The following is a 144,179-nucleotide window of genomic DNA, read 5'->3' as shown; positions in this document are numbered from 1 at the left end:
AGAAAAAAAAAAAATTTCACATGTTCAAGCTGGTGTTAATGCACCCAAGCAACTTCTATTTTTTTGTTGAAACTAGATCAGACTGAGACAGTTGAAGTACTTAAGGCTGAACACAGACTTGCCTTCTCCGCTGACCTTTTACGCTCTAAACTGAAGAAGCGGGGACTTGGAAATGTTTCGTCAGGAGGGCACAGCAGCAAATCTGCAGTGAGGAAAGCCTGGGCTATGTGAGGACTATATTTAATTATCAGTGGAGCGGGGTTTTGTCCAGTTGCATTTTTTTCCTCCCATTAAAGGGAGATTTGAGGCCACTTTAGCAAGCTTTTAGCCTGAGCTCTCTGGCACCTTGCAACCACGCTTGGAGACCAATGAGGAAAGAGGCAGGCGGGCGCTGTGCCCAGGCTGAGCGTGGCTGCGTGCTGGAGCCACCAACCCCTCCCTGCCTGCGCGGGGATGTCGCAGACCTTTGCTGCAGCCCAGAGGCACGGCGGGGTTGTGTGACTTGCCCCCGCAGTCGCTTACCTTGAGGGCTGGGGGTCGGAGAGCTGCAGAGCCATCTGCCCCTTGCAAAGGTGGAGGAGTTCCCCAACCCAAATCCCAAGACAGCTCTTGGCTTGTTTTCCACCAGTCACTGGAGTGGTGTGGAGCAGGGGCTGGGATCCAGTCCCATGTTGTTGGCAACGAGCCTGTTGTTGTTCATCTGTGAAATATTTAGGGTCTGGGTTTTCCAGTTGACACTTGCGAGCTGAGCGCGGACAAAGTTAATGGGAACCATCTGGTGCTGGGAGGGCACAGTGAGACGGTTACCTCGGCCATGTGAAAAGAAGGGGCCATTGCAGTAGGGTGTAGGGGTGCCCACATGTCTGCAGCGTGGGGTGAAAGGGTTGGGACCAGTGGCTGAAGAGGGCTCCTGTGGAAGTGGGATGTTGGTGCTGAAACCCCCCTGGGCATGGGGCAGTGCTGCCGAGCCCCAGGCACAGCCTGGGAGCCTCCTGGTGTTGGGCTGTACTTTCACTTGGCTAAGGAAGGCAGCCAGCAGTTGTGTAGAGGTGCTTAAGTATGTACATGCACATAGGCTTTCTTGACAACTCGTAACTTTTTTTTTTTTCTTTTGTAGTGCTGTTGGCAGCCTCTAATCTTCCAGTCCCATATAGGTGTAAACTTGGTCTTTTAACCCCACAGAGATAGTAGTGTTGAGGTGGACCTGCTGGGCCACCTGGACTTTTTTTGCTGTTAAGTACTGTCTTCTGTAGGCAAAAAAAACCATTTCTTTACCTGTTGAATTTTTTAAAAAAATTAAAATAACACATTGTTAAATCCAGTTTACTTTTCCATGTTACTTAATTTTCCATTTCTCCTAGAGTGGACAATGAAAGCAAATGTAGGTTTGTGTCACTTGAGGTTTCTGGGTCTTACAGTGATCCAGCAAACCACTAGATATCTTGTGTTGGGTTTTGTGGTGGTTTTTTTTTTTTTGGTTACCTATTTAGAAGCAGTAGTTATGCTGCAATTTCTAAACAAAACTTGGAAATATTTCTGTTTCACTTAGATCCTTTAAAAAGCCTTTCTTCTCTTTAAACAAAATTAAATTTGGCCCAAATCTAAACTGCTGCTGTGCCTTTAAAACCTATCTGTATAATTATAGCTCGAAAAGGCAGGGCAGTATATTTCTTTTTGGAGTGCCTGATAATACGGCGTCATCAACTCAAACACGGTACCCCACACAAACCGGTTTGCGTAGTAACCAACACCGTACTTCTGGCTGAGGCTAAAATTGACCTCAGAGGCCTCAGAGGTGGCTTTTGTTGTCACCCCCCAGGTAACGGGATGGGACGCTTCACTCACGTTCTGGCTTTGTATCTGAGAGGTGGGCTTCAAACGCATGCTTGCTGTGTCCAGCACCGCTGGTGATCGTGGTGGTGGTGTCTCACGGCCGGCCAAGGGAGAGGGTTTGGTTTGGCACCAGCAGGGGAGGGTCCCTAAAGAGTTCTCCCTGTCCCCCAGCGTGGCCCTGTGGCGGAGCTGCACCAGCACCTCCTTGTCGGGCGCGAGGTCACTTGTGGCAAAGCTCGATGGAGGAGGGAGAAACCTCAGGAAGGCTCGACTTAGTCATGGTGCTGGACTGGAGGTGCGGGGGCAGCAGCACCAGGGCAGCTATTAAAACAGCAGGTGCTGCTGTGTCCACCGAGTCCCTTTGCTGAGCTTAGAAGAGCCTAAGCTGACAACGCAAATGCCAAATAGTCCTCCTGCACTGCAAAATGGCAAAGTTGAGGATAATCTAGAGATGCTTTGCTGTACTTGGGAGAGCTGTTGCAGAGTTTATGGCAGCAATTAAAAAGGAAAGCAAAGTCTTGAGAACATGAGGTTGGAAAGGTGGTTCTGACATGTGAAAATCGGGTCTGGAGCTTTTTGATCGCTTCTGTCACCCTGTGAGGGGAGGAAAGTGCTAAAATAGAGACAAGGAGTGGAAAAGAGCAGAAATGATTCATAGTTTCAAGTAGCGCAGGTCATGAAGATGTAATTAGTCCTGGCCTATTTAACCTGAAAGAAAAAGAAAGCTATAAATAAAGGGGGGGGGGGGGAAGGGGGAAGGGGGAAGAGGTAGGTAGACTATTAAGAAGACTTGACTATTTTGGACTCATTATCTCCAAGTAAAATTAAGGTATAAAATCATTTTAGCCATCTGTGTGTTTTCTATGGTAGAGGTAGCAGATACACAATGCACTGTGGAAGCAAATAATAAGGGTAGGCAGTTGGCATCAGTTGATTGAAGGGCTAGGCAGTGTATTTTGAGAGAAAGAGAATATGCTAATACATCAACTAACTAGATTAAGGGTGTTAAACTGACAAGATCCTTAATTTAGAACTGTATTTCTTGCCTGAGGAGGGCAGACCGTAGTATGGTGTGCTCCTGGCTGTTAATGTTCCTCTGTGTAGTGGACACAGCACCTGTGTCACAGTGGATGTATGTTTACCTCTCTCTCACTTTCTTCTCTTTTCCCCACACAAACATGAGCCAGCTGGTTTGGGAGCTAGACCTATTGGTTTTGGTTACCTGACTTGAAGTCCTTTTTCTTGCTGCCAGAGACTGATGTCTTTGGTAGTTAGGCATCTTTGAGCATAGTCGCACGACCTGTTGGGTCTGTGCCGTGGTAGCGTGTGACATCAGAAGTTTATGAACTGGAAACTTGCTGCTAAAAGGATATCCATTTAAACTAGAGGAAGCAAAATCAGGAAGGCAACGTTACTGTCCTGAGATTGGGAGGGTTGCTTTCATGGCCTGAACTACTGCTTTTATCATTAAATTATCTTTTTAGTCAGGGAGGAGATGAATCTTCTAACATCCTTCCTTCATAATGTGCCCATAAGAAATAATAACATGGCCGTATTTTAGCTCTTCTCGCAAGTTCAGCGTTGTGAAGTGATTTGCTTTTGGTTTCTTCTATGCTTATAGAGACATTAATGATTTCTGAAGGAAGGCTTGCTCTAATTTGTAGACATTAAATTAGTAAGAATTTGGCTGCTGTTGCTGACATAATTTCTTCTTTGTCTGACCTTATTCACCTGGCATTAAAATCCTATTACTGAATCTCAATTTAAAAATTGCGACAGCTAATAGGGAGAACCTTTGCTTTAAGTGTTTTGCTGGCTTGATCTAATCTGTGTCCTTAATGTCCACTGTGGGACTGGATCCAGCTCTTCAGTGCTGACTTTTAGCTTCATTTATTTATTTTGGGGAAAACAATTTAAAAGCTTAGTTATTAAAGCCACTTTTAAAAAGAGAAATGAATGAAAATGCCCAGTCTAAAGACGCAAGTTATACAACTTAATATCTAATCTTAAATAGCATTATTAAAGCCAAATATCCACCACTAAAATCACTCGAGGTTCATTCTTGTTACAAAACCCAAGAAGAATGCCTTCTGACATAATACTTTAATGCAATGGCCAAAAAATACCGCTCTACCTATGGTGCACTTTGCAGGTTACATGTAATCCAGGTTTTATTAGCTTGCTTTGCCAGACTGGCTGCCCTTGCAGTTAAGTGTCCCCCATGCCTGGAGCCTGAGCATGTTTGCAACTATTCTCCTTCCAAGAGTAGGTATAAGGTTAGTCTGAGTTATTTGTGATCTGATTGCTGTGTAAATAGCAATATAAAACTAGATTGGACTGGAGTATGCAATAGCATTTGTACTGTTCTGCTCTTAAATTTCTGCTTTGCTCTGAAGTTACAAAGGGGCAACACTTACCAGAAAGTTTTTGATTCTAGAAAAACTGGGATATGATCTTAATTTGTCAATTAAAGCATACATGTTCTTACATAGCAAAAAAAGTTTTATAATTTTTTTTAAATGCACAATACAATGTTGAATTCCTGAAGATGTGTTTTTCTTGATAATTGTGGTTAAAGGGAAGAATTGGCAGCTGGTCAATGGTGGGGAAAAGAAAGTGATGAATTAATGTTGTAAGAGGGGAAGAAGGATTTCATTAATTCCAAAGATGATTTTACTTTCTGTTTGATTTGATTGCTTTCATGCTTTGATTTGCATTAGCATGCAAATATTTCTTCCTTGCTGTGCTCAGTGTTGAAAGAGATAAAATAAAGCAAATTACAAACAGAAGCGATGAAGACAAATCTTCTTCTTCCAAAGGAAAATGTAAATGTTACCAGTACTAGGAAAAAAAAAAAGTATGCTTCTCAGAAAAGTGCAATGATCACAGAGTTTTGAATATTTAAAGATTAATTTTGTCATTACATCAAACTAGCTCAATCAGAGCAGGAAAAACGCAGTAGTGATAAATGGTGATGCCTCTGAGTGAGATATTTGAGATGGTATTGCAACCAAAGTGTATTTATAGAGCTCCTAGGAGCTGTTCAATACTAGCATTGTGCAGGAGTGGTATCTTTTTGCCTCCTGGTCTGGCTTATTTTACCTGCCTTATTTCAATGTGTTGTTTATTTTTGAATAGGAAATAAACCATCACTTCTGGGATTTTTGGAAATGAGGACTTTGACATCCATTCTGAAATACACTGGTATTTCATTTTCTGGAAGGTGGGGGGAAGCATAGAGAAACTAAAACATCTGACAGTGATCTAAAAGAAAGAGTTCTTGTGTGGGGGAATTGCTTTGTTTTTTCCTGACCTGTATTAAGTCCCAATATCTGCCATTTTATTGTTGAGAGAAGATAAATCTTTTTATTATTTTACAAAGGAAATGTTCCTTGTAAAATCTCTGAATGCACTACATCTCAGATCAGCCTGATCCATAACTTTTTACATATGTAGTAGTAGGAATTTGATGGCTTTACGTTTAAAATTTAGTGTTGCTGATGTTATAGTGGTACTACTCCATATATTGTTTTAAAGTGGCTTTCTGCAACGTTTCCAGTTTAACAACAACAACAAAAAGGCGGGGGGGGGGGACGGGGGACGACAGACGACACCTTTTGCTTGAAGCCTGCTGGGAAGAAGGTGGATGAGAGAAGGGTGTGTGCATAAAGAGAGGTCACAGTCTGGAGGTCAAGCAGAAGGTGCAGAGGCCATCATGCAATTAAAAGTTAAATCAGGCAATGTTCATGCACACAGTCCACATTTGCTAAACACAGGGTATGTGAGTAGTCTCGTTAATGTGAAAAGGCCCCCTTAATGTGCTTGAAATAAAGAGGATTTATAATTGTTTGTTGGATTATGTCCCAAGCCCATCTTGCAAAAATATTGCTTCTTATAAATTCCTACTCCTTGATGCAAAAAAAGAGGAAAGAAAATCTTTGGGCTGCCTATTGTACCCCCAGAAAAGGAAATAAGGAGACAGAAATTGGGACCCCTTCTGTTGACAAATGCAGTCTCTCCCCTGAAGCACACCTGCGGCTTTTCAGCCGGGTATTCTCCCCTTGAAGTCCTGCCGTGGTTTTGCCTCCCCTCGACATGTTACAGATGCCCTTTTCCCACCCTGCCATGTACAGATGTCTCCTTTGGATCCCTCCCGCCTCTTCCTTCTCTAAATGATGAGCTGCTCTTGACCTCCGCTTGCCGTTCTGCTTGGCACCTCACGGCTGCGTCCAGCACTTGCTGTCTCCCCTCTGGTCGTGCTGCGGGGAGCCTGGGTGCCTCTCACCGCGCTCTCCTTGCCCTAGCAGGGCTCTCTCTGCCTGTCACCTCATCCCTGTGCTGCTTGGCTCCCGTTTCGCCACCGGCTTCGCCCCTCCGTGTTAGCTACTCACCCCGGGCAGCCACGCAGGGTGCAGGACTGACGAGGCTGGCGGCTCTCTTTGCAAAGACACGCACGCGGCTGGATGGTTTCCCATTCTTTCCTTGAATCCCTCTTTTTTGAATTTAATGCTACATTTGCATTTATCAGCTCTTTTTGTTTTCCTCCTACTCTGATTTTGTGGCTCTCCTGAAGCTGAAGCAGAGGACTGCAGACCCACTTAAACTTTCTGACTGAGATCAAAATGGAAACACAGGGCCAAGGACCCCAGGAGCAGCACTAGAAAGCTTGTTTCTGTTTGGATGCCTTACTAGGATGGCTCTTTTGAACTGATTTGAAATTTAAAACAAGGGTCTGAGAAAATTCCCTTTGAAAGCCTTGCAACTTCTTATGGTTACAGGCTGAGAATTGACTTTAAAGTATCCTAGAAGTGGAGCCATCTGGCTTGTTATTGCTATCTAGAGTGGTCACCAAAGCCAGCTTTTGCTGTTTAACCTCTAGAAAATGTTCGCTGCCCTTAATGAATGTCAGATGCCAACCTTAGATATGTAGATGACGTCTCATGGGGGGAAGGAAATCATTGCAATAAGGTTAACATTTTAGCTACTAATTTGTACTTTCCAAATCTTCATATTTACTGGAAGAGATTTACATTATTTTATTTTAACACAGTTAGATTTGTTCTTACGTCTAGGCACGAAAGAATCCTTAGGTTTCTGGCTCATCACATTTATTCTGTAAATATCTTTTTCATTATATCAAATTTCTCTGAACTTTTGAATATGAATACACTAAAGTACAGTGGCTTAACTTTTTTCTTTTTTTTGCCTATGTAACATGTTAGCTAAATGCATCTCTCATCCATGATGGGGATACTATGATTTGCAGTAAGAGTTGTACTTTGGCCAGCAACATAAAGATCTTGTCATGTATTGAATAAATGTATCATGACTACTGATGAAAACCTCCTCCCCTTCCACCTCCCCATGAAGTGCTGTTGCTTTATCCTGTGCCAGTTGGCTTCTGGAAATGTTCTTTCTAAGCATGGTCAAACAGTAGCCCAGCGATAGCCTGGGTTTTATTTTCATCACTGAGAGTAATGATGCTAGCTTGCTGCAGAATGTGTCTGGCAGAAAGTGCAGTGACTTTTCAGGATAAATTAATCCTCTCCTTCACCTATGGTATCATGTTTTTAGCTTAGAGCTCTGCTGGTCCAGCATAAGCGCATCCTTCCCTCCACTCTTCTTCTTGCCGTTGCTGTCTCGGATTCATGGCCCAGCTCCTTCCCTCCCTCTTGTTGCTCTGCCTCCACTTTCACTTGGAGGTTTCTTCCAGAAGGACAGCACATAAAATACTGGGTAGCCCTCTTCCCTTCTATGTTTTGTTATTTTTTTTCTCTGTTAAAAAAACCAAGAAAATTCTTGCCTGCTGCCCTTCACTAGGTTCTCCTTTCCTTTGGCTCCTGTACAAAATATAGCCAGGAAGGGACTTTTAATAGCTGTCAGGTTTTCAGACCAGTACCTCAGATTCAGGGAATGGCTGTTGTAAGCTTTTTATTGTCCTTAAAGATCTCTTTTGGGGTGACATCCAGAGAAAAGCAGTGGCTGCTGGTTACAGGCTTGCTGGGTATCCATGGGCTTCTCTTGCCTTCCCTGCTGCGTCCCGGGAGCTACCTCTGCCTCTGGTCCTACGCCTCACTTGCAAGCCCTGTCTTGAAGCAGTGCTTGGGAGGGATGCAACTGCTGCTTCTTCATGCAGTGACATAGCCTCCTCCTGATAAAGAAAGTAATAAAACATTAACAGGCTCTTGCATAGGAGAGAATAGCATTTTGCAATTATTAATCAAATCCAAACATCCTTACTTCCAACAGCAGGAGGTTGGGCTCTCGGACCTAGGGCAGAGAGATCTTTGCACAGCTTTTCTGCACAGTCTTTGCAGCTTCTTCCATATGCTTTCCCTGTCTGGCATGGTGTGCTTTGAGTCCAGTGATATTATTATTATTACTATTGTCATCATCATCATCTAGAGATTTGAGAGAAGGACATTCCTCTCCCTTTAGGGGTAGCTTGTACTTGGCACTGAGCTGAGGAACATCCTGTCTCTCTTTGTGGGTCTCCTAGAAGGTAAGAGCTCACCAGAGCCTGGTGGTCTGAGCGGCAGCAGTTGATGGGAGAACACTGTAGGAGCACAAGACATTTAAGAAAACAATCCCAGTTTGCTGTTGATTTTCCCAGGATCCTGTCCCCAGAGAGCCACAGGATCCTGGGTGATGTCTGGCCTCCTGCCCAGCAATGCAAGCTCATCTCTCTTAATAACAACCATCTGGGAGGACCACTGGGAGGGATTCCTGCTAGCTAATTATCAGCCTACCGCATCTTCTCAGCCTTTTTCTGAGCTGACTATAGGAGTCAAAAGCAGCTGTAGAAGCAATTTTTGAAAATATTATATGTGAGAAGTTACTTCTGCCAAGTAAGCTGCATTTTGTCTATTGAAGCCATTTTGTGTAATTTTTTTTGCTTTAACTTCATGCTGTGTGCTAGAATTAAGTAACTTGTACTGAGCTGGTTTGGAAGTTTCTGTGATAAGACTACATCTGTGTATATTAAATAATAAATCAAATTTAGTAGGAATAGTTCTTTATTAATTAACAAAAGATGCCTTTAGGTTCATATGCTTGAAAGTGATTAATACACAATCAAAAAATAAGTCATTTTCTGGTTTGTCCATTTGTTCACTTACAAGCAGTTTCTGTAATTCCATGTTGAAATGAGTTTTCATGCTTAGCCTATATTGTAGCAAAACATGTTGTAACATATCAAGAGGAAATGTAAACAATTCATCAGTTCATAGAGTAAGATCCACTGTTGTTTAGTTTTTAAAGTGTTCCTCCCCCTCCCCTTTTTTTAAAAAAAGTTTATATAAGGCAATGCAAGGCAGAGAGATTAGAGTCCCTTATTCCCTTCTAAATCCTACCCCCTGCCCCAAATTTATAAAAAACATGCGGAGTCCACCAGATGCTTTGGCAATTACATTAGTAGTAGAGGTATCACTCGGGTTTCTGCATTGCATTTGGTGGACGTCACCTGTGGTGGCTGCCAAGGAGAGGGTGAATGGGGTGGTTGGTGGTCAGTGGCCCTGGCTATCATTGCTAAGGGATGGAGGGAGGGAGGAATGCTTTAGAAATGCGAAGTGAGTCCCAGGCCTGGTGGCTTTGCAGGGGAAGGAAGCTGCCTTTATTAAACTCTGCAAACACTGCAGCAAGTCGTCAAAGTCTCTGAAGCTCAGTAAGTTGTTCTAAAATCTGTTTAACTCTTTACTGTGAATATTTGGTATAAATAGAGCTGTTTGGATGAAAACAAGGCAGCAATCTGTATGCATTTTGGTTTTGCTTTAGGCTTCCCAGGATTAGGGTTTTTACTTTAGGCTCCCCAGGATTAGGGTTTTTGCTCTCTTTCCTCTCTTAGAAATAGTCACCCACCCTCTTTGCAAGTGTAAATTGCTCTCCTGTAATGAGATCAATGGACCTTCACTGATTTACAGTAGTAGAGAATAATTTGGCTCATTACACATTTGATGAGATATGATCTGAGAGGCTATCTTTGCGTGGACGGATAGTAAAATAAGTATTAAGGACTAATAAAAAAAAATTCATATCCTCCACCACTGTGCTCTGGCTGTGTATATAGGGATATGTCATTACATACGAGTGGAGCAAAAGTATCTGTGGGTCAGCTCCACAGGTCGCCCAGACAAAGGCTTTTCTCCCTATTTCTGTTGTGCTAAAGTCTGTTTTGTCAGTCAAGGTGGCAAGAGGCTCAGGTTTAATCTTGGGTTTAGCACATGCCCTAGCGAAGTGCAGCTGCTCTTTACACAGGCATAACTGGTTGGGGTTTTTTGTCTAATGGAAACACAAATCCTAATGAAGTCTTTTACAGCGGTACCAGGCTGGTGTTAAGGGTGGGGGTTTAGAACCATAATTGGCATTTAAAATAAAACCAATCACCTCAAAATTAGTTGTTCCTGCAGTTTGGTTAAGTAATCAATCACCCTTTGACAGCCAGCTGGCTACAGGCAAGGCTTTCGCATTCCTGCAGTTTCAGTGCAGATCCTCAAAACCTCTACCACTGTGACAGCTCTGGTGACTGGCTTGTGCTGTCTGGCACTGTTGATCCTTTGAGAAAAAGTTAAATGTACTTTCTTAATATTTTTTTTTTTCCCCAAAGAAAATATGTTGCAATGGTACTTTCTGCGATATTGATAAACTATACACATCCCATCCCTGGTGGTGTGAATTCTGGAAAGGGAAGTGGGAGACTAAGGTAAAAAGTTGTTTGCAAGATGTAAGGAGTGTACTTTAAAAGTAGTAACAAAAATTATGTGGAGGTCATCTGTTTTAAGAGTCAAATTATTTTTGTTTCTCAAGACTATACATATCTCAAATTAGTAATGAATTAATATAGGAAAGTGAATTGTGCCAAAAGGCTGCTATTAAGACTTCTGTAGAAAAGTAAATATGAAGGAGCTCTGCTGCTGGCTGTCCTTACTGCATGTTCTTTTCCAACTGCTTTTTAAAAATACTTTGTTTTCTTTTACACAAATATTTCCCCCCTTTTATGTAACACTATAATGAGTTAGATGATGTGAATGAACCAGATATATAACATCTTGCATGTAGACTTTTCTGGACTGACATATTGCTCTGTATAATACATGTGATGTTTTTTACTAGACATATTAAGAGGAATGGGCAGAAAATAGCTAAAGGATTACCTTGCGGTTATAAATTTCATCCTTATAGTGTGAAAATATGGAGTGCTTTGAGTTTGTCACTCTGTAGGTGCCTCTAGTGAGTAGGGTTGGGTTATCTCTGTTCTTAGTAATGGTAGAGCTCTTTTTTTTTTTTTTTTTTTAAATAGAGAAGAACTAAATCATGCTTATAATGCTAGAAGGCAATGTATTTTACACACTTTGTGGGTTAGGAAGCACTCAGGAAAACAAAGATGGCTCTGGTGAAGTGGAATAATCCTCTAGCTTCCTACTCAAGGGGCTTGGGTTTAATTTCTAGACTACAGTACTTCAAAATAACCCTTTTCCTACCCTCAATTAGTGCTGATGACCAGACTGGAGTGTTTCAGTGAGGCCTCCCTGCCATGAATCGGAGACATATTCTCTGGTGGCAGTAACCGCCAATGAAATATCTGCGATGGCACGGCAGCCCTTCAGCGCCTGGGGCTGCACGCTACGGATGCTTCATTTTATTTATCCACCAGCTGCTTTGAAATGGGTCGTAACAGTGCTGGAGTCTGTGCCACAGAGTGGGAGGCTGGGCTGCAGGAGAGATAATGTATGAACCTGCATTGCTTCAAATCCAACAGCGATGTCTCCGTAAATGAGAAACATTAAGTTGTTCAAAATGTACTGTATTTTGCATGATTACATGGCTTCATCTGATATGCGTTGCAGAAGATGCCTCTTGTCCACTGACACCAAAACCCTCCTCTGGTGTGTGGCCATGATGCTTGTGAGAAACATACGTTCGCAAAAATGGAAGAGGTCCTTCTTGTGCGACTACCAATGTGGGTCAACTCCAGCCATGGGTTTCCCCAGGACTTCCTGAAGTAGATGGCAGCCTCATGGGCTGTCTGGCACTTGCAGAGGTTTTTCATTTACACCTTAAATTTCAGTCATTGGGCAGGACCTTATTTTGCTGCACATTGTACCAGTTTCAAACTAGAGTGGGAAATTAAGGTTTGGTGGTTTCTTTTGTTTGTGTCCCGTCCCCCCCCCCGCCAAGGGAGAGGCCATATTCCACTGGGAAGTGACAGCAAAGGTTTTCAGAACTTTTTTTTGGTTTTCATGGCAGTTACAACTGGACTACAATGCACAATCTTTTTTCCTCTTGTTATTATTTTTTATTCTACCTAAATGCCGCCTCCTACTGCTGATAGTGATGGGGGGAGTAAATGCAGATCAGCCAGGACAAGTAAGCCCTTGGGTGGTTTTTTCGGGTTTTTTTTATTGGTTTGGGGTTTTTTTTTAGTATGCTTTACCTCAACTCAAATCTCATTCATTTGCTTTGCAAGTACACAAACAGAAAAGCTTGTTCCAAGTTATACAGGAGGTTCGTAACTAGTGTGAGTCAGCATCCCAGTACAGCCCCTGTTTCCTTGGCAGTGTGGTCAGGTAGCACCCAAGCACAGCAGTGATAGCAGTCTGAAGGAGGAAGGATTTGGGACACTGAAGGGATTTTGTGTGGTACATTCTCTGAGCAGCTCTCACGGGGCTAGAGCTTCAGTACTTTCTCTGCTGTCATGTATGACTGGGGAGGAAAGAGCTTTTGGATAAGGTGCTCCCTAAGCATGGTGCTTTTGGAGGTTAAACCTATTACCTTGAATTATTCTCAGAAGTTACCCAACAGCTAATGCAAATCTCTTTTATCTTTGGTGTTAAGTGGTGTGATCTGAAATTTCACATGATAATTGTGTGGCTGCGTTTCTTCTTGTTCCCGAAAGCTTCCCAAGCCAAGGCTTACACTCAGAGCACACTGTAATCCTCCAGTCTTGAAGTTCATCAGCCTATCTGGGCACCTACAGCTTAAAACTATCATGGGCCTGCTCTTTTCAAGTACAGCTGAAAACATAAAATTATCGTATATGAGAACACACAGAATAATTTTGTGAAGTGAATAAGCAGGGTGTTAAACATTTTTAATAAGTTTCCTAGGTCCACGGTCTTTATGTTGCCTAAAGATGTTATTTTCAAAATCTTTTATGAGAATGTGGTTTTTTTTATTTTACATGTCTTTAATTTCATGCTGTTTAAGATTTCACAAGTGAATATGCTCTGCTTCTGTGGAAGAAGGTAATATCAGCTCCAGATGTGATTTCATTCTCTACAGAGGTAAATTTAAACCTAGTGATTCCTTACAGGCTTTGAATCAGCCATTCTTCATTTCTTTTTTCCCCCCCTTAATACCTAGCGGATGAATTATGAAAGTAATTCAAACTCTGCTTTCCAGTTCCTCTTCTACTGACAGCTGGCAGTTCTTTGGCTGTGATGCATATCAAATTGCAACACACTGAGGCTCTTCAAAAACAGGCGTGCAAAGCTCTTGTGTTGTGATGTTCCTCAGGTTTTACACCTTTGGGTTGAGAATATGCTGGTTGAATATGAAGTCATTGAGGACTGTTGATCTGAGATGCCTTAGAAAACTTTGATTTCATTATTTTAAAAAAAATAAATTACCCCCCCACCCCTTACTGATTGCTCAGAAAGTCATTACTCTCTTGCTGCTTTTTATGCCCTTTGCACAACCTTTCAGAATCATTTGCTTTAGAAAATTGAACGATGAAACAGTCTGGACAAAATCACATTCAAGGCTCAAATAACAAAGGGTGTGATTGTAATGTTCCTGCTGCTAATGAAATGTAATTTAACAAGTCAGTTCAATAATTTGCTTCTAAACCCCAGAGTAAAGTTTCATTCAGTGGCTGTCAAATTTAAGATACCCCAAGCCTTGCAGATGAAGCAAAGACCATGTTTATAGCCCATTTACACTGGGAGCCAGATTGTCAATGTGGAGCCCTGCCAGCTTGGGCCAGATGAGAATCTGGCTCCATACAGAGAGCATGAGATCTGTGGTTTTTTGCAACTAATTTTTGACCCTGACATCCAATCCAGTAACCACAACTGTAGCTGAAGTGCTAACAAATAGTGATTTTGATTTTTTTGCGCAGTAGAAACATGTGTCAAGCATGGGTAATGAGGTTCATGTGCTGTTACTTGTGTGTTAAGGGAGGCTGGGCAGCCTTCCTCACATTGCTCTGGCAGACAGCTAGATATCACATGCAATCACACCAAAAACCCCCTAGGACAGTAGCACATGGAGCTTTAGTGCTTTGGGAAGGGCCAGAGGATGAGGAGGACGCAAAGCTGGCCAAAGCAGGTACACAGGGACACGGGTCAAGTATTTTGTCTGACGACCAACAAAACTGCAATGCCCTTGTTGTGGGCAGGTGATTACATCCAGGCAGAGATCACCGGCAACTATTTTTGTGTGGGGCCACACACTAACCTTTCTGAGGGAGAAGCCAACCATGTCACTTACTGGTTCGATTAAATATTGTAGGAACTTGGATGGCAATTAGCATCCTAGCATCAATACTTTGCTTTTAGTGGTGATGGATGGAGTGATTTACCTTCCATGAATTTTTTACTTGAGAAACAATTCTCTCTGTTGTGGGCAGTGTCATTAAACAGGAATCTCCCAGGGATGAGTCAGCTAAATCTGTTCCTTTCTCCAGCTTCCTGCTTTTTCTTCATCCTTCATGTCCAATAGTAATTTGATTCTTTCGGACACAGCCTTTTTAATTGATGAAGTAGACCCAAAAGGTTGGTGATGTGTTTCCAACATTTTTAACAATATGCTTTTTCAAAAAATCATCCATCAGCTTCATCCTCTTTTCAGAGGAGGGGGGAAAAAAAGAAACCTATCAATTCTACATCCTTCACCTCATTCCCCAAAGATCAGTCATTCCTCCTTGTTGCATGTCTGGTTTAGTACTCCCTAGCTTGCATTCATTTTTGTGTGCCTTCACATGAGGGTAGTTAATGCTCCCAGGAGCAACACTGGAAGAAATGTATCCTATTCCTTCTGCCCGAAGGTGGTTTGGGAAGCTTCTCTAATGAAGGCTTTGGGAGCAGAGTTTGCACTGCGTTACTTGGGCTGCCTTTGAAAGCAGTGAATGCTTATCAGCTCCTTGACTGAGCAGCAGACGGCTCAATCCGAGGTTTGGACATGAGCTGTTAAGACCTGTGCCAGGATTCAGGTCTGAATGGGTGGACCTGCCAGGTGACTTTATGCTCCAAAGACTTTTTCCCTCTGTTAAGTGTAAGTGATTCCTATGCACTGTTACAGTGCCATGTGAAGGATTGAATTTTTGAGGAGTTAGGAAGGGAGAACCACAAAAAAGCTGCATTAGTGGACTAGGAGGGAACCCTGTGAAGCTTAGCAAAGAAAAATGTGGAGTACTGCACCTAGGAGGGAATAAGCCTAAGCAACAGCACAGGCTGGGGGATGGCTACCTTAGTAACAGCTCTGCAGGAAAGGACCTACAAGTCCTTTTGGTGGGCAAGCTGAACGTAAGTCAGCAGTGCGCCTTTGCAGCAGTGAAGGTGAACCACAGGCAGAGATCACAGAATCATTTAGGTTAGAAAAGACCCTTAAGATTGAGTCCAGCCGTAAACTTAACACTGCCAAGTCTACCACTAAACCATGTCTGTGATGATTAAAAAGAGCATGGATGGCATGTCAAGAGAAGTCCCCTCTACTCAGCAATGGACAGGTTGCAGCTGGAGTCCTGTGCCCAGTATTGGGTCCCACTTCCATGGAAGAAAGACTTGGAAGACTTTTAATTTTGGAGTGAGGATTATCAAGATAGCAAGGGAAGCTGAAGGACAGAATGATGGACCAAGAGAGGAAGGAAGTGTGGCTTTATTTATCCTGGAGAAGAAAAAAATTAAAGGGGGATCTTACAAATGACTTATAGGTGGATCAGACTCATCTTGAAAGTACGTGGCAGCAAGGGGAATTCCTGCTAGGTGTAAATAAACTTCACAAGTAAGACTGATCAAATATCAACACAGGTTGCCCAGAGAGCATGCAGACTTTTCATCCTTGAAGGTACTTAAAAGTTGACAGAAAAAACGCTCAAGCAGCCTGATCTAACTTTGAAGTTAATCCTGCTTTTAGCAAGGAGATAGGACTTGGTGGCTTTCAGAGGCCACTTCCAGCCTGAATTATTCAACAATACAAATAAAATCCTATGCTTTGTAAACTTTTTTTGATTTTTAGTAGGAATGACTGCTAGTCTGGTTTTTCTTATGGGAAGTGTTTTTCCACCCATAATTATTCCCAATTTGAAACACTTAGGCTAACCATTTCATCCAAAAGGAGTGTGTGCCTCACCTGGAGTGGAAGAGAAGGGATTTGTTTTTTCCCCAAGTCAAAATTATCTTAACCTTGTTTTCAGGAACGAAAGGATAATATATTGTTTTATCTGTATGCAAATATTTTGACAGTCTTTTCTCAAAAACTTTATTATTCTCATGCTTTCAGGCAAAGCCTGTTAGCCTGCAGAGTGGGTGGCTTCTTGGCAAGGCCATGCTGAGTGAAATACTGCATGAAAGCTTCATGTTCAATGAGGATTTGAACAAGTTGAAAAGATTAGGGCTGGATGGAAGGAAAGCCTCAGAGTGGAGAATATGACAAGGATCAGAACACGGGGGAGAAGAAGGGAGCAGAACAGTCAGAGGAAGGGACCAGAGAGTGGTATCTTTGCTTTGTCTTGGGTAGGACTCATTCAGTGGTGTGCTTGGAAGACAGCCAGCCTCCCATTTACTTGTTGCAGATGGGCTGTGATAAATGGGGCAAGGCAATGCAGGTGATGAAGTAGCAGACTGGATTTCACTGATCATTCAGTCCTATCTATTGCCACAGAGCTTTCTAGTGATGCTATGTCACTTTATCTGAATTTTCCCTCTTCTGAGGTTTGAGCTGAGATTTGAGAATCACAGTGCAAAAATGATGAGCTGTAGCTGAAAAGTATTGGGATCGTGTTAGAAGATACCAAGTGCTGTAAGCATGCTTTCCTGGGTGGCACATGTTGGGCGTCCCAAATTGATGGATGCTTTTGACTTTAACGTATGTGGCTTGGTCTCCTGTGTAAAATGGTGGCAAGGGAGATGGTGATTATCAGTATTAATGGCTAGTCTTGCAGTGCTCATTTATCAGTGTTAAGCACTACAGGAAAGCATGTGAGGAAATTGATAATTCTGTCTTCATAGCTCAATTCCTTAAATACTATTCACCCTTTACACTGGATAAGGCAGCAGTTCCTTCCCTGCAAAAAAAAAAAAAAGAAAAAAAAAAGGGGGGGGGGGGCAGGGGAGGCAGTGTGTGTTGGAAATAGTGCATCAGTAGAAGGCAACTTCTGGTATTTCTTAAGTACCGACTTCTGTAATACTAATGTTAGTTTAATATATTCTGGTGGGTAATTTTACCTATAAAATTGTAGTCCTATTTCAGTTTTGTCAGTTTTCTGTTGTAAAAGTTGGCCCTGGTGACATGTTCCTCTGAAGTTTATCAACCTGTTTACATCCTCAATATTATCTGTGTAAAAGGAGAGGGCCACAGATGTCTTTGCCCTGTCCAGTTCGCTCAAAGAAAAGGAAAAATGATCTTTCGGAGGCCTAGCGGGCCTTTCTGCTGCATGGGCTTCCACCATCCCTTTCACCCCACTGATGGCAAATATGTATTTCTTCTCCATTTTGGCTCCTGCTTATGATACTGTTAGAGCCTTTATTTTTAGAGTTGCTATCTTTTCTCCTGCTGCCATATCTGTCTGCAGAGTATTGCACTCCTGCCAAGTTATACTTGCTCTAGACACAACATAAACAAATTACATGTAAGAAATGTGAAGTTGCTTGGATTTACTGTGAAAAGTGGCTTTAGTCTCAAAATAATTTCACTTTAGCCCTATTGCTAATCTTAAACCTGGCTCTCTAAAGCAGGGGTTATCTGTTGTTGATATGTGCAGGTTATAGCATGCGTTAGCTCTTACCACTGCCTGGAGTTCTGAGACCCTACAGGAGAAGAATTAATAAAGTTACTTACATATATCAATAGACAAAGCTTTCTTGTTTTCCTACTGACAACTGAAAATGATCACTTAACTGTTAAATAAATTGGGGGTGGGGAAAAAAAAAGGAAGATAGAAGAAAAATATTTATCTTTCTTTAAAAAAGATGGCCCCAATAGTCGATGGTACTAAGGACAGGAAAGATTTTATTCAGTGTCCTCTGAGGTCTGTCTTCATCCCAAGTCCATTAGTTCTCTGATTAAGACTGTTGTGCAAACCACAAGGAAAATTTAGGAGTGTTTTGAGAAAGTAAAATACTTATGCTTAAGGACACATTACTTTGATGCTAAGAAGAGAAAAAAGAAAGAAAAAAATGGCTAGTGTTAGTTCAGAAAATGCCTGATTTCAGTTAGCTCTGACAAGTAAATACTTTAAGGCTGAACTTCAGTAACATGTGTTACTTGAACATTGCTTTGATGACTTTTTTAACTTGCAGACGAGTCACAGAAACAGAACTGAATCGAGTCACAGAAACAGAACTGAATCGGTAATTTGGATGGGTCCTGGTATCTGATCCAGAAGGTTGTAGCTGTACTTCACAGCTATTATGGTAACAGAGACCCATTGAAAGCCAATTTTTAAGGCTGTTTTCGGAAGAGACATGTAGATGTTATGAAAACACAGATACAGTTGAGTTTGAAAAAACGTTTCATCGAGAGACACAGAAGTAGTTGAATATAATGCAAATGCTAATTTTATTCCTGCTTCTTCTCTGTGTCATGTTGGACTGCCCAGTATCTGGTGGGACTAAAATGGGTTTGACTCTCACCTAGATAGTGTTCTGCAGCTGGGAGATAAATGTGGTGCCACAGTCAATGATGAAGGGAAGGAATTTCATTAATTAATTGCAAAGCAAGGCACAGATGAGCCCTAGTCTAGAGGACCCTGGCTCTTGAAGAGGCATGGAGCTGCACAGTTCATGGGTGACATTCTTCTCTAGGACTCATTAGATAAAACAAGCTCTAGAGAAGAGGTCCCAAACTGCTCTGACGCTGAGTGAGTGAGCCCAAGAAAATGTTATGTTACCCTTGACAACATGTGAAGCAGTCTCTTGCAGTGATTTAAAACGAAACAAAACAAAGGATTATGTGGCCTTTTGTGTGACTCTGAATAATGGCAGTGTTTTTGCTGGCCTGAATAATCTGCAGACTCATTTCTGAAGCTCCTGGCAGAGCAGCCCTGGGGCTGTAGGGGCTGTGCCCCACCTTCCCATTCCCTTTGCTTAGGGGCTGGTGGCAGCTCTTACCCTGCCTGCACCCAGCCCACATCCCTGTGGGCAAGCCCAATGCCACCACCCTGCAGAAAGGATGCTCTGTGGGCCTTCCCTCTATGGCAGGGGACAAAAATTAAGCTTGGGAAAGAGGAATACTCCAGACTGTGCATTTTGCAAGTTCTCCTTTGCAAGAAAGGATTGGTGTGGTAGGATTGGTGAAAACTCAGGCTATTCTGCATCTTCTTGCTGTATGCCTAGTTAGGATATAGTTGTGGAGCAGCCTATTTAAAAATATTCTTCATAGTTAGAGAAAAACATGGGTATAAAAGAGGGAAAGACAGGGTTGTGTTATGGCCTGGTTGTGCTCTTGTAGCATCCATTTAAATTCCCATTTATATTTTCCTAATACACTCGTCTCCTTTTTGCCTCAGAGCTATTTTAATTGAATTTGCTTGTTCTGCCTGCCATTTAGCTGCGAGCTGCCCTGACTAAAACCTGTTTCAATGCAATAACAAACCAAGCTGTTTCACTAAATTTCTGGCATTAAAAGCAGCTGACCTTCATGTGCTGCTGGGGAAAGGAGAGATCTAGTGGGTCTAATGCAGAGCGCCACACGCAAAATCAACTTGCGCATGTAACTTGGATGAGAAATTATTGTAATTGCTCTAACTACACATATTAAACACAGTTGCTGTCTCTCCCATGTAAGTGTGTGTGTGTAATTTTCAAATATTGACTGCATTTGGAATTGAATTATCAAATGGGCTGTAATCATATGCTAGAATATGTTTGGGATGAGTATGTATTTTATAATAGTTAGTTCATTACTAGGCATAACAGCCGTTTCTCTTGAATGTGCTTCTTTTATTATTTTTTTAAAAAAAAACCCAAAAAACAAGAAAACCAGGTATTTTTTTCTTAAAATTCTTCAATGAATACAGCATTACTGCTATGGGGTAAAACACAAATAAAAGGATGGAGTCAGAATTTAGTTTCCCATAATACACACATATACAACTGTACAGCTATTAAAATTATCTTTTTCTAGTTTGTAAAATGGAGCAGTCAGTCAATGCAGTATTTCTCTTTGACACTGTTGGATTTCTATTTCTGTTGGATTTGTTGGGCCAACTGCTTGACTACCAGGAATATCAGACTGCACAGGGACACCCTTGCATCATTAAACTGATGAGTTTTCCTATCCTTTTCAATGGTCCAGGACTTCACCCACTGAGCTGTTGAGATTAGACCTGTCTGTTGCTTATGCAAAAGTACTGTGGCAGATATTATAGATATGACTGATTATTTTTTTTTTCTCTGCTGTACTCTCTGTGGCTCCCAATAGTCTGTTTCAGGCTCTTGCTGAGTGAGCAATAAGATTTTCAAACAGAGGTTTAGAAAGTCTTCATTGCTTCTTAGTGGTTTGGTTGGAAAAGAACGTGTCAAGATAAGGCCTTTCAATAGCACCGATGAATAACCTATGTGCAAAAAGGCAGAGAGGCTGCTTATTTTTGTGTTTTATAATGCTGCTTTAATTCTTAGTTTCATAAACAGCACAACTGTTCAGGCAGAGAAATGTTCTTGTGAAATCTGATATAATTGTTGGATGCTGCCTGAGAACAGAATATGCATTAGGAAATGGGAATGGAGGAGGGAGGGCTGCTTCTGCGTGCCCCCTCCTTTCCTCTCGCCAATGCGCTCAGGTTCAGTGCAGCTTTCAAGTCGGATTTTAAACCTGTTCAAGTTTAACCAAACTGCTTGGTCTGGCTCTGGTCATGAAAAACATTCTATTGCTTGTAATAACTTGAGGATAGCACCTCCTAAAATCATTTAGTAGAAAACATAATAGATGTTAAAACAGGTTGGCGCATTCTTAGTGTAATGATGAACTCTTGGACAAAATGTCTCGATTATTTTTTTTCTCATTCTCATGCACTTGATTAGTTAGAGTTTCTTTTACACTAGAAAGTAAACGTTATTGCAGTACAATGAAGACTACAAAAAGTGAAGAAAATTACAGTTTATAGAGATACAAGAAGCCTGGACAAGAGCAGGTCCAAATAGTTCATACTGATTGTCCACTGGGGAGTCCAAGTTCTGCAATGCTGGGTTGCTCTTATTAACTAAAAATTTTTTAAAAGTTTCTTTGTGAGTTGAGAAATGTTACACAACTTAGCATGATTCATACCACCTTTCCTTTCCATGTTTAATTTTCTTATTCTAGTAGCAGGCTGTTACAACACTGTGCTTCCTTTCCACAAGCTACATTACTGCTCTTTGGAGCCATGAGGCTTAAGCAAAACCAGGAGATGTAAAGATGTGGGTGGGAGGAAAAAGGGGGAATTGAAAGTCTCAGAAAGACCTGGTAGTTTTTATTTCCCAAAATATATGTATATAAAGAGAACCTGGCACAGAAACAGGTATAAGAACATCGGAAATTTGGGAAAGAGAATAAACAATACAGTTCAAAATTGTTTTACTCCCTGTTTTGCAATGCTTTCAAAATGCTTTCTCTGATAAGAATTTCAGGCTGGTTTTAGTCTGCTCTGCTAGTAGGTATTTGCAGCTCATCTATTCCACAGAACCTAGGTTTCTCAGGTCATATTCATTATTGGTCCTTCATAATGAGCCAGGTTGACCACATCCCAATGTTTAAAATACAGGCTTCCTGCAATGTCATCCTGGTATCATCAGGAGTCATGTTCAGGCATGTGTTTGCTCGGGTACCCAAGACGCGGGCTGTGTTCTTCATCTCTCCAGCCCTCTTGCTGTTGAGCATGGCAGTTGCAGAGATGAGTTCCCATCGCAGGTCTCCAGCTTGGTGGCCCAGAACATGGAGATGCTCTGTGGGCTTGTCCAAGCTCGACGTTGGCTGCACAGTTGCGAGCAGCTCTTGTTACTCTCTCACCTTCCACTTCAAATGTGTCTCTCTGTGCATACACTGTACTGTTGTTCCCCATATGTAAAACTCTCAAATATTTGGGATTGCCTAAGTATAGCTGTAACTACTTTCTGAGGGCTAAGGAAATTGTACCTGAAACATTCCTTATCCTTAACTTAGTAAGTTTCACACTTGGTAAACAACTGCTCTAGATGTTTCAGATATTTCCTTATTTTTCGTCACTTTCTTTTTCTTTTGTAAATAAGGAAAAACAACTTCTTTTTTCTTTTTTTCTTCGTATTTTCTTTCTGGAAATCTTAATTTTGTTTTCAGATAGTTTATGCAACTAAACTTTTCATGATCTGGAGTATGGAGTCTCAAGACAAATTTTGAACAGAGTATCTTTCTTTGGTAGTGGTTTTCTTCCTTCAGCTAATGCCGTGCAGGCCAATGTATTTTGAAGTTTTCCTTTAACCAAGCAAAGTGATATAAAGACATATTTCTTTTAGAGAGTTACTTCATCCGTATTTTATATCAGAAATGTTTACACTGCAAATTAGTGAAGTTTGAACAGGGTACCATGAATTCTTGCCCTATCACTTTGCATCCTAGCTTCTCCAAGTAGCCATCACTCTGCTATTGATTTCAAGTCAGCTGACAGCTTAACCTGACTTTTTCTACACCACCCTTACACAATGAAAGTGTTTTATAGGTTTCAGACACTAAAAAAGGTAACAAGAAGTGATTAAGAGCAGTTGCCGTACTCCCGGTACAGAAGCTGAGGGTATTAAGGATCTAAAAGATAAGAAAATAAGATGTAACATGCTACATAATCTTACCATAATAGCTCAGTTTGCATGTATATAATGCATGATAACTGCTGTTTTATGGCAAGTTTTCCAGACATTGTAATTGCCTGGTGAACGTTGCTCTGCTCTGCTAAGTTCATTGACTGATGAATTCTGTACAAACTTTAGACATGCCACATAATGTGATGTCTGGGAAGTTGCAAAGTGAAAATTTTTATTTGATTAGTCTAAATAAAATTGATAAATAATGGGGAACATAATTTTAGCTTTAAAGACTCTTTGAAGAAGGTAAGTGAATAAAATAGTCTCATTGTTGATGCAGCCTTTGCAAGAGGCCTTAAGATTCACGTGCATTTCAAGATCCCAGTCAATTGCAGAAAACCAAAATTTTGCTTTGCTCTAAGTTAATCATTGGGGAGTTTAATTTCATAAGTCCTTACTTTAATCATAATAGCGGACACATGTCAGAGTATTTGATTTCATGGGAGTTGTGGAGTATAGAAAATTTATGTCTCTCAAAGGGTAGACTTTTTGTCATGTTATTCTAAGAAATGTTCATTATAAAGTGGGTTTTTAAAAATTATTATTAATTGCTGCTTATTGAAAACGGTGGAAAAAACACTCTGAAACCAAAGCCTGCCAGTGAGGAATTTACTGATGACATGAAAACACTTTTTCTTTGAAGCTCATTTCAGAGTGCTATACAGAAGTGATCTTGCTGTCTGAAGGGTTTTAGCACTCTTGCACCCTAAGAAATATGTTGCCACAGTTGCGGTAGAAATTTGAGGCTGAGTTCTCCAAGAATAATCTACTATATCTCCTGCCTTTTTGCTTGGGTGGAGCATGAGAACAAGAGCTCAGGTTTCATCGTTCATCTGTATAATCACTTTCAGGTTCCTTCAAAGAGTGGCAGAATCACCCCAAAAGTTAAATAAAGCAGGACTTTGTATGCTTAATGCAAAGCAGAGGGTGGGTGGTGCAGGGAAAGACATGGAGGCTCTAAACCACAAGACACTGTTACAGCAGTTTTGCTACGCATTCAAATCCACCCTGTGTAGCGGTAAGAGAAATAAAGAGTAGCGGTGGTGGTGTAGCCATGGTGGTCTAGAAGAGTCTAGAGGCAAGCCTTGCCTAAGGGAAATGTTTTGCTTTGGTGTAAGCTCAGCCATTAAAAGTCCTGCTTGGCCGTAGCAGGCAGGTACCCTGTTTGACTAATCCAAGCATATGTTGTGATAGACAATCAGCATGTGCAGTGCTGCCTGTCAGCATGCATATAGCTACTGCATATGCTCTCTCTTGCCTGACAAAAATATCTAAAGGGTTATTCGGAGTGCTGGGCTTGGTGGTTGTAAGGATGGAGTGTAGAGGAAAAGGAGCAGTAATAAAACCTTAGGAACACAACCTTTCCCATACTTAATTTTCCTCTTTCCAACTTTTCTCCCCCAAATGTGAAAGGAACATAGGAAAGCAACTCATTGAAGTCATCCGAACCCTCTGAAGGCTGTTTTATGAGTTCATTTATCTGGCTTGCTTATGTTTCTCTTTGATTTCTTTCTTCCACTTAAAATAACTCTTAGACTATAGATTAGCTGCTATACGAAAAGCAGTGAAATGGACCAAACCTCTAGAAAAGGATTCAATACTGAAGTCAGAATTGGAGGGTTTGGGGACATTTTATTCCAAACTAGTTAAAAGAATTTTCTTGCAATTGCAAAAGAAACAACTGTGTGCTGCATATTGTGTAAATCCAATGCATCATATCAATGCCATCATGTTTTTCCTTTGAGGAGATGTCCGTGGCTTACATTATTTCTGCAGTTATGTGTCTTGTCAGGAGAAAACAATGTCTTGAAGTGAAAATACTCCCTTTACAGCCTTATTGCACTTGTCTGGTGCCTCAAGCATCAGTGAAATTCCAAATAGCATGAACTCTGGTTACCTTTGTTAAGAACACTGATAGTTCATGGTATGTGTTAGGTGCAATGGCAATTGCAAATTTTTCCTAAGCAGCTTCATGGGTCAAGACACCAAAGCACAAACCAATGTGGTCAGTCACCATGGTCTTGTCAGAATCCTGCAGGCAAGTTGGGAAACTCAGGACCAGCTCTGTTTGTAAGCCCTCATGATATTGCCGTGACTTTTACCTTGCAACAGAGATTCCAGTCCTGCTTTTTCTGTCTATTACTTTGTTTGGGGAAAAGAGCTAGCATTAAAATGTTAAAAAGTGTGAGTGTTTGGCTGGTCTGATTGATACATTAAAGAGGACCTTGGAAATAATTTGACTGACGCTTAAGCAAAATGAGTTTGAATGTGGGGGAGAACGCAGCCTGGATCTATTTGGTTCACAGGCTTTTTGTAAATACATTATTTTTATGTTTCATTTGTAACCACTGAGATGTGCTTACCTTTAACTGTCACCAGTGGCACTGTGTTGGCCCCCAGATACACTGAATCAGCGTTTGCTTGTTCCTTGATTGGGGTAAGGGATGGAAGAGAGTATGGATTTTTCAACCTGAATCTTTGTTTAGATTTCAGTTTCAGCCTTAGCAACTCCAGCATGGAAATTGTTTCCCCCCCCCCCCTTTTTTTTTTTGGAGGTGATGACAGGAATCGCTGCATTTATTTTACTACGAAGAACAAATTGTGCACCCAGAAATTTTCTGGGAAAGAGCCAGAGCACCTCTTCTAAATGCAGGGTCCTTATGTAAGCTTGTGCTTTCCTATCAGCTTTTTTCCTGAGTAACAACTTTAAAGCAGGCGAGCTGGCCCGATGCTTAAGGCATTGAGGATGTTGCTTGGCAACTTTGGGCTGTGCGTGTGTCTCTCCAGGAACAGCCGGACAGATGTTTGCACACAGGCTTACTGGGAGCAACCCGGTGGCAACCGAGCAAACCTGGTCCTAAAATTACTGGTTCGGGGCATGTGTGCTAAATTAAACATTTGCACTGTGAGAGGCTGTTCATGATACTTGTTATTTGCAAAGTGTAAAAAGCCTTTCAAAAGCGTGAGAGGCTGAGATGCCTTTCTTGGATATTTTTCAGCGCCTAGGGGACAAATTATATCATTTGTCATTTGGTTGAGTGAAATTTGTTTAGTTTAAAGCGGTGAGTTGAAGATGAGGTTGGTTTGTTTGGGTCTTTTTCCTCTCGCTCTTTTAATGTAACAGTAACATTTTCATGCTATTAAGAGAATTGCTCTTCAGAGATACAAACACAAATGCCCTCCTTGTTTTGCAGGTCTGTATCCAGTTAGCAGTTAGCTGCATTTCGGTTAGAAAGAAACTGGTGGAGTGTCACTCTCTGCTACTTTCCTATCCCAGGATACAATATGGTGCACACAGGGCACCTGCCTTTAAGGTGCGCTAGTATATTTGCCAAGGGAAAGAAGTGAAGAGCCTGGATCGGTACCCCCTGATTTTTCTCTGTGAGTACTGACAGTGAGAGCGAGTTGCAGGGGGAGTAAGCTGTTGAAGCAAAGGGAAGGGATGGGTTTCTCCTCACTACCTTCAACTCAGTTTTACTGGCAGTGTCCCATTAACTGAATGTGAGACTTAAACTGTAAACTGAATTAGAGCATCTTTTTGAAAGGTAATGCATTCTGAAAGTGTCTGAGCAGCTACAAACATAAGGTGGAAGAGCTCCTGGTTGTGTGCAGAGGCCGTCTGCTAGCCAGAGGTGGACCGGTCCCTGGGAGCCCATTCAAGCAGGGTCTGAAGGTTAGGGATGTAATTTTGAGCAGTTGCTCACATAAATAAAGGCTGATGGCCAACAGCACAGTCTGATGCCAGCACAGGCTGGCGCGGCTGCCAGAAGAGGCGGCGGTGTGACTCTGCCGTCATCCCCACTTCTCATGTCACACCACCCCCCTCGCTTTTGAGTCTCATATTGATGAGATCTCATAGGGAATCGTGGTGAGGAATTGATCAGATTTATTGTCTCTCCTCCCTTTTTAGTTTTAACTCAGGTGGGTTTGCCTACTTCTTCCCATGACTTTAACAAATGCTTGTAGCGTCTTGATGAAGGGGGCAGGACAGAACTGTGAAGGAGCAGCCAGGAAAAGGGGAAAAAGATGGAGACTTTTCTCCTGTTGGGAATGCAGATATTTAACTGGCTGGGAGAGCGTGGCAGCCTGCGGGACAGGGACCGGCTGCAGGAGCAAGGGCTGTGTCTGGCTGGCTGGGCTTGGAGCAGCCAGGCACAGTGTGGACACAGACCTGTCTGTGTCCTTGGTTTGTGAAGAGCAGCCGCTTCTGGTGGGTGTTAAAACGTTGTGGAAAGAAGGAATTAAGAGCAAGAGGAGGCAGCGTACTGGGAACAAATGTGCACTTTTCTAACTAGAGGCAAGAGTATATTTTGGGGTTTTGCTTACCTACTGTTTTCTTCAGTAAGCATATTTGGCAGATCAAAACCACCAGCCTTTTCCCTTCCGTGGGTAAAGTTTACTTGTTATCAAACATCGGAGCGGGATTTTCTACTCTTCTAGCACTCTGAGAGAATAAAAATGGAGAGGGATATTTTGACAGGAAAGGTAGCCAAGGAACCTAAAATTCTTCTTTAGACGTACCAGGTCAGAAATGTTTTCATTCTAAGGAGGCCTTCGAACTAAAGTAATCTTTCAACCATTAAAGAAAACAACCTGTGACATCTTAGCACGTGTAACTGTAAGACAGTACGGATATAAGATAGATATGTTCACTCTTGAGCAGGAGTTCTTACCTTTTCTGAATAACACTTTAGTATTATGACAAGCATAAGCAGAGTTATTCATTAAGAACCTACTAGCGCTTCCCTTAATTGCTATTAACCTTCATTAAGATGAGAGGTGAACTGTGTTGGGTGCTATGCAAACACTCATTAAAGTTCCTTCCCTCCCTGGTAAATCTTGCAGCTTACCAAGGCAAATGGTAAGCAGTTGGGGGCTGTGCCTATTAACCTGGCCACTGAGAGTTGTTTTATTATAGGTGCTGTAAGGAAGAGTTATCTTAAAAAGAAATTTGTGGAAGGCAGTTGTGATTCAGGATGACATTTCTATTTCTGATATACTCACTAAACATGAGTGTTGATTCTCCTTTGAGTCAGTGAGACTTTAGCTTATGCTCTAGTTAAACTGCTTAAATCCTTCTCTGAGTTCGATGCTTCATGAAAAGAAGACATAGAAGAGCTAAAGATAGTTTTTTAACTAAAATGCAAGACTGGGTTTAATGGCACGCAAAAAAGGGGAAGGAAAGTATCTGCTTTCCTGGTTAACAACCCACAAGTAGGGCAAAACAGTGTGAATGAGGACAAAAAGCCAGAATTTCATGGATTGAAATAAATGGACTCAGCAGAAAGAAGCCCAGTAAAGGAGAGTGGTCTATGTTGACCTCAGTAGAGGTGGTCGCCATCTAGAAAGCTCTCAGTCCTAGAATTGCCAATAGAAGATGAGAGTTGTCCTCGCCTCCCTCATTGTTAGGCTGTTTAGGAACCCTACTTAAAATAAATTTGTATTAACTGCATATTGTGTATCTTCTGTATTTCCCATTTCTTTTAGTCAGTGTATATTAAATCAGAATACAGTTAAACCATATTAATGATTATGCATACACAAAATAAATTAAAAATGAAAACCTTAGCTGAGATAAAAAGCTTCAGTTTATTACTCTATCTGAAAACTAATTCTCATCTGTTTTGGGCACAGCCTCAGGTACCTCCCAAAGCATCTTAGATCCATAAAATTTGGTTACCTTTGATTTATAATGGGGGCTGGAGAACTGCAGCAGGAGGTAATCACTTGATAATCCAGTTAATGCTCTCAGTCAGAAAGTAGCCACAGATATGTAAGTGGCAAAGAGCAGTGCTGAATTAATAGCAGTAAATCTTCTATAGGCAGGATTTCAGTTGCAGAAGCACTGGGGCCAAATTTACTTATTGTTCCTTCAGTAATCTTAAAATGAGGTGGATTTGGCACTGACTGGCAGAATGAGACTTACTTCAAATGACAGACCAAATAAATCCCTGCACTGAGGTCAATAAACCAGTGTCAAGAATAAATCTGACTTGCTGTGTCACTGAGTTGCACTAAGGGATACCTCACCTGAAGGTTTACTACTTAGGTATATTTGCAAGGCAATGGTAATATTGGCCAATTAGAGGTCTGTGGGCATTATGTTTGCAGTGAGGGAAGACAGAAATAGAAGATTTGGTCTGATTTCTAAATCTTACCTTCATCTGCTGTCTCACAGTGATCACTCTTAATTATGAGAATTTTGTTTCATTGCTATGCAGAAAGCTAAGCTGCATGAGTCATGGGCAGAACAGTTTGCTTTTAATAAATGGAAGTGGATACGGTAATAATAATAAAAAAAAAAAAAAAATCAGTTCGACTCCAAACCCATCTACCCGTCTAGACAGATAGTGCCAAGCTCCTGTCTGCTAAGAAATATCTTCTTAATAATGCTGTAATAATGCTACTGCTTTATAGTACTTGCCATTTTTCAAAGTGCTGTACCCAGCTAATTCATCGTTGGCTGAGCTTGAGACGGTCTTTTGCTGAGTTTGATAGCATTTTTGTGTCTTGCTTTTCTGTAATGCGCTATTTTGAATGCCATGTCCAATCAATTAGGGAATCACAAGAATGTTTTAGGCAGCAGTTCCCAGGACTGGGCAATAATCCTTGTCCCTGCTCTTCCAGGGTTGCCTATTCATCCTTTCCTGGCAGAGACCACGTGCCTCCCCATTCCCCTCTCCTATAAAAAAAACCCACCACCTTGTAGTGGCCAAATATTCTGTGTGGGCCCATTTTCCTTATGGCTCCCCTCCTCTGACTGGTACCCCATGGGGAAGGGGGGTGCATGTGTTGGCACCCTTCCCTTCCCCACCTCTAATTTACCTGCTTCATGTCAGAGGTTGTCGTTCCCTTTATTACTCCCTGGCTTTTTGTGCCAGGAGCAACTCCTTTCCTTCCTCCTTCCCTTTGCAGGACTTTCCCAAGCAAGTTACATGTGGGAGAAACTGGAAAACCCGAAGTGATGGATGGCTAGAAAAGGGAACGGAGGGCAGAGCTTGCTGCCTATTTTATCCATTTCCCCAGCTTAGTGTTGATCTCCTGGGTGACTATTGCTCATAGAGTGGGTCCTGACACCTCGATAGCCTTCCTCCCAAAGGATGGGGTGCTGGCAGCAGCCTGGCTTCCTGATGCACATCTAGCTCCTTGCATGGGTAGGAAATGGAGGATCCTGGCTTGGAGAAAATGCAGGGAAGGTATATGGCACAAGGGGAAGGAAGCTGCTTTGGAGGAGAGGAAGATGAAGAGATACCTCTTGCAAGGGCAAAGGAGGAATAGAGGGTTGGGGGGCCCCTGGCTGAGAGGTATGGTGGTAATGGAGGGAGGGGGGAGAAAGGGCTGAGTGGGGATGGAGAATGGGGCATGCTGGATATGGGAAGAGGAGAGGGGATGACCTGGCAGGAGTGGGCTGGGGGAGGTTTTCTGCAGCCATCGAAATGGAGAGGAGGTGGTGGGTGGGTAGCAGCATGCAGGGAGCTTGTCTAGAGCAGCAGGATCTGAAGGGTTCAGGGCAACCATGAGTGTGTGGCATCCTGCTTCCCACGCAAGCTGGAGTTGTTTTGAAATGAGCAGAATGTAGGAGTTAAAAACTTGTCTGTGGCAGGCAGCAGGGGCTGCATGTCTGGCTGCCGGTGGGGTGTTTTCAGATGCATTGGGAGTTGAGATGAACAGAAACTCAAATGGGACCATTAAACTAATTTGCTCCTGACATCCAGGTCTGAATCATCACCTCCAGAAAGGTGAGAAAATAGTAAAAATAAAACTATTGTCCCATAGCAAGGCAGGAGATCAGTCTTTTCTAGTGCTGCCTGGACTTGTCATCCGAGCTTCCTTTTGTGTAATGGACGCTGGGATGACTCCAGTGAAGTGCAGGGGGGTTATTTATGTTTCCCACCTGTGTGAGGAGAGTATGGATTTGGGCTTGCTAGAAATTACTGGAAGAACAGTTGTTTTTTAAATAATTAAAAACTGCTGATTCACGGAAATCTAAACTTCCATGGAGCTCCCATCTGACAGAAGTCAGGGCAAGCTGGCCGACTAACCCACTTTGAAATTAGAAAGGAACATTTGAAAATGGAAAAAAAAATACTCTGAGTGTTAAGAACTCTGAAACTTAGGCCCATATTGGTAGCCCAGGGGTACCAGCTACCTCATGTCTGTTGCAAAGATTTCCTGCTTGTAGGAACAGCCTGTTAATACCACTTGATGTTTTGAGGTTAAATCAGTGTGCGGAAAGCCGCCTAGATCCTCAGATGAAAGATGCTATTATATATGCAGTACATCCACAAAAGGGATCATGGAGTATATTGTAACTTTGGGGCAAATCTGCCTGCAGTACTGCTCAAGGACAACATGTGTTGCTGTGAATGTGTTTCTCTGCTTAAAAGCAGCAGCAACACCTTGCTCTTTAACGGGCAGTACAAGAGCTGCAAAAGGTTGAGCTGGTAAATCTTGCATTGTTTTTCAAATAATGCTTCTTAAGTCTCCTAGCTTGCTTTTGAGACTCGATTTGGTTCAAACCAACTCAGTCCTCTTCTTTCTTTGCTTTTTCTTTTTTTTTCTTTCTTTTTTTTTTAAATCAAACCTTGTTAACTCTAATGTGTGCCTTAGCTGTCAAATCCATTCTCTTGTGATTCATGATGGCTTCCAGAGCTCCTGGTGGAGAAGAGTATACAAGCCTTTTTATTTCAACTGCGTGACTAGAGGTATTCCCTCTCTTAGTTGATGGCATGCGTTTTCCTTTTCAAGTCCCTCTCCTTCTTATGCATGTTATGGTGTGACAGATCTCCTAAATGGCACTCCTGCATAGCAGGTAAAGGGGATGTGTGTGTGTGTCTTGCTACAATTCTGTGTTAAATACAGAGCAGCACAGTTTTGGAGATTTGAGAAATGGTACATCCACTGCCTACTGTCAAAACCTCTTTCCCTTCTTTTAAATCTCACAGCGATGCTGCTAATTAGAGGAGATTTTTATTTTCTCCCTTCTGATTCATATCAGAGGCCTGAATATAATTTGGATCACTTTGGGGAGCTCAAAATACACCATCTAAAGAGAGAATAAGCCTCATTTATCCACTGTGCTGCAACAGGATGGAAGGTGCAGCATGAGAGTGTGTCGGTCTGTGGCTCTCCCACAGCCAGCCAGCCATTGCTACCCTTCCCATGGCCAATTCCTCCCCTGGAAAAGAGCAAGTTCAGCCGCTTCTGGTCCCCCAGAGAAGTGAAGGAGCAGTGTCTCTGAGAGCCGTGGTGCGGCAGAGTCTCAAATCCAGTAGCTGCTCGTATGCATGTAGTTAGTGTAAAGCTCAGTTGTGTGCTCTGAGAGGAGCTATGTATTTACCAAAATGGAATGGTGCAAGTAGGATTATCCCGTTCCAAATGGCTGCTGTATGTGCTGGGATCATTCATGTTTGAAAGCATCAAACTTTTGATGCTTTCTGACATGTGGCGTGCTGTGGTCTGTATTGTAGTGAAAAGTCAAAAGTCATTTTCAGTTCTATTTTACCCTTTCTGAACCAGGAGCTGATGTGTGGCAGGACCTATATTTTTTTTCTGTTTTGGTGATGCTGTTGAGTGAAACAAGAGTCCAGATTTTAAGACCATGTGGTTTCTCACTGGAAATTAAAATTGAAAAGGCTGGTATCCCCCCAGCAAAAAACCCAAGTATAAATCAAAGCCAGACTTTGCCAGCACCCAGCTTGCTGCTTTTAAGTTCACAGGGAGTCTCTCCATCGCTAGGGTTTGGTTGCAACTGCAGCAGCTAAACTCATCTGTCTAAATAGAAGAATTCATTTATCTGAGCCAAAACCCGGCCGGATCCCTCCGGACGCAGGTGGGGATCCCGGTGCCGGCGGGAGGGGGGAGCCTCCCTGCTGTGTGCCCGGGGAGCAGGCGGCGGGGGGGGGAGGGGGGGGGAGGGAACTGGCTCCAGAAACCTGCCAGCATCCAGCTTTTGCCATTCTCCGCGGCGTGGGCTTTTTTTTTTTTTTTCCCCTCCCTTCTTTTTTCCCCTCTTTTTTTTTTTTCCCCTTCCCTTTTTCCCTCCCTCTCTCCGGAGGAGCCTCCGCAGCCCTGATTTGCTGGGAAGCGGCGGAGGCTCGCTCTGGGCAGAGCCGGGCTGCGCTGCCGCTGCTGACGCGTGGCCGTGGCCGCCGCCGGGAGCAGTCCAGCGTCGCGGTACCGCCGCCGCCGCCGCCGCCGCTCCCCGCCGCAGGGCGCCCCCGCCGCCGCCAAGGTACCTTCCCGCCGCCGCCGGTGCGTGCAGCCTCTTCCCCGCCGGGGGAAGCGGAGGATATGCCTGGGGGGGGCGCGGGCAGATTGCACACCCCCCTCCCCCCACGTTTTTGTGGTGTTTGGGGTTCTTTTTAATATCTACGTATTTATATATATATATATATATATATATAAAAACCTCATTCCTAGGAGCCATATTTAAGTTAGGAGCCGCGGAGGGGGCCGGCGTGTGCGTGAGGCCGGGATGCCTGGGGGGCGCCGGGGGAGGCAGCGAGCGGTGCCCCCCGCAGAGCGGGGCGGGCCGGGGGGGGCTCCGCGGGGGCACTCGCTGCGGCCCGGCGGCGGGGGGGGGGGGGGGGGACGGGGACGACGCGGCTGCTCCCGCCGCAGCTGTACCCGGGGGAGGCGGAGGGGGGGGGTGGAATTTAATTTTTTTTTTTTTTTTTAGGGCGATACGCATTTTATGTGGGAAACTTATGTAGGCGGCAGAGGCACGGCGGGGGGGGTGGGTGGTGGTGGTGCCTGGCTTGGTAGGGCGCACCCCGAGCCCCCCCCCCCCCCTCCAGGGGGGCTGGCCCCACCGAGCGCACGCTGCCCAGCTCACCTGGGGGGCACAGCGCCTGGGCGGTGTAGGGGGAGCCGGACAGCCTCCCCCCCTCCCCTCTCCCTCACCGCCCGGCCGGGGCTGCGCGCCTTGCGGTGGCGGGGGGGCTGTTCCCCCCCCCGGCCGTGGCTTCTGCAATGCGGTGGGTGTGGTTATGTACGGAGCAGATCGCAGCCCCGGCCCGCTGCAGTGGCAGCGCCGCGCCGGCCCCCGCCCCACGGCCCCGGCCAGCAGCGAGGGGCCCCGCGCCTGTCGCAGCCGTCGGGCCGGGGCTGCTCCGCCCCGCGCTGCCGGGGCCGCCCGGGGGAGGAATCACGCGTGGGGCGCGCCTGCCCGCCCGCCTTGGCGCGGGCTCCCAGGTGCGCTGGAGCGGCGGCCCGGGCACTGAGACACACACCTCCCCCCCCCCCCCCCCCCCGCCCCGTTCCCCTCATCCCCTCCTGCCTGGCCCCTCGGAGCGCGGCGTGGAAGTTGCGGTACTTGCCCAGGTCTGTGGGGAGATCGGGAAGGCGGGGGCGCGGCCGACAGGAAGGCTGTGCGGCTCCCGTTCTCCTGCATCCCGGCTGCGGGCCCTCACCCTTGGGTGACCAGAGAGGGGCTGGGGGGGGTGGGGGGTGAGGGGAAATAGAGTTTTGTCTTTTTTAGGTTTTCTTGGTTTTTGTTGAGAGTTGAAACTTTTATCGTATATACGGTGAAGCTCAGAAACTCCCACTCCTCTGATCGTGGCAAGTAGCAAAGTATGGCCAATCTGGTCTTGTGGTTTCTTGATTTTGTTGTTGTTTCTTAATGGGGCTGCGCTTGAGGAGGAAGGCGTTCAGTAGAGGTGGTTATCACTCTGAATGCTGTTCTCTAGTGTGTGCTTGTGCTCGAGGCAGAGATGGAAAGTTATTTCCTCAACTCAACGTGCATGTTGCTTGTAAGTCAAAAGGAAAATACGATGTTTGAAGTTTTCTGTCAAAATGATTGCAAGTCAGAGGCCTCGGTTAGGTGTGTCCCACGTGCATCTGTCTTTTTACAGCGTGGTGAGCTGAATGATGCCTTTTCATTTTACTTTTCATATCATCGGCATTTGTCTGTGCCTATAGAAAGCTGAAAGATTTGTGTAAGGAAAACAAGTATAACTAAATCTCGTACAAAATGAGGATATAAACAAAATACGTAAGTTTCTGGCCAGTAAATTTTGGTGAGATGCAATCAAGCGTGTACTTTTTCCTCTAAAACTATGGAGAACAGTCCTTTCATAGAGTATTAAAAGGTCAAGATCATTGTGCTGCATCAGTGATGTTAAATTCGCAGGTCTTGCTGCACCTGTGTGTGTACGTGCATAATATAGTATAGGCGAGTACTGCTGCGCTGGTCTCCTTGGGTTGGAAAGTTTCAGCTCTAATGTGAGGATGAGACCTGCATGGCAATAAGGGGAGGAGAGCCCAAGAGCACCGCATTAGAGTAAGAGCTGCTGGAAGTTTATTCCTTACGGCACCACTTGAGCTGGAAGGCTCCTTGAGCTGTTGGTGTGCTGCAGACCTGCTTGCTGCAGCAGAGAACATGAAACACATTGGGAAGTGTTAAAAATACATTGATTTTATTTAATCAGACTGGTACAGCCCTGGCCTCTCCCAGAACTAATTGCACACAGTTGCATCCTTCCATTAATGATGCAGCTGGTGGCCTTTTCTCACCAGTGGCTGCCCTGTATGATGGAGGAGCTGGTCAGATGCGTGTCAGGAGCTCATCCGATGAGAGCCTGCTTCTGCGGTGGGCAGGTTTTGCCTTTGGGAGGGCGAGGAGGAGGGTGGGAGGGCAGCAGGGTGTGGCACCATCCCCAGCTTCCCCCCCCCACGCCTCCGCCTTGGCGGCTCCTCACAGGGTAGGGCTGTGTCTGCTGGGGAGCTGCATGCAGCAAAACTGGAGAGGTCTAATTTTAGTTGGGGTTTTATTCTCTTCTGAGAAGGAGCAAGTGAAGGTGAAGCTACAACTTACGTAATTTTTGCATTAAAGAGGGTGAGGTTGGTTTTGGTTTTTTTTTTTTTTAATTGTCTGTAGTGGAAACCTGCTGAATATTTACTCTTTAATGGAAAAGAATTACTGTTCACGGTTGTTTATTTTGAAGGCTGGGGTTTTTTTATAGATAATATGGGCACTGGTGGCAGGTTTGACCTATGGTAGCGTGCTCACACCTATATTTGTTAGATTTGTTGTTTGGTGCAGTGGTTGTAAATTCCTTGGGGGCTATGCATGGTTATTTTTTAAAATATGTAAAATGTCACTTCTTTGTATTTCAGGCATGTTCTTGAGTTAACAGAAAGTTCTTGAAATGTGTTATTCACGGTGGGTGACATTCAGACTTGTTTCATGGAAATCTCATGTACCAGTAAATGACTGCTTGTTGTCTCAGAGAAAACATCAAACCATTTATAAGCGGTTATAAAAGAATACTTGTTTCTCATGAGATGAAGCATCAGCTTTGTATCTCCAGCTACAGTATTTTCAACATGAAAGTATTAATAACTGTGTGACTTTATCACATCGAAATACATCCTGGGGTGAGAATCTGTGTAGATTCAGTACGCATTCAGTGTGTGTTGGGCTTTGAAAACAAAGGGTTGATCTGTGCAGGGAGGGCTATTTCATGAGTCTGCAGGACTGCTTTTTCAGTGTCTATAGCATGACCCTGCGATATTGTGTTTTAGCATCTTCTTCATCACATTTTTAACTGGAAATATATTATCACTGCAGAGATTGAATTTTCAAAGTGTTTTGTTTAGACATAATTTTTCCCTAATCAAGTGAAAATAAATGCAAGCATATAACTGAAAAATATGGTTGCTGTCAACTAAGCTGAAAATGAAGCTGAAAATGTGTTTATTCTGCAGGATCATGATGGATTGTTTTTATTTGGTACAGAAGTTACAGAATATGTAAAAGAGTGTTACCCAGAACTAGACTTAAATAAGCATTGCTAAGCAGTTTGAATCAGTACCATAAAGGAAGCCTTTAAAAGAGGTGAACTACTGAAAAGATGATGGATTAGCTAGGTTTTATCACGTTTCTCTTAATTTTTAATCTCCAGTATTAGTAATTTCTAATGGTTGGGGAATGGTCCAAGTCTAAATGTGTATATGGATGCATAGCACTTCCTCTCACATTAGCTGACTAGAAAAACCCGAAGAGAAATGCTTGTTTTCTTTGGAAGGATCTCAGTTTCTTAAAATGAATGGCACAAGTAGTGGAGAAGAGGAGCATAACCACTTACCTTGGCTTTGGTAAGAGAAATCCTGTGGGCCCTTTGCTCCTGCCCCTGCCATTCTCAATCATTGTCACCATAAGCATCAGTGCAGAGGAAACTCGGGAGGATTGCCGAGGACTAAATATCTGTGGAAAAGCAGAAATGGGTCAGTATTTGGGACAACTGAGTTAATCTGAGACAATGTGCTGTATAGACAGCAAACTCAGTATCTCCTGCACCCTTCCTGAGTAATTGATATAATGCAATTTGAGTAATTGTCAGCTTTTTGTCTCTGGAGGAAAATGAAATCTTTGCTTTTTACTTTGACTATATCATCAGAGCAGGTTGTTCTTGAATAAGGTGGATAAAAGCAAAAAGGAAATTATAATAATCTTCTAAATCATTAATCTATTTGCATCCTACGGGATGTGGTATATGAAAGGGTAATACATAAATAAAAGTTTAGAAAGCACATAGAAGTAAAAAAAGGGGGAAAACCCCTCTTTTTACATAGACCCCTTCAATTTTTACCCTTTCCTTTATAGATCTTGGAAATACTTTGTATGCCACAGACAGAGAATCCCTTTCAGTGGCTTCACTACCTATCAAAACTGATCTGTTGGCAAGCTGAGAAACAAAAGCAGTACTGAAATCTGCATGAGGATCACCCACCAGATGTTTGATCCCACTGAGAAAAGTCTTTAGAGGGTTAAAGAAGAATGTGGAAACCGGGGGCTTGGAGCACGTGTGGGGGGTAAAGGGCTAGAATAAATGGAAAGCATATGTGAATATAAAGAAATATTTTGGGAAGGGGGGGAGTGTAAGGAGAAGAAAGCAGGATACAGTTTTGGATACATGCTCACATGCATTTATTTGTATGAAATGTATGTTTACTGACAAACGTGACAGAAGAGAAAAGTCATGGCACTGCTTTAATGAGTTTGAAGTGGGAGAAGAAAGCTCCCACGTGGAATGGAGAATGGTTGATGTTTTTGGTTTTGGGCTATGTTAAAATCTGAACTACCAGGGTGTACTGTGCATCTATTGCTTGGCTTTTGCTGCGGTCTTTTTCCTAAAACAGGGGCTGGGTTTTGATCCCAGATGGGCTGCAGGTAGCAAGCGGGGTGGGAGTAGCCATCCGTGGCAGGCTCTTGGTTGAAGCCCTGTTGATGCACGATGGGATGTTCACGGGAGAGAGGAAGGGAAAGAACCTGTCTCTGGCCTGTGTCAGACCAGAGGAAGCTGCATGCTTGGGCCTGTGGTTTTGCTCTTCTCTTTGGCTGTGTCCTGGTCCCCCAGCCAGGCTCCTGCCTATTGCTCCTGCCGCACGCCCTCTTCCCCTGGCTGCAGTCACCGGCTGGGTGCTCCTTCCTTTGGGCTCCTTGGTAGGGTCCCTGCTGGGGCAGGAGCCTCTGGCACCATCCATCCTTCCCATCACTGGGGAAGACGGCCAGGCACCTGGCCTGCTTCCCCTCCCTCCTCCCGATTTGGGATCATCCCTCCACATTCCTCATCCTCAGAGCTTCATCCCTTGCAGTGGCTCAGCCGCAGCGCTCTCCACCTCCCCAGAGGAGCGGAGGAGGCGACTAAATCCTGGGAGGCAGCCACACGCCAGCGTGCACCAGCAGCCTTTCCCCGGTGGCAGGAGGTGACACTGTTCCTGGCAGCTGGGGAGTGTGACATTGCTGGTAACGATGGAGCAGGAGTCGTCCCTGGTGGTGGAGGTTACCTTGTTTACTCCTTATGAATTTGAGGGCAATTATGTGTAACACCTCATGATTTCCTAGGACATATTGGCTGAAAAAGAAATCTTGTTTAATAAACCAGCAAATGCAAACAGGCTGTGAAGGAAAAAAAAAAAAAAAAAAAAAAAAAAGGCACTTCCAGACCTAGGAAACATATGTTTATGCTGAGAGACCTGTTCTTGCACCCTGACTCATGTCGGGGAGTTTCTTTATCTGCCAGTCTTCCCACAGAAATCAGTAAGCCTGTGAAGCAAGGCTCAATTCGGTTTAGAGGTTATCAAAATCTGACCCTACCAAATTGTAGCTTAGATCAGGAAGCTGTCATCTCTCTAAGGACCCTGGAGATGATTACTTCACCAGGTCCACTGAATTCGTTGCCTTTTTTCTTTTTTTTTTTTTTCTCTCAATTAAGTTACTGCTGTTGCAGACCAAGGGTTGGGGCAGGCAGCACTCTGCCCCTCTGCTCTCCAGCACAATGTGATTGCTGTGGGTGCCCCACAGCTGCGCTGAAGACAGTATATGGATATATACATCCATACAGAGAGAAACATTGCCACTTCCCTATGGGAATTATTTGCAGCAAGAAACCTAGTACCTCTGGTTTGCTCCTAGTAGTGGTTCTTAACTTTGCATGTCAGTAAATACGAGGTCTGATAAAGGTAATGATGGTGGGTGAGGTACAAAAACATGCTGTCAGGAAAGCAGGGTCTTTTTGGTTTAGCCAGGTGGTCTTGGTAGCCCAGGTACTAGTTGCCCTTTGCATGGGGCATCTGGCACTGGCTGAGGAGGTTGGGGAGGGAGATGGACAGCTGCCCTGTGGGAGGTCAGCATGTTGCCTTGTCTCGAAGCAGGAGTGTAACACAGGTCTCGTTCCCGCTTGCAGGGCTGGCACAAGGCAAAGTTGCCTCTTGTAAGCAGGTTGCTTAATTGATCACTTTATTATGGCAGTATGTTGTTAGTTTAACTATGTGGCTTGCTAGGCAAATGCCAGTGTAAAATCTTGAGAAAAACCCTGGAAAGAGAGGCCTAGCTGCAGGGTTGAAAGGTAAAGTGAGATGGCAGGTTTTTTACCTTGGAATTTGTCTTTTCCATCTCTTCTGTCTTTCTTTTTTAGATCATTCCAGAAGAGCGAAAGTTTTGCTTAATTGTATGTGCTTAAAGGGAAACAGTGTAATGTAGTTTCCACGTACTGGAGCATTATTCTTGTACAGCTGGAGCTGGCAGCCTTTCATTGCCTTACCACCTCCTTTTTCTCTAAAAATAGCAGCACACTACAGTGGGATTACAGGGGAGGCAGAAGAATGTTTCCTGAGCAACAGTTTTTGCCGGGTGGTGGTTGTGGTAGCATGAAGAGCAGATTTTGGGGGAGTCAGAGGGAGATATAAATAGGAACAGAACAAAATGGGACAGAGGCAAAACTGGGGTGGAGAGGACAAGGCTGGTAAGTGGGACGGACGGCAAGGTTTGCTGGGCTGTGTAATAGCCTGCCTGGGGATTTGGGAGAAACCTCAGCACTTGAATCATTTAGGAGTTGCCGAGACACAGCACTCAGCAGCACTGTATGGGTAGCAAACTCACAGTGTGGATAGGAGGTGCGGGCAAGATGACCTAATTTCTATCTCTGATTTCTATGACTTATTAAAGAGTTTTGCAGGCTTTCTCTTAGCAGGCTTAAAGCTGGAATTTAAGGCATGACAATTAGGAGGGTCCTTTAATACTGTGCCAGCACACTGTCGGGGTTTGATCACTTACTTGCAGGGGTAGCATGCTAAGTGCAGCAAATGGAAGTTGTGGACAGGCTCTACACCAGTTTAGATCTGGTATTGACACTGTTTTGCATTCTGTGTTCAGTCCTGCCCCTCAATGGTGGTGTTTGGCTTTTGTTTTAAGACCTTATATAACCTACTGTACTTTAACCTAGTATTCTGAAATTGTAGTGCATGGAAACCCCATTTTAAATTACTCTATGGACATTTTTAGAACTTTATTTCTTTCTGATCTCTGGTTAGACACATAATAAGGAAATTATTGATCAGTAATATTAGAGAGATACAAAACTGGTACCTAAGAGTAATATTTAACATCACTTAAGATGACAGCTCTGCAAAATGCATGATACCTTCCAGAGTTGGGGTGGCAAGGCATCACAAGTGTACTCGGTTAGAAAAAGGCAAGTGCTTGAAAACTTGGCGGGAGCTTGGAGTATTTATTGCCTTCTGTAGGGAGATGAAGTAGTGACTGGCAATAGGTAAGGCTTGCATTCAGGCGTGAGTGAAAAGCTCCTCGGTCCTCCCTGCCAGAGCTGCCAGTAACAGAGCAAACCGCTCTTTCCAGGCATAGATAAAGCCCTCAATTTTGTTCCTCTGTCACCTTCTTTGCAAACCACAGCATTTCTTGTTGGCGGGGCTGCCCAAGGTCCTCCTCTGCTTTGGAAAACCAAAGCTGGGAGGTGGCAGTGGGGGCAAGGACGGAGGTCCCGGGCCCTCGTGGCTGCAGCGCCTGCAAGAAGTGCTTCACCTCAGGGTGCTGCAGGACTCTGCTTCCCCATCTCGGTGATGTTCTGTAGTAGCTCCTGGGGCTGGTAATTTGCTGGCTGCTCCGCTTGATCCTTTGTTGTAGGTGCTGTGAAGATTAATAATTCAGTTTGTCAGGTGAAAATTTAAATTGCATCAGTCACACCTCTTGTAGAGATATCCTGTGATTAAAAATGACAAACAGTTTTCAATGAAACACTGTTTTCGCATTCTCCTAACCTCTCAAAGCACACGTATTTGAAGCTTAAGTGTGTCACGTGCACTCTTCAAAAAATCACCTTTAGAATTATATGTTTATATAAGGAGGGAGGAATGTTCCACCTATGGTTTAGGTAGAACTGAAAGTGTATTAATATCCACTTAAAATGTTGACCTTTCTTGCCTTGCCGCTAGGAACAAGCCATAGCTGTCCAAGCTTTGAATTTTTGCACCTGTCTGGTACGATCTCTTTGCTGAGCAGCGATGCTTTTAGAGTTGACAAAACCCAAATGATTAATCTTCTGGTGGCTTACCAAATAGCCTTGCAGTAGCTGATAAGTCCTGCACAGTTATTGAAATACTTTGCAAAATTAAAACCTGAATGTTAAATTGTTAACCTCAACCAGTGGGATAAAATTGAAAACGAATGCGTTCCTTTCCTGAAGGTGCCCCCACTTTGTTCAAATAGCAGATAACTTTCAGCAAGGCCGCAGCCTTCATCCCCTGTGAAACCAGCCTGTGATTTCAGAAATGTGAAGGCCGGATCTAAGCCCTCAATTTATCTCTGCCACGTGAGGCAGAAGGCAAAGCTAAAGCACGCTGCAACTCCTAAACACGTTAAGAAGAGACACGGGGGTGGCTGACCCCGAAAATCCCCGCGTCTTCATCAGCAGGTGATGCAATTGCTGTGGCCTGGTGGGCTGTCGGGATTGCTGGTGGACGCTCGCCAGTTGTGTTATGAATGGAGCCTGCTCGCTGTTTGTAATGACAGCGTTTTGGCAGTTGAGCAGAGGTTGCCCTAGTCCATAATAGATAATATTTGGAGATGCTGGCTCTGGGTTTGTGGTGCATGGAGTTGCAGAGCTCTGGGATTGATGATGCCATGTGTGGTTACCCAGCCCTCAGGCTTGGGGTAGGGGAGCTTTGTGGACTCGGAGGCTCAGCAGATGTGCCAGGCGTTTTGGGCTCACAAAAGAGTTTGTGGCTGTCCGGTGGGGTTTTCTTGTCCTGGATCTGAAGGGCTTGTGGATGGATCATCGTTCTCTTGAAGCCCGCGGTGTGTGTGCACTGGGTGTTAACGCTGCCCCAGTGTGCTCCGTTCGGCTGCCCCAGGGTCACGTTATGTCACGTTACCAAAAAATACAGTGTTTGCTTCAGACATCTTCTCCCTTCCTTTTTCAACTGTGAAGCCAGTCATTTACTCATAAAATATCAAGTCCCCTTGAACACTGTAACAATAGCATCAGAGAAAAATGTTGCCAACCATCTCTACTGTGCAAATAATCATTTACATGAATGTGAAAACCAGATTTTCAAGATTGAAGTGCTAACCCCCATTTACTGTTGCAGTCTAAGATGTTTGGTCTTCCATTATGTTTATTCAGAAGGTCTTTCCAAATCTTAATTCTTTCATCTCAGAGCTGCTGTTTAAACTTTGGGCTTGAACAGCTTTGTAAGCGATGATGGTTATACAGCTCTTTCCAGTTCTTATTTTCCACGTAGAATGTGGAAGCACTTGCAGCGTTTATCCATCAGTTTTCAAGCTCTTTGTACTTCACCCATTGGCACTATAAAATGTGTTAGTTTAATTATTAAGATAATACTACTCACCCATTTAATTTCCCTAGTATAAGATGAGACAATTTGTAAGTGAATAGAAGGTTTTTAGCCTAAAACCTGTAAGTGTAAGAGGCTTTGGTCCTAGCCTATAGTCTTGGAAATTGCAAAAAGAGCTTTTTAGGGACTGCTTAGAAACAAATGATGGATATTGGTGCCATCCCCGAGTGTAGCAGCTGGAAAGTTTAATTATAGGCTGGAAAGTCAGTAAGGGATTAAGGAAAGTGTTAGCAGAAGGGGTGAATGTTAATGACAGCTGTGTGCTGTAGGCTTCAGGGAGGCAAAGTACATACAGAACATAAATAAAATGAAGGGCCAAACATATGCTGGCTTTGAACATTCAAAAACTCCAGGTCACTTGTTCCTTGACATGTGAATGTGGTTTGTATGAAATCATTTTAACGGCTTGCGCACACGGAGAGGTGTGTGTAGGGGGGGGAAAATTCCTGCCTTTGTTTCAGAGCCCTCAGCACAGGCGAGCTTGTGTTCACTCTTGGAAAATGGCACCTGGGCCAGGGATAAATATAAAACCCAAGAGAAGCATGCGCCCATGTCTGCATTAGACGAGGGGCATTGGCCTGAGAGGAGGAGGTCTGTGCAATGAAACATTCTGGGCTGAGAACCTGACATCTACGTGCTTTGCACTGGCTTTACTCTGGTCCCAAACAGCACGCTGCCTGTGCCTGCTGAGGCCTGCGGATTAAAACCAGTTAGAAAACCCATGCCATCGAATGCAGGATTTGTAAGCACACTGTAGCTCGTGTTGCAAACCCGCACTGGTAGTCTTAGGGAAAATTCCAGATCATTTTGCCTTTTAGAAATGCATAGGTTGGGAAGTAGTTCTGCATCTGCTTAGGGTACCTATATATCCTGTTGTACAGATCAGGCACCGCTGCTGAGATCAGTAATGGTGCAAATTGCTAGGACAAATATATCCAAAACAGTGTTAAGGCTGAATCAGTCTTTCATTTTTCTTAACACTGAGTTTAGGTTTTTTCATTCAAGTACATTCGGTCTGGTCTGAAAATAGCTTCCCCCCCGCCCCTCCTCCTATGGCACAGGTTTTTCACTGTATAAATATTTTTTGAATGAGAAGGAGTTGGAAGGGATGTGTGCCATGCTTAAGCTTGCTAGGTGCATACATGACTTAATGAATCTCTTTCTAACACTACAGTAACCAGTGGTCATCCTCTGAGAAGTCAAAGAACAATAACATGAGCCATCTTTTGGAAAAAAGAAACAACCAAACAAACCAAACCAAAAAACCCCAAACACCCGAAAGCAAACAAAGAAAAGACCAAACAGCAAAATCCAAACCAAAAATCCAGCCTTTTTGTTTTAAAGTGTTTAAAACAGATGTGCAGTAGTGACTGGGTGGAGTTTCTGTTCTTATGTCGAAGGGTAGCATATACGGAGAAGTTTGGATTTGTCCCTGTTGGATGTGAGTTTTAAGATTGCCTTTTATTCAGCTGCAGTTAATATATCTGCTGTACCTTACAGGCTGCTGTGGCCTGAGCATTAAGGGAATTGTCTTCCCCATAAAATCAAACTAATTTGAACATGTGGCATTATTTATAATAAATTTAATAGATTTATAGCTGTACGTGATCTTCCTTGACAATTAAAAGCTTGTAGAGCACAAAAATGTGTCTAGTTTAATAAGCTACAAAACTGACCTGTATGAGTATTCTGGGTGTTACAACATTGAGGTAGTTGCAAAAAGGTAATATTCAGCCTTTCTACACATAATTCAGTATGACTGGACATAATGAATGTATGGCTGCAGCATATAGGGTAGTACAGCTGGCTGCTTGAAAAATAACTGTGTGATCTTCATATCAAAAATTGGTAGCTTTGGGGTGCTTGCCAGTTTTGGTTACAACTGGAGCTGGTTGGCGGTGAAGTGGCTGGTTATCCCACTGGTGGTATTTTCTGTCCTCGCTCGTGTAAGCGTGGGCAGAGGGGGCTGCACCCAGAGGCTGTGGCACGCAGGGGCTGCGGGCTCCCTCTTTAGCCCAACTGATTCCCACTCACTGGGGAAGGACAACGGTATTTACACCTCTCTTTCTTGGAGGGCTTATGGTCCTTGGGAGGCTCTCTGGCAATGGAAAGAAGGTGCTTCATGTGGTATTTAGAATACTGGACAAGAATTCACAGCAGGCATTTCCTCTCCTCTGAAGTGTGAGCAGAGGGAGAGAAAAAGAAAAAACCCTAATAAAAGAAAGCTCGCTTTAGGGGTGGTGAAACTGCATACTTGAACCTGTTTTACTTAAGGTTATGTCAGCGTAGGTCAAGCAATGCACTGAACTGCAGATGAAATAATAAGAAATAGAAAGAACCCTCATCTTCCTGAAGGCAGCATGCTTTTACGAGACTGTGAAAGATTACAAAAGGTGTGAAACAGGGAAGAACCTCAAGTACATGTGTTTTGGGAGTTGTGCCCTTTATTGTATGGTTCCATGTAAGTGTGCATGTGTGAGCAAGAGAAGAAATCCTAACTTGCTCAGCCTGCAGGCTGCTGGGGCTTTTTGGGTTGTTTTGGTTTAGTTTTTTTCCCCAGTTGATTCTTTCCCCCCCCAGCTTGGAAAACCCGTTAACTACAGCTGTAATTCTGAGGCTTAGATGCCGTTCTGGGCACAGAGAACCCTGCCATGTTTCTGGTCTTAGTTAGTACTAATGGCTTAGACAAAAAAAAAAAGTTTCAGAACCCCACCCTGGAATATTGCAAGCTGCTTTTCTTCTTAAGAACTCTTAAATATCCAAGTCCACACTTGCATCTACTTAAGCCAGCTTGAACTAGCTTCTCTGCAAGTCTTCAGTCATCTGAATGCCAGCCATTGTGTAGCAACTGCTTTGAATGAAATGGTATCTTATATCAGCCTGTCAGCCCTTTCCTTGGCATCGTGTCCCCATGGCACGTTTACTGTCAGTACCAGGGATAGGAAGAGTAGATGGTTCTCCTTAGTGGTGTAATGTAGATCGAGTTTTGTTCCCTCCTAAGAAACCAATATCAAAACTGCTCTTAAAATACAGGTTAAAGGAATCAGCCTCAATCAGTCTGATTTTCCATTTTTCGTTGGTGAGGCATACCATGTAGTTCATTTCATGAGTGTATTAAGATGCCCAGATTAACCTGAAATTGCAGTCTTTCCTCACCATTTAACTTTTGTTTCAGTAAGGCTTGAGGCAAATATTTGCCAGTATACCAAAAGGGACCTGACACTTCTGTTGCAAATAACTTTTCCCCAAAAGCACTGCTTGTGTTGAAACAGTTTGGGTTCTGGCTTGCAGCCATGGGTTCACCTAAGCATATTACAAGAAGTGACAGGTAGACAGAACTAATACATATTTTAATGTGCTTGACTTGGCTAGAGACCGTAAAATGGGGTAGACTAGGCTTTCCTTTCCTAGCAGATGTGAGCTTGCTCCCAGTTTATTAATAAGTTACGACACTGCCAGCAGTGCCACTCGGGTCACCTTAATGGTCCTGAGGCTCTTGAAAGCAGATGAATACGTCAAGTTCTTGCATTTTTTTTGGAACATGTTCTCAGCTCCTGTGAAACTGCTACAAAAAACATGCTGAGGGGTCAGCCCAGCCAAATTGCTAATGCCCCTAACACCGGCTGGGGTCTGAGGTGACTGTTTCTGGAGTGGGTATTTCAGCAGTGGATGGAAGCTGTAAGTGAAACTAAAAATGTTTCCAATTGGTACTCCTTATTATTTTAATAAATAAGAGAGTATCATGGCTTGAATGTACTTTGGATACAGGGAGCCACAGTTGTTGTAATATAAATCATGTGCACTCTGTCACTGAAACTAGATCTCATATGTTAATAAATACTTTACTTGTTTGAATGATACTCAGCACAAGAGAAGGAACTTTTTCAATATAAAATGAAAAAAATCAAATAATATTTACTTAGTAAATGGGTTTTTTTCCCCTTACTTTTTATTGAATATAATGTAGTTAAGATAGTTTTCTTCCACATCGGAGATCTTTAGGCAGGAGTTTGGAGAAAAGAGTGTGGGATTATGAACTGTTCAAAGGTTAAAACTAAGTTGATAAGTGTCATAATATGGTGAAAATACTGAACTCTTTACTACCAGGAGGTATAAAGGGCAGTATTGTTTTCAGACATAAAGCCACCCTTGCAATCTATTCAGCACCGGTAAGTACAGTTGATCTTCAGCTGAAAGTAGGGTTTGGATGCTGTTGCTCAGGAAGAAGGTGGACTGATGGGAAAGAGAACAGAGAAGAGAGAAAAGAGCCCGAGAGGGGACTAAAAATAGGACTTGACAGAAGAGGCAGAGGAGAGAGCGGTCTGAGGGGTGAACAGCAGTCATCTACAAGCTACAGAGCCATGTTACGCATCTGCTGTTGTCAGGGTGAGGAGGAGTGTGCCTACATGTCAAGTAGGAAGAATTAGGTCAGACATTGGGGAAAGTTTTCCTAAACGGTAAGGCTAGGGAATCAACGGAATAAATGGCCTGTGGAGAACATGGAAACTTAAGCATTGTGCGATTTTAGTAGCAGGTGACATAAGTATATACTAGGTAGAGTGTAGACAAGGGGGGCTGGGAAGGGGACCATGAAGCACTGATGTGAGTATGCAAGACGCTTTGGAAACCATGAGCCCCCTAATTAAGACCCGGCACGTATCCAGTGTGCTTGTTTTGTTGGTGGTGCTTTTGGCATACTTGCATGGCTGTAGCTCTCAAAAAAAGTTTGGTGGCTGCTGCTGTAGGGATAATTAATGCTGTTCTGGAGCTGGAGGAAGGATTAGTTGGTTTCTTGCTTCTTTGCAAACCTTTAAAAAAATGATTTCTTAAGGGTAAGGTTTCTGTGGCCCCAGCTGTGGTGAAACACATGCATAAAGCGAAGGCGATGGAGAGCAGAGTGGGTTGGACCCCAGCTGCAGGGTACCGCTTCCCCAGGGCATTCATGACATCCAGGGAGGGGGTGGATTACTTCATTCATTTTCTAGTTCAGATGTAATGGCCATGTGAATATTGGCATGGAGATTTCTGTCCCCGCAGAAAACAGACTGCAGAGCGAACAGAAGAGGGGAAACGCAACTCTGTCATTTATCTAGCATCAGCCATAGCTACTAGAAGAAGTTTTGGGGTGTGGAACCACAACTTATGATGAAGTAAGGAGTAATTTTCTGCATATTTATTAGCTCCTGAGAAGGCTGAATTGTGCACTAAGATACCAAAATTGTTTGGTAAGTTAAACTTTGAAATTATAGATCCCTTCTTGGGCAAATCTTTCTGGTAAGGAGTGAGACAGTTACCTTTTTTTCCCCCCACACTACCATGTAGCATAGAATAGAAATAAGTTGAATTTTACATGCTGTGATCTGAAGGGTACTGAAAGAAAAGGAGTGGCATAAAATAATCAGTAGATGAAACGCACAGCAGTCCTTTGTCACATGCACAATGTCAGGAGGAAGAATGGGAGAAGCCTCTGTTTATGGACCTCTTCCACTTATTTGGGCACTTTCCTGGTTAGCACGTGAGACTAGTTTGAAACTCAGTGCGCTGAACAGGGTCTGGTATCGAAGCATTTAACTTTATTTCTTAATTGTAGGATACTCCCCTAAATTAAGGTAGAACATTTGGATTATTTAGGAGCTACCAAATTAGTGGTTTGTAGCCTTAAAAACATACCATCAAACATCTACCAGAGCTATATATAAGAAAAAGTACATGGGGAAGGAAATAATTTAAGTTGTAAATTCATTCATTCATTCCTGAGTTAGCAGCATCTAGCTTAATTACTGTCACTTCTGCTTTCAAATGATCAACTCAATACAGAATAGATTTTTATTTTTTTAAAATGCTCAACTCCTGTTGAGTAACCTTGAATGATTTACGTGACTTACTTTCTTTTTTGAATCGCCAATGATTTAAAAGCTGCAAAGAGCTTTTCTTACTTTTTCTGCTGCAAGGGTGTGTCCATTCCCTTTCACTCTCATTTTTGTCATTAAGCTGTATCACTCCCACTTTGTACTTTTTTAGCCTTCACCCTTCCTCCCCCATTTTTTTCTGACCACTGTCTTGCAGGGGCACTTTAAGCGATCTGGCTGTTCCCATTGCCCCAACCCCTTCTACCCTCTCTGAGCTACTGTCACTTCTATGTGTCTTAAGTCAAAGATAGTTATATATGTTGAGGAGGAGTTGCCAAATACAGTGACGTCCATCTGCAGAGACAGCATAATCCAATATAATACTGGGTCAGGAGTATATAATATAATTACTATATAGCTGTATGTATAGCATTTCAGGATTTGATAGGTAAAAACAGTTAGGCCCTCATTAAAGTTAGCTCTTTTCTTTGTCAGGGTGTATTGTGTGTTCGTCTTCAAATCCTCATAGTTTGAGTAGTTGCACAGATGGTGAAAGGTTTTGGCTTTATTGGGATGTTAAATGAAGGTATGGAAAGCTTGCTCTTCATTCGTTGTAGGGTTCACCATGCAAAGGACCCTCCAGACTTAATTACTGTGCATTCGGACAACATGTGCTCAAGCTTCCTGTGCTTTGAAAACACACAGCAAAAAATGGTCCTAAAACATATAACCAAAGTGTAACTGAAGCTGGGAGAGAGTCCTGCTTACTCAGTGATTTTAAGTGAAATCGCTCTACTCTTACAGACGCCTGAATCCGCTGTAAGTGTTCTTGTTGTCCACGCGTTTCCACTACAACCAGTTTGTTCCTAGAAGTCCCTGCTCCCACACCATCTGTAGGTCTTGGTTTGCATCCAGCACATTATTTAACAGCTGGTGGCTTTGAGGCGTCAGGGCCGACTGCTAGTGTGTGCACTTGAGTTTTGGAGGGGATATGTTGAACTGCGTTTTCAGCGCTGGCAGTTTCTCCCGGTTGATGGTCTGGCACGCTGTTGTCTGCGTAGGGCCAGGAGGATGGTTTTTGGAGTGACAGTATAACCTGGAGCAGGGGTGTCGCAGGCTATCTGCTGGTGCCAAATGAACGGTATTTTTGTAATCTGTAGCAGGTAATTAAAGCGCTGGGGAGCGTGGGGATCCCAGAAGAGGTTAAGTACAAAAAGCTGGCTGTCTGATGCCACGGGTTTGGTTGTTTAGACTAGCAAGATTTTAATTTGTTTGGGGAGCCAGTGGTTTCCTGATGCGGTGCTCTAAACTGGAAAGTCTATTACTTGATATTGCAGGGTGTGTTTTACGTTCAAAACTGACGTGAATGCCCAGGAGATTAAAATCTAAATACCAAATGAATAATGCATGTCAGAAAAACAAAAGCTATTACAACTAAACACGCTGTGATGCCTCATCATGTAGCCTTACTGCATCAGACCTATTTAATGCCTCCAAAAGTTGAAAAACGGGATGTGAAATTAGTCTGATATTTGGGGGGGGGGAGAAGATGAAGTAGGAGCACTTTTAGCCCCAAGCTTCAGCACAATCACTGTCCTCACATAGAGCCTCCTTTACTTAACTAGGACCCAGTATTGATTCAGGAGTGGTTCCTCTGGTTTTTTTGCTGCCTGTGACTTCTTCCTTCCTTTCGTGTCTGCCTGAGTTTGAAGTTTTCCCAGTTATTTTAATCCAGTGTTCAAGAAAACCTGCAGCTCCCCAGCGATGGAGAGCGGGCACAGGTCTGGCATGCTGTGGTGGGAAGCCATTGCTCAAATGCCCTGTCTTGTATGACCGGTGTTGGACAGCTGCCTTCCAAGAAATGATGGATGACCCCCTTAAAAATTTTTTTAATACGCTCAGTTCTGGGCAGGTTTATGGAAAACACTGTGGCCTGCTGAAGCTGAGCAGGCTTCAGGGCAGCAGTACGTGTGGGCCCATGCCAGAGCTGGGAGCTGAGAGCAGAGTTCTCAGCCATAGTGCTAATGTATGTCTTGCTGGGACAGAGCAGCAGTGGAGGATGGAAACAGCAGTGGTTGGCTGGAAGGGGCGTTAGCCATCTGACTGCAAAACGTCTGTCTTCTCTGCCCCAAATGCTTCCCTTTCCCCTCTCTGAACCACACTGGATTGGAGAAAAGGCTACAAAAATGTAAAAAAGAATCGCCCCAAAACCATAAAAATGGGGGGAAAGTATCTGTTCACAGTAAAAGTGAAAAAAAAATTGTAATATTGCAAAAAAAAATGTAAGTAATAGGATGGGGCGGGTTTATGTCATCAGTGAGCAGTCCTTTGTGACTTTGTCAAGTACCACTGAGTAAAATAAAGCAAAGCCCAACTGGTTTATGTGCTAATTTGTAGTTTGTAAGATCTCCAGGAAATCAGAAAAGCCATGTTGATACTCATAGTTTATCTTTTTCTGTTTTACTTTGTAGGCTTTTACGTCACCTGAGCTGGAAAGATAAATGTCTGGTGGGAGGGAGCAGGAAGCCCTTGGAGGAGATGGGCTTGATGCTATGATCTATACCTTGCCTGTCTGATTCCCTTGTTTCTGGAGGTTAGGCAGGTCACCAGCTTGGGAGCACTGGAGCACAGTCTGTTTAGGTAGTGTATGAAACAGAAAATATTGTTCACAGGTGTTACAGTATTTTGGCCTGAGGGCAGTGTGATAATGTAGCACACCTGCCATGTGTCAGCAACTCGTGCAACTTTTTTTTAAATTTTGAATTGATTCTATTTTCTGCTCAATAGAAGAGAATATGAACTTTACCGATCTGATGCCTGAAGCACACTCAGTCTCTGTAGCATTAAATACAACTTTTAAATAGTGCATGATGCACAGGGGGCCCCAGGTAAACATTTGGCTCCAGAGCGATTCAGAAAGGTCACAACGTCATGTAAATGTAACCCAAGTAATCAAAGTCATTTGTCTGCAGAAAATCAGGGTGTGCCATTGAGGGCTCTTTCTTGCCTTTTTAGTTGCTGAATGAAGTATTTATCAATCAGTTGTAATCACAGCACTACACAAGTAGTTTTGCTGTGTTTTCTTTTGCCTAGATTTTTTTTCTTTAACTGAAATGAGGAAAGGGTGAAGTTGGGGGTGTTTCTGTGCAATTCTTTCATGAGCATCTGTGGGATGCTGCTGTTGTCCCCATTACTGGTTCCTTCCTTTCCTTCTCTTCCTCCTCCTCACATCTGCCTCCCCCCTGTAATTCCCTGTTTATCAGCATACTTATTTATTGAATTATTTGTGTATTATGCGCCCCCTTACCTTCCTGCAGTCGCAGTTTGTGCAGAGTAAAGCTTTTCGGTGAGTGGATGCTTTGCAGAAGTCTGTTAAAAGCAGCAGTTTCTTGTGTTTCTTGCAAGTCCTCCTTTTACCTTTTCAGACAGGTTTGTTTTTTTTTTTGTGGTGTTGGTGGTGAGTTTGGTGTTGGTGGTGGTTTTTGGTTTTGGTTTTTTTATGTTGTTTTTTTAATGAATGAAATAGCCATCAGGCTTGTGTTTAATTGCTGTGCACTTCTACAGTTAATACCCAGCACTCCCAGGAAGGTGTGTGTTTGCCAGCTTGTGTGTGTGGTCTCTTCCAAACAGGAGCTGTCGGCAGGAGCCGCAGCGTGAGCGGTGGACAGTGGCTGCGATCCTGCTTTTGGAGCTGGTGGATGAATCCTGGCATTGGGGGATGAGGGGGCAGAGCCAGTCCCCCTCTGGATGCAGGGAAGGATGCAGCGGGAACTGCACCCTGTGCCTGGAGACCTGTACAGAGAGTTTGGTGGGAGAATGCAGTTCCCTTCTTCCTCCAGTAAAACCGTTGTCTGCCCATGGGGAAAACTGCTTGGATCAGCAGTGCAGGCAAAACCCAGCCAAAACAGGTTATGGTGGCCTGATTTTTCTTGTCCTGTTCAGAAATTAGGGTAGCCTTGGGGTGCTCTAGGTGATATGACCTCCGAAAGATGATCCGGCGTCTTCAGGGAACCTGGTCAGTCATACTCTTCATAAACCTTGTGTGCAGGAGAGGCAACAGAAATTGCAGTGATTCTGGGTTTTATTGCTGTGGGAAGCCACCCATCAAGAGAGCAAAACAGACCCGGGTAATTTCACTGAATCATAGAAATGAAAGGTAAACAGGAAGTAAAAATGTTATCCTGTGCATCCAGATGCTCTGAAGCAGAAGCAAATATATGCATTTTATGAATTCAGAGTTGCCAACCCAAGTGGAAGGAGTAGCATCATCAAACTCAAAAATACAATTGTTTATGCTTTACAAAGTTGCAAACAGAGGATTTTGCTACTGCTGTTTATCTGTACAGAAGTCTCCAGTTACGACTCCACACAGCTACCGATAACCTCTTCTTGACTGTCATTATAGTTGATATACTGTCTATTCTAAATCCCACTTGATGCCAATCAAGTTCTCCACTGTTAGCAAATGCTTGATTACTTTCTGTCTCCAAGAAGCTTGTATGTATTGCGAGGCTCTTATCAGCTCCACTTTCTCTGTTCCCTTTCCCAGGGTTAAAAAAGTCACCTCCTTAAACCTTTTTCCACTGGTCACGTTTTCTAAACCTTCTTCCTACTCTCTTCTTGACACCTCTTAATGCATATTTTTCAAAAAATATGAATCCCATACTGAAATACAATATTCTGTGTACTTATCCCTGGTGCTGCAGAAGGCAGAACAGCTCCAGCATCACGTCTTGGACTGGAATTCATCTTGCTTAATGCGTGACTTCAGACCCTCATGCTGCTTCATTCCTGCTGCCTAACCCATAAGTTCCCCATCACTTTTCACTTCTGAGGTCCCCACATTTGTTGCTGTTACACTTACAGGAATGTAGTCAGATTCAGTGTGTATAATAGTTTTCTGTCAAACTGCTTTCCTCTTCTTTAAGTCTGGTGAGGATGCCAGCAGTGTGCCCCAGTCTCCCAGGTGTGATGCTGAGCACGGCCAGACACTCTCCCTTCCTTCACTGGTGCTCAAAGGGCTGTGATTCCTCAAATCGATAAATTCTCACAGCTTGTCATCGTGCTACTGATAACTGTTCGTAGGCTAGAGTTTGGGTTTTTTTAATCACTTGTACACCTTCCCCCCCCCCCCCCCCCCCCCTTAATCATTTAAACTATTTCTGTGGTTCACTCATGAAAAAGTCATGTGAGGCTGTTTTAAAAGCCTTTCTAAAGATAGGCTCTGTTGTCTATACCACTTTCTTTTTATCAGCTGGGACAGATGTCCTGTCAGAGAGAGTGAGAGAGGCATTACACTAGTTTGACATGACTTTTTGATACATTCATGTTGACTGTTTTGGGGTTTTTTGTTTGAGTGTTTGTTGGGTTTTTTTCCCTAATCTCATTATTTTTACAGGATTAGAATTCCTTCAGCAGTGTGCTCCAGTAACTTCTCTGATATTAAAAGTACACTGTAATTTCTGGCTTTTCCATCCCCACTTTCCTTTGTAAGATTGGGTCTTGTGTTGGATCTTTTAATTTCTCTTAGACCTCACCTGGCCTCTCTGGCACCTGCAAGGTGATGGTTAATGGTTTAGAGATGATTGCTGGTAGTTCCCCAAGCACTGTGGGGACATTTCCAGTGGTTCCTGCTGACTTGAAACAGCCTGGCTTACTGATGTGTTTGCTCTGTTCTCCCCTTACTCCATCCAGCCTACGCTTGCACATCCTGCGCATAAGGTGAAAGATGCCCTGAGTATCTGGAACTATGTAGCTGCTGTGAAATGAGGCACTGAATAATTCAGCCTTTCCTCTGTTCAGTAACAGGCCAGATTTTCCTTCTAATGTATTTGTAGACTCTCTTCCTGTTGTTTGCCGCGTCTCTTGCTGCTTGTAAGTCACTTTGCATCCTAGTCTTCATTTCTGCTTTTATGTTGGTGTTGGTCTTTTATGTTCATCCCGGAGTCGTGTGTCCCTGGTTCTGCTTTGGTGTACAATCCCACCCTTGCTAGGCGGAGGATAATCTCTCCAGAAACACTTGGCTGCGTTTTCTTTCAGTGGTGGTGCATGAGAGGTGCAGGCGTGCCTGGGACGGAGGAGTTTTGGGTCCTAATTCAAGTCTGCCATTGCCTTTTTGTCCCCTCTGAAGGGTGTGTCTCTTGGTTTTAAGGTGTCTCCTCCAGATTACATGACTCCTTCCTCAAATGTTGCCTCTGTTTTTCCTTCTTTTTATCTTAACCAAGAAACTTTAAAGAAATTTGTATCATACACCTTCCTAGAAGGCCAAACAAGTATTTTAACTCATGCTATGTGTTGCAACACCTCCAACCAGCCTTTTTTTTTAATTATTGCTTATGAACACCTCCCTGTCCTCCCTGAAGTCTCTCTCCTGCACCCATGCCTGGGCCCATGGCTTGTGCCACCAGACCTGTTAAGGCTGCTAACCCAGAGCATGCTGTGCCGGCACAATTGTAGCCCATCCTGATCCTTAGCACCTTTCTCCATTGGTTTTCCTCTTGTCTCTCTTGTTACTATTGTTTTTTTACTCTCTGTTTGTGTTTTTTCCATGTGCTGACTCTAAGGTGTTTTTGTTCGTTATATGTATATGTTTACGGTGCAATGCTAAACTCACAGTACAGCCAGTGTGTTTGTGAGTTAATGTGCAAAGGCTGCACTTGCTGGGCTGGAGCCTCACAGCTCTGTCAGACAGACGGGGTGCCCACCGATGCCCAAAGGAGGGGTGCTGCTTCCCGCTCCCTGTGATGGGGAGGTTCAGCTGAGCCTCCCAGCCCCCCAAAACTACACTGGTGCTGGCACGAGAGAGGTGACAGCAGCGTGCGGTTGGGAGGGGGCATCCAGTTGCCCTTTTGGGGGTTGTTTCCCACCCGTGTCCCTTCGGGCCACATTGCTGCAGTCACTTCGGCTTGTCGGTGTTCACCAGGGAAGCTGTGACACCAGGGAGATGCCTCCTCTCTTAATGCCTCTGGCTCCTGCCGGCACCGGAGGGTGGCAATGGGTAAAGAAGGAGCTGGTCTTAACTGCTGGCGAAGTGCAGCAGAGGTCCTGCCTCTCCCAGGGACCCCGCGCCAGGCTTTTGTGGCTTGGGTGCCTCCTGCGCGTGAGGGCAGAACTCACCCAAGCTAAAGGGGATCAACAAAAAAGAGTTGTTTTCCTAATAAGGAACCCAACTGGAATGAAGTAAGCTGAGACTTGAAACAGTTTGATGAAAACAGTTTATATTTCAAGCTTAAAAGTCGGCATTCTGGCGCGTTTTCTTTTCTTGAAACATACTTTGACATTTCTGTTACTGCTCATAGCAGCAATATTGTTCTCCATATGCTCTTCTCATCAGCATCTCATCATTATTGGATAAATATGTCTCTTGTTAGGCGGAACATTATTTTTGAAGTATGGAATCATTATTTTGTTACATAACTTCCAAATGTGGACCTTTGCAATGTTTTGTGACAACCTTTAAGAAATTATTGTAATTAAAGGAGAACTCTCCACAAAGAGAATTAATCAGATCAAAGAAGCAGTTAAATGTGAACCATTAATCTCTGTGTTACAGGAAATAGTGGCTATGTATAGTTCATTTAATTACTTGGTTCGATTTTGTTTTGTCATTACATCACAATTTATTCGGTCTTAATTTGTAATTTCTTCTGTAATGTGACTTCCATTTGCTTAATATAACAGGTATTTATATATAAATAAAGGTTTATCGATGACTGCTGTGTTAATTAAACTGTGGACTCTGCTGTCAATTAGCTGTGAATTTTGTTGTTCAGAAGATGCAACCCAGAAGGTCTGTGCTCTGAGAATGGGAGGCAGGGAGTCAAATAACTTGTTGAATATATGAATATTTACAGTCGGTTGTGACTGTCACTTGCTGGAGGGGACCAGGTGACATAGCCTGGGCTTTGCCTGCTCAGAGAATTATTATTAGAGGACAACATGATTTTGGTTCTCATATGGAGAAAAAGAAATTACGTGCTTTAAGTCCATAGCAGGTAATTGGCAATAGAAATGGTAATCTCCCAAGCTGCAATATGCCAGTAGCTGTAGGTAACAAGGACTATGTGTGTTGGAAGGTTTTAGAATGTGGGCTCTTTGCGCAAGTGGTTTGCAGGTTTTGCAATCCATATGTAATGACTTTGCTTTGTATAGTGTAAGAGTATGGAAAGATTTATTTTCTGTGATTTGATCTAATAATTATTTTAAAACATCATGTAGTTTTTTTGAAGTTGTGTTTTAATACCTTGATAGTATATTAATTTTTATCTTCCCTTAATTGTTCTTCTCAGCTCTCTCAAACACATTTTAAACCTTTACAATGCTGAAAGTACATACATTATTAGCTTAATTTTTTAGTGGATTAAAATAAGCTAGTTCTTGCTTGGGTTTTTTTTTCCTCTTTAATCAGAAGACTCAATTTTTGTTCTGATTGAATTCTGTAGCCAAATTTACTTTAGCCTTAGAATATCCAGTATTAGCAGCATCTCTGTTAAGTCTGGACTCAGCTAATCTTCTGGAATCTTTGAATATTGGGTTGTAAGCCAAAACTTAGCTATCCAAGAGCACATCTGGCTTGCATAGTATTACCTCATTTGTATAAGGTAGTGCTCTTAGTTTCTTTTCATTAGTTTGTTTTTTGTTTGCTGGAAAGGGGAATTTGATATGGGGGTTGTGCTGGCAACAGAAAAAAGTTTAAGGAACTTCAGCAATTTCTTTCTTCCTGTACTGAAATTCACATTAGAAGTCATGATTTTGGTACATAGCCAGTTATAGTAAATAAACTAATAAAATAAGAAATTCTCAGCTAATTACATGTCTTTGACAAATGTGTAGACACTGCTAGCTATTCTGTCAGGTTTGCTGCGTACAAACAAAGGTAGAGTAATATTTATGTTCTTAAATTTCTTAAGACTTATTTCTTCCAATAAGTGAAACTAACCTCTTTCTAGGAGGATTGTTGTGCCATTTATAAAAATGAAATGCTTTCAAAGTTTCACTTGGATACGTAGCTGTTTGCTGAGGAAGGCAGAGCAACCTGGTGGTTTGCACTGAGAGAAATGTTGTTTTCTGTCTTGTGATTTAGGTATTTTCAACCTGTACTAGATGTGATGAGGTAAATCTTTAACAGTACAATCATCTGAGAAGTTTATAAGAAATTGAATTCAAAAAGTGTTTGCTTTGCTTCGCTTCTATTTACATCTGCAAGATAACAGCATGAAATCAATAGTACTTTGTTCTCAGTATTTGTTATTAAACATATTAGTGTGTGTAGGGAAATAAAGATGACATTTGGAAATGGGTAACCTTGGGTTAATTAAATCCATCTGCTGTCTGACTAATGACAGGAATATTGTATCCAGGGAATCACTTATGCTAAAAGATTTGATAATGCACAAAAAGTTTTCTAACAAAGCATTCTTAGAGCAAGCGAGGAGTTGTGTAACTGGAGAGAAAAACAGTCCCAGAGAGTAACTTACAGTATTGTAAGGCTCTGCTTCATGCGGGAATGTCCCAGGAGAAGCTAAGAACCATGTTTATTGTTCCTTGACATGCAAAATTATAACTAGCAAGAAAAGTAAAACTTGTTTTCATCTCATGCTACATGAAGTTGTGTTTATGGGGCTAATTTAAATGCCTGTGTTTCTATGCTCACGAACAGCCAGGATATGAATGTTCATTAGGAAAGAAGCTATATAGGGCACAAAAATGACCTTCCAGAGACACAGTCATGGCAGCTGAAGGAAGACAGACTTTTGATTCATATCGACTGGCAATCTGATCTTACATAGATCAATGCCTCAAGATACTTGGGGTGACTGTTTCCAAACAGCATGTATGATAGTTGCTTTCCATTTTACACTGCTCTAACTCATATCAAGAGGGGCAAAAAAAGACTTTGTACTACAGCTTACATACATTACACTTCGTATTGGTCATCTCTGCTGTTTGGTATTCTTTGATCAATGATTTTTGTAGCTGTAAGTTTTCTGTACATCCTAGTTCATAGTTTCTGGAAAAGAAAATCAAATACATAGTTTAATTTTATTGAATTAATTATTTGATTAATTTGCATTTCATATCTGCATACACTTGTGCAAAACATGGTTTGAAAGTGGGGGGAAAACTTGTGAAGTTTGTGGAGACCTGGGCACTTTTAAAGCAAGGCAACCATAATTGCATCAGATGAAAAACAGTTTATTCCATGTTGATCTGACAGATGGGCAAAACAAAACTCTGAGAGATTAACATTGTTCTGCAATTTAATTTTTAAAGTGTACAAAAAAGATTTGCTTAATAGAATTGAAAATGGCGTATGGGTTTGTTTGATCTACATCGGAGGAACTTGTTTAGGCTTCCTTTGTAGTGAGTCGGACGAAGTCCTGCTAGTATGTGATTTATCTCAGCTTAAAGCAGGCATCTGAAATAGGTCAGATGAAGTGCTCTTTGAAACATCTGGTTTTCTCCTCCACATTTAAAGTGACCATCTCAGATGTGGACATCTGAAGTTTGACAAGATGAATGCCTTTCCGACTGTCACATTTTAAAAGACGAGTTAATTATTGCTTTTTGTAGATGCTAAAGACAATTTGTTAAACAATGCATTTTAAAAGGTATTTTTGATATAACTTTGACAGTTTGAGTGTCGAAATTTATGATGTTTTCCTAAACAAGCATGTCACACGTTAGTACTATGAAAACATGGCCTGAAGCATAAATATGCCATATAGGCTTTCTAGTTCTGCTTCTCTCTTGTGCTGTTTCGGTGTGCAGGAGATGGCAATGTGCACCCCCAGCCTCGCACACAGTGCAAAAACTGAGCATAGGCTGAATGCTGTGCACTTGCTTGCTGTACGGAGATGTGTATTCACTGGAGAACTTAGCCTTAAAAGTGCAGAATACATAAATGAGTTTGAAAATAGTAATTGGCCTCATTTAAAACATTTTCTGTCAAGCAATGTAGCTAATTAAATATTTAAGTAAAAAAAAAAAAAGCCCTGTACTTTTTTTGTGATAATTAATAAACCTGCTTCTACTAGTAAACATTGTAGTGTATGTTGAGTTGATAGTGACTTCCTAGCAGATGAATTAGCAGATGTATACTCTGTGGAACTGCTTATAATTTCATAGTAGCTATGGTTACCAGGTTAAAGAAATCATGGCCTGATGATGAACAGAAATAGATTGCAGCAGACTGGTTTGGGTTTGAATTGCTTAAAAGCAAAATGCTCAAGAATAAGATCACAAAGACTAAGAATGTATGAGTAACAAACATGAGAGCACACTCTGCTGAACTGGCACAGAGTCTGCTTTTCAAATCCTTGTTTTGATACAAAATCACAGTATTTTTTTAAAGCTGGGTTTTACTTGTATGTAGTTTGAGAATTGGCTGCCAACCACATACTTGTAACAAAATTATTTAATCGAAATAGTTAAGATTTTGAATGAATATTGCTAATATTTTCATTTTTCTTTAGTACTGGACAAAGTTAAGTTAAAACATAGACTTTTTGCATTCAAGGAAAGTCATATTCACTTTTTTTTAAAATGTAACACTTAGAATGACTTAATGGAAGTATTTATATTTTCTTTTGGATGCTCTAGCACTTAGAAATGGCGTAAGTGTGGGTTGTATTCAAGCAGGAAGGACAGAACTGAGCTTAAGGACAGTTGTACATTTCCACTAATACTGGTGGGCCCAGTTCAGATGTTTCTAGTGTATATGTTGACTGGCAGCATCAAAAGTACTTGAGTCCATTTGCAGAAGGGAGTGCAGGTGTTGAGGAGTTCAAGCCCCATGGATTTCAATGTAAAGAACAAAAGATGTAATGTTTTCAAAAGTTTCCACGTGGTTTAGAAACCCAAACTACAGTGAATTGTGTTGGATATAGGCCCTCAATCACACAAGCTTTTCTCAAAGTGTTGCTCTCCTTTTATGAACTACGAACTATGTAGAACTGTGTGTCTGAATTTAACTTGAATATAAGTTCTGTAATGTCTGTATATTATAATGTAGAATAAGATTTTATGGCAACATGCTCTTCCTTAGAGTATGGATGCATTTAGACCTGCTCTTTTGCACCAGGGAAGCTTTCCTAGGGACCCTCGTTGGGCCATTGTAATAGCCACTTTAGTTTTAAAGGCTAAAGACTAAAACCTTGCGCCTCATGTTTCTCTATTTTGTAAGCCTAGCTTACAAATTCACGGCTACAAGATCATACTCAGTACGTCTGCATGCCTTGTTTTACAGAATAACCAACCATGACTACAGAATCGGGGTCGGACTCTGAGTCCAAGGATAAAGAGCAGGATCAGCAGGAGGGCCCTGCGCAGCAAGGGGCAGTGGAGACCCAGCCACAGGACCAGCAGCAGCAGCAGCTGAGCGAAGAGCATCAAAACGCGCTTGAGCAGTTCTCGGCTGTGGCAGCCCACAGCACACCGGTGAAAAAGGAGGAGGTAAGGGACCCCATGCGCGCATGCTCGCTGCACATAGCTAGCTACGTGTCCACTTATTGCTCCTGGGAAATAATGAGCCTGGTGTGTTAGGGGCAGAAATACATATTCCGATACGCATGGAAGGCTGTTTGGTGTGAGATGCTGTAGATCTTGACTGGTTGGTCTTCCGCGTTTGAAAAAATAATAGTTTTCAAGCAGAATGTTTTGAAATTAACGTCAGGTCTTTCTGCCTCCAGTGCTTCAGTATAAGGGCAGTCTTATTAACTAAGCAGGAAACATCTTCAATATTGCATTTGCATTAAATAGCAAACAGTGCTAATTTTTAAGAAGCTGAAAATGTCTTCAGAGTTCATTTCTTCTTTGACACCTGCCAAAAACTGATCTCCTGCTTGCCTGTCTGATGTGTGAGCCATGAAGAATCTGTGGCCCCTTAAATTTCTCGTAGTTCTGAAATGACTGCATTATAATTATTTTAACTATTCATGTAATAGGTTTCAGAAGAGCTATCACATGCTTTTCCATTTGGTTCATTGTTGCGCTTATTAAACTTGTGGAAGCTGCTTTCTTTTTCCCGTTAATAATTTCCAGTCAATAGGATTAACAGACATTGTTCTTCATGGTTAAGTGACACACAATTAATGAGGTACCTGCAAATCACATTCCTTAGCTCCATAAGATTATGACCTCCATCTGATCACATTCACCTTTGAAGAGTGGAGTAAGTCAGCCTAAGTACTCTTCCACCCTTTAAAAAATACAGATTGTGTGAAGTGGGGTCCTGTTATTTTACCTGGTTGGGTGTCAGTGCTGGTGAAGCAAGCAGATGTAAGGCATTACTTACAGTCACCATGAGTGCTTCTGTAGAAGCTGTTTGGGGCTAGTTGTGGTCTTGGGTTTTAAGCTTTTGTCCAGAGAGCTACAGCCCAAACTTGCTGTTGGTGGGGATAAAATGAGGGTGTAAGCAGTTTCAGATACAAAGTATTTTTGTATCTCCCTCATTTAGGGGAGCATTACCTAAATGCTTGGGACAACAAACATTTCTGGGACCAAATTAAAAGAGGTGTCTTATGTCTGACTTCTAATACCTCAAGAGGTAGACATGGCAGGGCAGGATTTCTGGTGTTTATCGCTCCTGAAGATCAACCATTGGAAGAACTGCTTATTTTTTTTCATTACTGACTATTTTTACCATTGATAACCCTTGATTAACCTCGCTCCGTGCCCACCAAAGACCTCTCTGCTCTTGCTCGCACATCCACTGATGTTGGGACAATTTTGGTCTCCGAAATAGATCAGAAATTGCATGTAATTAGTTTGGGGAGAAGAGGCAGGGCTGTTTGTCCAAAAGAGAAAGGTACTGCACAAACTGGTCATTAAAGTGTAATTCTATCAGGCCTAGGTATAGGTATTACTAATTTTGTTCTTCCAGACTTCTTTAGTAATCTTTCTGCCCCAAGTTTCTTTTAATGTTAAAAAAAACCAAATGAAAACAAACCCCAGAGTAACTACAAAAAAAACCCAAAACCCTTAGGCACCAAACCTGTCCATCTGTGTTTATAGAGGCGTAGTTTGGAGACCTGAGACGCTGTTGTGTGGTCTCTGATCCCTTCCTTTTCCAAAGAAGATCACCTGTGAGCCGGTATCTGTAGAAGCCTTGATAGAAGAACTGGGTAAGCGAAGGGATGTGCAAGACCTTCCCATCGAGATTACCAGATTGAATCCGAAAGTCCCTTTTGTAAGCTGATTGTTGAATCCAGCTGCAGTGATCTGCCCAGTATATTTCATAGTGGCTTAAGTGTCTGTATCACAGGAAAGAACCACTTAAACGCAGCACTAAGAGACAGAGCTAATGGCAATGGTGTCATTAAAAAAGCCCAAAACTGAAGGAGTAATGGGTATCATTCTTGCTGTCTGTAATCGCAGTGAGGAAGTTGACGTTTTTTTGATATTGCTTGTATGAGAGAACCTTGGGAAGAAAGATTTAAGTTACCAATCCATGAGGGTGACTTTTTGTTGTCATCCTATACACATAAAAAAGAACATTTTAATGAAGACAAAAAGGCTTTTTCATGTTGAGATTAGCAGTTACTACAGAAATTAGTCCTTTCTATCAGGTATAATAATGCAATCTTAGTATCTTCCTGCCTTCTTATCTCATTGAAAATGAGGAAGAAGGCATCACACAGGTTGAGCACCGACATTTCTGAGCAACTGTCATAAGTAGATGGGGTTCATATGTTGTGCAAGCTTGGTAATATTGCTTCATGCTCCAGTGAGAAGCTGTGAAGTGTCAAAGGTCGTTACTGCTGAATCCTGTGACTCCAAAGGCTCGCTTCAAGAGGGGGGGTCTACCTTCAGAAGGGCTTGAACATACTGGGTCATAGTAAGGTACAGTAATATAGATAGACAGCTTATGCTCAAAAACCACAAACCCTGAAGCAACTTGTGGTGCACTAAAATTGAGTCCGTGACACTGAAAATACTGCAGAAATACAGCACAGAGGTATCTTGGGGAAGAATTTAGGAGAAAATGCAACTGTGCTTGCAGAGTTCAAAATAATTTTTTTTTTTTCCCCCGAGATACCAGGATGTCATGTTTCCTTAGGAAAAAGAGACTTAATACAGTCTGAAAGTACCTCAACGCCTGAACGTGTCAGCATAGTTTGACGGATCTTCTCTAATAGTTCTTGGCATGTTTTGTTCTCTAGACAAATGAGAGAAAATCTTTTGTATTATTTTAACTTAAACACATTCCCCTGATCTTAATGTAGACAGGAACCTTAACAAAATAACCTCAATACCATTTTAAAAAAAATAATTATAAATAAGCACATTTCTGCTGCAGTCTTGAGTTACCAGGTGTCTTTGTTTGAAGGAAAATAATCACCAATCCATAAGGATTCATAGAATGTATTTGTAGGCTGAAGCTCCTTCTAAAATTTAAATGACTGCTGGGTGCCCTTGTTTGTGGGCTTTTCTCTCAAGCAGCTTTCCTGTTTTCTTTAAAAAGATTAATTCCATGTCCCTGGGGGTTTTTTTTTTGGTTGCTTTTTCTTGGGGCAGCATGTTAACTTTCACATGGGAAATCTAATGAGCCACTGGCAATGAGAGTTTATTTCTTCCACTTCTGCCACCTACACATGTGCATGTGAACTTTCCCTGGCAGATTTCTTTAACAAAACGCATGGAAATAATCAAAGAGTCCCTCTGCCCATCAGCAGCAGCGCAGCTCTTCACAGAGGCCCTAGGAGGAGACATCTTCAGTCTTGTTTTTCTCTCGGCGCAGTAGGTTGAACCACTTGCCAGCTGGCTGCAGTTGTGGTAGAGGGGTAGCTGGCCTCAAGCCTTGCTGTGAGCCTGGGGCCACTCTCCCCCTTCATCACAGCTATGGTGAGCGCTAAGTGCTCAGCGAACGGCTAATCGACTGACATATGCTGTGCCTTCATCTCCTGCCAGCCTTCAAGGTATGTGAGGACCTTGAGATCCAGAGACAGAGCTGGTGTCCCAAGTGCTGGAAGGAGAAAGTCCTCCAGTGCTGGAGCTAGATGGGGGAAGAGCTGGCTGGTGCTGGGCTGCTCCTGGGGAAGAACATCCACAACTCAGGGGATGAGGTGGATTTTGAAAGCAGCTTTTGTGTTGCTTTTTTGTCTAGCTAGCCCCACTTTCTTCTAGTCTCCCCACCCAGGGAGGGCCAGGAGACCTTTGCTGTGTCCTCTCTCTCAGGGAAAGGAGGAGTGTGGGTCTTGCCTCACCTCTTTGCAGTTGCCTCTTTGCAGGTTGCTGGGGCTTTGGTAGGGGCTGGCGCTGTTGGTAGCAGAGATGATTCCAAATTCCTCTTTTCCCCCATTCACCCAAAGGCAGAGGGCAAGCTTATGGCTTTTTTTTATGGAGTCTTTTGGGGAAAGTTCCCTGTGATTTAGTGGTACGTTGCTGTTGCTGGTTATAGGATACAAGGTTGTTCTAGTCTCAAAGCAGATTAAAGCCTTTGGATGGATTTGCTCCATTCTTATGAAGGTTTATTATATACAGTGAATGGAAACAGACTTGGAGGATTAATTTACAATATATCTCCAGCAATGCTTTTTGGTTATTACACGGAAATTGTTCAGAGCCAAAACAGGTTTGGTTGGGTTCTTTTCCTTGTAGTTAGATAACAGAAAGGTGTTATTTTTATCTTATTTTACTTAAAATTTAGCTTAGGAATTACTGCAGTCCTGTTGAGGTTTTGTTTGGACACTATCAGGGGCATAACTGATGAGAAAGGTAATGACTGTGGCACAGTGCTGTTGCTAGGAAGGGTGAAATGCTGTAGAGCTGTTCTGCTTTCATCTAGTGTCATGGAGAGGACCAGGGGCTGGGCTGCATCACAGTAACTCTTCAAATGGTCTGACCCTCGGATAAACCCATGCAAAGGTAACCAAAGTTGTTTCTTCTTGCCCCTTTTCCCTGCAGTATATTTGTCTTTCAAATAGCACCTGTTTCTTGCCAGCTTGAGGGACTTATTGGGCATCTGCAGAGAGCAAAATTCAGCCTCTCAAACTGTACTTACCATCCATTAGCCAGCCAGCTGCACATAAAAGTTGTTTGGCCCCTCAGTTCCATCCTGTTTGTTTAACCCTTTGCTCAGGCACTTGGGGAGCCTTTCACTCTCCCAGGCATCTCGGCATCCCCCTGCGAATTCACACTGTCACGGCAGATCTGTGCCCTTATTCAGGGGACTGTTTTCTCACTGACAGCAAAATTAGTGCAAACCTGATGGTCTTTTCCTTGTGACACCATGGAAGCATCATATGATTTAATAGGTACAGGGCTTAAAGGTAATATCAACAAACTGTAGGAATATCTGTTTATCACAATGTTTACCAATTACTCAGCATTTCCAACAGACCAAAAAAACAGGTCTAAGAAGTCCGAGGGATTTTGTACCTATGGAAAAAGTAGAAGCCTAAAGTATATTCATGCATGCCCCTCCTCCACAGGTACTCTGTACCTTTTGAAGTGAGAAGAGAGGGCTGGGAGGAACATGGGCAATACGGGAAATCTTTTCAATAGGTAAGGAAGACTCTGTCCTGCTTCAGGGGCTTTCTCATACAAGCCCCACACTAGGCTCACTTAAATGCTTGGGTGCAGGGTGCATAGTGTTTTGCATGGCATGATTGGTTCATCTCCCTTCAAAAAGTATCTTTCTTTCTCTTTATAGCCCACAGACAAAGAACAGGAGTTTGCTGCTGCGAGTGCAAAACAGCTGGAATACCAGCAGCTAGAGGACGACAAGCTCTCTCAAAAATCATCATCTAGCAAACTTTCCAAGTCTCCTCTAAAGATCGTCAAGAAACCGAAAAATATGCAGTGCAAAGTGACACTCCTGGATGGATCAGAATATGCCTGTGAAGTAGAGGTAAATTGCTTTTTGTCTTGTTTTTTGCATCCTGTCTGGAGGAAAATGGTTGAAATTAGATTCGTAATTTAAGCAAAAGAATGAGTGGCCTGATATTTCACCAATGTCAAGCACAGATTTGCTTCCGTTGTTTTCTCTGGAGGTTAAAGGTATTGCACAGATTTGAGCTGGATGAGGGATTGTGAGCAGTCCCTTGAACAGCCAGAGATTTTGGATTAATTTTATGTCAGCACATGCCACAACAGAATACAGAAAATAAATTATGGGCAGCAAGGCCCATAAACAAAGAAGGATTTGATCCCATAGGGCTTCTCTTTTCCTTGGTACTCTGCTGAGTGGAGACTCGTATTGAGTCACTGTCCAAACAGTAATTCTGACCCTTGTGAGATTAGTGGGGCCATGAGAGACACCCAGAGGAGGCAGGGGAAATGTCAGGAGCAAATAGCAGTGATAGTAGTGAGTTTTGTGAGCTTCTCCACGATGTCTGTGAATCATACCTGGATCTGAATGTTACTGGCAGAAAGTTGCTGGTGGTTTTCTGTAAGGAAACTTGCCTTCCCTGCCAGGAGCCTACTTTTAGGAGGGATGGTCTTTGCTGCACTGTCACTTAAGGACTGGTCTGTGCCTGTGGGCAGAACCATGCTAAGAAGTTGCCTTGCCTTCAACTCCGGAAGGCCATGGAGAAGCAGGGCATGAGCGGATTCAGCATCTCAGAGTGGACCCATTTCTCAATTCAGCCTTTCCAGCCATGTCACCGAGGTGGTCTTTGGGCAGCGGACCAGCCTGTCCTGAGCCTGCTTTAGGTCAGGAGGCCGCAAGCAGCGGCCAGGAGGGGAAGGATGTGTGTTGGAGGGCTCGGCAAAGCCAGTCCTCCCTCAGGCAACCACAGGATGCAGTGGCGAAGAAAAGCCACCTGGGCAGGACAGAAGAGTATAAAGGTAGAGGTGGGATAGTCTGCAGGCTTGAAAGAGGAACCCGGAAGATCATGAAGAAGGAGAGAGGGCGGAGGAAAGCAGTATCTGACTGGGAGCCAAATCCTGTTGTCTTCACAGTCAGATTGCACTCGGCCCTTGCATCCTCCAGCCACTCTTGTTTTAAGCCCTCTGGAGAGTGGCAGGTGAGGAGGACCTTTATGATGTTTATTTAACCACAGCTTTACAGTTTGGGCCAAATTTTTCTATGCTAACACAGGAGCTGTGATTTTATTACTCTTACAGCAACTTAGCAGTCATGCTGTCAAGTATCTTTTAGTTTCACTGGCCAAGCCTATGTTGCTTCCTTCAGACTAGCAATAGCTATCTGGCCACATACTTTGTGACTATTAAATTTTCATTTCTTGACCTGCGGCCCCAGTTTTGTCTGTCAAGAATAGTGTGCAAACCATTAAGCTGGAAGAATGACTAATACTGGCTTTGATGGAAAGAGTCAAGCTCGTTTCAGCTTTTGCCACTTGGCTGTAAAATGTGAGTTAGTTTTTACAATTCAGTCAAGCAAATTTTACCAAATAGGTTTTCTACAGAAATCTTGTCTAGTAGGTTGAACTTTATGAGAATATAAGATGGAGCAGAAGGGGTGACTTGCTATGTTAGACTTCCACTTATGCAAAAAAAATGCTGTGAATATTACTTTTAGGAAGTTTCACTTTTTCACTAAACTTTGACTCTGTTGAAGTGTCAAATTGCTAGCATATAAAAACCATCATGTTTTATTGCTCATCAGATTTCTCCACTTTGGAAGTTCTGAATAGCTCTTGAAAAATGTCCAATATAAATTTTGTATGCATTTTTTCTACTTACACTGCTGAAGTTGTCTTGACTGTCATCAATAATCACTTTATCTGCTTCTAAGATGGTTAGACTTACTAGGCAGAATGTAATATTGATGAGAATAGAGCTCCTAAAAGGATGAATCCTCAAATGACAAAGCTATGACAATGAGCAGACCATACGGTGCATTGAAACAGAAGTTAGTTGTGAGGCACAAATATTTCAGGGAACAGTTTAGAAGGCACAAGTATTTCAGGGAACAAGTGCAACTGGGGTGATGCATGCATTTACATACCTTAAGTGGACGATCCAGACTTTGCATCCTTCCTAGGTGGTATTGTCAGCATACTGTGTGCATTGAGGATGCAACTGCAGGTACCTCTCTGGCACAGCCCACTCTGGCCCGTGGGAACACTTGGTAGATTCCCAGGGGAGTCCACTTTCCAAGTGCATAAAGTTCAGCTACAGCAAAAGGATGCTGTGTCCAGTCAAGAGAAATTATGTGACTTTCACTGTGCTTTTTCTCCCAGGGAGAAAAAGTATATACAAAGGGAGTTAGTAGGGCAGGGAGACTGAGGGTCTGTCTCAGGAGACATCTCAGGAAACCATGTAGGAGGCTGAAGGTGAAGTTCTGCTATGGTAATTTTGCATAACAACAAAGTTCTGTGTCTGTTTCACAGAAGCTCAGTGCTGCAGCATAAGAAATAATCTGTCACGTTTCAGAAAAATGCTATCACATTTTAAGGATCACCCTCAAGTGAACTTACTGTATCCCTTTAAACTAGGGGGAGGGGGGGAATATATATATAAAAATATAAATAAAGTATACTGAAAGACCTAACAAATTATGGAGGTCAGTAAATTTCCCAAGATTAATTCCTGAAGAGAAGGGGGAGAGAGGAGGACAACACATGGCTATTAAATATTTAATATTTTCATTCCTTGTGTTTAACCCACCTGAATGCATCTTTCAGTGTGGATGGTAGCCCAGGGTGGGGATGCGACAGTTCATGGATGTGAGTCAGAAATGTCATCCTATGTTGTTAGCTCCTGTCTTCCAGCTCTGTCTGTGTGTCGTGCTTCTACCCACTGAAGGCTACAGAGCAGTGTGATCTAGAAGGACCATAAACTTAGAAACCTAATTCTAAGCTAGAATAATAGCTCTGTCAGTGAATATTTTGGACATGGGCCAGATATTTATCTCTCTAGAATTGCATTCCCTAGTCTGGGAGCTGGGGATCATTATAGAATCCATCAGTTACTCTATAGAGTGCTTTGCAAATGACAAATGCTTTTATATATGTTAAATATTAATATAATTTAAAGGAGCTTATTGCTCTCAAGTAGAGCACAACCTACAGCTTATCAATTATGTGTTCATCTAGTTAATGACCTGACAGCCAAAATTGCATGTAGTCACAGACTGAGATGCTTTTGAGGCAGGTTTGCTTAATCCATTATCCCCTTGGTGTCCTTTGTTTCAAAAGCCCCTCTTTCTTATTCCATATTTAATGCTGAGCATCTTCACTGCCTGCTGCTGTATCTTTCAGTCTCTCTCACGTTCAGCACTTTGCATTTGCAACACCAGGAGTTTTTCATATTGTGTGAGATATATCTACATGGGAAAATGTGGTGAAGGTAACCTCAAAGCTGAGGTTAACAGGGGTTCATCTAATGTGGTATCCATTCAGTGAAAGAAGCTTAAGCAAATGCCAGGTAAAAGCTTTCTCCTGAGGCCCCACGGTGTTACTGCCTGTGTGCTGTATCCATCCTGACCCAGAAAGTCTTTCATGCGGTAAGACATCACAAGCCAAAACCAGGTTAAGTAGGTAACCCAACCTGTTCATTCATCCTCTTCCAAAACCATAAACCAGAAGCATTACCACCTGTACCCCCACTGCCTCTCTCATCTGGGAGCCTACAGATGGTAGCAGCAGGCTTATCGAAGAAGGGTGTTCCCTTTCAGAGGTGGGATGGCCACCTGATAGTGCTTTGTCTGTCCAGGGACAGCTGTTGGCTTTTGGAGCAGAAGTATTTGCTGAACACTGACATTGTCCCTGGTACTTTGTCAAAGAAAAACAGCCTCAGGGTGGCTACGTGGTTCTCCCATGTCATGAAGAAGCTGGAGGTTTCTAATGGGTGCTCAGTCACAGGAGTCAACACAGCCTGCTCAGAGGGATACTGAGCAGTGATTTCCACCTAGATGTCCATCCCTGCTGGAAGTGGTTCTCCTTGTGCTCTTCATTGCAGTCTCCCAGCCAGCATTGGGATCAGAAATACTCTTTGTCAAAAGCTGCCAAGCCCACAGTTGGGGTGAAAATTGTACTGCAGAGAGGGTGCTGAAGACTTCTCTTTTAAGTGAACTCTGACCTACACTTTGCATTTGTTTGTTTGGAGAGTGAAAGATAAAGCAAGATCCAAGAGTGCAAATTGATTTCAGATAACCTTAAAAAAGATAGTGAACACACTAGTTCAGGTTTTTCCTAAGATACAAGAAAACAAGCAGAAATAACTTATTTCTGGGTTCTTCCCACTTTAAGTAGGGGTTTCAAGTGCTGTAGTACATTTATGGTATTTCTAGGATTTTATTTCCTTCCTCTTCCCTCTCTGCCCCATCTCAATTTTCTGTTATCAAGACTACTGCATTTTAATTAAAAGATGCAAGTGGAACCAACTGTCATCTTCTCCCTTACATGCAGCCCCATTTGAAATGTCTTTCTAAAACAGGTTAGAATTTGCCTTCATCGTTTCTGCTCTAAACATATACATGCTGTTAATTGCAAAGTGAGATCAGAAAACTATAACATTTCATTTTTCAAAGGCTTAGCTGTCTGAGCCCATTGGTAATTTATACTCTCTCTTGGTTCCTCCATGGCTCTGACTTTCTTATTGTGCCGGACACCAGTAAATGAAAACAAATGTTTCCATGGCAGCCTGTCTGTGGCATCTCTGCAGGCCTACATCAAACAGAGTGAGTTGCTGTAGGATTCAGATAGGCTGCAGAGCACATGCAAAGCTGACATCTTGGAAAGCATTACCGCTGTCCCCTCTTCTTGGTGGGTGGTGGTCAGCTGAGGTAGGAGGGGACTGGTAAAAATACGCTGATTTGGGACTTTTTTCCCCTCCGCTTTTTCTCAGTCATGCTGCCGCTGGGACCTGGGCAGTAGTTGGGTGTCCCATGCTGTAGCCGCTGCTACGCCTTTGTGATGAACGTCTGGTGACTTCCTCCCTGATGGAGAGCCCATTTCCTTAATGGGTTTCCCTGCGTCCTCAGGTGACTTCAGAATAGCATGCTTGAGTTGCAATGGTGAGAAGTTTTAATTTCAGATATGTAAAAGCAATGTTGATGACATGGACAGAGGCAGACTGGGGTGAACAGGTTCCTTTCTGCCCTACACAAGTACGTGCTGAAACCCCTTTTTGGAGGCAAAATGGGCATGAAATAAATGGATTCTCAAACAGGATGGAGTATTGTATTTCACATGAATTTTTATTTTTCCTGTTAAAATGTGAGAGTATATGGATGTTTCTTTAAAAAACAAGTCATTAAAGGTGGTCTTAGGACAGGCTTTGAAGAATAGAGAACAAGCAGACTTATTTCTGCTCTGCCACCACTGCCAGAAATGAAAGACAGTGGTGGCTGACTTCAGTGCTGCATGTGTTTCTTTTCCTGGCTTGCAAGACTACCTCTGGAGAAAAAACCCTTCTGTGCTTCTGCAGTGGGGGACCACATGGCCCTGTTGTCCCCATCCCCATGCAGCATCTGAGCAAACCTTTGCCCTGGAGGAATCTCGGTGTGGACCTGCACACTGCTTTTGCATGGGGAGTTTAATAACATCGAATTTCTCATCTGTTTTGAGGTAGGCTTTAAGGTCAAGAAGGAAACCTCTGTAATAAGATGCACTCTGGTTTCTGAAGGATACAGTTTCAGTTACCCCCTGCACATTTTAATTGTTTAATGGATTCCACATAGTCTCTTGCAAATGGCTTTACATGTGAAACTGATTACCGAACGCAAGAGGGAGTTTTTTTAATAAGTCTTTTCCTTTTGACCTACTCGTTGCTTACATTTCAGTTAATTTAATATGAAGAGCTTTGTTTAAGGTTTTTGTTCCTTCCCCGGGATGTGTTTCAGTAAATGTGACTGGGTTGAGATGCATCGTCGTTGTTACACAGAATGTTTTCTGTCCCCAGACCCGCTAATTAGGGCTGACGTAGATTAGCCAGGGGATTCAGTTAAGGTCTATGTTACCTGACACATGTCAGTAGGAGTCTGAGTATTGCCTGAATATGTTCCAGCTGAATAGAGTTAATACAAAACTCTTCTGGCTTGCTTTTTCCAAATACTGTAGGCAGCTTTTTATGAGTTAAAATACTTGTCAATTCAAAAAGCATAACAGTCTGGAAATCGATACCAATGTTGTCCCGCTCATAGTGATCAAGTGTGAGGCTGAGCATAAAGAGGTTTTTTGCTTCAGTTTGGTAATTGAAAGAAAAATAAAAAAGTTTGGGCTCCCTTTTAGTGATGATGATGATGATGATTATTTCACTGAAGCTAAAGAAATCTAAATTTAAAAAAGTCACTTCAGATTGAGCCAAGCCTTTTGGAAATACCACAGGGCAGAAAGAGGATGCTGGTGTGGCACTTGTGGAGCTGGAGCATTTCCTCCTTGCCAGGAGAGGCTCACCTCCCCCAGCTTTCCCGCAGCTCCTCACGTCTGGGAATGTCTGGGCTGCATGGTATTCAGGGAAAAGGTCTCTTATAACCTTGGTAAGAAAACACACCTAAGCGATAAGACAGCTGGGGTCTCTTGTATTTCCTCCAGTTAGTATGCAAGTATTTTACAGAGACTTGAAGAACCAAGAATTAAAACCAAGTCACTCCTTCGGATGTTATACTGAGTAAACAGCACGTTGGGCTTTAAATTACACCTTTTGGCATGGGAGAGGACATGTTCACAATCAAAATGAATGCAAAAAGTTTAAAATAACAAAAAAAAATGTGTCCTCTCCACATATATTTTCTGCATTTAGTTCTCTTATCTCTTGCCTTTTGTTAATAGTTTCTGAAAGTGATTTGGGCAGTGAAATGATGGGTTTAGCAGACAAAAATCTTCCTTTTGATACTTTGGAGGTGCCAGCCATTTTTCATAATGGTGAAAATGATTGAGAGGGGTCAACCTACATTGACAAATACTTTCAGCTGCCCTGAAATTGCATTTTCTAGGGAACAAATGATTAGCTGAAGACTTCTCAGTGAAATGTTGCCTCTGGTTCCCTCCCCTTCTGTGCACCAGTGGGACACAAGCCAGGCAACAGAAGCTTGTTCTCCACCTGGTGAAGTTTTAAAAAATTGTTTGGTCACGCATGCTCAAACCCAGGTGCTGCAAGGTTCATTGCTGCTTAACCAGTTTGCAAGCGCCCAGGAGGGGATGATCTTTTACTTTCCTTTTACCCCAGACAGAAAGAGGTCTTTTGGCTCCAGGGGTCCTGTCCTTGTCACTGTCCTTGCTGATGGCCCCACCAGGGTGAGACTGCGTCAAGCCCTCCATGTTTGTTTTCTCCAGGCTCGTCTTTCTGTGCTATGGTTTCTGTGCAGTTTGTTTATTTTTTTTCCACTCCAGCCTGGCAATGTAGGTCAGGGAGAGCTCTGTGGCTTTTAAACTCGTATGGCAAGATTACTCCGTAAATCGGACTATGTTGACAGTAGAGCTTTTTCAACTGAAAATAAACAAAATGTTTATGGTTGATTTTTGCTGATATATGCCAGTAACTATTTATGTTACAGGTAGCAGTTGGTTCCCCCTTTCTGTGTTGATGCTAGGTTTGTGCATCGTTAGCAGTTACACAGGAGAGATGAGTGTTTGCTGAGGTCATCCAAGTATAGGTAGAATAAGGAAAATATTTATAACCCCCCACTGGAAAGCTTCAACTGCTGTATTGAATCCCAAGAGACCCACTTGAGTTACTGCAGAGTAACTCTTGCAGGAGGCGGTAGGGCAATCAGGAGGCATTAAGCCAATGGATCAATTGCATGTCTAGTTAAAATCCAAGGCCAAACAATCTGTGTTCTCAAGAAAGCTCAGCAAGGGGGCTACTTTCTCTGTTGAAAAGCCTTCAAAATTGTGGAATAAGGTTTATTATTTTAGGTTAGGATTTAGCAAATGTGTGAGACTGATCAGTGTGCTGAGACTTGGACTGCTGTCTGAGAAATAGTATCCACTATTTTTTTCCTTTATCAGAGGGTAGTGCTTGTGAGCTGTTACCAGATCTCAGTTTTTGCAGTATGAATTCTGTTGATGCACTTGGGATGCCAAAGCATTTGCTAATCATCACGTTTGACAGGTATTTCTGTAGCCGTTGTGCACATGCAGCCGTGGCTGTTACGCTTCCACGTATAAAGACATGCTCCAGAGTATTTATTATTTCTCCGGTCCCCCCTTTTCCTGCTTTGCATTGCCATGAACAAAGTGCCAGCTTTTTTCCTAAGCATGCATACTGTGTAACACACGTGTCAGTATGCTTAGAGCTCAATGATGCAATCGCTGGTGTGATCTCTGCTGCTGATGTAGAAGGCAAAAACCCTAATTTGGTTTGATGCCAGAATCGGGAATAGGTCACCAATCTTCTTACTGGGATTTAGCAGTCCTCTGGGTTTTTTTAGATTAGTGCTGGCTTTTTAGGATTGCAAGCTCAAACGGCATTAAAGAAGGTTGCCCCCATAAAAACTATGTCATGTTATACAATGTCATTGACACTTGCTGCAGGTATGTAACTGTAGCATAGACAGTGTTACATACTTATCTAAATGTTTGTATTAAATACTTAGGTGTCAGAAAAAGTTATTTTCAGGAATGGTAATATATTTCAGTGCGCTATATTACAATAAATATTATCAATAAGCTTATAAATTGTATTACTACCATGATGGGAGAAAAAAAAATTATCAGTCGTCACTGTATGTCAAAACACCGTCTAGGCTACTAGAAGTTTTCTTATGTGGCATTCATTTCTATGTGCAGAGCAGTTTGGGGAGTTCTAAATTAAAAAGCAGAGATAGGCAAAACACTATTGCAGTTTTTATTTCAAACTGTTAGAATGTATTAGTCATGTACTGGGATGTATATTGAGGTTCACACATAAAAAAGTTAATAAAGAAATAGAACACTTGGAGAGGTTGTATTGCCATGCAGCTTTCAGGAAAAGCATTTCCTTCTATGAAATAAACTTACATTGAAAAAAGAAGTTGTTTTAACACAGCCTTCTGAAATTGCCTAGTTCTTAGTTCTCCCTGCATTTGACTAAATTGTTTTTTCAGTAGATTGTGTTTGGAATTGTGACCTGGGACATTTCCAAAGGCAGTTTACCATTGAAGTATGTAAAAGATGAAATGGTACTTCCTTTTGAGAACCAAAAAATGAATGTGTTTTGCTTTGAACCTTTTCTTCTCATTGCCTGTAGGGGTTTTTTGCCACCTGAAAAGCTGACAGAAAGGTCTTGTTCAGTATCTCCTACACATGCTGGTTAACTGCTTACAAACTGTATGAGAGTATTATGTCCATCGAAGGGATACGTGCATCCTCATAGATGTTCATTTGTAATACTCTGCATATGCCAAACCCAAGATTTTTCCTTAAGAAACATAAAATAGTTGGATTAAAAAGACCAGATTAGTTAATTTCTTTTATCTTTAAACTTTTCTATGTTTGTCTGTGTGGGAGAGGGGAGTGGGGTATTTGTTGTTAGCTTTGTCACTCTATATATTACTGCTGTCTTTGGTGTACAATGTTGTACTGGTAACTTCAGCAAAGTTTTTGTTGCATAACAGAAGCGACTTTCTTTAAAATGTTTTGTATAATGCCTAGAACACCACTCTCAACACACTGAACTTCCAGATGAACTAAATGTAGATGTTTCTGGAACTGCCACTGCCATTTTCAGCAAGCACAGCAGGGGATGTAGGGGCCTAAATTTCAGTGGTTGAGTCATGTTAGGCTTTTAAAAGCTCTCATCCTGCAAGTTATACTTGCTGATTTTCTGCCAATTAACACTCCAGGAAAGATTCTTCATCCTATTCTTCTTCCTGGATGCTCCCTACTTAGCTTCTTGCTGGGGACTTCAGTTGCGAAATGGTAGATTTGAAGAAATTCAGGGTTTCTTTTCTCTTCTGTCACCTTTCTCCTTCATCTTCTCTTCCCCATGCAGAAAAACCGTGGGGAAGTGTAAACAGCACAAGAGCAAATCCTTTGAAAACGCAAATTACAAGTGTGTAGAAGTGAAATGAAGTTAGACTTCTTTGGAATGACTTCTTCCATTTATCTTCCTTGGGAAAAATAAACTTTATGCTTTTTTTTTTTTCCATGTTCTAATCAAGATTTGTTCAGGAAACAGATTTTCCCTATCTGGAAATTTTCTGGCCTGAAGTGCAATGATTAGCTTCTAGAATTTCTCAGTTCAGCCCTTCATATCTTGACCAGCTCAAATTCTTTCAGAAAAAAAACCACAGGAAATGTCATAGTATATAGAATTTTATTTCATTCATAGGTAAAAAAGCGTTCCTTACCAGAATGACTGCATGAGTTTAGGACCTCTGATTGACTCTCCATAGTTGAAGAGGTGCTGTGATGTGGTCACCAACTCCTCTGCATTTGGAACCACACTGAACATTACTTATAAATTTGTATATGTTTGTGTATGCACATATTACGTGCATTAAACTATGTGCATATTTGCCTATGCATATTAAATTATGACATTTATGTGGCATTCAGATCCCTCCCCCAGAAATGAGGTTCTCAATACAAAAGTGATCTTGGAAGCTTGCATACACTTGATCACTTCAGCTTGCAAGTAATAACTATTTGCTCAAGTAATGTTTTTTTTCTAGGATTGGGCCAATTTTTGTCTAAGTTGGGTAATTCATGAAGAAAGAATGAGAAAGTGTGTTGTCAGGAGGCTGGAATTCAGTGACTCAGAGACTCAGCTGGAGGAATTTGTGGGAAGAGAGTGCTCACTGTGGCAAGTACAAAGTAATCCTGACAACCTGTTAATCATTTACACTTGTTAGTGTTGCAAGAATAATTGTAGAAGCTGCAAGATGTGGAGGGAGAAACTTCCCTTTGTGTATGCTAGTTCTTTGTTGCCATATACATTTTAACTTCTATGGGAGTTTCCCTTGTGTTTGCATGGAGCAGACCACCATGTGGCCCATGCAGTGCAGAAACCAAAGTGTTGACCAAAGTAACTTGAAAATGCAATTTAAATAGAAACTGTAAAGTGAGATAAAATCAGTGGTCTGGACACAATTGGAATCTTTTTCATCATGCATGTGGCAAATGAAAAAATTAGCTAATACTTCCCCACCAGAAAGAACAGGGGAAAAGGAAGAGGTTAGTACAGCTGCCTGCCAAAATATGTTACAGCATGCAAGGCTAGAACCAGCCCACACATTTATACAGTGCCATTGTTAAGATCCATTGGAAAGTGCAAATGCTAATTAGGAATGTGAACCAGATAACCTCAACATCAGTTAAAGTCCAATTATTCCTACCGGGATTTCATGTTACTAATCTGTTTGTCCTTCTTCCAGCGGTCATGCCCAACTAGAGTTATTACAGTAATTGTAGAGAGTTTTAACGCCAGGCTAGTGCTAGTGTGGCTTTGCTCTCTGGCAGCTTGACAGCTTTTCCGAGGAAAGTGGCAGTGTTGTTTTTGCATATGTATTCATGCAGAAAGATATGTGCAAACTCTTTCCATTTAAAATCCAGGTCCACAGCTGTGATACTTGTTCGTCTTGCTGTGCTTCTTGACTGAACAGGGAGGGAGGTGAAGTTTCAGTTCATTGGCGTGCCCTGACCTTGCAGTTACTGCGCAGTGGAGATGATGGTCATTGCTGGCAAAAAGGAATCCTGTTACAGCTGTTTGGCTGTGGGACTCTTTCCCTCTTTGGCTTTTCCTTTGCCTGTAAAATTTGATCTGAATGTGATTTCTTGTAATTGCTTTCGAACAGGGGGGCCATACCTGCATGCTGCAGACAGCCCTTGCTCAGCGTTTTGCATCCACATGAGACTGCAGCATCAGATGCAAAAATAGAACCGCTCCAAAATGCGACACTTTGGAGGCTGCAATAGCTTTCATTTCTAGCAGAGAGGGCTGTTTTCTGCTCTTCAGCTCCTCATCCTAGTTCCCTGTCAGTGAGAGGAAGGTAATCTGCTCATGAGTAAAAATAGAGTATGAGAGTAGGCTAACACTCTACACTTTAATCAGGTACCTGACGATTAACCCCTTAGCACCTGAGGAGGTGCAGGGAGAGCCCAGTATGACAGCTGTGCTGGTTGAAAGGACTGGCGAGGCCCCTGATTTGAGCAGGATGATGGCCAGCACCGGGTCAGGCCAGCTGTGGCATTGCCTGGCCAATGTCTTGAAACCCTCTGAGAACAGAGGCTCCTCAGCCTTGCTGAGATACCAGTCCTGGTGCGGCATTGCCCCTCCAGGGAGAAATGTGTCAGGCAAAGGGTTGGATTTGGTCTGGAAGAAGCTGGAGTGGTGACAGGTTCTCAGCCCGGACACCTCTCTGCTGGAATAGAGCTAGGAAAGATGGCTGGTCTGGTAGGTTGGATGTGACCCAGCAAGTGAAGGTGTGTGGTTCAGGGTGAGGGTGCATCAGAAGAGAGGCTCAGCCAGCATCACCAAGATGGGTGCCAAAATGCCCTGCAGGAAGGTTGCAAGTGGTCGCATTTCAGGGGCAGGGCAGGACTGCCAAACTTGAAGCCACAGCAGCTTGAAGGAAACATTTCTGAGAGATGGTGCCTCCTGGTGTGGGACAGCCAAGCCTACACTCTTGCACAGAAGCAAAATTTGTCTCTTGGAGTTGGCAGTTCTGGATCCTGATAAACTTTCCTCTGGCACAACTAGTTTCTGGTTTGGGAAGTGCCGTCCAGCACATAACATTTGGAATCTTCCTGATCTCTTCCCTATATCTCACTAAATAGCAAAGAGGGTTCCTGGAGACTTCCTAGCATGTGCAGACAAGGAAGTTGCAGTCATGTCTTTCCATTAAATTGCTCGTTGCTCATTTCCCATGTAATTTTCCTCGTTGCTTGTGACAGTACAGTAACATATGGGTTTGGTAGCCTGATTGCTGCAATACAGGCTTTATTATTATCTGAGGGTCCTGATGGACAACAAGGTGAACAAGAGTCAACGATGTCCCCTGGCAGCAGAGAAGACCAGTGCCCTCCTGGGCAGTGTTGCCAGCAGGTCAAGGGAGGTGATTCTTCCCCTCTACTCAGCTCCTGGATTGCTGGGTCCAGTTCTGGGCTCCCCAGTACAACGGAGACATGAACACACTGGAGAGAGTCCAGTGAAGGGCCACAAAGCTAAAGAAGGGCCTGGAGCATCTCTTTTATGATGAAAGCTGAGAGATGGGACTGTTCAGCCTGGAGAAGAGAAGGCTAAAGGGGATCTTATCAATGTGTATCCGTATCTGATGGGAGGAGTAAAGAAGACAGAGCCAGACTGTGCTCAGTGGTAGCCATTTGCCAGGACAAGAGGCAAGGGGTGCAAAGTGAAATACAGGAATTGCCATTTAAACGGAAGGAAAAAACCCCAACATTTTTACTATGAGGGTGGTCAAACACTGGCACAGGTTGCCTAGGGAGGCTGTGGAGTCTCCATCCTTGGACATATTCAATACCCAAGTGGGATACAATCCTGAGCAACCTGCTCTAGGTGGTCCTGCTTGAGCCAGGGGGGTGGACTAGGCAATCTCAAGAGGTGCCCATGAGCCTCAGCCAATTTGTGATTATATTAACGTGCAATACATGTTTTGTAGCTGAAGTGATAATGTATCTATAACAAAGGCTTGTGTTTTTTCACTTTAATAATGTTCGTTTATCATAAGTAAGTTACAGCTTATGGGCTTAATCATAATAAAGGAAAACTTTCTCACTATTTTTCAGCATTAAGAAATACCAGCCATTGTATCCAAATGTTCAATGGTGAGAGTAATTGACTTTATAATAATCTTGTTATCCAGGCAGAGCTAAGGTGGAAGTACTTAATTTTTTAGCTCCTCACTCTCAGTAATGTACAATGTGCTATCTTGGTCTGGTGATCTTGTAAGGGGATGGGGGTGTGATGGAGGGATATGGGCTGAAGAAGCTGGTGTGGAGAAGTTTGAGCATGGACTGTTTCTGGAAAAGCCAGTTAGGGGATGGGAGAGCCTTTTGTAGCCTTCGGCATCCTGAGGAGGGAGAAGCTCAGCTCCAAAACCGAGGAGAAGCTGGCGAGGAGAGAGGCCACTTCCCCTCTCCCTTGTGTGTGGGAATTGCTGGCAGGTGCAGGCTTGCCAAGTTTGCTGCTGCTGGTTCCTTTCACTAGGAGCTTGACCAGGAGGCTGTTTATTCCCATTCCAGCTTCGAGCAAGAGCCCTGACCTTTATAGAGCTGCAGGGAGGAGGCTGTGAAAAGTGTGAAGTTTTTGCTCCTGGACTTTTGTACTCATCAATTTATGTTTTGCATTCTTTCTATTGTCTTGATTTCGCAAAGCTTAAGCAAAATGTCTCTTTTTCCACATCTGCACATTTCATTTCATTTCATCCCATTCATGCCTGAAAAATAGCTAAGAATATTTCTGGAGGAGACTCTTGCCATATTTACCTTTCAGAAAAACTCTTCATTTATGGTGCCAGTATTTTATAGCATGAAGTCTGATATTTTTTTTTAAGTTCACATTTTTTGGACTGCTGAGAATTGGTTGGCAATTTTGGCGTTGACTTGTGATCTACAGTAGCTAGCAGACTGTCAGTCTTTCATCGTCTTAGACTTGTCACCCCAAAATGGTGGAAAGCAAAGGTTTAGGATGGGTTGAGGAGCTGTATGAATTTGTAACTTGACCTTCTCTTCTCTTCCTCCATTCTCTCCCTGCCAAAGCAATGATATCCATGCCTTGTTGGGCATGCTTATTTGGGCACACAGTAAAATAAAAGCAATTAACAAGAGCATGGGAGGTCTGTTCAGTTGGTTTACTTATTTATTCCAAACTAAACCTCTTAACTTCCCGTGGATTATGCAGCTTCTCCTCACTGTATTTCTGTGCAACGATGTTTTAGGAAGAGAATGTGCGTGCTCATGCCGCGTGGGTACGAAGCGGCAGTGCTGCATATACGCAGATGCATGAGGATTTCGTTTGGTCTTTGCATTAGGAGGGCACCAGGGGTGGATCCATTGCTAGGCAGCCCCCGCTCCCCAAATGATGGGAGCCCTCTAAATCCTGCTTCCACAGGTCAGCTCTGACCTGGGGAGAGGCACTCAGGGGCAGTGACGAGGCTGCAATGTGAGGCTCATCTGTCTGGACACTGATGGGTGTTTCTGCGGACGGTGAGAAGGAAAGTGGTCCTGGTAAGGCTTCCCCTCAGCCATCACCACCAGTTCACACCTGTGTCTGGTGAAGAGAGGACCCTGACCAGGAAGGGCTGTCAGTTATACGTGGTATTTCTGATGTCCTCTTGCAGCACCAGTAGGGTTTTCCCGTATCCTGATGCAGCAGGAATTTTGTGGAAAGTGTCTGAGTACAACTTGGGGATCTTGGTACCGGAGGACGAAGTACATTTTGTCATGGACAAGAAATGAGCCATGCAACTTATTCCAGGCTTGCCATACTTATTTTCACTTGCCCACGATGTGTAGCCAAACAAGAAATCCTGAGCCTTGGGTTTTTATTGGTTTGTTGCTTATTACAGCACAGCCCCACAGAACTGTTTCCTGCTATTCCCTATTAAAACACCGTACCTTGCAGCTGCTAGCTACTATTTCTCAAAGCTGACACCTGTGTAGCTGCACAGATAGGCTGCATAAAACAGCTCCTGTGTTGGCCTTGTGTGACTCTTAAAATTAAGAGGACATTGAAGTATTGTAATTCAAATACATGTAAATGATGCAGTGGTACAGACATAGTGTTTCCTAAAGCAGGTATCTTCTAGAGTTAACCTGCTTATTTCTCTCTATTCAGTATAACTGCTTGGTTTGTTATCAGGTAGAAAAGCAAGAAATTTGACAAAACACAGCAGTGCTTGCTTATAGCAGAAATATGGCTATTTTGGCTTGAAGTCTCCGAGTTGATTCCTCTCTGCACACCAACAGTGAGATCTTTTTTTATCCACCTGATCCTCTCCATGGAGCGTCAGGTATAAACCTGCTAACCTCTTATTATCGACTTCCAAGTTTGGGGTGTGAAGAATTAACTAAACATTTGTTTGACCTTATAAAGGAGCTGGGGTATATTCATGCTTTCTACTACAGGGCAGAAAGCATGTGACAAGCAGAACAAGGCCCGAGCTCAGTTTGCTCAAATTGTGCTGGAAGACACAGTAAATGAAGTTACAGCAGGACGCTTGCAATGCACTTCTGTGCCTGTTTTTTCTCAGCTGGAGAACACTTGTTAGACTCTATCAGCCACACTCTTCAGTTTCCCCATCGATAAAAACATAGAGGATATTTCCCTGCTTCCTTTCTAATATACCATCGGAGCCCCAGTAGAAATACCAAATTTAACATAAATTAGGTTACGCTGCACAACTCCCTCTATCATCTCTTGTAACAGGGTTTTAGGCAGCAACCCTCAGTTCTTTTCTTTTTCTTTTCTCTTGGCTTGCTTACCGCTTCCAAAATAGTTTGATCCCAGTATTGGGCTCCACAGGTTTGTTGGCATAGTTGTGCCAGCTGGTATTGTGAAATATCCACCCCTCCAGCCAAGGCTGCCAGGCTGGCAGCTCTGTCAGTGGAGGCACGTAAATTCAGAGGCAGCATTCTCTCCTCTTTTGTGTCAGCCTCCTTCCTGCATTGTGTTTGAAGAAGTAGTGTATTTCCAGTCTACTTCAAGTCACATGTATGCTACAGATAAAGAAAATGCAGCCCTGATGTCAACTAAAATATTTATGTATGCCTGTGTTTGAAATGAATTGGGCAGATTTTTTCCTTTAGCTGAGTTGCACTTAGGGAAGCAGATAACGATGAAACAGTGGCACAAATAATTTTGGGTTGTTTATAATAATTAATGCATATCAAAATTGGCACACGTAGCTTACAAAGAGGACATTTCTGTCTGTGTTTGGTTTTTCGGAGATTTTTTCTCAATGTCACATATAACGCTGAGAACTAGGGTGATATGAATTTTTACCGTCTAATACAAGAGATACTACGAAGCTTCTGTAAGGGCTCTGGCTGTTGACAGCAAGAGATCAACGTGTTAGCAGTAAAGAAGGTTAGTGGGACACTGGAAAGCTGCTTTCTTACCCAGCTGTGTTCCCAGTGAGATACTAGGCTCTTTCAGTGATTTCAGTAGATGGTGTTACCACGTTTCCCCGTATATGAGACAAAAAAGGATCCTGGAATCAGTCTACATTGCTACCAAAGTGAGAAGTATCCCCACGTTTGGTTTTTCCTTCAGTGGATTACCCCCCAGTCACAGATCTGATAGTCCATGACCAGGAATATTTTGTATGCTTGTTGGTTGCTACTATTGCACACCAAGAACGCCCAGGTTTGCTGAGATACGACTGTGAAAGAAGAGTTCTCATTGAAACTTGAAACATGACGCGTATTGACTTATTAACTCTGCAAGAAGACCTGAACTTTTATGAAAAACAGATTTGCCCCATTCAGCAGATTATTATGAAGCTCCAGGTCAATAGGTTTGAAAGATGGATGAGTTGAATTAAATCATTTTGGGGTTCTTGATTTGAGGATTAACAGAAAAGGTATTACTTTAACACTTATATTACTTTATTTTGCAAATGTGATTTTTTTTTTTTTTTTCCCCTGTTCATTTCCCACAGAAACGCTCCAGAGGTCAAGTGCTATTCGACAAAGTGTGCGAGCATCTGAACCTTTTGGAAAAAGACTACTTCGGGCTAACATACAGAGACACAGAAAACCAAAAGGTAACCCACAAAACTGCAGCTGACCTTTGGCATGTGGACATTAGAGCTCCTCGAGACACCCCCTCAGACAGCTGCAAACAGTCCAGAAGTTGTTTTTATCTTCCTTGCCAAGTTCCATTAGATATAGCTTGAGCTATTGTTTTTTGTAACTCTATTTCTCAAGAGCATCCCCTGTGTTTCCCTGGCTTCCCTCTGTGCTGGCTGTTTATAACATGAAAGAAGTTAATCATATAGCTGCTTCTCTTTCTAGTATGATTTATTTCATTACTGCTGTAGATGAAAGTCAGATTTACATTCATAGATACACTATTAAACATATAATACTAAAATACAGCTTAATAATACTGTGGTTGGCAGTATACAAACACAGATAGGCAGGAGTTGATTGACTGCTCCTGCTAACTGCTAAGATAAAGTAAGGCTTTAAGACTTGACTTGCTTTATCTTAGCATTATTGTTGATTTGGCTAAAGACATTAGTCTTCAGATGCAGTTGGTAGCGGTAGTGAATCACATTCTGCTTGTCTGCATTTCAACTTTAGTATTAAAAAAGCTGTGTATTAACAGTGTCCAAGATGATCTAGTGTGCATGTGATATAGATGTATTGTTTTGGACATGTTATGATAAAAGAGTATCAAAGGATAATTTAAAATATACTATGCAATTTTGTCATTTTGAGATAAATATTTTGAAAGAAACCAGTAACAAAACTTCTTAGCAATATGTGCAGTAGCCCAGCAGAGCTCACCAGGTGAAGGGTTTTTGTGCTTTTTATGGCCTGAAAGGTCTTCCTTGATGGAGCTGGAGCTATTACTACTTCTTTAGCTGTTTATGTCTTGTGAGAATTTTGTTTCAGTTATATATGATACAAAAGAAATCGGTCTTTTTCTCTCTCTTTCCCCTTTCTTTACAGAATTCTAAATATGAGGATTTTGTTTCTGATTCAGATAATCACTTAAGCAGACACTTGTTCCATGCCAGTGCAAGATAACACTTTAGCATATGCTTAGTTTTGAGTTGTGGTAAAGTTAGGCTGATGTTTAAGTGCATTTCCAGGTAGGTGTGCTTTCCTGTACTGGAAGGACAAGAATGTATTCATTATTAACAGGTGATTTAAAAGCACTAAACATTTATAGATTGCAGTTACTTTACAGAGCTAAACAGCTAAAAGAATGACTGCTTGCCACCAAATTTATTGATCAATAATATGCATATTTTTAATGTCAAAGTACTTAGCAATTCAGCTCCCTCCTCTGCCATATAACTTCCAGCCAGACGATATATGTGCCCACATCACGTGTCATCTTTGAAAATAGAAACCCTGATGCATCTTTAATTTCTTGGTACATAGCGTGCTTTCATGCTCAGCAATAGCTGGAGCTCTTTAGGCTCAATGTTTTGCACCACGGACCGGGTTTGGACAGCTGCAAACTGGTTGTTTTTGTTGCATGGGGGGGGGGATTCTTGTGTTCTGTTTGTTTGATATTTCTTTTAGTATTTTTTTTCTCCGATACATTTGTTTTTCTTTCTTTGGAGAAAGTGGAACTTTCCTAGGGGAAGCAAACTTTTTGTTCAGGGCTCTGTGACACATTTTAAATATTAATTTGATTCTGTTAGAGGACAAGGTAGCAATGGCACTAAGAGACCCCAAGCTGCTGCACACCTCTTCCAGAGGAATTTGATCTGCTCCTTGGCATCCATGGAGTAATAACACATCACCGTGATAACTCCCCACCTCCTTGGCAGGGGTTTTGTCTTGCATAGTCACCGGGCTCTGCGCAGCGTGGATGGGGGCAGCCCCGGTGCTGTGGTTCTGCCACTAGTTTCTGCCTGTGCTCCCTCTGCCCCCGGGGAGTGCCCCATGCCCACACCGGGTTGCAAATGGGGAAGTGCCCTATGCCACGCTGGCTTATCCTCTAGCAAGGCTTTTCAGCCCTTCCAGGATTAGAGCAAAAAACCAACCAACCAAATAAAAAACTAAAACCCTTCTTAAAAAGTTTGTAGGAATTTATTCTTGCCAGAAGATACTCTGGAAGAAGATTTCTGTGCATTTATTTTACTAATTTATATATTTTTTTATTTCAAACCATTTAGCCCCTCAATGTCTGTGAAGGTTAATAAAAATCCTGCTTCTACCCAGGGCCATATCTTGGAAGTTAGTGTTATCCCTGCCTACTGCTGCTCCAGGGAGAAAGGGGTGGCAGACCTTCGCGTGTTCTAGCTTTGACTCATAGCACTGTTTTAAGAATAATGTTTATTGTGTTTTCTAATTCAAATTGAAAAAAGGAAACATTTTCTTTGCAGAATTGGTTGGACCCTGCCAAGGAAATCAAGAAGCAGATCCGAAGTAAGCATGTTATTGCTTGTGTGTTTATTTCAGGGGGTCTGGAAAAATTTCATTCTGGTGTACCCGGACCCCAAAAATCTGCACAAAAAAGTCTCTTCCTGTAAACTGCCATCCATCTTTGCAAAGACACCGGACCCCTGTGGCACTGAGCGAGGATGTGAGAGGCAGAGGGGGCTCCCCGGCAAGCAAGCAGGGCGTCATGGGCACCAGGCGCTCATCACTGCCCAGCCCCTCTGGTCCACTGGGCTTGTTCATAAACAGCTGGGGTAACTTGCTGCTCTTGGGTCGACGGGCCTGTCCCACCAGGGTGCCCCCAGCACCAGGGGCTCAGCAGCCCCCTCTCCCCAGCCCCTCACCCCAGCCCCGCTGCCTGCAGGGTGAGGGAACAGGCAGGACAGGGCTATGGCCCCCTTCTCCATGCCTCCCCCCCGGAGAGCGTGCTCCCCCCAGGGTGACACAGCCTATTTCACAATCTTCTTTTGCATCCTGTCTCAAGTCTCTGGCAAAGGAATTACCTGCACCTTTTAGGTATTTTATCCCATAATAAGTGCAGGTGGTTACTGAGGCTCGTAACACATGAACTTGCATTGCTGAAATCAACTTGACATTTGCAGAGATGCAAAAACCTGAAGTTTGACATTACGCAACATAACCTTAGGGACTAGGCCACATATATAAATTATTTCTTTGCGTTACTGATATTTATATCGTATCGAGGAATGCTGCTCATGCCCCATCCTGAAGTACTTCACTGATGCAAAGATAGCACTCTGTCTGAAATATCTTTCCTTCCTGCATTTCAAAAGCTTGAACTTTGCTCCTAAAATGACTATTCAATTCACAGAGAACCAGTCAATTTTCTGCTTCACATGAATATTTTAAAAAGCTCGGTTGTTAAATTTAGCCATCTGCTCTATTAGAAATTAAAAAAACCTCTGGAAGGAAAACCTCGTCAAGACTGCCAGGCTTAAAATTTTACCTGCTTTTTTCTTCCTCCCTCACTTTTTAAAATTGATGCAGTATTTGTGTGTGTGACTTCTTTGAGCAGGAAAGCCGTAGTAGTTTTTTTGTTTCAACATTTTGTAAATGATCTCTTCTAGCACTTGTGCTTTCACAAGCAAATACATCTGGTAGTTCACATTTGTTGGGTCAGGCCCAGCAAATGAAACACTTCCCTCTCCAAGATTCAGAGGGTTAATTTACACTGGCTGGAAAATTTCCCCACTTACTATGGGAAATCACACCTTTCCACCAGTATTATTTTCATTAAAAGTAAGTGATCTGCCATAAAAAATAATGAAAATCTGCCTTTTTTTAATCTCTTGAGAAGATGGATCTGGAAGGGAAGGTGCTGTAGACCTCAATGAGTCAGGTTAGGCTGATGGTCAATACAAGTAAAGCAGCTTGGCTCCATACCACTGATTTGAAATGCACTTAGTATGTGCCTGAGCCATGAGATAGACAATGAAAGGTTGTGACAGCGAGAGATTAACCGGTGTAGAAGAATCTCATCCTGGACTTCACGCAGGGGACAGTTGTATTTGCAGAAGATGACAGCAATAATTTGCTTGCTCTGTACAATTCGTCCTAGAACTTTGGAACAGGGCAACGGTGGAAAAGTAGGGCTGTTACCCATGGCACTTTCAAAGACACATACACACACATATATATATATATACATATAAAAAAAAATAAATATATATATAAAATCCTGCTAAATGTTGGTTGAGTTGTACAACACTCAGATATCTGTGATTCCACTGCAGACAAGAGGCATTTCATCCCAGTGGTTGAGAAATGAGGCTGTCACCGTGTGTGCAGCCCTTGTTCTCACCCCATTAGTTATAACCCACTAACTTGCACAGTGGTAGGTGGAAGTGAGGAGTGAAGGCCCTTACACTGATATCTTAACTGTCCGTGCTATACGATAGGCTATATCATAGGTTTGATATGTTTTGTGTGTGCCAGAGGAATAGATTTTTCACTCCATGGCCCCTTCCCTCTGTTGTGGGGCCAGGTGTCACCCACAGGCTCCATTCGCGCCTTGGGGCAGGTACACTCCCTGGTGGGACCATGCCCCATCCTCGCTGCCAGCTTGACCTTCTTTCCACCAGCTTTTATGGCCCAAGATAGTGGAAAAGTTCCTAAAATCAAGGAGCCCAAAAGTCTCACCAAGAGCTGATGGTAAATGTCAAAAGTCTTCTTGCACTTTGAGCCTGTTTTCTCAGGTGTGTGGATGAACAAAGTGGATGGGGCTTTGCATGAGATGAAATTTCCTTGTTGTCTCTAAATAAATACTTCCAAACGCCCAATTAGGACTATCATACAGTATTTCCAGGCAAGCAGACCTGTCCAGCACATAAGCTATCTTAACAGAGAGTGCACCAGATACACCTTCCAACCCCATACTCTTCAGGAGGTACCTAGACACAAGGTGTCCCTACCTGTCAGGTTTATAAGGAAGAGTCCCGTTTTTGCAGTGTTCATGAGTATTTCCTCATTACATGGCCAATATGGACTTCTCAAGAGATACCTATTTGTTTCTAGTTAGATTTGTATGGCGACATCAATGTGTTTCAGAAAACAGAAGTGTCATTACTTTGGCTTTGGTTTCTTGACTACAGAAATACTGTAATTTATGGGGTAGAAGTACGTATAAGAGGTATATCCCACAACAGAGGTCTCGGTGAAAACTCTTGTTACTGAAAAATCACTGTGTTGCTTGTAAAAACACTGTGGTTTGGGGTTTTGTTGCTGGTTTTTATTTGCGTTCAAGACATGCACTAGTATAACCTGTCCCATTTTTCAGAACAGCATTTATATTTACATACAATGTTCAACTCTTTCTTTTTTTAGTCTCAGTATTCTTTCTTTACAACATTTAAAGCTAATGCTCCAAAAAAAATTTCACAAACTGTGGTGACGCAAACCAGTATCCATCCCATGGGTCACCTAAACTTACTGAAATAACTAAATAAGAGTTCTCCAGTGTTATGTACCGTTTTTCAGTCACACTCTCAGTGTTTGTCCTTGCAGTTTTGTCTGCACAATAATTTATGTCTGCTGGAGACAGAAGCTATGTGCTGAGACAGCACTGAGAGGATGCTGTGAGCTGGTTTGGGTAGCCCACTCTGGAGCCCATTCGTACTCTGGCTTGTGGTGTTTCTAGCACCTCTGTATTTCAGGTTATTGGTTTTTAAAGCTTGTATAGGCTGTGTTTTGAGATGGTTAATTCCAGTAAGCATTGTTTTCAGACCAAGGGGTTTTTTTAGTGTTAGTAATAAACTACTGCTCCCTTAGGGTCCTTGCTTCAGTGGAAATCTTACTAAATAAGAAAAGGAACTGTAAAATCTGATCTAATACTGTAATTGTGAGAGGGAAAAGTAGTTTCTTCAGAACGATGTATGGGAAAAAGGTACTGTATACTGTTCTTATGAATTGCTTGGCTGGGGTATTTTTAAGTCTGCTGGTAATCGAACAGCATGAGCATCTCTGTTTGCACTTACAGTGTACTTTCAGTCAGTCTGTGTTCTTTTCCAGGTGGTGCTTGGCAGTTTGCATTTAATGTGAAATTCTACCCTCCAGACCCTGCCCAGCTATCTGAAGATATTACCAGGTGTTTAAAACATTAAATACCTTTCTAGAAAGGGCTTAAAAGCTGTTTGTAGTAGCACTTACACTCTGATTATCCAAGAAAAAGAATGGTTTGTATTTCCATTGGCTTCCTTTTTCTTATGAGCTTATGGAAAATATGCAATGCTTTGGCAGAAAAGACACTGTAAACAGAGTCTGTCCTTTGAGCTACGATGACTTTTGTATAATTTAACCCTAAAACCCAGCTTTTCCGATATACAAATTCCTGAGAGTTGATTTTAATTTTCACAAAGATGCCCAATGCCCATTTTTGCCAGTGGTAAGAATTTGTTATTGTAAGGGAAATCATAACTATGAAAGGGAAGAAGTGGGATGAGAATAAGCATCTGTGTAAATTTTGTATCTCATTTGACAAGGTAAGCAACTGATGTGCACGGTATAGAGAATATGGTGGTAATGAATGACTGCCCCCTGCTATCAAAGTCACTTAGGTCTGCAGTCTGTGTCTCTGCTCTCTGGTTTTGTATTTGGATTGCAACCACAACCGAAAAAAACCTCTAACCTCATTGCCTCCTTGGTATAAGGCAGGACAACTTCTGAGCCATGATGAGTTTTGTGCCATCAGCAAAGCGTTCCCTGTTGCAGCATTTTGCAACCTGTGGATATTTTTAACCTTCATTGCTTTGTAGACTGTTTGTTGCTTTTAAGGTAGCATGAAGCCTTTGGCTTAGATCAGAGGTCCCATGTGCTAGGCACTGTGCAGAAAGACAGTGTACAAAGAGTTCACGCTTCAATAGAGGTCTTCCAAGAGAAACAATTTTTTTCTCCTTAAATAAAAGAATTATCAGGTAGCTATATATCTTAGTGGTTTATGATGGAAACCTGGTATGTTTAATGGGTAATTTTCCATCTAGGTTACTAAACAAAGTAATAATCTGTTTTATTAAGAGATCCTACGTTGCTACTCGTAAGTTAGGCAAGGTTTTTGGGTTGGGTTATTTTTCAGAATTTATTATCCTTTTTAATGCCTGAAAAACTTTGGGCTTGGAAGTTGTCTGCAAATTCGTAGAAGAACTAAGGGCTTGTGCCAGTGCTTGAATGGTGCTCCTTTGGGAGCAGCAGTGGAGGAGCACTTTCTAAGCCACCTTGGTGCTCCCTTGCAGGTACTACCTCTGCTTGCAGCTGAGAGATGACATTGTATCGGGTCGGCTGCCCTGCTCGTTTGTCACACTGGCCCTGCTAGGCTCCTACACCGTACAGTCAGAGCTTGGCGACTATGACCCCGATGAGTACGGCAGCGACTACATCAGCGAATTTCGCTTTGCACCAAATCACACTAAAGAGCTAGAGGATAAAGTGATCGAGCTGCACAAGAGCCACAGGTAGGCAGAGGGCATCAGTGGGGGCTGTAGCCTGCCTTCAGGTACCGTCCTGGTGCATGAGGAAATGTTAAAATGTGCTGCGGTATACTTAATAAAAATATTTTTTGGACAAGACTCCTCTCTGTGTCTTCAGTTAGAGAAGAGCTTTGCAGCATGAAAGATAACAGGGTCTGCACTGGAGTTTTGGCTCTGGTAGGTACCCAGCAACCTAAGGGGTAGAGCTGTAGTTCTGACAGGCTGAAAAAGTTTTCCAGCTGCTGGATTTTTATTTTGGATTCTCTTTCCTTAACACTGATGCTAGAATTGGTTGCTTTTCCTCAGGGGAATGACACCTGCAGAGGCTGAGATGCATTTCTTGGAGAATGCCAAAAAACTGTCAATGTATGGAGTAGATCTCCATCATGCCAAGGTAGGTACTCTAGTTATTTCACCAGTCATCTTTCTCCTGTGGCTTAGTACTTGAATCTGCATGGAGACCCTGATTTATTTTTTTCTTTTTGTTTTGAGGCAGGCATTTTGTGGGATAAATCATGTGTCAGCATGGGATAAGCATGAATGTATTTCATAACTCTAACATAACTTAGCCTGTAGATTCAAAGTTGTTGCACATCAGCCTTTCTTGTTGATTAAGCAACCAAATCCTTTGGGAAAATATTGTATGGACAGAGTAATGAGGAAGCATGGTAGAAGCTGTCCAGAGAGTGTTCAGTTGTCATTTCATTCAGCTGCATTTTCCAATTTAATAAGGCCAACTATGGTATCTAAACTAGATAAACAGATCATTTCTAACACTGGAGAGAACTTCCAAGCAATTATTTAGCCGTGCTGGAAACCTAATCAGATAGTAATGGGGAGACAGTGGCTTGTCTCTCTTCTGCAGTATGGTTGTTGCAGTTGACTGGAAGGGCAGTAATTCTGCTGGAAACATTCTCCCATGTTGAAGTAGTTTCTCTAATCATCGGCAGGTTAAGTTATGAATAAAACATGGTCATTCTTATTGCGTCTTGGGAGAGCCACCTACCAGCTTTGTGTTGGTTGTCTGGTTTTTTATGGTTTTTTTCCAAGTAAATAATTACTATTTTTCTCTTCACTCTTCAAAGTAAGGCTAATGGATTTTAACATCTTTGAGGTTAGCAAGCATCCTTGGCAAGTGAGTGCTGAACAAAGAATCTTGAGCTGTGGAGAGAGCTGCATTTTCTGTAAAGGTCAAATTACTGTGAGCCTGTTTTTGTGCTGCAGCAGATCCTTTCAAGAACCGAGATAAATTTGCAGCTTGGATCTTGAAAGGGCCTGCAACCATGTCCCTGGGGGATTTTGTAGGAGCTGTGCATGTGTGTTCCAGAATTCAAGGCAATCTTTTGTGTTCTGTTAATTGCTTTTACTGCAAATGAAGAATCGGGATATGGCTCAATGGGCAGCACTCCACCAGGAGGCATGCCGCTGCCTTCCCTGTGTCTCGCAGATAGGCACAAAATCTTGAGGCACATTTGGAGCAGAGAGAGAAACTGATTGGCAAATGTCACTCAGTAGCTTTTTTCCAACATCCTTATCCTTTTTCCAACACAAAGAAATCTGCAAAACAGCAACAAAGTTCCTGTTCTAAATACATTACAAGCTTTGTTACTGAAAATTTTACATAGCATAGCATTAAGTCCCAAGTATTTTTTCACAATATTGGAGAAAGGCTGTGAAATTTAAGATAGGATATCCTGAGATAGCCTTTTTTTTTTTAACTTCCCTAAAAAAATATTACTATCTAGTTTTACTCTTCTGTTTTTCATACGGAAAGACGCAGAGCAAGAGAAGTTGGTAGGCAAGCTGATCTCTCTCTCTCTAAAGTGATGTTCTGAATTTGAAAAGCTGCTGTGGTAACCAAATTGGGTCTGTCTGTGGGTTAAGAAACCCAAAAGTAATCTTGGAAACTGAGCTGAAGGTGGGAAAAGTAGACTCTGCGTGAGAAGTAATGTTTTGTTTTAATGAGGTCTGTCAGTGAGATCAGATGGTATCAGGCAAGGGGACAAGTATCTCTGTGGATGCCTTTTTGAAGTCACGCCATGGCAGATGTCTCTATGTCAATGTCAATTCATTAAGGCTGTGCCAGTATCTTAGGTATTCAACAGATGCTGGACTCACCAGCTGCTGTTAAAACTAGTTCTCAGTTATCCAACACAAGGCTACCATAAAACATGTGTTCAAGTAGACAGATTTGTCCTCTGGGCTGTCACTGCTCTGGTAAAGCCCCCCCATTGGTATGCAGAGCTGCAGGGATGTGCAGCTCAGTTTCTTGTGCTTCGGACATTACAGCTAACAGTTTTCTGTTCTATGCAACCGCATCGCTCCTGAAAAAAGCCAAATTATTTTATTCAGGTTTCATTTTACACCAATAGTATCCCACTGAAAAGCCGTCTCTGACACCAACAAGTAACAGAAACCTGAATGGACTTAGATCTGCTACAAAGGTGGGGATGAGGGAAGGCGGCATTTCTCAACAAGTTTTTGAGAAAGTATATCAAAAGAAGGAGCCCCTTGCACCTGCAGCTATGTGCCATATGTGAGCATGTGTGTATTTCAGGCGTTCAGCAGGCAGTGGGATTACTGGCAATGAGACTTTGGGTTTTTTGTTTGTATACTCTGTATTTAGATGTTACTCTTTGCTTAGGAAACTGTGAGACTGAAGTCCACTGCAAAAAATTAGCTTTGTCTTTTCTGTAGTACCTGACAGTGATATCAGATGAGAGCTTTTATTTAGGAAAAATGTACCTTTAAGGGGTGATACCATCATTGTTGGAACATACATCCTCTTTTCTAACACTGGAGTGACTTTGTGGCACTAGTTCTATGTTGCATCTGTGATTTTAAAGCATTTTTTCTTTTTATTTCAAGCTGTGCCATAGCGTTTCCATTGTGACTGACCATGCATGCCTTTGTGTGCATCTTAAAATGTGATCAGATTTTCACTGTGTGCCTTAAAGATGGCTTGTTGGGAAAACCAGAGGAAATCGATGAATTCATTTCATGATTATCACAGGGTGACAACTTCATAGCTTCTGTTGTCAGACTTTTGTAACTTTAAGTTATTTTAAAATAATTACAGAAGAACTCGGTGCTTTAAGGTGGATCCTTCTTTTCTCCAACAGTATTAGTGGTTAGCTAATGAAAAAAACAGAATTATACAGGCTAGCGGTGATAGCAAACAGTGAAGATTTGGTTTAGACTATTTGAAGGCTTCTAAAGGAAAGATAAATGTATACTTCTTACTTAAAAAACCACATAGTTATGGGTATATTCTGATAAGATTGTGGCCAAATCTTTTGCCGAACTAATATGTTTGAACTACAGCTTCCCTGTCAAATATGGGTTATAGCACAGGCACAGTCACACACTTCTAAAAAAATCTTTCTGGTCCAAATGCCCAACTTTCTGCCTGCTGGTCATTTCAAAGTGAAAATACTGAGCATAGGCATGACAGTGTTAAAGAAACTAGCAAACCAACTGAAGCCAAGACAAGAAAACTACAGAAGAAAAATCTGTCTAAGGATTCACAAGACTTAGTCATGGAGATGAGTGATGCTGGGAGAAGTAAATTTGTGTGCTGTCCTACTTAACTTTCAATCTGGTATTTATGCTAATAACACTTTTTCATTATGCTAATCAAATTTTGCTATATGGCTAATGTCATTCTTCTAATAACATCTAAAATTTACCCCCTCCTTTTGGAGCCTGTCTAAAATACAAGGAAACATTCGCAACTCTCAGTTTCTCTCACCCTGCCCAACCTTACTATTACTTGCATGAATGCCGTCAATGAGTAGGGTACCTTTCAGAAATCGGGTCACTACAGCTGTTGCATTAAAAAGACGTAGCTCAGATAGATACACAGTATACAAGAATCTGTAGTACTGTAGGATGTGAGGAGAGAAATATTCAACAAGCATTGTCTGCTTTTTCAGGATTCTGAAGGAGTGGAAATCATGCTAGGAGTTTGTGCAAGTGGTCTCTTAATATATCGAGACAGACTCAGAATAAATAGATTTGCCTGGCCAAAGGTTCTGAAGATTTCCTACAAGAGGAACAACTTCTACATCAAAATCCGGCCAGGGGAGGTAAGGGCATCCTGACACACTTTTTAGTGAATGAACCTTTTCAAAAAACCCATGTTCTCATTGATTTGTTGATTTGTCATGTCTTACAAACCTTTAACATTCCTTTCCATTTGTATTTTTTAATTTGCACTGATTTTCTTAGGAAAGATTAGGTAAATACTTTATTTAAAATACAGGTAAAATCTTCTTTGGTGTTTTCTGTTTACATCCATGAACTAACATGAAGAATAAATATGGCCATCTGCACATATAAATCTCATCTGTATTACGAATACTTCGGGAATTTAAGTAACATATCGCTTATTCATGGAGTGCTCATTATCCACTGTCATGTTGTATATTAAATTAGCATCTGTTCATCTTACCACCAAGAGATGTCGACAGGCCATACCAAATTTTATAAGCATATCAGACTAGTACATTTGGAGTCGGAGCAGAAATCCAGAGGCTGATAAAAACGGAGTCAAGCATACGTCATTCAGCACTTCTGGTAGCTACAGGCATTAGCCTTCCCAGGCCCACAGGAGCTTATCTTCTGGCTCTGGAGGAGGAAATGTGAAATCTCGTACAGTGAGTGCCCTCTCGTGGCTCTGCCGGATGCGCAGCAAATACCTGCCTCATGGGCTGAGCGTGCCCTAACCCAGGAATAAGACGATAAATCTTAGGAAAAATCCCAGAAGGAGTTCAGGATCGTCAAGGCAGAGTGTCTCCATTTTAAGTGCTGGTACAATAATTGGTCTGTGACAGATGAAAAACCTACGTACGTTTTAGAGGGTGGAGCTGTATAGCAGGGCAGAAATCACCTGGACAAGGACTGGCATTTCTCCCTTAATGCAGTATGACAGTTGGGAGTCCTGAGCCAATGTCTCCAGTACTGACTTTGTAAGTGACCTGGGAAATCTCCTGGGGCCCCCACCAGCCCCAGGGCCTGAGCCTTTCTTAGAATCCTAAACCAAAATCTACAAACCTGCATCTCCTCCTGCCTGTCGGCAGACACGGTTTTAGTAACCAAATTCCGTCTTGAGTTTGGTTTAAAAAAACCCAAACGCATACCACTGATGTTCCCAGTGCCTGCACTCCAGCTCCCCACCACTGAAGCCCTACTGAGCTCTGCTGGTCTTCATTTGTAGAGTCCTGTGAGCAGGTCATAGTTCCTTATGCAAAATAATCAATGCAGTCTCTTTCCAAATCACACTTGATGATAGTGTGATTCACCATACCATGTGTTGCTTATATCATCTTTATTGTTTTGCTGTTTCCTGCCTTGTGTGTCTCTGTCAGCTCCCCGTAGGGATCCAGGCTTCCTTACAAGTGCCCTTCTGCCTACCTTACTCCGATCACAGCAACACTATTTCACCTACTCAGCTATCTGCATGCGGCCATCAACATGTTACAGCAGTTGTAGCTGGCACAGCTTTTGCGTCTGGAATATATAAATCTGCAGCACAAGCTAGAAACATCCTTTAGTATCCCCAGCCAACTCTTTTCAATTACCTGTCTTCCTTATCCTCCCCAGGAGATAAATTAGCTAAAAACACTGTGATTTACTAACTGTAGTTCTTTCACTGTAAATCTCCTTAATCTAAGGCTGCATGAGACCAGATCAGTCCCTGGGGACTATTGCTCCCCTCCAGGCTATTATCCGGCTTCACACTGTTGTTTAAACTGGTGAAGTTAGAACAACAGGGTTAAAACACTTAAATGATGTTTTTCTCAGAAGTCTCCCAAGTCTTAACTGATCTCTTTGTTGCTATAGGGCATAAAACATCACTGTCACCATCAAAAACCTCTTGCTCATTATCTGGATTTCCCCCCAAAAATGATCCTCAGAGGTTGCTGTTGATTATCACTCAGAGCTTCCTTCACAGGCAGTAGTCTGTAGAATATGTATTTATGTGGTTATATACATTCACCCCTGCAATGAGATGATATAGGTGGAGGAAATGAAGATGAACCTGTGTACACTATCTAAAAATAGATGCACAGCATCAAATACATACTTTTTCTTTTTTCCTACCTAGTTTGAGCAGTTTGAAAGCACTATTGGGTTTAAGTTGCCAAATCATCGTGCTGCAAAGCGCTTATGGAAAGTGTGTGTTGAGCACCATACATTTTTCAGGTATGTGGATTTCTTTTCCTCAAGTTGTGATATAAAACAGAATAGGAAAGACCAATTCTGTCAGCAGAGACAAAACCCTTCAAATCAAATTGTCTTTTTGATCACGAGGTATCTCTGAGCAGACAAGGGAAGATTGTTGCTTCTTCAAAATTCGAAATGTTTCACCTGTACTATTCATACTATTTCAGATAGATACTGAATGTTTAAAATCACCATATGGTCCCAATTAATCGTTTTGCTTTATCTGTGCCATGATATTATCAGCCGCTATAATTAGAGATGAAGGACTCTGCTGCGCTTCTGCACATATGCCTATATAGGGAGAACAACTTATATGGACAGTTACTGGGGGATGTGGGTAAGAGTTTTAAAAAAAAGGACATTTTTATTGAACTACATATGAAAATACAGACAGTAGTCAGTCAGAATACCCAATCCATAGCTGTAATTTTTGTATTACTGAGGAATTTTGCAGCTATGTTTTTGACATCTAAGAAGACCTGGGAAGAGTCTGGGATAGTGGAATAAATGTTGTAATTAGTTTGTGCTGAGGTAGTCAGCAAAGAGATACTTAACAATGGTAACCCAAAAGGGTGAGTTTTTCAATGGTGTGAAAGGGCATCCAGTGGTTAAAAGCCCCTCTCAAGGTGTTTGGGAGGACTGAAGAATGTCTTTCCTTTCTTAAAACTGTTGGTTCAGGCTGTCTGTATGTTCATATGAAATGCCGTCTTAGCAGCAAAAGTTTTAAAAAAAAATTTGAGTGTGTATTTTTGGGGGTGTTTTCTGATTTTTAATTGAAAATCAATGTCTAAAGCATAAACTCCATAGCAGGAGAATGGCTTCTTCAGCAAACTTCCATAGCCAAAATACAGAGGGTGGGAAAGCTCTAACCTGAAAAATGTCTGCATCCCTGTGAATGACTACTGCCTGGCATTCACTGGAGATCTGTTCTGGCCCTGTCCTCAGCATAGCAGCACCATGTTAAATTTGAACTATAAGAAATATGTCTGTATTTCAGCCTAGATCAGGGTCCCTGATGTAAGTAACACCTTATTTTTAGTTTCAGTGATTAAAAAATAATAAATCTGATTTTCAAAGCAGCAGGAACGGACTGAGTGATTCTTGCCCATTAGGAAGAACTCAGCAACTCAGATGCATTACCTAAGTGGTTTTGTTGTGCTGTATGAGGGGCATCCTTTGATTCCCTTTTAGTCACAGACCCGTGAGGCACAGGTTATGATGGAGAGTGATACCCAACAGTTGTCTTCTGTCCTCTGCAGAAATAGTGGACTGATTTTTGGAGGAGGGGGCATAACGGGTACACTGCTTGGTGTGTTTTAGGCTCTTGCTGCCAGAAGCACCTCCAAAGAAGTTCCTTACGCTGGGTTCCAAGTTTCGCTACAGCGGCCGGACGCAGGCCCAGACAAGAAGAGCCAGCGCCCTCATAGACCGTCCCGCACCTTACTTTGAGCGGTCTTCTAGTAAACGTTACACTATGTCTCGCAGCTTAGATGGGGGTAAGGTCCTCTCACTTGACTTTGTCAAAAGTTATCATCACGGTGGTCACTGCTTTAGATTAGGTATAAACCTATTATCTCATGTCTTTGAGCGTCGGCTGAGTGGAGGCTGTGAGTACCTGCACGTTCACAGCGCGGGTAGGGAAAGACACAGATAAATACGGTGCTAAAAAATGTACTGCTGTGGTCCTTACAAAGTGTTTGCCTGGAGGAGGCCCTTGGGAGCCCACTCTTCATGGAGCCTCTCTCCTTGGCCTCACACCTGCAAAGCACTTCCCAGCTTTGGGGAAGGATGGGGCGCCTGGACCTGCCCGTCTGCCCAAGTCAGGCTTCAACGCATTTTCAGGGTTTGCATGAGTAACTGTTTGAGGTTTGGTTTAATTTGGCTTTTTTTCCTATGTAGGTTTTTCATTTAAGTAAATGTTACAATTCATAAATGAATTATTGCCTTCGATTGAGTAATAACGCTTGCTTCCAATTACCTCGTGTCCTAGTCGAATGAGCACTAACAGGCTTTTTCCATACGTTACTTTTGAAGTTGTGAGATGGAGAGTAACATATGCAGGTTAATAGTACGTCTTTCCTCCTCCTCTCTTTCTCCATGGTTCATGGAGGTCACGGTTCTGCTGCTCCCTTAGGTTAAACCAGTGTGTGATTCAGAGTCTCAGCTACTTCATCAGCTGTTACTGTTGTCAGCTGTTGAGTAAAAAAGAGGGTGTAGTTTATTCTTGTAGAAAAAAAGACTGAGACTAAATTCAGAATTGCTACAGTTTGGAAAAAAAAAAAGGTGAATTCTCCTGCAGAATATCACAGACAAACTGCAATGAGTATAGTTGATGGTGGGGAGGGGGGAAGCTTTCATTTAAAAGTACTAGTGACAAGCCTTCTTTTCTTCCCCTAAAGGTGCTGCTTGTCATTAATTATTTTGGAATCTTCTAATTCTGATGTGCTTCTTGCTCGTTACCAAGCAACTGGTGACCTGATTGCTGTGCATGTGTCTCAAAGCAGAAATTACCCTTCTGCGTTATTTTGTTTGTAACATCTAAACAAGATATCTCCCTCTAGTCCCTTTGCTTTCTCCTGCCTCCTAAGCTCATTCCCGAGAGACAAGAGATCTGAAACGCTTTTTCCCAGCATTTGTTGGACTCCGCAAGGTTTTTATTATGTTAATTTTCATAAGTGCAAATGGGGAAAAGAGGTTTTTTAATCAATGCTCATGATTTCTTCACTAATGTTGTTACTGTAACGCAACTGTGGCTGTAACGTTCTGCATCACAACCACACTGTGACCCTGGCCCTGTCGTTTGTTAAACGTGCAAGTAAATTCATAAATTCTAATAGTCCTTTTGACTTAGAAATTAGTTACACAGTAGTCAAGAGCATATTAATGTTTTTATTACATTCTATCTATAAATTTACTATTTATTTCAATATTGTTTATATATATATTTAAGTTTGCTGAATTATAGAATGTTTACATCTAAATTATTCTGGTTTGGTCCACTGAATTGAATGCCATCACTTCCCAGAATTTCTTAGGACAATGAGCTCACTTAACTGGCAGACTTTAATACTCAGTAATACAAAGATCCCACTACTTGATTCACAGATATTATTCTGTGTTTCATCAATATTGTCATTTCCTGTAATGCAGCACATTACTTACTGCATTGTTACATTCTGACAGATTTCCAAAAAAATCTCTTCCACCCCCGTGGCTGATGTCATAGCTGGTTTTCTTTATGTTTCCTGCCTGATAACTGTGGCAACGCATTGATTTTTTTCTGATGTTTTGCTACAGTAGCACTTTTAATGGCTTGCTGGCATTTAACAACTGTGTAATGCGCACATTAGCTACAGTAATGTGTGTATACACATCCATAATATACGTTTATGCATATAAAAGCTACAGGTTTTCTTTCAAGGAAACAGTTTTATTTAAATGTATGCACATGCTTCTGGTTTCCTGAAACATGACATAGTTGTGTTTTCAGCAGTATCTCAAATGATTTACTAACCCAGCTTTTTAATTTTATGCAGCTTCTCAGCAAAAGCTATTTCAGACTTTCCCTCTTTAAATATTTGCTTTTAGCATCAGTGAATGAAAACCATGAAATGTACATGAAGGATTCTGTGTCTGCTGCAGAGGTTGGTACTGGCCAGTACGCCACAACAAAGGGCATCTCTCAGACCAACTTGATAACCACTGTGACTCCGGAGAAAAAGGCAGAAGAAGAGAAAGATGATGAAGAGGGCAAAAAGAGAGCAGAGGAGGTCACCCCAATCTCGGCAGTACGCCATGACACCAAGGTAGAGTTCTGAGGTTTTTGTATTAAACTGACCTGCCTGGAGAGCTCTTGGAGAAACACAGAATTGTGAGGGAGGGATGGAGGACATACCTAGTGCCATGAAAGGAAACTAGAATGTACACGGTTGTATGTACATGTATATACATGTCTTGAAACAGTATTTTTATAGTCCTATAGTTCCTGCCTCAGACTATTTTTTGAAATCTGTTTAGCAGTCTGCATAGTGTTTTTACATAGCATTCAAGAGGTCTTTACGAAATACCCAAAAGTAGCCTGGCAGCAGTGCACGTTTTGCTCCTTTGGTCTTCAGTCATATTTTGACTTTAGTATGGGCATCGTGTTTTTTATTTTTGACAAGGCAACAAAATAGTTCTGTGTTCTTGTATGTACCTCTGTGCTTTAAACTATTGTATTTTTCCCATGTACTTCTCCTAATGCTGTTTCCTTGCTTGTATTTCAATAAGCATTTTCCTCTATTAACTTTGGGGCATTAATATACTATTATAAGCTTTTCTTCCTGGCTTACAGAAGCAGTTGTTTCCCTTGTTTGAAGTTTGCATTGAAGAAAACTGTTTTTGTTGATGATTCTATGCTCAGTTGTTAAATGTGATTCATCCCTTGCCATCTCCAATCCCACCACCACACATATGGCTCTGCATTATATCTACTGAGTTATTAAGGTGGGGTAAATCAAATGAGGACAGAGAAGATACTGAATTTCAGAGATTGACAGTGAAGAGAAATACAGTAGAATCAGAAAAGTTTGGGTATAAAATGTCCTCTGTTTCTTTTACATTGAGGAGAAGAAAACAGCATGTGAAATATTGACTCTAGGATATAATTCAAAGAGTGTACTATGAAATGTGCTTGCTAAACAAGTAAGATTTACCCTCTTCATTTATGAGGAAAAACCTTGATGTATACCTTTACACCCACAAAACTCTCACGCATGCAAATGTTAGAACCGGAACTTCTAACCTTGTCATATAAGGCCTCAATGAGCTACATAGCTAAAGCATCAAGTCCTCAAAAAGAGTTGCAATTAAGGTACCAAAAATCAGAAACAAATTGAATACTGAAAATTGCAGATAAGAGAAGATTTTCTTTTGAAAGTGTGTGCTTTTTTTAAAAGCATTAAAAAAAAAAAATCTCTAAAATTTAACTGGGCTCTTCTAGAAACTCCATTAGTTTCTGCATGGAGAAACATTGATGAAAATCAAATATGCAGAAAATATCCAATAGAAACTGATTCTGTTCCAAGTGCTTGTTAATTTAGGTCAATGGAGAGATCAGCTGCATTTCAAAGTTCATCTGTTTCTTACATATGGCTAGAAATAATCAAAGATGTTTGTAAGATAATATTTTGATGGTACATGCACAAATGAATGATTTCTACCCCCCCGCTCAAGAGGTGGGTTCTGTTTAAACCATCCGTTAATAGAGCTTCAGTTCTATAAGCATATAGAGACCTCAGTCCTGGTTCCACTGGACCTGCTAATAGCTTTGTCATTCATCATAAAGAGAATAGGGTCTCAAGAAACAGGACAAATTTGAAATCAAATTCCTATTTGAGGGTATATAAATTTTATAGGTAGCTCTTCAACTTTTCCACTAAGACATTTTTCCTTTGTTTTATCCGTATGTATTTAAGTACCAGAAGTTATTCTAGATATTAACACTGCAAAGATGTCAGCAAGTGAGTAGTCTGTATTAGCAAAGAATAAATTTACTTTGGCTTTTTTGCCTTTACAATATAAAGAGAAGTTCTGTGTATTTAGCTCACATAAAATCCTGTGAGTCCATCATCATTAAATTTTGACTTGAGCTTACTGCGTTAAGCCCATAAAGAAGACATTTGTAAGCGGTTTGAAGTTAGGCTTGGTTTTGGTTGCTTAATTTGGGAATACAGATTGTCTGAACTGATAGATTGGTTTTTTTAACTGTTCTGGTTAGAGAAGAGAGAGAAGCAAAACGTTAAGAGGAGGGGAAGGAGCTCTTCCATGTAAATATTGGACTTAAATCCCATTCCTATAATAGAAATACCTGGTAAAGATTATGCTTAGTAGCTAGCATTGATGCAACCTGTCTCTAAAACTGGGATGCTGCTTGTTGGCTCAGATTTGTCACCAGCTTGTACAGGCAAATGCTGTTTTGGCTTTGAAGTAATTTTGCTCTTGGGAGCTGGGAGGGGCAGTGGGGTTGAAATGGCTTGTATAGCCCCTTGGGGAGATGCATGGTAGATGGAGCAGCTTAAGCACTTAGAGTTTGGTCACGGAGCCAGGCTGCCACTTCAGCTTAGTGCACCTAGTTGACTTTGGCCAAAATGTCCCTGATCCATCAGCATTGTGGCTGGGGTATTTTGGTGGCAATGGTGGTGGTTGTCCTTCTAAGGAGCAGTCGTGGCTGCCGTCAGCGAGCGTGTTAGGTGACGGTCACCCCTCCTGAATCACCTCCCTCCTCCTCCCAGTTTTTTGTCCTTGAATGACCGTAAAGACTGGTTGAATGCCCTGCAAGCAGCATTTCAAACCAAATCCTGCTTGTTGGGAGCCAATGTTCTTTGCATTGTGGTAAAATTAGTAGCAAAAGCATTGGGTACATTTTTACCTCTTCGCTATGGGTCAAGAGTCACTTTTTGACTGTGCGGAGATGTGGTTATGCGGGGCACGGACCCCTCTCTGGTCAGCCCCCCTTCAGACCCTAAGTGAGAGAGCACGGGGTCTGCCTCGCCAGCGCCCTCAGCTCCCTTCTTTCATTGTGCTGCTGAAGCGGTGGGGCGCAGCGTGGAGGGGCAGCAGGGCGTGTGGCCGGTGGGAGGGCAGCCCCCTGGCACTGCCGGCTCCGGCTCACTGCGGGCAGAGGTGAGGGCAGGGCTGTGGGGATGCTGGTCGGAGGGCAGGCTGGATGGTGATGGAGCTGTGCGGAGGGGCTGGCTGCTGGGAGTAGGTATCGAGCTAGTGCAGTTTCCTCCACTGGTAACAGCTGACGTATGGTTTTATGCCCCCCCTAAACCAGAATGTGGGGTTTTTAGGTTAAGGACCTAGATTTATTTATTTATTTATTTATTATTTTAAAAATGTTTAAGATTTCTAAAAATTTTTTTACAATAGTAATGGAGGAATTTGGGCACATAGAGTTTTAAGTCCTTGGGTTTTTAGTTATTACTGCTGAGGTTGTCCAAGATGGGAAGCATCTGACCCCCACTGGGTCTCCTGCTGACTGCAGGAGTGCTATCACAAGCAGTGCTGGTATTAAAAATACATTCCCTGGTTTCTTTGTCGCTCTCCGTGTACTTCATGTTTGAAAGCTCCTTATGATCTGAAGCCAGTCTTACAGTAAGTGGAAATTGGCAGCACCTGAAACTCCACATATGGCTGTGAAGGTTTTTATGTAAATCACTTGCTGCAGATGACTAGACAAATGCTGAATCAAGAAGTTGCCTTTTGTAAGCTGTAACCCTGACTCACTAATACCTGTGGTGTGTGGCATGAGAACACGCACCATTTAACTCGGTGGAAAGCTGTGGTGTTAAAATACTGTTTATAATTTTATATATATATATATATTATTTGTCATCACGTAAGAAAATTAACTAATTACAGTTTTCTTTTTGTCCTTTTGCTTTTGCGCCTTGTTTGCTGCTCTTTCTCTGTCACCAGCCATCTTTGCTTGACACTGACTCCTACCACCCCTCGCCATCCTCACAGCCTGGCCCCCAAGTATCTTCAGCAAAGCTTCGCAGGAGATGCAAGGAGAGCACTCGAACAAAGTCCTTAGGTTGTGAGGCGCCCAAAGAGAGCACTCCAAAGCACAGCGAGTCCGAGCCAGACTCTGACAGAAAGGGGCGAGTTTGCTCCGCTGAGCAAGACGTGGCTTTTGGCTATAAGCAAAAAGCCAGCAAAGGCGGAACGCTGTTTTCCTTCTCCTTGCAACTTCCAGAGTCATTTCCTTCCCTCCTGGATGACGACGGCTACCTGTCGCTCCCTAACCTCTCTGAAACCAACCTCCTGCCTGCCAGTGTGCAGCACTTCCTTCCCATCCGCTCCCCCTCCCTGGTGCCTTGCTTCCTCTTCATTTTTTTCTTTCTGCTCTCTGCCTCTTTCTCAGTGCCATACGCCCTCACTCTCTCCTTTCCTCTGGCTATGTGCCTCTGCTACCTGGAGCCCAAGGCGGCCTCCTTGAGTGCCTCACTTGCCAATGACCTGAGTGACAGTTCAGAGGAAGAGGTGTGTACCTCGGCATCGAACACACTCTTTTTCGTGTTCAGTGCTTCAGTCCTAACCAGTGTTAGATTGCTGCAATAGTGGTCCTACTTTCAGAGCCTCATTTCTGTCTGTGCTGATATGTTAGAAGGGGTGGTTTTGGTTTTTTTTGTTTGGGAGTTGTTGGGGTTTTTTTCTTCTTTTTTAATTTTTTTTCTCGTGTTGGGAGTGCAGCTTGGGGCCCAGGGTTAGGCACAACACTGTGTGGAAGTGGCTTGGTTTGAACTGTGTCAGCTGATGCAAAGTGACTTGCACTGAACAAATTGCCACTGATCAGCTCTGAAATATTGTACCTGAATCCACCAAGACCTTTTCTTCCTCCTATCGCTTTACACTAGGGTTAGAATAGCTATCTAAATAGTGGGTATTAAGTACAGTTTCCTGCATAATTACATATGCATGCATATATATGTATGCATATACATTATATTTAAATAATTAGCTACCCAATAACAATGGGCACCCTCACCAACTTCAGCATGTTCAAAATTGAGGAGGACTCAGCTTTTTGCAAGAGGCTATCAGCCCGAGCCCAGGAAAGGCTTTCTGGTCCAGCAAAACCTGGATCTGGATTTTTCAGCCTTCAACCCATCTCTGCTGCAGATTAAATTGTTTTCTTGTGCTTAAATCCAATGTATCAGTGAGAGGTCAGATTGGGACAGCTGTTGCGCAGCTTTTGGGGGAGCATGCCACGTGGGCCATCTTGCTATTTGTAGTGGTCAATTAGCACTGCCAAAACCAATGCCTCAAGCCACCAGGGTTATCACACACAGGCAGATAAACCAACTGCAGTAGGAGTCCCCAGTGGTTCTGGGAACTGTGGATGTGGTAGTATATATATCCAGAAGAAGGAAAGGAAACTGCTTGTTTAAGTAACAGAGTAACTGGCATCTCAGTTTTTGCTGGTGCCTAGTTATTTTTTGTTGATAGAATAAAATGATGAGTTCATTTTTGCCTTCTTTTTCTTTTTTCCCCTTCATCTTCAGATGCAGAAATACGTTTTTGCTTTGTATGTAAAAAGACCCCAGATCAGATAATCGCAGACGAGTTGGCCGTTTTGTAAAAAGCCATCTTGGCCACTTGTTAATGCCATTGCAGGAATTGTCTTCAGTAAACCAGCTTGCACATCTAAACACTTGTGTAATCTGCTGCTGTTGGTTTTGTTAGACTTGGTGCAGGATTTCATTTCCTTTTTATGGAAAGCCAAAAGTCGCATCAATTTATCTTGTAAAAACATTGTCTTTAGATGCTTTTGGCTCTGTGATGCCTAACAACTAAATAATAATGTGCAATTTCTGATAAAAGGCATCCAAAATGTTGCTGTCTCATTTCGAGTCCTCATTTTGAGATAGCATTTAGGTCTCAGTTTGCATTAGCTCTGCACTTGGATTAATCCAATAGCAATAACAGCATTAATACAGTGCCAGCTCCAGAGGCAATAATGAGGCAGTGTTTATGTAATACATTGGTCTGTTCCTCTTTCAGAAATGAGCACTTCTTTTCGTTAGTAAAGTTAGAAAGTATTGAGCATAAAACCATGTAAAAGAGGCTTTTTAGTGTTGCTTTTTTATGAGGGTGATTACTCTGGCAGTGCTTCCTGGCAGACAACACAGACTTGTGCCTAATCCAGGGGGTATTTCTTGTTCAAAATATTGCATGAAAGTGAGTATGTTTTAAACTCGGGCATGTCTGCATTACATTGGCAAAACAAATCACAGCAATTAGGATCGCATGTTAGAGGAGGTGCAGCCGCAGCATCTCAGGAGGTAGCTGCCTTCCCTTCCTGCTCGATCCCTCGCCCACCCACGAGCCCCACCAGCAGCTGCACTGCAGCCCGCCTCAGAGTTGAGCCCGACCTTTCTTACTATCCGCTCCGGAGGAGACCTGCCTTGCTCAGCCTTAATTCACATTCCCTGCTCTGCAATAACCCCAGATCTTTATTTCAAATAACTCGGTAATTCTGACTTCAACTCCATGGCTGTTGATTGGCTTATTAGCAGACACGTATGTTGCAATAGAGCAAATTTTATGCCTTATTTAGGATTTCATTGCTGTTATGGTAAAAGAAATAGAAACCTCCCCCCCCCCCCCCCCCCCCCCCGCCCCCAGTTCACGAAGGATTGCACACAGCGATGCAGAAAGCTACAACCAGTATCCTGAACCAATCTCGTACCTTGTTGAGTTCTGTTCTCCCTCAAGCAGTGCATCTGGAGGCAGTCCATGCAGTCGGAGACAGAATCACCCCTTAGATTTCATTAGCTTCTGTGTTTGTACCTTAGCAGCTAATATTTCTATTGACTTTTCTCTAATGTTCCCAGCTTCAAGTTCTTAAATGAACCCTATGTGCCAGACTCGCATGTAACAGTGCCTTGACACAAATCTTTTAATTCCTTTTAAATGCCTAGATTCATTAATTACTTTTTTTTTGTAAATAGGAGTGACAGTGTGTAGATTTGTTTTTTTTTTTTACATTGTCATACTTCTACAATTGCTTATAATGTTATAAAGATGTCAGACCCTTCACTAATAAAGAAAAAATTTTCTAACACTTTAGTGAAAGCAATTTGACCAGCTAGGTAGACTATATTGGCATTACAGTTTCATTTAAAAGGAAAAGTGGTCTGTCTAGTGAGTGGTTATTTCTTGAAAAATTGCATGTAACTTGCATTCATGCATTTACGGAATAGTACAAAATGCCTGCTTATTCTTCTGCCTGTCATACAAGCAATACAAGTTATTCAAAGGAAGGAATGATAGAAAACAAAGCAATGAAAAAAATACCAAAGAGGCAGTTTTATGAAACATTAGAGTTGTCAGAAAATGATAGAAGATGGGAAATTCAAAATTAAGACTGATACTCCATCCACCAGTAGGTTGCTTTTTTCTCGTTTCATATTGATGTGATTTGAGGATGAGACGTATTGTCTTAGCTTTAAATTACCTGCCTGGCTTACTTTAGATTATCTAAGGCCCACAGAAAATCACTAATCAAAACCAGAGCTTTCAGTGATGTTAAAACAACTTGGATGTGCCAGTCTGGGGCAGTAGGGAGCACTTTCTGTACTTACTGGTTTTCCATAAGCTTGCGTAACACCAAAAATAGTCATTTGAACTCTCTTCTCAGCCTGTAGTAACCTACATTTGACTCTCTATTTATTAAATCTTGACACTTGCATTCTCCCCTAAAATGTTCTTCGCAGTGTCAAGCGAAGCAGGGATAGATCAGTCTGTGCAATGCTGTGCTTTGTTTCATTTTTATCACTCGTACCTAGTAAGTGTTTTTTGGGGTGGGGGGAGTTACTTTTATTTTTCTCCTGCTTTCATCCATATTCTTAAACGGAATGAGAAGTATTTTTGATTCTTTTAATGGCAGTTTTCTTTCTTTTTACTATTGGTAACAATATCAGCTGCTCTTTATTGGAACCGAGTGGGATCTAAGCCTTACCATTACTCCACAGACAGACAGTAGATGGGCTGGGGATATGGTTATTTGAACTCTTTGGTAATGCAGACAGCCTCATGGTGTATAAATGTGGAGACAAGAACAACTTCTGTACAAATGAGGGGCTGAAAGTCAGGTGACTGTTAAAGTAGCCTTTTTTTTTTTTTTTTTTAATTATCTTTTCCCCCTCCAGCTAAAAAATCAACCACCACATTAATCTATATTGGCTAAAAAAAGAAAATCTGATTAATAATTTTCATTTAAAAAACATTATGGGAGGAAAAGTTTGTTTAAAAAAAATATTAGCTTTTTTTTCCCCCCATTTTTTTTAAAGCCACCTGGCTTTCTTAAGAAAAAAATCCGCTATTCAAATAACACTTTTCCAGTAAAGTTTTGTTTGGCTTATAAATTTGTTCCAGTAAAGCCATATACTGTGTACAGTACGCCTCAAGTCTTCCTCTGAGTCTGTTCTGTTTACTAATATAGCATTTTATTTTGCTTCTTTGACTTGTGCGTGGTTTGAAAAGCAATGCTAATGCAGTTCACAGGGATGTTGAATTTAGCAGTGCCCCGTGTGAGCCGTGTGTACTGATAAGCTGGGTTTATTCTTTATTCCTGCCTTCCTCTTGGGACCCGGTTACTTGTCTAACCAAATAGACTGACAGTGAGCAGACGGATACTGCAGCTGATGGTGAGACCACTGCCACTGAGGTTTGTACAGTCGCCGGCACCCAGCTATGGCAGGGGAGAGCGTTTTGCCTCATCCCTTCCCGACCCTGGGCACAAGGGCAAAACCATCAGGATCCCTCTCTGCGTGTGTGTGCATGTGCGTGCATGCGAGTGTGAACATTTTGCTCGGGGAGCTTGAGTTTTCAGTGCTCCCAATGGGTTCCTCTTATTTCTGTGGTCGGCTCGGAGACTGCAAGGCCTCTGTGCCGTGCAGATAGCGGGCCGGCGGCAGGGTCTCCCGCCCCAACGCCGCCCACCTGGACGGTCGTGCTGGCCAGGTTGTGCCCTGGGTTTTTCTGTTTGCTTGTTTGCTCTTACAGCCTGCAGCCTGTGTGAGAAAGCGGGGTGGGGGGGGAGGGGGAAGACAGTAAAAAGCAGTTTTCAAATTTTCTGGATAAAGTTATTTCCGTGTTATAAATACCTAAGGTTTTCCTTTAATGTAATTTCATGTCATCTTCACTTATTGCCACCAGTAGTCCAGGTATTGTCTTCAGAGGAGGAATGTAAAAAAACCTGTATTTTCTTTGCACTGAGAAGCCTCATATCCACAACACAGTATACAGACTGTGCAGGCAAATTCAACCCTACGTGACTCCAGTGAAGTGCATATAACACTTTCATAATTAATACGGTTGCAGCTGCAAACGTGAGCTGAATTTGGTCTGACATCTGATAGAAGACAGAGTCTTACTGCAAACACTGCTGTAGGTTTTCAGTAGGATCTCATTAATATTTCAGATCGTTAAAATTATCATCAAGGAAAAATTCTCTATATGACACGCCAGACAATTTGGCCTTGGCTATAAATAGAATAGATTTGAACTAAGTTATAAAGTAATCAACAGATTTTCCCATGGGTCATTTGACTAATTAGGACTATATGAAAAATTAACAACAAAGTAGTGGCACAAGCATTAAAAGAATCCAAATGGAGCAACAACATCAATTCTGTTGAGATGAGTCAGGAGTACAAAATGCTTTGAAGTGCCTCTTGCATGCTATAGCTTCAGGCCTTGAGTCCTACAGAAAGTAAAACATAATCCTAAACCCGTGACATTTAAGATGTTCCATTTATTACTCAAAAATGCATGATAATCTCCCTAGCTGCCATCTTTATTTTAGGGGAGAAGATTTTGTGAACCTCAATTTTCCTTATGGATACCTGATTTTCAGAATGTGTGGTATACTTGCCATCTGAAAATTCAGCCCTCAGAAACGGGGCTGCTTGGGCAGGGCAGTCCTTATCACATTGCTTTTGAAAATGTGAGCTGGAGTGAACACACTGCGTGTGCCATTCCAGGGGACCACCATTGCAGATAGGTCCTGAAAGAATATATACAGGCTAAATATGAAATAAAATTATATAAATACAGAAAGGGACTGAGGTTGGGGAAATAGCACTTTAAGCAAATAAAATGTGCTTCATTCTGTAGGAAGTGTTGCAGGTTGTTTACCTGTGGTAAGTTTATGCAAAGCTTTGCCTGTGGCCCAGGAGATGTATGTTTAAACTCCGCGATTATAGACTTCCAAAGAATTTGCTGTTGCCATTCGGTCCTAAACGAGCCGCTGTCTCGGTGAGGAGGTCCAACAGCTGCTCCCTAAATAGAGATCTATGAACATAGAGTGTACCAATATTTATAAAAGGAAGATGCTTAATACGCCTTTATTCACAAATAACAAATTTGAAAAGAGGAGGCTTGCTCCGATTTAGAACTGTGCAAAGTCAGCCAGTATGTCTACTTCTCCTTAAGCCCTTAACATGAAGAACATGTGATTTTAACCTAGTGTGTTACTCTTACCAATTTTTGTAAAGCCTTCGGTCGTACACATGGGTAAGGTGTTGTTTTCCAATTTTTCTCATGCTGGCAGTCGGATCAAGAGGAGGACGGAGATCTAAAGGCACAGGTACAGAAATAAAAGGCACAGGTGTTGCTCAAGTATCAATGTTGGAGGTGTTCACCTCTTTCAGCATGTTACTGTCGGTTCTCTGAAGAAATGTGTAGAAACAGCATTTTGTATCCTTTCAATACTGTGTCCCTTACCTTTCCCTTTCTTTTTCACTTTTTTCAGAATAGTCTGATTAAGCGAATACAGGGTGAAAATGTGTATGTCAAACATAGTAATCTTATGTTAGAGGTTGGTATTGGTATATACCAGTGCATGTACGTACATGTGTGTTAGTTTTAGTGGTAAACTGTGAATCTGCACTACGATGCATGAACTGTGTATTCCCACCTGCTAATAAATCAAATAGGGTTTTTTTTCTCAGATTATGATGACTCCTCTAACTTGTACTATAAATATATATATGCGTGCGTGTATGTGTGTGTGCGTCCACGCGCATATGTATGTTTGTTTGAAGCCTCTTTATCAGGTGTAAATTACAGCAATACCGATAAGCTCTTTAAGAGTATTTTTGTACTCACTTGTACGAGATATGCTATGCTGTTATCTTTCAAAATGCCACATTTTCACAGAGTGTTGTGTTAGTGCTGTGCTCCCCGGCTCCCTGAGATGTTACTTCCCTCTTTACTAACCAAGCTGTGTGTTTTGGCTCTAAAATTTGGTTGGCTTAGGATGTATTACAAACTGCTCTATTCTTTTAAAACTGTCCAGGACCTAGACAAAACCCAGGAAGATCTGATGAAACATCAGACCAATATAAGCGAGCTGAAACGCACCTTCTTGGAAACCTCCACAGAAACGGCTGTGTCTAATGAGTGGGAGAAGAGGCTTTCCACATCTCCCGTTCGGCTTGCAGCAAGGCAGGAGGAAGCTCCTATGATTGAACCACTAGTGCCTGAAGAGGTCAGCATGAGCTGAAAGGCTTCACTATGTATTTGTCTATTCGTTTTTACTTATAATAGCTCTCAGTAGGTTAGAGGCTGTAGTTAGAGGCCATCCCCACTTGCAGGTGCTCCCTTTTCTCAGGACTCAGGCTCTAGCAGCAAAGATGCAAGGAAGAGCAGATACCTTTTTGATATATAGATATATCTATATAGATATATAGATATTTAGAATATGAAATTCACTGTAAGTCACATGGCAGAATTGGGTCTCTCTGAGGGTGCGAAACACAGGTTTCATTACAGGTTCAGTGAGCTTGAGGAAGTCCAGCCATGCATGAAAGAAACCATGAAGGTGATGGAGAGAAAATTTAAATAATGGTGACTGGTTGGGAGCAGTGGTGTAGCAGGATGGTTGAGCGTACGGTACCAAGCTTGACAAGAAAATACAGAGCAAAGGGCAGAACTCTCTGTCTTTGATGACAGGGAAGAAATAATGATGATAGTTAGACCTGCTTGGCCAGTTCCATAAGGGAACTGATAGTTGCTGCAGTCTGCTGGATACCATTTGAAGACCCTATGCAGATTGCTTAGAGTATGCATTCTCATGTAGTGTGCGTGCGTGAAAAAATCTTGCTAACTGTGTAGTCTTGAAGTGTTTGCAAGAATCTTGCTGATTAAAAAGCTGCCTTTTATTTAGTTTGTGGGTAGGTAATGAGATGTAGAGGTAACAATGTAACATGCATGTTGCTGTAAAATACATAGATCTTCAAAAAGAGCAGAGAGTCTTGGTTTAAATCCAGTGGACCAAAAAGAAATATGCTTCTGTGGTCTGCATGAAGATTAATTTTTTTATTCTATTGTGGGCGGACATCTGGTTTCTGTCTCACAGGAATCATCTTTATGGTTACTGCTTGTTTTCAGCATTACAGACCAGTAAATGGTCATAAAATTTGCTTCTGTCCCCCCAGCACCGACGTAATGTTGTAAGAAACCCAGCAAAAATTGACTGGAAAGTATAATTCGAAAGAGCCTTCTGCTTTCCCAGCTTAGAGGTTGGTGTTGCAGACCCACAGCTCTCTGGGGAAGGGAATCCCTGGAGGCATGCAGGCAGCAAGTCAGCTTCTCCTCTTAGGGAAAGGGATGTTGCCAAGAAAAAGGCCCCTTCTCTTCTTCCCCCACGTTATACCTATCTAACCAGTGGCTGATACAGGCATCAGATATGCATTACAGTGGCCATCAAGTTGGATTAAAATACCTAAAAAGCAGACTCGGTGCCCAAAGCTTACCTTCTGGAGAGAGTGCTGAGGAATCTTAATGTTGCTCCTGCTGTCTTGTTTAGGAATCGTAATAGATCCTACAACCATGTCAGTTTGGTTGTAGTTGAAAATATGGGTTTTCTTTCTTAAAAGTAAAATTTTAAGTATAATGAATGGGATGCATTTAACATATTAAAGATATAAGGAACTGTTGAAAAGGAAGCAACTGGCTAGCTGAGCCTGCATCAGAGGAGTGCAGGTGAAGGAAACTTATAACCCCACCCAGTTCATTTCATGTCTGTATTACTTTAGAAATTTAATAACAATTTTTAATCAAAATGCACAAGCAGTAGCAAAGCATTACAGTTATGTAGGCTTCACCCTGAGGAAACATATCTGAATTTAACCATTCATTTGGAAAGGAAAAGGGCAAGAGTTATCCCTATCTGGTATCTCTTCTCTTACTGGAAGAAAGAGACTTGCTCTAAAGCAATGTCCAGTCACTATATCTTATATGCATCTAAGTAAACTACAGCCGTCCCACAGAATCTCATCCAAATTAAGGTGTTTGTGTGGAAAAATGTGAGTGCATTTGAGCTATCAGAGCCTAACTCTGAGGTGACTTCTGGCACTATGAGAGCCGTGCTGTAGATTACATGTGACCATCCTTTTTGGTCCCACTAAGTGGAATGGTTTCAGTTCACGTGTCCTGCTGAGAGAGTAATTTTTCAAGAAAAAAATGAAGCCATACATAGGTCAAAATCAGCACCCTGATGTCTACTAAGAAAGGCGGAGGTAGTCAGGATAGAGAGCATGTAGAACTGCGTTATGTAGTAGCTTCTTCTAGTCAAATAAGTTACGCGTTTAACTTAGCATATCCACTTCAAAAATTTATTCAGTGTTGTTACACATAGCTCTTTAATACAATAAAACAAGAAGGAAAATATGCCTTTTCAAAATGTGTGCTTTGAGCATTTGGTACCTGTGTGTGGACTTTAAGCCTGTCTAGTCACCACTTGGTTTCTTACAATAATAGGGGAAATACTTTGTCCTGCTTCAGTTATGAAAAATACAGTTTTAAATATCTACCATAATCATGGCCAGATATCTGCAGAACATGAAAGCAATCATATTAACAAAGTCCTTGACAACATTTAGTCTGGCCTGGATTGGATTAAACCAGCACTTTAGAAATAAAGAAGTTATGCATCTCATTGCAGTCAGGGAGATGAGCCGTTTCTCCCTTTCTCTCTCTCGTTTCTAGTTTTGTATCTTTTTTTAACTGTCTACCTTTCTTCTTGAGCGCACGGAGTATACATATTTAAAAGAGTACCCTTTCATCATGCCAGTCATAGTATTCCTATTGGCATGTCTAATGAGTACACTAGCAGCTGAAGTGGGTAGAAAGAGTTTGGCGAGAAACCTGCTTTGCTCTGCAGGGGCTTACTTGCTCCAGCCAAATGAAAAAGGTGGCCAGCCCAGAAGCTGGTCTCAGAAGACTTAGGAAATTGAGTCTTACCAACATTTAAAACTTTCATAGTCAGTCAAGTTGCAGAGTTACTTTTACGTTTCTCACAGCATTGCAAAGGCACTAATGGGGGGTAAAAGTGAGGAGGATTTTGGTGTCACACTATAGCAATAATACAGCAATGGTTGGCTTCCTGCGTAGGAAAAGACTCTGAGACCTCTTATAGCTGTAAGGAGAAAGGGAGAGCTGAAATCTCTGCGGCACACACCTTCTGCCTGCTTCAGCAGGGAAGGCTGCAAACTCAGGAAAGAGCCGAGTCCAGGGTGACGGTGGAGGGGCCTGTTCTAGGCTATTGATGGAAGCCATGTAAGTTGGCACCAGACACAAGTTAAATGAATTATATAAGATAAAATGAACACAGTGGATCCACACCTGAGTGTTATTCAATTTAGTGTTTTTTCATGCTATGCAAATGGTACTCTCGTGTCTGCTTTGCATTCATCATAGAGAGACACTGATTTCACTTCTTATTGGAAACCTCTTTGCTGTAAAATTATTCTGTTTAATTCTGTTTCCTAATTTACCATGCAATTAATAATTTGTAGAGTAGAGAAATATGATGAGCTATTGTAAAGTATAGTGGACTTCATACCCTCCGTTTACTAAAACCATTTATTCCCCTGACATTAGACCAAAGAAGAAAGAGAAAAATCAGAAAAACTCATATTTTTGCAGAAGGGAGGTACTACATTCCTTGAATTGCAGGTAAAAACAAGTAATACTTTCTTGAAATGCAGTCAGATAGGCTGGCAATGATTTATTATCTTTTTTTACCTTTCCAAGCCCCCTTTTTGTTTTGGGTTTTTTTTGTTATTATTTTGTAAGTTCCAGAGTGAGTTGTAATCTGGGGGCCAAATTCTGAGGAATCAATCCCCTCCAGAGTTTATGGCTTCCTAATACAGACTGATTCCTCTGCTAGTTAGAAATCTATTTGCACGGTGCTGTTTGTGGATGTTGTATGCAGTTGTGCATGAATTTCCAGCATAAGCCTCACTGAGAATGTTATGGTGAATGGGGCACTTCTGTTATTAGAATGAATTTCCTTTATACTGTCAAGTGAATTCAGATTATGCTGAGTGATGGTGAACTTTGTATTCTTATTGGTTTTTCTATTAGCCAAGTGTGATAGCGAAGAAGCTGCAGGAAGGAGAATCTACTGGCACTTTGGTTACTTCTCATCAAATCATTATCCAGAAAAGTATCCCATCATCCCTAGAGGTTATTTTTAATTCATTCAATTTTAAACTACCACATTTGCTTAGTTAAATACAGGAGTTAATGGTCTTAAGGTCAAATAACTGGATGCTGATTGCATAGTCAAAGCAAATCACATAGCATATTTGCATAAGGAGGAAAAAAGATGCTGCATTAAGTTCCGTTCAAAATCTTTAGTAGTATGGTGTTTACTTTGTTGTACTGCTCAATTTAAACAATCCTGAAGGGTGTTGATGTTATTCTAAAGGAAATTCAGTGCAGACTACAGCTACATACAAATGCATACTATTCCATAACATCAACAGTGTGTTTGTGACAACTGGGGAACAGTTTAATGGGCTTATTTGCCCTATTTTTATTTTTATTTTTTTACTGTAGCATTATAAACCATTGCGATACATGGTTTTTTAACCTCAGGATGATTCCAATCATCATTCTAAATGATGCACTAAAATGCTATTCTGCTTCAAATTAATACAGAAATATTGTGGCAAAAGTAATTTTTTGTGTCCCTATTATATGGGCCTCTAAGGGGAGGGAATATGCAAAGAAATCATTCTTTGCCTAAGGTGATTCTGTTTGTTTGATAACTGCTGTAAGAGGTACAATGGTAAAAGTTATTATATGCTTTCAGAAGAGGCAGCATTGATTTCTTAAAAGTCTTCATACTTTAGTGCTCCTGAAGTACAGATAAACCTTCAGATATTCTAATTTAGCTTTTATATCTCAAATATAGGGCACTGAGGATTGGGTTATTATAGACAAAATACCCTCTGAGGTAGTTGATGCTGAATCGAAAAAAAATCTGGCATACAAAGTAGTGACTGTGAGCAGTAAAACTGCCTTTCCACCTGAGATATTAAAATCCAGTACCATTCTAATGCAGAGCTTTGAGGACTTGGAAAGTGAAATACAATCCAAAGAGGAGAATAAGCAGAAAATGTTCACCCTAGGAAAGTCCTATGATACTGTGTCTGGGAAAATTGTAACCATGACAAGTAAAGCTAAAGAGGGCGAAAAAGCAGTACAGCCTTCAGTAGAAGCTTTGCAAAAAATGGAAAGGGAAGTGCAAGAATCTATGAAAATCATTCCGTTAGTGGCCGAGTATGAAATCCTCGAGCCTATCACTGATGAGAAAGCCAGGCGGGGATCCGACGTGCAGAGCACAAAAAGAAAGCTGTCTGACTCTCTGACACCCATAAAGGAAGCAGAATCTCATTTGCAAAGTCCTGAAGAGGAGAGTTTGAAAAAGACACTAAAGATGGACCAGGATTTGCAGTTACGTGGTACACTGGGAAGCTTGCAGCTTGGCACAGCAGAAAAACACCTTGGCAGTGAAGCTGTAAAAGCAGGGGCATTTGCCCGGAGAGATAAGAGCCTGTCTGAGTGGAGATATTCCAGAGAACAGCCATTTACCATTGCTACTGCTCACTATGTTACCGAGTCGTCTGCGTCAAAAGTAGTGGTAACAAGTGGCTTTGACTTCATGCCACGGTTTAAAGATTAAAGCATGACTTATTTTAGGCAACCGCCTCACACCACCCTACCTTTCGGTTCTCTTGCTGCCTGGCTTTATGTTGACAGCAGCCAACCCAGCTTATTTTTTTTCCCCTCATACTTTGAATCCGTCCCACAGTCTGAAGCAGACTTTATATAAGGCTTTCAACCTTTCTGGTTTATTTAAAGATCCATGTTACTGAAATGTAGTATTGCTGCTGTGGCTTGTTAATAAAAAGAAAAAAAAAGGTTTGCTTGAACCAGCAAAATGCCAATGCTAACAACTGTGCTTTGTAACTATTGCTTACTACAGCCATTGTGAATTTGCTCTTATTTATTTTCCCATTCTTTTCCTGTTTCCAACCTCTCTGTGCCCCCGCAACCTTCTCTCCCTTTCCTCCGTCTCTGCCTCCAGTTTTGGCAATTAGTACATCTGTGCATGTGGGTCTGCCTTTCTTCTGTGTGTGACTCTACATCTCTTTGTCTATTTAGACTAAACAGTCCACCAGTGAAAAAACCTTGGATGGTTCAGACATCTTCAGTTTAATAGAGTCCGCCAGAAAACCGACTGAGTTCATAGGAGGGGTTACTTCTACTTCACATAGCTGGGCTCAGGTGGCCGCTTGATTCCCTTCATCAATGTTACAACCGCACACCAATTACTTTTGCTTGTTTCCTGTTTTTATGCATAACTCAGAACCTATATAACTAATGCATGTATTCATGTGCCTTTTCCTTTGTTACAATAGACCACAATAGAAACTTTACCAAAGAGAAAAGAAAAACAAAAAAAACCCAGGTTTTCTCTCATTTCACTTTGTTTTGGTCATTTTACAGGGTGCTGTATTTTGCCTTTATAAAACTCACGCAAAAATACCAATGAGAAAAACACTGACATTTCTCTTCACTTTTAAAAATTGTGATTCTTGCTTTGTTTTTCATTTCTACTGTTCTGATAATGTCCTGGGAATGAAAATCCATGCAACGTGAGAGAAATAAATTGGCAAAATGTAATACCCATTTTTTTATTTATGTTCACAGTACATTAAGCTGAGGAGTTATTGCAAGTAGTGTTGTCTGCTTCTGACACTGAGAGGTTTTTTTTCTCCTTCCCTGCAGAGAATAGACACGGTGACATCTCAGGAGATAACTTCCAGTGAAATGAAGCAAGCAGTTCAGCCACATCAGGATACAGTGAAGAAGGTTGTACAGGAGACCGTAGTTATCAAGGAGAGACATGGGATGGATGTGCATGCAAGCGGCGATGCTGCTAAAGTGGCCGGACTTGCGCTGGATGCCCAGGCTGAGGCAGTGTCGGCGGTGGCTGCTGGTGTGAAAGGGAAGGAGGGCTCTGCTGGGACTGAGGGGGCGAAGGAGGAAAAAAGGGAGGAGGCTGGGAAAGCCCTAACCAAACAGGAAGGAGCCGCTGCTGCTGCTTCCTGCGAGCAAGCAGAGGAGCACAGTACAACAGTCCACCTTTCAGAGTCTTTGGAAAGAAAACCTCATTTTGAGGTAACTCCTTATTAAATCGGTCATGTCTGTGCTGAACTGTGAATGTAGGCGATAGTGGACTAAGTTAATTCCTCTCATGGCAAGTAAAGTGTACCAAGCTTGTATCACTGCATCTTTACAGCAGGCGGTTTGTTTCTCCACTTATTTCCTCCTTGTGTGGCACCTGCAAGGCTTGTTGCTGGTTTCCATCATGGGTAAAATGCCATGCATGTTTTACCTAAAAGCGCTTTTCATGCTACAGAGAAATACCTAATTTGGTGGCATTTTATGCAACGGATAACAAAATTTCCGCTGGCATTCTCTTGGGGAAAGTCCATCAAGATTGGCAAAGTTCATGTGTCCTCAAAGACATAAAATGTTTTTTGTTTTTTTCCATGCTTGGTACAATTGTAAATAAGTGTACTGTGTCTTAAACAACCCAGGTTCCTTATCTTAGCCCCATTAGCAAAATTTCAAGAACTGTTTTGCAGAGGGGTTAAAAAAACCCTTGTTCTTGCTCTTTTCTCTGAGAGCTGAATGGAAGTCTAAGCCTGAACAGGATTCGTTCTCTGGTTATTTTAAGAAAATGTAGTATCACAGAATAGTTGAGATTGAAAGAGACCTGTGGAGGTCATCTGCTCCAACCACCCCTGCTGAAGCAGGGTCACCCAGAGCCAGTTGCCCAAGACTGTGTCCAGACGGCTTTTGAATATCTCCGAAGATGGAGACTCCACAACCTCCCTGGGCAACCTGTGCCAGTGCTCAGTCACCTTCAAAATGAAAAGCTGTTTCCTGATGTTTGGAGGGAGTTTCCTGTGTTTCAGGTTGTACCCATTGCCTCTTTTAGTGTTTAGATCTTCTTTTAAAGTTTGTTTTCATAAAAGCCAGGATAGTGCTAAATGTTGCCACCGTTATATACATGTATGTGCCACTATAATGAAGAGAATTTTCTTTTTTTTTTTTTTTTTTGTTAACTGCAAAGCACTTTTTAATTGCTCCCCTACCTTTTCCTAAGCAAAAAAAAAAATGTTCTGAGAAATCCATAAGCTTTGCTAAATGTTCCTTTTTTTTTGTTCATGCAGTCACCAGTTGTGAAGACTGAGACTATCAGTTTCAGTAGTGTTTCTGCTGGTGGGGACAACCTTGAGATTTCAACAAAGGAAGTGCCAGTAGTCCATACAGAAACAAAAACCATTACGTATGAGTCTTCTCAGGTGAGAAATTCTGCAAAAGCCAGGGTCTAATTTAACATGCCCTTAAGGAACCCAAGTGTCTTCACCCATCTTTAAGTGTATGCCTTAGTGTAAACTGTTCTAAGTTGTTCAAGTATTAAATATTAGCATGATGAGGATGTACATAAGAATAGTTTATTTGAGGGTGATTCTCATGTCCTGGGCCTTTCGATAACATTGATGAAACTACAGATTTTAAAGCCCAGCTTCTCATCTGTCCTTCCAGAAGAGAAGGGGACTCTCCAGATGAAGAGAGAAATACTGACTCATGATCAACCTCATAGCAGTTGTTTTCCTACCATTAGATACTCACTTTATGAAGAACTGTAGAAATAGGGAAGTTCAGCCAGTCCAGTTCTTGCCTCCCTGTGCTCAGGAGCATGTTTTTGATGACTGGTTTTCTCTTTTGGTTCCCTAGGTGGATTGTGGTGCTGACTCAGAACCGGGTGTATTGATGAGTGCACAAACTATCACATCTGAAACCACCAGCACTACAACCACTACACATATCACCAAAGTGAGTCCTCAGAAAACTGGGACCTTTTTTTTTTTTTTTTTCCATGAGGTTGTATGTTTTCTTAACTTCAGTTCTATTATTTACTTTAAAACATGGACACATGCTTATACTCTCTGGACAAAATCCTGTCTGTTTTGGGTACCTGTCTTCATTCACCTGTCTCTGGCTATACTGGCTTCATTAATGCATCACCCAAGGACTTGGCAAGAGTCCTGAGAGTCATAGACCCTTAGGGTAAGTCTCTACAAGCACAAAACCTTGCTGTGCAGAGACACTTGAGTTAGCTGCCTAACTCTCTGGAACTGGAAGCAGTGTAGCCATGTTGGCATCATCTGCTAGCCAGGAAGGAATAATTTGCCTGAGCATGAGGCTCCGTTGACATGACTACACTGCCTTTGAGTCCTGAGCACGCTGTTGAAAGCATATAGTAAATCTGTATCACATAGTCATAACAGGACATTCAGTCAGTTCAGATGCCATGGTCGCGTTGCTGGGTGGTAGCCTAAGGAACTTGCCCACAGCCAGACTGAAAGCTTACGGCTGCACAGACAAATGCTGTTAGGTCTTCCAAGTTCCAAGATAGCATCTACATAACAGTTCCTCCCTAAGCAGCAACCTTCTTAGTGCTGTAACAGCTCTCCTGCCAATATTCACTGAGGACAGGATTTCATCTTTCTGCAGTGAAATTCACCCTTCAGTAGGTGAGCTGCGCAAAGGCCGTGCTACTCTGTATGTCTTTCTGAAGCCTGCATTTGGACTTAACTAGGTCTTGAATGAGCTGTCTGTATGTGCATTCTTGTCTTCATGGGATGAATTTACCATAAATACATGCCATTTTTGATATACAAACATCTCTCCTGAGATGTGTGCAGATTGACTAGAATCGTAAAATTATGTGTGTTGGAAGGACTTCTGCAGGTCATCTACCCCATTCAGAGCAGGCCAACTTCAGAGCTGCTCTGGTTGCGGTTCAGGGTTATCCCCTCTGTGCATGCTGTTTGAGATAGTTCAGTCCAATCACCTCTGGGTTCCTGCACTGATCATTCTCTGGATGGGTAGCAGCACTCTTCAGAGTAAGTTACTGACATGCATTTGTCCCTCTCATCTAGACTGTGAAAGGAGGCATCTCAGAGACAAGAATTGAAAAACGAATAGTCATCACAGGAGATGCAGATATTGATCATGATCAGGTAAAATCTATAAACTGCTAAAGGCTACCCTGAAGACAGCCAAAGAGAACATTTCTAAACATTGCTTTAAAAGATACTATTCATACTGGCATGCCTTAAATTAAACTGGATTAGTAGTTAAATCAGTGATGGTATATTTCATATTTTAATCATTTTTCCTCATTTGTAAATTGTGTAATAGCTCATGAATCTCTTCACCTTGCTACTGATCATGCATGTTCCACCTCCTTTTTGTTTTTGCCCTTCTGTGGTTTCCTTGGGATAGGCGCTGGCTCAGGCAATTAAAGAAGCCAAAGAGCAGCACCCTGACATGTCAGTGACCAAAGTAGTGGTACATAAAGAGACAGAAATCACACCAGAAGATGGGGAGGATTGACCACAGGTAAGAGAACTAGATGATTTTCCTAGGCATTTACTGGGCTGGCATGTTGCAAATGTTGTTTTCCTACCATAATTCACCTCTAACTCTTTGCTTTCTCTCACTGGCATTTGCAAGTTGCATTTATGCTGGATAATCAGTTCTGGTATTTGAATGTAAACCACATTCAGCTGTAAAAATCTTTCTTCATTTAATGGTGCCAGTTGGAGAAAGAGAAACTACTCATTTGCTTTTGTTGGCTCTCTGGAAAGCCCTCATTGTCCATGCTTTGATATGGTCTAATTTTCTAATTCTGAAGTAAAAAAACCTGTTGTCTGCTTTTATGTCATTTAAGAACAAAAATAATTTGTTCTTAAAGGTATGCATTTTGTTTAAAAATGCCAAGGGAAGAACCTACGGCTGCTTTTTAAATGTCCCATGCAGATATGTTACAAGTTAAGCTTTAATTCCTAACTTGCAAAAGATATGGTCCAACTTGCTTTTGATTTTTCTTTGAAACTAAATGAATTAGTATGTTGGTATTTGGATGTCTTGGCTTTCTTGTATTTGAAAGAACGTTTTATGTTTTAAAGCAGCATTGTTTATCAGGGTGACATGATAATGCAGCTTTTCTTGTGTCAAGCTTTTTTTTCAGTAAAGGCATGCTCTCCAATTGTGGCTGGCTAAACAGACGTCTTAATATTACTATATTTATTCTGTGTGCAAAAACATGTCATGCATACTAACCTGCTATGCAAAAGCCATTAATGCCAGCACCATTGCACAAATTGCTTTGAATGCTGTATGCAGAAGGTGGGAAAAAAAGCTGCTTGCCTGATTTGTTTAAATCGATAGCAGCATTTTATTCTTAAAACAATATATATTCCCTAGCACTTGGTGTAAGTAACAGTATAATGCATAGCACCATTGGAATCGGTTTTGCTCTCCTGCTTGTGGATATAGAGACCCTAAAGAAAACTGAATTTCAATATCTGTTATTTATTTGGAAGATGAAAACAGTCACTGAAGAGTAAGTAGCTGTGATTCTTGTGGTGTTCTGCTAATTGTTTCAGAGACAACACAATGTGGCTTGTTTACAAGTCTATTGATGTCACTAATTCCTTCCATTGGCATCAGTATACTTTGGATTTGGGCCAAGTTGCTTACACTGGGATGATGCCGTTTTCAAATAGCCTTTGTTACACGAACAATTGACAAAATCTCTTTTGCAAGAGAGTAGTTGCTTCAAATAATTAACTAGGTTCTCTTTCTTGCAGGAATAACCTAGATTGCATACGAATCCAGACACGTACACCAGTAGGAATACGAGAGCCTATATGGAGTCTCAGTTCCAACCTGACTGACTTGTATCTGTCTATGGAAATTTCAGTACAGAAGAATTGCTCTTGACCGTTAATAAAGAAACTGGCAGAGATACCTTCCCATAGAAAGCAATCTGAATCAGCAGCAGTTAAACAATATTGCATGAAGCAACGATAAAATTACAGAAAAGCAGCATTTTTAATTTTCTTAAAATGTCTAAGTTTTCAGCTATACCTGCACGTTCATAAACAATATAAACAGTGATCTCATGTAACACATAAACAGTTCATGCCTTTCACAGTTTATGAAAGTCTAAACAAATTAAATTTTGTTAGGTGGCAAGCCGTTTGTTTACGGATATCATAAATGAAGATACCCCCAAAATGCTAGAAGCTGTATAGGTACTGTGTATAATGTTTTATCACACATTAGATGTGCCAATAACACGGTTTATTCAGTAAACAACTTGAATCTTATATTTGTTTCATCTGGTTTTATTACTGCCCGATAAATGATGATGAATCCTTACTCTTATCAAAATATTTAAATGCTTACAAAGTGTGCTTTGTATACCTGACTGAATACCTTATGAGGTAGTAATGATTTTAGTATATTAACTTTAACGATTTTTGTCAGCATTGTTCGGAGTCAGCTTCTGGTCACCCTTCACAGATCCTAACCTTGTAAATTATATGTAGTTATTTTGGAGGAAAAAAAATCTGTATTTTACTTAGTTTGCAGCATTAGAAAATTATTAATCTGAAATAACCGTGATGGTTTTCTATTGATTTCCCTTTTGTTCTCAGAGGAAAAAAAGAAAAAAAAAAACTATTTGAGAATCTGGTCAGCATTTACTATCTAGTTCAGAGTCAAGCCTTAACCTGTACAGAACGTCCACTGAAAACTTGTTAGTGTCCAGCTATAATACCCACTGAAGGGATAGCATCCATTACACTGTCAGCTGCATCACAACACATGGTGAATGTATGTTTCTGCATAGTGAAATAAAAGTGGTAAATGCATCTAAAATCGTATTGTTCTGTGTCTAAAAGCACTTAGTGTTTTTTAATATTCAAAACGTTAAGTTAAGTTTGTAAGACACCACAGGTTTTACTCATCTGCACAGTAGACACGTTTTGTCTTCAGCGGCTGACGCTGCACTGTGCAGACAGTTGGAATTAGCAGAGCGTCCAAAGGGATGACAGTGTTCACCTTTGGGCAGATGATGTTTGCAAAGGAAAAGGAGTATTTGGTCCCTTCTGTTTTCTCTGGTTGTGTACCGTTTCACCGAAGCTACATGAAGGATTTTGTGGTTGCTTAGAAAGTAAAGGCCAGTAGTGCTTGATCCAGATCCACTCTCTTTTTGTACTTTTGCTCTGCAACATGGAAAAAATTCTCTTTAAATAGTACTTCCCTGTTCCTTTTTGTTGCTCCTTTGCCACATCTTGACGACACTCCCCTGGTGGTTCAAGAGAAATTTGTAACAATTAATTCACCCTTCAATCTGTATTTCCTCACAGCATTGGAAAATGGGTCCAAGCAGACCTTTCAGGACATAAAGGGCCAAATTTGCCCTTCATTGTTTACACAGGGCTCCCTCACATTGAAGTCAATGGATTTGGCTTCAGTGGAGAGCAGGACTGACCTAGTGACTTGTTAATAAATGTTTATTTTCTTAATTTAGAAAGAAAAATGGTATATATAGAGAGAATAACCTGTAGATAATTATTAAAAGTAATATCCCAAGGCTTTTAAAGCTTTGTCCTTAGTCTCTAAAACGTCTTCCTTCCACCAGCCATTCTTCATGCCTTTAATCCGGAGTGCTAACTATGTAACTCCCCCTCCCGCCGCCATTGCTTACCTCTTGCCTAATGACCAACGCAAAGGTTACGATCTGTTGTGATCTTTGACAGACGTCTCCTCCTCCTAGCCCAAGAGCATCTACGTTCCCAGTCCTCTGGGTGACAGTAGGCTCAGCTCTCTGGTGCTGCCCGCGGCCAGCGGCAGCTGGCGGTGGAGGAGGTGCTCGCCCTGCGTCTCAGCAGACGGCATGCCAGGTTCTCGCTACTGCATCAGGAGTTTGAAAATAGACTCTGAAGCCATATTGGTCTTCCCTCAGGTGCCCCTCATGTTGTCAGCTAAGAAACAGCGTTGTATTACCTCAGAGAGATGCAAGGCGATTGCACAGCCTTCTCTCCAGAGTTAGCATTATATTTTAGCATGGCTTGAGGAGATTGTACTTTGGTAATTCTGCGCAGTATGTATGCTGTCTAAAGATACTGTATCGTAAGAAGTTAGTCTCCTTGGAAAGGATGCTCACAGCTGAGATACGGCCTAAGCATGTGCAAACGATAAGGAGATGAGAGCGGGCAGGCAAGGACATCTCAGTGCTGCTGTTGGCAGTAGACCCTTGTTTGGGGGATGGTTCCTGGAAGCGATAGCTTTGGTTTTTGTTAGAAACTGTTTCTTGGGTTGTCTGCCTAATGCTGTGCCACATGAAATAAAGAGCACCTGCCTGTTTCTACCAACTACCTTTTGTCTCCGTCTCTTCTTATTTACCGTTGGTCTTTGTCCGGCTTCTCGGCATAAAACAGCTTAGAAAACAAACCATCAGATATTCTGTTACTTGAAAGCCCCATTACCAGCCAGACACCAGTACAGGAGACAGCCTCGCTTGTTACAACTGGAGTCACAGCTTCAGCCCCATGAGAGCCGGCTGCTCTGCACCATTGAGGTAAGGGACCAGGGTGGCCAGGCAGGGCTTTGCATACCAGGCAAGAGTGGGCATAGCAAGCAATCGCAGCAATTGTGACCACTACAGATACAGAAGGAATGAATACATTGCCTTGGTATTTTTAAAGCTGTTTGGAATCACATTTATCCCTCTGAGGTTTTTTACGGCTGTCTCATCACAAATGGCAAGTAATGGTGTTCTGTACTCAAGCATATAAAAAAGAAAAAAAAATTGATGGGCCTCTAAATCCAGATATTCGATCAAAGCAAGGGTTTAACAGCTTAGCCTTATTTCTTCCCAGAGCAGATTTAGGCAGCTGGTGAGATGATGTGGCTCACCTGTACAGCAATTTGAATTTGCTGAAATTATAGTTCCTTATAAATAGTACTTCATGGCAAATAAATTGGACATTGAGTCCAGGCTTCACGCTGGCAAACACCCTGACAAACCTTGATAAAGATTTCTTGCCTTAACCCAAAATAGTTCTGTTGCTTAAGATCACAAGGCCAATTTACAAGCTTCACCTTTGCATCTTCCCTCTTCACAGGTAATAAGGGTGAGGTAAAGAAACCTGTTCCCCTTTTTTATACAGGAGCAATAATGGTCCAGGTTCTGCAGGGCTAGGAATAAAACCTTAATTTTTAATCATTTTTTCCTAGACTAGTCTATTAAAAGTTTGTGACGTGCCTGAGGCAATGCTGAGATAGTTGCATGATTAGTTTTTTTAATGGTTGTTGAACACACCAGCAGCAGATACTATATACTCTTAACTGTATTGCCCAAACAGAATCCTATTCAGTCAACCACATGTTCGATCAAACTGGCTGGCATCATTTTTATATTGTTAGTTACCATACAGTCACGAGACCCTACACAAAAAACTATCTCAAATGAACAAACTTCAAACTAATACCAAAGGAAACCCCATTTCCATTTTACTTTAGCTATTACAAAGCATTAAGAAGAAAAGTGGTGGTTTTCAAGGTACATATGTTCCAAACTACAGTTCACTGTTTTGAAAATTGATCTCGGGTCTTCTATATTGTTAACTCTAAAGAAAATCCTTAACTGGGCAGTTTCCCATTCCCAAGTCTTAGCTCCCTTTCTCCTGGGGTACATAAAAGACTAATGCTCGGCTAATGAGTGGAGATTAAAAACAATCGCTAGATTCTCCTCTTTCCCTTCCCCTCCATTATGAAAAGAAGCAGATACTTCTTTTCAAGTATTTTCTGTTGGTATTGAACCTACTTCAGTTGACTCTGCTGCTGTAATCTCTTGAGATGCCTTTGCAATTTCTTTTGCTCCTGCAACCCACTATCTCTAGTTACAGGCTTTCAGACTTGATGTTTTCTATGGCTATGTGCTAATGAAATGACACCAAACAAACTCTCCATCAAGTGGAGTAAGACCAAAGTCCTCTCAAACAGGATCTGGGGCTAGATGAACACGAAGAAATGCTTTCTATGACAATAGGAGCTGAACTGGACCTCCTGAAGTCCTGTATAGATCCCAAGGTATAGCAGTGGTTTGAGGTACTATAGATGGACTATAGTTGTTTGGGGTTTTTTTTAAAGAAAGAGGAAATTAAGCACTTCTCTTAAATCTATAGATTCCAAAGGCTGTATCAGTCTTGCACTGCAAATGATGGTTTGCTGTGTCTTTTGTCATTAGTATTATGCCACATCAGCAAAGAGGTTGTCCATGGTTGCTCTGGGTTCCCTCAGAGCAACACAAAGTACCAGCCTTCCTAATAAAAATTTGGTCATACACTTAAAAAGATTGTTACTTGTTACACATCTTTTAGTTCTATCTCAGATAAGGATTTAGGTTTAAACAATGAGGCATATTGCTGTTAGTTTTTGTATAAAAATGTTTTCCACAAATTCCTGTATTCATTGCCTGAAACCAGATTATTATCTTGGAAGTAGTTAGCCCTTGTTCATACTGTAAATTACGCAGGTTTATGCCATTTGGTTCCTCCCCCACCCTTTTTTCTGTCTCCCATTCAACAACAGTCCTGCTTCTCAACTAGAACTAATGGCTGCTGTAAAGACTGTTAGGAGCAGAATTTCAAAAATCCGTGTTTAAAGGAAAACTAATACACACAAATTATGCAAAAGTCTCGGTCAACTCTCTTCCTTGATCTCATGCTCCCAAATGCAGCTATAACCTCCATAAATCAATGACCTCACTCACTGTAAGTTGGATTAATGGCCTGTCTTTGAGAATGACTACAGTGACATAAAGGGAAAAAGAGAAAAGAGAGTACTGACACAAATAAAAAAAGAATTATTTTTATTTTTAAACACATTAGACTTTTATCTGTACAGTCTACCACCTATGTTTTCTCCAATGCAGAACTTACTTAAGTAAAACCTTTTCTTCTTGTTTCTTTTTGTCCAGAGTTTACTAGGATTTTTTTTCTCATTTTCTAGAAGAATCTTTGCTCTCTGCTTCTGTACCATGACTCTTAACTTCTGTGCACAAACAAAGCTCAGGCAATTATGTCAACTAATCTGAACTGCAAAACACAGATCCCAGAACATGTGGCGCTTTGGAGATGCCTGGATTACAACCCAGAGTGGCATGTTTCCACAGAAGTCCTGCCTTACAGTGCACGTGTTGCTTTTAAGTACCAGGCATGTGTTCCTTGGTGCATAATCCTGGGTGACTGTAGTGTAGAAGATAACAAGATTAGACAAAGCACATTAAAGGGCTCAGGGAAGGGTGTATCATAAATCATACAACGGAGCAAAGAAAAAAACAAAAGCAATATATCTGAAAGTACAAAAGCAAACCATTAAGAAACCTTCAAAGCCTCTTCCAGTAGGAAAAGTCCAGCTAATAGGATGGTCACTCTTTCCTTAAATCGAGAGTGCTACTAGCACAGATATCCTTCCTCAATGGATTTACGAGGTTGTTTCGCAGACATACTGGTTTTCTGGCCAAACTCAGTTGATGAATTTGACATATGAATGCTTCTAAAAGCATTTATATTCCTTTAGTCCAATCTCCAATCCATATACAACTTAGACAAATGTGAATCTTTTTATAAGTCACAGAAGTGTTGACAGTTTCACCACTCATCCTTAGAGCTCCTAAATCCCAAACTACTGGATGAATAGAATCATAGAATCATTTAGGTTGGAAAAGACCTTCAAGAGCATCGAGTCCAACCATTAACCATGCCCACTAAACCAGGTCCTGAAGTACCCTGTCCACTCACTTTTTGAATATCTCCAGGGATGGTGACTCAACCACTTCATTGGACAGCCTGTTCCAATGCCTGACAACCCTCTCAGTAAAAAAAATTTTCCTAATGTCTAACCTAAATCTCCCTTGCCTCAACTTGAGGCCATTTCTTCTTGTCCTATCTCCAGCCACCTGACAGAAGAGACCAGCACCCACCTCACTACAACGTCCTTTCAGGTAGTTGTAGAGAGCGATAAGGTCTCCCCTCAGCCTCCTCTTCTCTAGACTAAACACACACACACACACACACATATGTTCCCACAGAACATTGTTTGTTCTAACAGTAGTTCTATGAAATCATCCTTGAATGTGCATTAACAGTGGATTTTTTTTATTTTGTTTTTCCATTCAAAATGTCATCTGGTGATTGACACGCCACAAGATTATTTTTTTCCTGCAATCAGGTACAAATACTTTTTGTCATACTGATCTATAGAAGTGAATATGTAACATGAGAACACTGCAATATGTGGCCTGCTGTCACAGAAATAAAAGACTGTCTTGAGTATCTGCATGAGGTGGTTCTGTGACAAGGAAGCTTTTGCAAACTCTGGGAAGACAGTAATAGTGGCTTATCTCACCACTTTACCGTTATTTAAAATTCTTTTTGTCCCTTCTTGCTTTCTTTCATATTCTCCAACTTAACCCAGCTGTGTTTGATCTATTAGGCTCCTCTCTTCTGCATCTTCTCTCCTTTCCAACATTTCTCCAGGCTTTTGAGCAGAATGCATCTGCTCCTTCTCTTTCCATTCATTCTGCTGTTACATCCTATCCTACCTATGAACCTTCTTTAAAGTCTTGCTAATTCTCTCTGTCCTCCAGTCTTCCCCACTCATCCTTAACAACTTCAACTCCTACAATGATGATACATCCAACCCTTAAGTGCATATGTCTTTGCTTTCATATCTCTCTTCAGATTTTAGCCTTGGTTCATTCTTCTCATTTTATCACTGGTGTCTTTACCATGACTGTTTTTATCAAGCAGTACTCTCTTTGATTATTTTTTTTTTAATAGCCACTTTCTCCCTCTTCAGACATCATCTGATCTCTTTCAGCATCAGCCCATTCTTCCTCACATTGACACTTGGCCCTTTGATGTTTTCTGGTCCACTACTTTTGATGGGTTGTAATCTGCTTTCAGAGCTTTCAAACACCATCCCTAGTTTCTCTGCCTCTCTTTCTAACCCATCACTGAAAAGCATGCATGATGGAAATCCTGTAGATAGTTTTCCTTCAGTACAATAAACATTCTTTTCTCTAACAATGTTAAACAACACTCTTCTATTTAAATAAATCCCTCCATGCATGCTGCATGTTGCCCCTACTTCTATCTGCATGGGCTCCTGCCCATACCTTCCAAGGGGAGAGCATATTTAAAAAGCAGAATAACTTTTATCATGCTCTCAACTCCTGTCCTCTTCATCCTCAGCTTCCACTTGCCCTTTTCACAGGCATAGAATTTTCTTGTATGCTTCAACTGCTGACAGCCTGTGGTGGTTTAACCCCAGCCGGCAACTAAGCACCACACAGCCACTTGCTCACTGCCCCCATGGCAGGATAGGGGTCAGAATCAGAAGAGTAAAAGTGGGTTGAGATAAAGTAAAAAGAAAGAAAAAGTAAAACTCATGCATTGAAATAAAGACAGTTTAATAGGTAAAGCAAAAGCTATGCACGCAAGCAAAGCAAAACAAGGAATTCATTCACCACTTCCCATCAGCAGGCAGGTGTTCAGCCATCTCCAGGAAAGCAGGGCTCCATCACATGTGATGGTCACTTGGGAAGACAAACACCATCACACCGAACATCCCCCACCCTTCCTTCTTCTTCTCCCAGCTTTATATGTTGAGCATGATGTCGTTTGGTCTGGAATATCCCTTTGGTCAGTTGGGGTGAGCTGTCCCACCTGTGTCCCCTCCCAACTTCTTGTGCCCCCCCAGCCTACTCGCTGGTGGGGTGGTGGGAGAAGCAGAAAAGGCCTTGACTCTGTGTCAGCACTGCTCAGCAGTAACAAAAACATACCTGAATTACCAACACTGCTTCCAGCTCAAATCCAAAACACAGCCCCATACTAGCTACGATGAAGAAAATTCTATCCCAGCAAAAACCAGCACACCATATGATAGTTTTCTAACCCTCTGCTACCATTGTTTTTGTCTTAAAGAAGCACAAAATTAATGCTGTAGATATAGCACAAAGTCTGACATTATAGCAAAGTCTTTTTACTGAGACACAGTCATAAGAAGCAGCTTTCTTTGTCCTGAACTATTACCACCTACCCTATCTTTCAGTCACACCACCTTCCCAGGCTCACAAATAAGTTCCATCATACATACTGAAGGAATTGATTCTCGCACCAGAACATATGAGCAATGCTGCTGCTGTTGGAGGAATTTTGTTAATGCAGCTGGTAGGTTGGGGGTTTTTTCCCATCACCAGTGGGTTTTTTTGTTTTGGCCAAATTAGGTTTCCTATAGCAAAAAACCTTGTTCCAAATCAGTAGAGCAATGGGGTTTGGCCTGCCATAGCACCAGGTGGCTTTTCTGACACTGCAGGGTTAGTTGTCAATAGGAGATTAACCTACTTCACTGGAGAAATTCGAATCAGCTCTCCACAATGTACTTACATTTCTGGCCAAACAAGGATATATAATGATAAAATTTGGGTAGAGAGCCAACTGGTGCTACTGTTGTCTCAACATCCATTAGCTTTAATTGCTGGAGTGATTGATGTACTTGACAACACAGATGGAACATGCAGGGTGTCAGCCAAGGTTTCCGTCATCCACAAGGCTATGGCAGCTTTTGCTTTGCCTGTCTCTTTTCTGCTGTCTCTTCCTCCTCCTCAAATCACTCAGATTTATATGTGAGTGCAACATTAAATGCACTGAAGGAGAGCTTAGTGACATGCCTGAATAAATAATGCTGATGCACCATTTCAGTACAAATGCACCAACACATATAATCAGTGAGTTCATACCTGACTTGTTCAGCCTGTGTCACAGCAGCCTGCTTCACATGGATAATATAATTTCACTGCATTCCTAGGGTTTATGTAAGGGTCATATGTACAAAAACGGGAGAAGACAGCTCTGTTCCTCCACCATTGCTCTGAGCAGATCTCATAGAAACCAGCTCCAGTTCAGGCTGTGTAACACTGGGCCCCAGCAAAGATGCCCTTTTGGTCATGGGGCTTCTTTATTGGCTGAAATAAAACTGGCTGTTTATTCCAGAACAGTTTAGGTGTCAACATAGCTATCATGTTACCTCTTGATTCTCATACACTCATAAATACCACATTTCCTGGGGGTGTTTCCATTTTGCCTTCACACAGGAGTCATAATGCAGTAATGTAATGTGAGTGACAGAACTGTTTCTGCTAAATACTGCTGCAGCTGTAAATACACAAAAACGGGTTAAAGATAAGCAATACTAACTTATTTTCAACAAGTGACACAGAAATACTGGCTGGCTGAGTCCATATTCATGAGGAAGATCACGGCGAGGTGGTGTAAAGGGAGATTGGATGCACACTGTGAGCTCGGAAGATTCCTACAGAAAAGTGGAGATTTTTAGCCTGTTGCTAAAAAAGTGGTTGGAGCGTCAGGAGGACTTAACTGAGCACGGAGAGGACAGGATTCAGATAGAAAAGTGGGGTATGTGTCTACAGAGAGGACAGGTCACAGAGGACAAGAGTAGACTACTGGTCCTGAGCCTGGAGAAGACAACCAGAGATGCTGTAGTAGCTGTTGTGGGGGAAAACATGCTGGCCTGCAGAGTGGGAGAGAGCAGCTCTAGACAATGCCAACAAGATATTCCTGGATGTGAAATTGAGAGATGGTGGGGACCAGAGCAGACATTTTTAGAATGAGAAGAACTAAAGATTTAGGAAATAAACCTGATATGTGAGAAGAAATATCCCTTGGGATGCAGTCATGAGAATGTGTTGAGGCTGTGTGCTGGTTTTGGCTGGGGTAGCATTAATTTTCTTCATCGTAGCTAGTATGGGGCTGTGTTTTGGATTTGAGCTGGAAGCAGTGTTGGTAATTCAGGTATGTTTTTGTTACTGCTGAGCAGTGCTGACACAGAGTCAAGGCCTTTTCTGCTTCTCCCACCACCCCACCAGCGAGTAGGCTGGGGGGGCACAAGAAGTTGGGAGGGGACACAGCTGGGACAGCTGACCCCAACTGACCAAAGGGATATTCCAGACCAAACGACATCATGCTCAACATATAAAGCTGGGAGAAGAAGGAAGGGTGGGGGATGTTCGGCGTGATGGTGTTTGTCTTCCCAAGTGACCATCACGTGTGATGGAGCCCTGCTTTCCTGGAGATGGCTGAACACCTGCCTGCTGATGGGAAGTGGTGAATGAATTCCTTGTTTTGCTTTGCTTGCGTGCGTGGCTTTTGCTTTACCTATTAAACTGTCTTTATTTCAATGCATGAGTTTTACTTTTTCTTTCTTTTTACTTTATCTCAACCTACTTTTACTCTTCTGATTCTGACCCCTATCCTGCCATGGGGGCAATGAGCAAGTGGCTGTGTGGTGCTCAGCTGCCAGCTGGGGTTAAACCATGACATGTGGAAAACAGAAAACCTCCAGATATGTGCAAGTAAAACATGGCAGTAGTGTTGCAGTACGGGGTACTTCAAGGCAGTACAGAGCAATCAATAGCTAGGTGGGTTTTGTAAAATTCTTCCCTTTTTCTTTTTTCAGGACAATGAGGTAGGGGGTACAGTGCTAATTCAGGACTGCTGTAGAGAGAACACAACCTATTTGTCTAATTGACCCTTGGTAAAATACTAAATCAGCCAAAACATTGTACTGCAGGAGAAATAAAATGTTCATATATGCAATACAACTTATCTCTTCTGTTAGCATGTATGCTATAAAAATAGCTTGATGTGCTCTTAGTGTTTGTTGCAGTCATAAATTCTTAGTGTTGTTATCTATCTCAAAAAAGAGTAAAAATAGTGACGGACTAATATCCATCCATCATCTGAAACAGGCATATTTCACCTTTAAGGCTATTACTTTAAAATCTTGGTGAATAGAGACAAGAATAGAAAAGACCATCCCCATAATTTTGCTAACTTCCAAAGCATGTTTTCAGTGTATGGTACTAAACCATATCTCTAATCATGTCTTTAGATACTGACAACTGTCTTATTATTTGGTGATATTTTAAACATATACTGGGGAGATACTAGGGGAAAGACTGCCTATATCCAATGCCTGCACAGCTCCAGTTGCTATCTTAGTGAAGCTACTGCTGATGATGCAGTCATGAGCACAGATGTCAAGTGGTGACTAGATTCATGGTGCACTGGTATGCTCATCTGCATTTGCCCCTACATAAACAGGCATGAAACTACAAATTTGTGTGAGGAAGCTCCAAGTATTTCTACACAAAATTAGTAATACCTCTGTACCTACATGAAATCATGCAAAGCAGCTATTGCTGAGACTCCAAAGTGATCTGATTCCAGCTGTACATCCTTGGCTAATGATGTCCATCTTTAAAAGTTTACTTGGTCAAAGAAGACCTCTGTGTGCTCAGCTATGCTGGCAAGTATATTTGTTATATATCAATCAGTAAGGCAAACATTATTTGTCAAAATTGACGTTGGCACCAACAATTAACCACCCCCGCCCCCATTTCCTTCCTGCCTCCAGCAATTTTTTGCTGCTGAGAGAGAAATAATGATCTTTTGAGACAACAGTTATGTCTCAGACTTTCTAATATAAATGCTTCATCCTCTACATCTATTTCTCCCCCCAGGTGAGGAAAAATTAGACAAAGACAGCAGGATTTCTCTCTTGATTCTCTTGGAAACATACTGATGGATAGAAGTCATAATCCCACGCAGGCTTTGCTTCTGACAGGGCAAGCCTTTGGCCTCAGAAGATGTGGTATTTGAGAGCATGGGGTCTGTTGGTGCCTTTTCTGCCTGGTTTGCAGCAGTCTCCTCACCAGCCTTCCCTGCTTAGTTACACTTCAACTAATCTAGAACTGAAGTGGGGAGAAACCTGCCTCTCTTCATTCTGCTTCTGCTTTCTATATTTCCCCCAGGCTAGTCTTCAGTGTTTCTCATTGTATGCATTATGGGCTCCTTGGCATTCATCACTCACCATCATCTTTCTTCTAACAAAGCTTTCAGTTTCATCTCTGTCCTTCCTGAGTCATGGACACGCTTCATGCTGAGCTTTACTGCCATTTGCCTGGTAAAAGAAAAGAGTGACACAAATCACAAGACCTGAAGATGTGACCTTACTAGTCTTCTGGATTCAACCTGCAAACACAATATCCCTAGTACCTTGATGACAGAAATTTTCTTAGGCACCCATATCCATGCAAGGTGACAGTGAAACTTTCCTCTTGTCTACTTACTTGTCGGCTAATACCTGCAGCCTGTTCAGAGCCTACAATGATGGCAAGCAGGGCTGGGATCTTTCCATGTTATAAATACCCACATACTGGGTTTCAGTCCCTTTGGTGGATCTGACTGAACACTAATCTTTGTCTGAGCTGAAGAGAAGTGCATACAATAGCTACCAAAAGAGAAGCTCAAACCTAAATAATGTAACCTCCTCCACCACAATTTTCTACTTTTTTTTCAATGATAGGCACAACCCATTTACCAACAACTATTTCCTATGAATGCCTACCATCATTCATAGCTTTTCATATCCTGCTGCTATGGCTGATGAGCAGAGGTTCACAAATGCGGGGTGTGTTACTATTATCTCCAGCTAGAGCCAATCAGAAAACTAATGTCAGCCTGAATTCAACATATCCCATTGCAAATATTAACGTATAAATGATTAATCTCATGGCTGATGGAGAACAAGTTTCATATCTCCTTCAATATATTTAACAGGAACTTCTTCTAGACTAAGCTCAGTCATTTGGCGTACAGAAACAGCCAGATCTCTCAAATTCACATATAGGTGACTTCAACAGTAAGAAGAATATCCCCAGCTCAAACACAGCAAAGGAGAAAAGAAGGTTAGTACCTTTCCCCAGAAAGCTGTAGCAACTCCTGAAAAACCTAAAACTATCAGGACCAATGAGAAAGGGCACTTCCTACTATTCAGCAGTGAGTGAGACATCAACCTCACAAATGGTTACGAATACGTTATGTGTGTCTGAGTGTATTTTTGCCTCATTTGCAAAGAGATGCCCATCCAGCTCACAACAGTTATCTGCTGTCATTCAAGTGTAGATTCCTCCACATGCCCATGTTGTATGTTATGCTATTCAACAGCGTGGCTTGTCAGGATCTTGCTTTTTCAGATCCTAGGACTACCAGAACGTTAAGAGCATCTCCTTTACTTGCCTTTCTCTTTACTGTTATACATCGTATTTTCAAATAAAATTATCAGCTAGTTATCAGATCAGACTTACCAAAACCTTATTCTAGGCCTAAAATACATTTGAGAGGCAACTACCAACTCTCACGTCTTCCAGAAGACTGTGTCTGAAGCAATTTCTATGTCTGGCTCTTGGTGACTCTCCCTGTCTTCGTTGCTCTGCAGCGCTCGGATGGCTGTTAGTAATACAACACAGCACTGCTGAAAGGGCAGCAGTGACGGTTAGATGGCAATTTTCTTCGTGAATTACCACTTTCATCTGATATGCAAGCAAAACAAAATGAGAATTTAGTTGATGGAATTTGCACTTTGAATGACAACAGTGTAACTGTCCTGCACAGGCTTAGTGGGTTCAGCTGCTTGGCTGGATTTGGTGTTTGTAACAGAAATGGTAAAGTCTGGGGGCACAGCTCTAAAAAACCAAGCTCCAGCCAGAGAAAGTTATCTGTGACTGGCAAGGGTAAATATAGGAGATTGGAGTGTAGATATATTAGCCTTATAGGCCGTACAGTATGTTCTCCATGGTCTCATCACAGGTGTCCAGAACCATCCTGTGACAAAGACATACCAGCTAGGTGGAAAACCTGTCATTTTGAGTTGATGTTATTTTCTGTGTCTTTGTCCCACTGCAAGTACAAATTAATTATGCCCAGCAAGGGGAGTTGGGGGGTACAGCTTCAAACATGCAGAGGGGAAATCTTGCTAGGGAGATGTTGTCTCAAGACATGGAAATGTGTAATGTCGGTATTAAAGAATCCACATTCCTTTCTACAGTGCCAGCCAGGGAAAGAGTTACCACAGAGCTGGAAGAAAATGCAGCATCTGCCTATATCACACAGATAAACAGAAATATTCCTCTAAAAAGAGATTTAGTTTGGAAAAGAAAGGCTGTACACCCCGAGGTCTGGAATTTGAGCTAGCCCGAACAAACAGGTCTGAAGGACATAAGCCTAAAAGAAGGCTGTAGCATACAGCAGATGTATAGCAGATATACCAGGTTGTACTGAAAGTAGAAAAAGTAATTTGGAACTGAAGTTTTATTATGTGTTTGTGCTGTAAGAACCAAACTTGTGAACAGAACTTGCAATACATGTTATTTGTGTTATTAATGAAAAACAGTTGGAGCCTGATTTGAAACCGAATGAGAAAAGAAGAAAGGAATTCTGTTGTGGAAAGTTTTGTTTGAGCAGCAAGCAGAATTCTGTAAGGTCCTCACATTTCTAGATACAGTCTTTTGGGTATTTGGTAAACTTCGTACAGAATGTATACATTCCACTGTTAGCAGGAACTACAATTATGTCTTTTAAAGCCTTCTTGTCTTTTAAAACCATAGTTCTCCAAATATTTCATGAAACTGTTAGCGTAGTCATTTCTTTGAAGTATGATCTTGCCTTAGAATTTTACTTCAGAAGACCAATATTCCTTTAAAAGGGATTTTCCCACCTGATGTGTGGCAGTAACCCAGAGCAAATCACTACAACTACAATATCGGAGCCGCGTCATATGTACAGCACAGATTTCAAATGAAAACCAAGGTCTATGAAGACCAGAGATATTTGAGGGCCTCAATTGGTGAAGTTGCTTTTACCATGTGAAGGTAATTTATAAGGTAAGTATGGTTATGCTTTGAACTGTGTTAATATTTTTTTCTTCCATGGGAAAGAGTGCAAATAAATACACAATCTAGAACCTCCTAACCATGGCACTAGGTTTAAGCCAATGTTGTACATCTGGCATGCTGACTTACTTTGTACTGAAACACAGTAAAAAGTGAGGAACTAATAACAAATTAGGTTCATCATCATTATAGTATTTACCATACTGTCTTGAAGCCCCAGTCATGGACCAGTACTCCATTCTGCAAGATACAAAACACATACAGAACAGGAATGTGGATTCTTCCACCAAACAGCCTACAGTCAAACAAGAGCTGACTAGATGAAGTACACACGGGTGAATACAAAGGGATATTAGGGGTTAAGGATCCCAGTGCACGTGGCTTATCTACTACCAAGAGTTTTGAAATGGGAGTTTTTAAGCAGGGCTTGAGGAATACTTTATGCGTGTTTATAGAGAATTCTCAGAACAAACCCCAGATAGTCCCACAATGGACTGTCTGGGAGAAAAACTAAGGTAAACCAAGAGAAATTATGACATGGATTTTGATGGTTGAACTAGTGACGGGAGATGATGATGAAGGCCAATGATGGAAGAAACTGAACTGTACTAAGGTGGAATGGAGCTAAAGCTCACAGAGAGTTTTATTCAGTGAAGACCCAAACTGGGTCATTATCCTTGTGGGGATTTTTGAGCTAAGCTTGTAAGTTGAGCAGAGGTGAGGATGAGAAAATGGGCAGCTAAGGTGGGCCATCAGCAAGGAGGTTACTGAGGTCTGAGCATGAGGGGCCTTAAGAAGAGGAGAAACTCATTCAACAGAGAAAAGTAAGTCAAAATTAGAGACAGTGGCATACAGGGTCTAGGTACCCAGGACATAAGAGAAGAGTCAGGTGAGATCAAATGCTCTGAAAGTCAGAGGAGGTGAGAGTATTTGAAAATAAGAATGGAAAGGGAAAGCTGTCACATCCTCACTCTGGTCTTTCTGCACTAGTGATCTTATGACGGGGAAATGGCACCCAAGTCTTAGTTGAGTTATTGCTTATGTGGAACTCCTGTGAGCAACATATTGTACGTTTCAGGAAAAACAAAGTAATTGGCTGAGCAGACTTCATGATTAAAGTGCTTTTGCAAAACAAGCAAGCAAAAAGTTTTAATAGCATGTTAGAGGACTGCAAAAGAATATTGCTGAATCAAAGCAGCCTGCGATGCCTAAGGCTTTTATGATATATTTAGCCTCTGAGTTGATCATACACAATCCTGTTGATCTTGTAACTATTACAGCAAACCATGCAAACATACATAATAATGTTAACACTTAGTGTAGTAGGCTAATAGCCAGCATACCGATCCAAAACTCTTAACAGGTGTTCCCGACTTGTGTGGTGCATGAAATACTTAACTATTGTGAGCATAAAGTCACTGATTAAATATAAAAAAAAGTAAAAAGTGGCATTAATTTGACAAGCTGTATGCTCTTAAGCTAATAAATTTACTTTTTTTTTTTTTTTTAAATACAACTGCACCTGAGCTTTTCAAGCTAGTGGGCTAATAAAGGCTGTCTCAGGTTCTCCTGAAACAAGATGACAATTATGTTAGCAAATGAGAATCTTGGAGAATGCACATTTATATTTGGTGATCTTAAAACAAACAAACAAAAAAATCCTGCTAAGTTTCTCTAAATTTGGGGTTGGAGAGAGTCACAACATGGCTAAGTGTGGATTGTGTGTAGTACATCACCTGACAAGCCCTTGCCCTCCCAAGTGCCAAAGGCTATGACAGAATGTGAGGTACCACATCAGATAATAATGAAATTATGATGGTTTCTAAAATGCTTTGTGGACATCGTCTACCTAAATAGAGGGGTTTCTGGTACCAAAATGAATGACAGCTACAGAACCTATATCAATATAAAAGGTGATGTTTATAGCTGCTGTCATTTCACTCTTGCTTCTGCCAATTTTCAGCCTGTTTGAAAGAATTCTCTGAAATCAGGGCTTGTACTGTTAAGGTACCAATCATATGGCCTAAGCTGCTTCCAGTACATGCTAGGACTAGTCCCATAGGCACTGACGGGAGAAATTAACAGCATGGTCTAACAGAAACAACAGCCACAATCCCTTATATGGATGTATTTGAAGCAAGAATTATCTTAGCACTTTGATTTGCTTAAATGTACCTGGAAACTTGCTTGTTTTCATTTTATCAGCTATGAAAGCATGTAATTGCATGCACAAAAGGCTGACACAAACAAATTTGATTTATTTCCATTACTAACCATATAACTTATTAATACAAGAGCAAATCTGGAAATTGTGGCAGTTAGAAAATATCTCTAGCTAAAGAAGTGCATAAATTACCCTGATTATCATTTCAGTGACTGCTACCATTATGGACAGCACTGGCCAGCATGTGGAAAATTCTGTTTTGACTATGGTAACCTCATAGAATGATAGTCAATATGCAATAGCAGTGTACCACTCACCTGCTTTATTTGCACATATTCCACCTAACAGCTACGAACATCAGCAATGGCTAGTTGCATTTGATTTAGGGAGAGATGATACTTGAGATGGAAAAGCCTATGAAGGGACAGAACCTGTCTTAAAGCACTCTATATAGACTATCCATTGACTTCACCTGCATGAGACCCACCATTCAAGGATGATCCAGACTGAAAGCATTACTTTCTGTAAATAAGACTATTTGACAGACAGTAGCCAGAGCTATTACGCTGATACTACGAAAATAGTTCTCCTCTATCCTGCCTGTGCCTTCCTCCTTCAACTTATGTTACATACAGATACTGGGAATGAGAAGGTGCTATAATAATCATTCCTCAACTGTGTATGCATATTGTGTTATTTATGCAACGTCTTTGAGAAGCTGCTAGATCTTCTTCAGTATCACAGTTGGATGATGGGTGACTTAGTTGCGAAGCTCCTCTAGGGTTTTCCAAAAAGAGATTCTTTTTTTAGTATGTGTTTCTCTTACATTTCTGAGACCACCTCTCTGCATTCATGTCAAAATAAATCAGGAAAGAAAACTGCAGAAGTTAGAAAGCAGAGAACGATGCTTAGCCATCCACCTTGAATTCCATGAATAATAAATTGAGATTGAACAGTAAATACAGATTCGTATAGTTGCCAGTACATAAAATAATCAGACTGTAAGTTTGCAAATTCTGCTGCAGATGTACTGTAAGCTATTAATGTAACCCAACCTTATTTTGAAACTGTAGCACATATCAAGCAAAAAGACTTGTTGTATCACCATCACAGGCTGTAGTTATAACACTAACAGCCTTGGCTGAGATGTTGGTGGGCATTTAAGTCCAAAGTATGCATTAGGTAAGCCAGAATGAGGAAGGTTTGGGATGACCATAAGGCACGATTCTTATTAATCTCTTTGTACTTAGAGAGACTGAGCACTGTTCACTTGTTCCAAGTAATTTGGCAGTCACAGCTGCTGGAAATATTTGTATGTGTTCTGTGGAAAAGACTCTAATGGACTATGGTTATAAACCATAAATTGTTCAAACCAAGCAAATGTAACTTCTACTTATTTCCATGGGACTAATAATTCATATAAGCCTATAATTTATTGCAAGTTATTTTTCCTGTATTTCATGCAACTTGTACAGTACTGAAGCACGTGACCTGATTGTGACTGCAAAGCTCATGTTCATTCAACATTGTTTGAGTTTGAAAACACATACATATATACTTGGGACACAAGCAGCTGAAAGAATATTGGTCAAGCAAGCTGGTAAGAAAAGTCTGTTTTGGCAGAAATTTTGACAATTCTGTGGCTGAACAACCAATGCTGTTCTCAGACCAAGTCCAACAGTACAACATCATCACACTAGGAGAAGTGGCACACCACAGCCAATTATCATTCTAGCATGCAGCAGCTACATCCCATGGATCTTTTCCAATCTTCCCCTTTTATGCAAGCTCTTCAGGTTTGGAAAATTCATAGGTTTCCTGCCTCAGCTACAAGCACTCAGCAGTGCTATAACTTCTTGCTGCAGCAGACCAATTGCAAATTTAATTGTTTGCCGTGCCTTTTGCGCTATACCTTTTTTATGCTGTAGTCATTGCATTCCTCATTTTGGTAACTGTGTTTACCAGTATACATAAGGACATATGTTATCCTCCAGGATTCTTGTGCATCAGCCAAATGCATCTGAACAGTTCTCTCAGAGGTCAAAGTCAGATTATTTTGCCATAGGTTAAACATTAGCAGCTACAATGTATTGGGATATTTTCAAGCTTCTCCAATGGTAGTGAAGCCAACGTACAGCAACAGGGCGCTCTGAAACTGTTGAAGAGTGCTGTGTTTAAAGTCAATGGCAAAACACAGGCAGACCTGAGCTTTGGAAAGCCATAGTATCAGGTTTTTTTACATTGGACTTGACAAGAAAATAGCTGAAAAAAAGGAATTGGTGGTGTATGCTCTGGATCTAGCTCTGGTAAGACCAGGTTAAAGGAAAAAAAAATAAAAATCAACAAACCAAAAAAACCCAACAAAAAAACCCCAAACCCTAGTCACTTTGCTAGGAATATTCTACTCTGGTAAGTGCTTGAGTGA

General features: G+C 41.9%; 1 protein-coding gene across 28 annotated transcripts; it reads left to right on the top strand.

Annotated features, from left to right (window-relative positions):
* Nucleotides 1–32,601: 32,601 nt before the first annotated feature.
* EPB41L3 (erythrocyte membrane protein band 4.1 like 3) lies at nt 32,602–125,626 on the top strand. 28 transcript variants are annotated; one of them, XM_049830356.1, is made up of 27 exons: nt 32,602–32,688; nt 61,110–61,315; nt 66,516–66,713; nt 84,315–84,419; nt 86,724–86,766; nt 90,307–90,382; nt 91,524–91,742; nt 92,064–92,151; nt 95,693–95,845; nt 97,867–97,964; nt 99,306–99,481; nt 101,574–101,791; nt 105,447–106,013; nt 110,149–110,202; nt 112,090–112,125; nt 112,291–112,356; nt 112,837–113,028; nt 116,424–116,498; nt 116,910–117,011; nt 117,745–118,473; nt 118,998–119,120; nt 119,625–120,017; nt 121,079–121,210; nt 121,647–121,745; nt 122,855–122,935; nt 123,201–123,317; nt 124,571–125,626. In XM_049830356.1, exons 2-26 carry the CDS (start codon nt 61,121–61,123, stop codon nt 123,309–123,311), a joined length of 4,329 nt encoding a protein of 1,442 aa, XP_049686313.1. In that variant the 5' UTR covers nt 32,602–32,688; nt 61,110–61,120; the 3' UTR covers nt 123,312–123,317; nt 124,571–125,626. The 28 variants fall into 28 exon arrangements, with proteins under 28 accessions (XP_049686313.1, XP_049686315.1, XP_049686318.1 ...); XM_049830358.1 differs by lacking the exon at nt 32,602–32,688 and adding an exon at nt 33,047–33,110 and having other exon boundaries at nt 101,628–101,791; XM_049830361.1 differs by lacking the exon at nt 32,602–32,688 and adding an exon at nt 33,047–33,110 and having other exon boundaries at nt 117,895–118,473.
* Nucleotides 125,627–144,179: the final 18,553 nt, after the last annotated feature.

Source organism: Accipiter gentilis, chromosome 27 (genome assembly GCF_929443795.1).
Source record: "Accipiter gentilis chromosome 27, bAccGen1.1, whole genome shotgun sequence".
Classification (NCBI taxonomy): Eukaryota; Metazoa; Chordata; class Aves; order Accipitriformes; family Accipitridae; genus Astur; species Astur gentilis.
The sequence above is the reverse complement of the archived record's forward strand: the minus strand, read 5'-3'. Positions and strand labels throughout refer to the sequence as shown.

Coding starts and splice junctions, on each gene's coding strand:
- EPB41L3 (XM_049830356.1), top strand. CDS start 61,121: ATGACTACAGAATCGGGGTCGGACTCTGAGTCCAAGGATAAAGAGCAG. Junction 99,482..101,573: donor GTCTCGCAGCTTAGATGGGG/GTAAGGTCCTCT, acceptor ATTTGCTTTTAG/CATCAGTGAATGAAAACCAT. Junction 117,012..117,744: donor GTATCCCATCATCCCTAGAG/GTTATTTTTAAT, acceptor TCTCAAATATAG/GGCACTGAGGATTGGGTTAT.